The 144,179-nt window shown below is 42.1% G+C and overlaps 3 protein-coding genes and 3 pseudogenes across 8 annotated transcripts in view; 2 read left to right on the forward strand and 4 right to left on the reverse strand.

Annotated features, from left to right (window-relative positions):
• The window catches only part of Hdc (histidine decarboxylase), a 20,572-nt gene extending 10,095 nt beyond the window's left edge, over positions 1 to 10,477 (reverse strand). The window contains exons 1-7 of the mRNA XM_052725934.1: positions 10,380 to 10,477; positions 7,959 to 8,131; positions 4,222 to 4,335; positions 3,186 to 3,308; positions 2,130 to 2,264; positions 1,787 to 1,930; positions 553 to 619 (exon numbers count right to left, since the gene is read on the reverse strand). Coding sequence (XP_052581894.1) covers positions 553 to 619; positions 1,787 to 1,930; positions 2,130 to 2,264; positions 3,186 to 3,308; positions 4,222 to 4,335; positions 7,959 to 8,131; positions 10,380 to 10,410 — 787 coding nt within the window. The 5' untranslated portion in view covers positions 10,411 to 10,477. The remainder of the gene's footprint in view (positions 1 to 552; positions 620 to 1,786; positions 1,931 to 2,129; positions 2,265 to 3,185; positions 3,309 to 4,221; positions 4,336 to 7,958; positions 8,132 to 10,379) is intronic.
• A 7,568-nt stretch (positions 10,478 to 18,045) lies between these two features.
• Positions 18,046 to 81,204, reverse strand: Gabpb1 (GA binding protein transcription factor subunit beta 1). Of its 6 annotated transcripts, none has more exons than XM_052722768.1 (9): positions 71,124 to 81,204; positions 48,902 to 49,009; positions 44,118 to 44,285; positions 42,624 to 42,818; positions 40,964 to 41,075; positions 40,538 to 40,651; positions 35,121 to 35,306; positions 28,900 to 29,015; positions 18,046 to 19,521 (listed from the first exon to the last, which is right to left on the reverse strand). In XM_052722768.1, the coding sequence occupies exons 2-9, from the start codon at positions 49,007 to 49,009 to the stop codon at positions 19,369 to 19,371; spliced, it is 1,152 nt and encodes a 383-aa protein (XP_052578728.1). In that variant the 5' UTR covers positions 71,124 to 81,204; the 3' UTR covers positions 18,046 to 19,368. The 6 variants fall into 6 exon arrangements, with proteins under 6 accessions (XP_052578728.1, XP_052578727.1, XP_052578726.1 ...); XM_052722767.1 differs by lacking the exon at positions 71,124 to 81,204 and adding an exon at positions 71,063 to 71,099 and having other exon boundaries at positions 35,121 to 35,303; XM_052722766.1 differs by lacking the exon at positions 71,124 to 81,204 and adding an exon at positions 71,063 to 71,095.
• On the forward strand, positions 21,094 to 21,193 carry LOC128102821 (uncharacterized; annotated as a pseudogene).
• A 22,229-nt stretch (positions 81,205 to 103,433) lies between the features above and the next one.
• The window catches only part of Usp8 (ubiquitin specific peptidase 8), a 57,550-nt gene continuing 16,804 nt past the window's right edge, over positions 103,434 to 144,179 (forward strand). Inside the window, exons 1-11 of the mRNA XM_052722906.1 lie at positions 103,434 to 103,566; positions 110,341 to 110,509; positions 112,789 to 112,933; positions 117,340 to 117,425; positions 128,102 to 128,264; positions 130,575 to 130,617; positions 132,999 to 133,143; positions 135,580 to 135,742; positions 136,483 to 136,627; positions 136,903 to 137,126; positions 140,741 to 141,289. Coding sequence (XP_052578866.1) covers positions 110,406 to 110,509; positions 112,789 to 112,933; positions 117,340 to 117,425; positions 128,102 to 128,264; positions 130,575 to 130,617; positions 132,999 to 133,143; positions 135,580 to 135,742; positions 136,483 to 136,627; positions 136,903 to 137,126; positions 140,741 to 141,289 — 1,767 coding nt within the window. The 5' untranslated portion in view covers positions 103,434 to 103,566; positions 110,341 to 110,405. The remainder of the gene's footprint in view (positions 103,567 to 110,340; positions 110,510 to 112,788; positions 112,934 to 117,339; positions 117,426 to 128,101; positions 128,265 to 130,574; positions 130,618 to 132,998; positions 133,144 to 135,579; positions 135,743 to 136,482; positions 136,628 to 136,902; positions 137,127 to 140,740; positions 141,290 to 144,179) is intronic.
• LOC128100588 (GTP-binding nuclear protein Ran-like) lies at positions 120,665 to 124,816 on the reverse strand (annotated as a pseudogene).
• The window catches only part of LOC128100589 (high mobility group protein B3-like), a 7,219-nt pseudogene continuing 4,335 nt past the window's right edge, over positions 141,296 to 144,179 (reverse strand).

Raw genomic sequence — 144,179 nt, forward strand, 5'->3', positions numbered from 1 at the left:
CTCTTGTGTTAAAAGCTTGTTCCACCGGGTGGCTATGGCGGGAGGGAAGCCTAGTTTGAAGAGGTGGCAGGATGCTGATCTCCTCCCCTCTCTCCTTCTCTGATGTTGTTGACTGCTTTTGCTCCAACGTACACCACATTCTGTCCCTCACTCTGGCCCAGCGGTGACGGGGCCAGCTGATGGTGGACTGGAAGCCTCCAAAACTGTTCGCCAAAATAAACCCTTTCTCTTTATAATTTCATTATCTGAAATTCCATTATATCTTTATGATTTCATTATTGGTTACAGCAGGGGAGAAGCTGACTGATGCTTCCTTCCTAGGACAGAACGCAAAGTACAACATTTCCAGCTTTCGTCTCACCACTAGGAAAAGCCCAGTGACCTTGACCTGCTGGGGAGTGACTCTCACGACCTTTGATGATTTCCCTCCCTCCTTTCATCACCAAACTGACCAATGAGAATAATTCAGTGGAGCTGGTCTCAGGCTCTTGTTCTAGCAAATATTTCAACCATTATCCCTTACCTTCCTAGCCGAGGAGGACAGATACTTACAGATGGGGCCCAGCTCGGACAGCCTGTCAAATGCACAGACTCCGGTGGTCCCTAATGTTGCACAGACCTAGAGAGAGATAAAGAGTCACATGACACACTGATGCTGAACAAGGATCTTCTCCCTGACATCACCTGCCATCTGCACCCCTCCACCCAGAATGTGTCTCTTTCACACTCTATTTTATCATACCTTGCAGTAAGAAATCTACTTTGCACAGCAATCTATCCCACAAATGTGTACATTTAAAATGAAAGTTTCACCAGGTGTGGTGGTATATACCTTTAATCCCAGCATTTAAGAGGCAGAGGCAGATAGGTGTCTATTAGTTCAAGGCCAGCTTGGTCTACACAGTAAAACCCTGTCTCAAAAAAAAAAAAAAATGAAAGTTTCACAAAACAATACATACCCTAGGTGCATAAATGCATTTGAATATTTTCCATTTCTTTTTAGCACTGGCTACAATCCATAAATTTTATTTCATAACACAACATGGAATAACACCTCAAGCCAGGTATGGTGGTGCATGCCTTTAGTCCCAGCATTGGGAGACAGTGGCCAGCCTGGTCTACAAAGTGAGTTCTAGGATAGCCAGGGCTACACAGAGAAACCCTGTTTAAAAAAAATGTGGTGATATATTGTGTACCCCAATAAAACTTATTTGGGGATCAGAGGACAGAGCCAGCCACTAGATTAGACATAGAGGCCAGACAGTGATGGTACACGCCCTTAATCCTATTGCTATCTGAATCTCTGAGTTCAAGAACTGAGAACAGCCAGGCAGTGGTGGCACACACCTTTAATCCCAACACTTGAGATCTCATGCCTTTGCTTGGGAAGCACACACGCCTTTAACCCCAGGAAGTAAGATGGCAGGGCAGAAAAAGGTATATAAGGCGTGAGGAAACAGGAACTCACTATCTTAAGACTGAGGATTTCATAGAGGTAAGAACTCGGGGCTGGCTTGCTCTGCTGCTCTGATCTTTCAGCTTTCACCCCAATGACTGGCTCTGGGTTTTTTATTAATAAGACTATTTAAAATTTGTGTTACAAAAGAATGAAAGAAAGAAAGGAATGAAGAAAGAAAGAAAGAACATCTCATAGTTTGTAATACACTAAGTTTAAGAGTTTCTGCTTCTGTTTGCAGCACATTACTTACCAGGATTCTGTCAAAATCCCTTGCTTACTAACATCCACATTCTAGCACACTGATCCTAAAGATACATTCTGACTTACAAAGACAGGCACCAAGCCCTGTTGCTTGTCTTCCTCGATGGCTCTCTGAAGAGCTTCTCCTCGGAGTGAGAAGTTGTCGTCCACAGGCAGAAATCGCATCTTCACAAGGGAAATCAAGCCAGCCTTCTCCACTGAAGAGTGAGCCTACATGGGCCATGGAAAAATCCATGAAAGGGCTGTCGTGAGATCAGCATGACTAGGAATGGCGGAAGACCAAGACTGAAGGAATTGAATGCCCGTGTGTGAGATTGGCATTCCTTATGGTTTCTAGAGTCAACCCCAGAACCCAGAACCCAGAATTCACAGGTGCAGATGGAAATTACACAGGTTCTAAGTAGCTTACCTGATCAGAGGCGTAGGCGACGAGCCGAGCATTCAGAGAGGACTCATCAGCATCGGGCTCCAACATTTTCATTTCTAGGATTTTGTTTTTCCTGGCTGCCAGCAGGGCGATCAAAGTAGATTCGCTGACGGTGCTCTGTAGTGGAGAGGGATTAGCAAATGTGTCAGCCTCTATGTCCTGTTCTCTAGGTCTGTTCCCATGGAGGGAGTGTGTGTGTGTGTGTGTGTGTGTGTGTGTGTGTGTGTGTGGGGTCATCATTAGTAAGGAAGTGGGGTGCTCCTTCCCAGAGGGCCTCCTTTCTCCATGACTCACATACCTATTCTGCATTCGGAAAGTTAAATTTGCACCTAATGCCAACAACGCCTTTCAGAGTGACTACAGAAACAAGAAGAAGATTGTTCCAGAAACAAGCAAGAGAATGTCCTATTTCTTGTGGATAGGTTTGTTCACCATGTGAAATCTATTGAAAAGAAAAAAGCACACTTGGAGCCAGAAGTACATCTCAGTAGTAGAGGCCATATTTAGCCTACACTCTGCCCTGTGTTTGATCAGCACAAACAGAATGAGAGAAAGAGGAAAAGATGGGGGGAGAGGAGGGGAGAGTTTTTCCCAGAATGGAAATAGAGTCTGATTCCACACTGGTTTGTGCAGGGGCTGGTGATTTGGGCATGGCTTTATTTTCAATGGTTCTTGTCAACGTGGGCTAACACTGTCCTTCTGGAAATTCGTTTCTATCTACCAAATGAGGAGCATGCACATTAAAGGAAATGCCCCTCAAGATAGACAAGGTTGGCTGAGATTTCTCTCCAGACATGACTGTGGGGGTCCTGTGATAATCAGATGCTGAATTCATCTATTTCAAATAAGGGGATGTGGTGAAGACAGCAGCGTGCGGTGGCTGTGGCAGAGGTGGAAGCTGCATGGATGGTGATGACATTGGTGGTCCAGGTGACTTAAGGGACACTCCATGGAGAACGGGAGAACTGTGGGGAAGGATTTGCCTTTGCTTTCTGTGCCCAGCCCCAGTGTGAGATGCAATGCTATCATCACAGGCACCTGCAAGACACCTCCCCCCTGGCTGCCGGGATGGTGGTGCAGGAAGTGCTCAGGGAGGCCCAGCATCTTCGCCAGCCAGTCCATGACGCTCATCTCCAGCTCCGTGCATGCTGGACTGGAAGCCTGAAAGAAGGAAAGGACTTTCATTTTCACTGACCCACCGAGATGCCCCCACCAGCCCCAGAAACACCAGCGTCTCTGCCTCAATATCCATGGGAACTTCTGTAGAGGAGGGGTCCAGGCCAGGAGGCCCGGGCTGCACACCTCCACCCCACTCATCCTACACTCCTTTGTCAAAAAGGGAAGGAATGGGGGCTTTGGATCCATGCTGCCCTCAATGAGGTTGGCTCTCTGGAACTCTGTGAAGAAACAATCCAGGCATGATTGCCTCGAATCTGACACTCTGAGTCTCTAAAACACCCAATTGATAATCTAAAACCTAAGGGAAAGTTTTTACTAAGAAATTACTGTGTTCTTTCCCAAGATAACAGGCCTAGCTGTGCTCTCCCCAACCTCCAGTGCGCTACAAAAGTTCAAGCGTAAGAGATAAAAATGTTCCATAATGCTTCTGGCACCTCTCAGAGCTGAGGAGAGCTTAAGGGAAGTCCCGGAGAATATCTCTAACTCTTCAGAGACAAGAGCCCAGGGGAAGTTGTGACCTAACAGGCGTCGAAGTGCCCTGTTAAGGTCACAAACTGTAGAAGTAACCAGATCTCGGTTCAAATCTCATCTGAGTCTGAATAAGCTCTGTGAATTTAGCAAGATAAATTACTCAAACCTCAATTTCCTCATGTATAAAATGGGGCCAGAACTCGTGATTCTATAGGATTAGATGAGATAATTTAAATAAAGGCTAAGTTTAAACAATAAAGCCATTGTAATATTTGATGTTTTTATTTTCAATTAATAATCCATGATTAATATTTCGTCAAACACACCCACCCCTTTCAGAGATAAAGACCAGAATCCATCTATCCTGAGGCGGCGCTCCTTGCTGTGTCCCCAGGTATCAGTAGTTACAACCATTTCTACTCACCCATGTGAATCCTAAGCAGTTAATGGCATCAGCCAGCATGTCTCCTAGCAGGGATGGCCAAGAGGTAAGGGCCGGATAGTAGGCGTGCATGTGGGGACTCTGCCAGTGTACCACCTAGAGACAGAGCACACACACCATGTACACAGTTGGCACCAGCTGGCATGTCCAGAAAGCTCTCTCTTCCTCTAGAGAACCTCTCTGGTAAGAAGAAACAACTCTTAAAAAAAAAAATGGGGGGGATGCTTTTCAGAGAGATAAGTAACACAGTCCATAAGAATAAAGTGTTCATCACTGTTCCTTCTTTCCACATATCCCAGACTGAGCTAGCTCATCAGTAGAGGACCTTCACCCACATCGGAAAGGAGCTATGAGAAATGAAGACTACCACAGTAACACGGATGCGGCACTCTCACATTAGCCCCGCACTGATTCCCTGCTAGAACATCAAAGGAAGCAGAAACCATAAGGTCCAGAGAGCAGACAGCTGTTTCCTCTCAGCTCTTGCCAAAGCTGCTATGGTTTTGTGGATCCATGAGGTCGCTGGGAAGAGAGCACCTGCTGGGAGCCAGTCAGATTTGCTCTAAGCTGCCCTTGGCTTCCCTGTGGGTAAGGAGAGGTAATGTCAGACTAGCCCAGGAGTATGGGAGGCAAACTCTAGGCTAATCCTGAGCCCACAGTCGGGAGACATAAGAAGGAGCCGAACAGCTGGGGAGGGCCCAGCCTATGGGTGACCACACACACTCGGTGACTGTTCACTCTCCTGTCCTGCTTCCACCTGGGTTTTTCTCTGAGTGAAACCGCGTCCCCTGATTTCTCATGGCCCTCCAAAACCTATTGACTCTTAGAAAACTACCATGTTTTTCTTCATGAGTCCTTTCTCAGCTCCTACAGCCCACTTTGATCCCTGAGCCGGAACAACACTGAGTGTAAATGTGTCCCCTACTGACAACTCACTGGAGGGCATCTTGGCACACCGTTCTATTTCGTGTGAACAGCCTTTGTAGCGCACACACTGCCCCACACCTGTGCACACAGGAGCGTTAGAGTGAGGTCCAAGGGGTAGGTAGGCTCCATGGCTTCTCCCGCCCTCCCTCAGCTCCTTGCTGATGCACTGTGAAGTCTGGGAACTCAAGCTCCAAAGCCCCTGTTTTCCTCAGTCAACTTTGAGATCCATTTTTAATTATTATTCTTAAAGATGGTCTCAAAATACATATACACCTCAGACCCTTATAAAACTAGGAACTTCTCTTGTACCTCCCCATCCTGAAATAAATCCTAGGACAGTTAGGTAGAAACCAGTCCGTTGTCAGGTGGAAACCTTCGTGGGGAACTAACCACTAGGTAACAGGCACAGCGCGTCTCCTGCCTTGACTCTCGGGCAGCAAACCACTTCCTTCAGTGCTCAGCAAGCGGGAGACTAGCAGGCGGTTCCAAGGTCCTCCACCTTCCGTGCTTTATCGTAGTTATCGTATTTAATTCTCACAGCATCCCCCATGAGCTCCTAGGCTCATCCCTGCTTTGTTGATGTGAAACGGAGCTGGCAGCAAGAGCTCTGCAGCATCTCGCAGTCCCAAACATCATCCGGGCCCCAAGGCTGCCTGCTCCAGAATCCACCCAAACACCCAAGCAGAGTGGTAGCCTGCCTTCCCTCACCGGGTTCCTGTCAGTCTCTCATATTCTTTCTTTTTAATTTTTAATTATGTTTGTGTGTGTATCTGTGTGTGTGTGTGTGTGTGTGTGTGTGTGTGTATGTGTGCGTCCATGTGTGTTTGTGTGTATGTATCTGTGTGTTATCTGTGTATGTTTGTGTGGGGTGGGGGGCTGTGGAGGTCTGAGGAAGAGTCAGTTCTTTCCTTCCACCATGTGGGTCCCAGGGATTGAAGGTCCTCAGGCTTGCCAGCAAGATCCTTTACCTACTAAGCTTGCGTGCATGTATGCGTGCGTGCGTGCGTGCGTGCGTGCATGCTTGTGTGCACGTGCTTGCTTGCCTGCGTGCTTTCTCTTTTGCTCTAACTTTCTTGCCAAGATTGGAATTGAAACAAAATGAAACTTTTTCTTCTCAGCGTCTAGGAAATGGCAGGAAGGAACAGCCATACAGTTTTCAACGTAAGTGCAAAGGGCCAGCTGCTTCCGGGCTGGCTCTTCGGGGCTGGCACGGCCTGGACGATGAAACGGAAGATTGGGCCCTCATTCTCGCTGTGCTTAGAGACCGCACATGGAAACGAGGGAAGGGGGTTCCATCCCCTGGCGCTATCAAGATCAGTTATCAGTTCTTGTAAAATAATCAGATGAGATAAACCAGAAGAGCCCTTATCAAAGCAGACAGACCTCCAAGTCCAGAAATAAGCCTCCTTGGCCACGCCTCCTGGAAACGGTTATGCCTCCTTCCCTCAGCAGCGGCACTAACAGTTGCTCTTGGGCTCACTCCTAATGACAGTTAGTCCCTGGAGTGACAGCGTCACAGAATGAAACGGGTGAGATAATCTTATCGAGGAACTAGGCCTTTCAGGAAAGCTGCACTCACACTGACATTTTCCGAAGATGCTTGCGGAACAGACTTACATGGCAAACTTGCCCTTTGCAGAGTTTGACCATTTCCTCATCCTGGCTTCGCGATCCATCTGTCACATCTAAGACCAAAGCTTTTGGAAGACTGATGGGAGCAAACCCCAAGTGAACACTGAAAGGCGCTTTTAGACAGGCACAGGTCAGCACGGAATGTTCCAAGCAAAGAGGTTCGGGGGACGGTGGGTTTATGGAATGTGTGTTGCCCGGGACCGGGGCCCAGTTTGAGGGGCCCATCACTTGTCATAGAGGTGTCCGAGTATGGGGAGAAAACAAAGCATTAGATAACTCCTGCTGAAATCCTGGATCTGCCACACAGGACCTGAGACAAAACAATAAACATCTCGGAGCCTCCATTTCCTTGTCTGTCCAATGGGTCACTAGGAGGATTACATGAAACAGCTCATCACGGGCTAGTGCATCGCCTGTGTAGGGCAGGGAAGGGAACTGGGGTGATATCAGCAGAGGGACCTCAGCAGATCTACTCATTCCTGGTGACTAGGAATGCCCTCATAGGCCAGGGCAGTGAGTTCCAGCTCAAGTCTCATGCATCAGCCAGCTTCCATCTAGTCCCTGCTCAAGTCACTGTCACCACAGGCTGCTCCCTCCTTCATCATGGGGCCTATTAGTAATTCCAGAACAGCTCTTTCCTGTCCCTAAGAAGCAGCTCAATCAGCAGACCTCCCTGGTGAGAATGACACAGAAGAAGGAGCAGTTGATGGGGCTCGCAGCCGCCTTCCCACCTGGCAACTAGGATGCTCCTGGGGCCTGGTGTTCTCTCTGTTCCGACCATTCGGTAAGATTTCAGAGACTGGGTAGGCCCTGTCTATTGGGATACAGGCACTGTCCCTGGCCTCTGCTCTCCTTCCTCACTCCACCATTGCCCCTTTTCTTCAAACCAGTCTTCATGTCTCCATCCATCTCATTAGCTAGCCACACTTCTGGGGGTGGCAACACTTTGCTCCTCCCCACCAGCACTACCGGTCAGCACTGGCAGGAGAAACCTCCTTCCAGGCAGTCAGAGCCCTCCCATTCCTAGAAGATGAGTTGTGACGTTGGGTGACAAGCACAGGAGGGACGTGTTGTCCTGCCACACTGACTCGAGTGAGGGTTTCTTGGGGTACCGCCCATCCCTGAAACCTGGGATCATCCCTGCAGTTACTGTATCTCACCCCAGGCATGATGATTCGTTCAATGTCCCCAAAGATGCTGTCCCAGCTGTCGGGTTCCTCAGGAGCACTCACAGGTAGCTGGGCTCGCAGGTACCCAGGCTGCACATCTGGAGTCACCTGCCTCTCCCGCACAGTGCTCAGGTACTGGCAGATATAATCCACCATCTCTTTCCCTGGACAGAAGCAGAGGAACAGGTCATATTTCCTCAGCCTATTCGTGCCTGTCCCTCGTGGACCCCAATCAAAAGACTTGGTGAGAGGAGAGAGATTTGTGGTCCGGGTAGACCTGATCCCCAACAGGACAAAGAGGGAGAGAGCATGAGTGAGTAATGGGAAGAACCTGTGAGAAAATAGATAAGCAAAAGGGAAAATCTGCAAAACAGAAAACTTTAGCACCAAAGTGAAACATTTCCTTTCTTCCTCCTCCTTGCTGGTATGGTCTATTCTCTCATTGTTTTCTTCCCAGAACCAGAACAACTATAATTCATTACCTTAAAGGCTCACACAGAGACTCCATACCTCTTTGAACCCCAAACTGGTTACACATTCACATGAACACACACGCGTGCGCACGCGCGCGCGCGCACACACACACACACACACACACTCACAGTAGCTTACACACATTCACATGCACACACACACTAACACATTCACACACACACTCACACATGCACTCACTGACATATATAATCTAAAACTAGCTCACACACCCACACATTCACACACATGACCACACACACACACTAACACATTCACACACTCTCACATACACACTGACATGTACTGTGTTCTTCGTCAGCACAGAGGGAAGCTTCCATGCCCAACTCTAAGAAAAGGCAAAAACATCTTGTTAGACTCGTTAAATCAACATTCTCATCTCTTTTTGTACTTGGTAACATCTTCTGAGTGTGATTGAAACTGTAAGTTTACACACATACACACACACACACACACACACACACACACACACACAAATGTCACATACAATTTCTGAGGTACATGAAACATATCTAAAGCACAACCAGGAGCCCAGACAAGAGCTCGTGAACCAACCTGGACCCAAGATGTGCGGCCTGCAGCTCCTTGATGCTGTTCCTCGGGGTTTGTAACATGCCTTTCATGTTCAAATAAATGTACCAAATGATCAAAGACTACATAAAGAAGAATTTCTGAGGGGGAGCTAGTCTTTCTTCCCTTGCACTTCTGCAGGGGTCTCCGTTTTCACAGCACTCGCTCACACTCACTCATCTTCCCCCACCCTTGCGTTGTGCAGCAGCTGTGAAGAACAGGAAGTCCTCCCTAAGCCCCCCTCCTCTTGTGAAGAACAGGAAGTCCTCCCTAAGCCCCCCTCCTCTTGTGAAGAACAGGAAGTCCTCCCTAAGCCCCCCTCCTCTTGTGAAGAACAGGAAGTCCTCCCTAAGCCCCCCTCCTTGTCTTCTCCCTGCAAAGGAGAAATCGAGCAGAGAAGAAAAGGAGCCCGACTTATTCCCTCTTCATCTGCTTATGCGAAGTTCCTACACACAGAACCAGGCCTAGACAAAACTGAGGAGTCAGGGGACTGGACTCCTTCAGCCCTCCACGGCCTTGGGCACCCAGCAGTGGTGCCCATCAGACATTAGAGAGCTGCCACTCATCCAGGGAGTCTCAAAGGAGTGTGTGTTCCACCGCAGGGTAAGGACCCTCGCTGGCTCTCAGCCAAGCGCACCACTGAAAGGCAGCGTGGTACTCTGATACACACTGCATCAAAGGTTGATAGCCACTTATCGCTAGGGGAGACGAGAGGAAAGGTTAGAGTTAAGACAGGATATTACCTTACAGCCAAGAAATTCTAGGCAATCTGCCCCAGTGTGAAGACGCAAATATTACAAAATTATCAAGACACTCAAAATTCTCTTTTGTCACATAGGCTTTTACAAGAGCCTTTGTTTTTGGTTAATGTGTACTAAATGGAAGACGTGGGACCAAAGTCATAGTCACAAATGGCTTTGCTGGATGTGTTCTTCAAAGAATTCCCTTTCGGTAACTCCCCATTTCCCTCTGCGGACAGGCCTGTAGACAGGGTAACTGTTGGGTTTTGCTTTTACGTGAAAGCCTGTACACAAGGGGGCACTTGGAGACTATTTGGGATTTTTTTTTTTCTATTTCATAAGATAACGGAGTGGATCACAAATGCAAATAGTTTATTTTGTGGGCAGATAGAGGGGAAACAAAATGTAAGACACGGGCAGCAACATGGGAGTGGGTACATGAGGGTCAGAGAACGGGAGACCGCTTAAAACTCTGACCTACCTCCGTCCCGGTCAGGAGATACAGTGCTGAAGCCAGCTCTCCCAAAGCAGTTCTAACACTCACCTGGCCCCAGCAGCAGTTTCCACAGCCTTACCATGAGGGAAGACACACAGGGGACCCCTCACTCACCTCTAGCTCGGTATTCCTGGGGCTCCATCATCTCCCTTGGCTTGCTCCTGGCAGACAGGCGGCGGAGGAGACTGTGGAAGGCAGCTATCAGCTTGGCTCCTTATTCACTACTCCTCTGTGCTGTGCACCCCCTGGCAGCCAGTGCGCCTCTTATTTAAAGAGTTCTCCATTCCCCTGCTTTAGCCCCGCCCCATAAAGTGCCTTCCTGCCGGCTTAATTTCAGCCTCTTTTCTCCCAGTCCTTGATTAGAACTTTGATCAAAAGACCCAGAGGAAATTGTTTTTTAGACCAATCAGGGCACCTACCAACCCAAGCCCACAAGCAGGAAGACAAGGTAAAAGAGCCTTCCATGCCAGGTGGTGGTGGTGCAGGCCTTTAATCCCAGCACTTGGGGAGGCAGAGCAGGCAGATCTCTGTGAGTTCGAGGCCAGCCTGGGCTACAGAGTGAGATCCAAGACAGGCACCAAAACTACACAGAGAAACCCTGTCTCGAAAAACGAAACAAAACAAAACAAAAAAAGAGCCTTCCACATCTCTGTCCCTGCACTCAGAAACTAGAGCCCCAGGCTCCAGCAAAGGTCCTAGCTCAGGGGCCAGAAGATAGGCCAAGGGCATTCACAACAAGCGGCACAGATAATTAGGTTGCTCCTGCTCTGGCTTCTCTCTGAGGTGAGGGAAGAGCAGGCTCCATGAAGCTCATAGCTAGCCAGGCTGAGTTCAAGAGGCAGGAGCTGGCAATGGACACAAAGGATTATGTTTTCCATTACTACATAGTACTTGTTCTGGGTTCTTTACCTGGGCTACAACTTAAACCAACATAAGACAGGCAAACCTAAGTATGGAAGTCCTTCAGCTGACGGAAGCTTCCACAGAAAGCAGAGGTACAGAACACAGAGGGGACTCGGTGCAGCAGAGCGCAGGACACACACGTTCTCAAAGGAGGAAGAGACACTGTCCTGTGTCAGATGAAAATCTTTCTGATGGCGGTTATCTGGAGCCCTCCTCTTCCTGAGGCAAGTAGTTTTCCTAACAAAGGTTTCTTCCTGAACGTCTCCTACTAAGGGACATCTTTTGAGAGCTACTTCTGTGCCCAGGGCTTCTCAGAATAGCACAAAGGGAGCCTATTAGGGGTGGCAAATCCTCCTCTCCTGAAATCATATTCTGGGGTGGCGTGTTTGTCCTGGACCCCAACACTGCCACAAAACATCAAAAACCCTTAGTTTCCCAAACACCAAGAGGGCTTTGTTTGTTTGTTTGTTTTGTATTGAGGACCCTTTGTTCCTCAGAGGCTCCAGCCTGAAGATGTTTGAACCCAAGAGTTTCAAGCCCAACCCAAGCCAAACAGTCTCCATCTAAAACATCATCTGTATCTATGATAACAGAATTCATGGGGTGCTCAGAGGGATGAATAAAAAGAACTAGAGGTTATGGGTGCGACTCAGTACAGATCACTTACCTTGCATACCCAAGACCCTGAGTTTGATCCCCAGCCCCCCCCCCCACCTTCCCCTTGGGAAAAAAAAAAGTACCTCTGGAAGAAGAGATTCGAAGAATTTGGGGTCACCAACCACACAGGGCTGCCTGAAGGATAGCACCCAGAGAAGGCAGCTCCACACCCCATGTGGCACTCTTCACCTGGCTGTTGAGTGTACCCTACATGGTATCCTTGCGATCAATGGGAAGCGTGTCTACTATAGCTCTATAAGCCATCCCGGCAAATTAATTAAACCCAAGAAGGATGTGGGAATCTGGTCTTAGCACGTAGGTTACAAACACAAATCGCAAACTCCTTACTGGCAACCTGTGTCTGAAGGTGGAGCAGAGTCGTAAGGCTGAGCCCTCCAACTCTGGGACCTGACTCCATTCAGTGTTGAAAGTGGATTGAATTAGAGGTCACGCTGTTGGTGTCTGCTAGGGATTGTTTGGTATACAGGGGAAACGCCACACATAAGGGAAAGGGGCAGCTGCTTTGCCAACAAGAAGTTGAAAAAGAGGGCTGGAGAACCGACTCAGCAGTGAAGGGCACTGGCTGGAAAGAGAGAGAGAGAGAGAGAGAGAGAGAGAGAGAGAGAGAGGAAAAGACAGAAAAGGAGAAAAAGTAAAAGCTACAGTTTTCGGAGCTGGACTCATGACATGTGGCTCATCGCCACCTACAAGAGTCCACTCTTTGGCTAGGAGGCAACAGCTTCCCTCACAGCTTCCCTCACTCTAACAATAAAACACTAGGTAGAAGTGTTTGGAAATAAAGGCAGTTCCTGGGAAGACTAAGGATTTTTTTTAAAGAGACTATAATTTCACTCAAATGTGGCTTTCATAAAATACAGTATTTTCAGAGGTGGGTTGCCCTGGAAAAAGTTAGTCCACGGAAACTGTCTTCAGATGTTGGCTACCTCCCACCTCCTGATTGTAAGCATTGTAGGGCAGACACCAGATAAGCAGAACCACATAGATTGTCAGCTGACTTGTCTCCTGTAGGTTGATTGACATCATTTCATCCTGGAAAAATGTATAAAGTAGATGTAATCGAACAATGGTCTCTCTCATCAGCAGTCTCAATACAGCACTCTTACAATATGTCACTGTGAGCAGTAAGCTTCCTGATGAGCTCTGAAAGTAGCTCAAGGGACAAAATGTGCTTTCAGAAGGCCACATGAACTATCACCTAAATTCAGAATGTGGTTGGGAGATAGGAAATAAAAATAAAGCTTTGGTGTGGAATAAAAAAAATACAATATTTTCCTATAGAGATTTGTAGTTTACATTTAACTCTTTAGTGTTCTGACTGAAATGGAAAGGCTTGACCAATCATGAAAAATAGCAATAGAAAAACAAATGATTTAACTGGTGTGCTAAAGTGCTTAAGAAAATCATTCTCACAAAGCAGTCAAGGTATTGAAACAATCCTTGACATTCAAAATGGTAATCCATACAATCAGTGGTAAGGATGGAGCTGTATTATGTAGTAGTGCACATTTTAAAGGAATCAAATACATCATATATTAACTATGCATATGAGATCAAAACTATTCAGAAAAATACCAAGTAAGCAAATAATAAAATACGGTAGACAGCCCCTTTAAAAAAACGAGTTATTGTGTGACTATCTCCTCCTGATTGAAACATTTCCCATTGAATTCAAGAAAACTAAGGAGACGCAGGCTTACAAAGCTCAGAACGTTACAAGAATCACAAGCCCCACCCCACCACAGAGAGCTATAAAACAGCAGACAGTCACAGGCTGTTGGGTGGGAAGAGACCCTCAGGTGCAGCTACCTTCAAGATGTTCCCACAGCTCCAAGCACGCGGCTTTGGGGAGTTGTCAGCCATGCTGGGTGGCTTTTTGGTAATGCAGCAGCCTTTGAGTCACCCATACCCTTGTTAGTGACACCAATATACTCGCTGGTTCACAAAGCAAGACTCTGGTAGAACCATCTCTTTAGCCTATTGTTGGTGTCCTATTCGGGGTGAACAGACATTTGTTCATGTTTCCCCCAAAAAGTCAACACAATAAAGCTCTTTTTCCCCCCAGGAAAACAAAAGGGATTTTTGTTTGTTTTTAAAAAGTGGTATTTAGCTAAAAAGTAAAAGGCCCTAGGAACTGTATCCAGATTGTATTCCATATTTTGTTATCACTTATTTTCATTTAAGTCAAATGTTTTCAAAGAAATTTAAGGGATCAAATGAGCAGAAGACACAAGGCCACTTCGACTATCTGTGCATACGAGAAATTTGTTTTAGGAAGTCACAAAAATATTGGTATTCAAATGTTAATTTGGAACTAGCACATTTCTAGTGATAATATTGTGTTTTTCATGGTAGTCTGGAGAGCAATCTGAGAATGAACCAGGAGTGCTTTCGTCAAAGTAAATCTATGTGCATCAGGTGTTCCCATTTAACCCGGGAAAAAACAAATAGCAAGCACGGTTTAAAACCACAACAGATGAGTTATCTATAATGAGATCCAAGGATAGCAAATATCACTTCATGAACTGACGAGCCTATTAGTGAATCCATTCCTAAGTTGATTTGACAAGACAAAGTGGTTATTTATTCAGTAGGAACCAGGTGAATAGAAAAAAGTCTTTTCCTGTTTGCTATATAAGCCGAAATACTAATGCTTGGGAGCGTTTCCATATGGCACAAGAGCTCCTCGAATCAAGGCCTTCCGAGTATTAAAAAGCACAACTTAACTCAAACTGTAACACAGAAGAAAAAAAGTCTCCTCAGAATAAAGCACCCATATCCATTTCTGTCACTGCATCAGTGTCTGTTATGACCAAGGATTTCTTCCTATTGTCAATAAATACCACCATAAATGATGATAGTGAACATATCCTGGCACAGACTTTCCATTAAGCTTATGTTTCAAACAAGTATTGGTATATAGATCTTTATTGCAGACCGGAATTAGTTCACCTATTTCCTCTTGAGTCCCTTCTCAGGAATTTTGTTCCATTGACTATCAAGAAAGCTCTCCCACCTTCCTACCACCATCAAGAAACAGAGCAACCCGGGGCAACGGAGCAGCTCAGTCAATAAAGTACTTAATGTGCATGCCTGAGAACCTGAATGGGATCCAAAACCCACATCTAAAAAGCCAAATGTGGGGGCTGGAGAGATGGCTCAGCGGTTAACAGCATTTGCGGCTTTTCCAGAGGACCTGGGTTCAATTCTCACCACCCACATGGCAGCTCACAATGGCCTGTAACTCCAGTTCCCAGGTGATCCAATGCCCTCTGCTGGCCTCTGTGGGCACTGCATGCACTTACAAACAGGCAAAAAACAAAACAAAAACCCAGGCATATAAAATAAAAATAAACTTAAAATCTTTAAAAAAGAAAAAGCCAAGTGTGGGCCTTCAAGATGGCTTAGGGAGTAAGGGCACTTGCTACCTACCAAACCTGATGACCTAGTTATCTTCTACATGGTGGAAAAGAACAAATTTCAGCACACGCATAGTGGTAAGAGCATGGACACACACATACACACACACACACACACACACACACACACACACACACACACAGAGAGAGAGACAGAGAGAGAGAGAGAGAGAGATTTAATGTCCTCTGGTCTTAACACATGTGCAAACATGCCTGCACAAACATGCACACACATAAACACACACACAAACATAGCAAGCCAGTGCAGAGTAAGTTTGATGAATCTGCCATTTACACCATGAAAGACTGATGTGGGGTTGGGGATTTAGCTCAGTGGTAGAGCGGTTGCCTAGCAAGTGCAAGGCCCTGGGTTCGGTCCTCAGCTCCGGGGGGTGGGGGTGGGGGACGGGGAGAAAAACAGACTGATGTAAGATAGTAAGCCCAAGAGTCAAAGACAACCGGCAACATAGATCTTTAGAAAACATAGGTTTTTAGATGTTAATGAAGAGCAACCAATGAAAATCAGTTGAGAAGCACTGTCCTTGCAGATATCCCTCAAATGAGACTTTCTGAGAGCACAGACTAACCCTAGAGAGTCCAGCGACTAGACACACTGTGAAGCTAAGTATGGTGATGCGTGTGGGAGGTTTAGGCTGCACATCATTTGGCCTCCCCTCTCCTTCACACACACACACACAGCAAAAAAGCCAGGTATGATGGTATGCTTCTGAGTCCCACTACTCAGGAGGTGGAGGTGAGCGCGCGCGCACACACACACACACACACACACACACACACACACACACACACACACACGCTGGAGAATTCCTATGAGCTCAGTATCTAGAGAATACAAAGAAAGTATTCTGGACGCACAGCAAATGATGAAAATTAAAGTATTAAGCAGACCCTACAGTTAATGGCTTCATTCTTGCACAGATTCCTGCAGAGAAAGGCTGATCTCAGGTACTTGTTCACACACAAATGGGAAGAGCCGGCCCATGACCATCAGACAACTGCCAACTGCAAACCCATCATTGTGAACTGGAAAACAACTGTAGCTTTCTGAAAATTTTTATTTCACATTTTGTCGGTTACTTTTAGCCCTCAGTACAAAACAACACAGGCTTTTCCAGCCTACCTGAAAACTGTTAAAATGAGAAGAAAAAAAGAGGAGTGAGATAGAGGAGGGGGCATCCCGCTTCCGTTAGAGTCTCATCTAAGGATTGCTCTCTCAGCAGTCAGATGAAGAACGAGACTCTAAAAACAGTGAACCTGTCTTTCCTCTAAAAACCGGAATCCTGATATACCACAACCAATTGTTTTCTCACACCAACTGGCTCACTGTTACTACTGGAGATCAAAACTACACCCTGTACCACTCTCCAGCAGAACCTAAGGCTAGGAGAGAAAGCAGCACACTTCAGCTTGCAGATGCTTTTTCTGTCACCACCTTAAGGCTTTTCAGAGCTGATCCGATCTGAGAACCAAACTGCACTGGCCACGTCCTGAACACAGTGCCCCCTCTGTTCCCACACTGCCTGCCATGGAATTAAATGTGCACCAGCTTTCTGCTTAATTACTACACAAACCCAAACCACACATTCTCCAGTGACTTATGATGGAAGAGCAAGCAGCTTCATGATGCTGAAATGTGGCTTACAATCATTTTTAACTCAGCATTAAACATTTTGCTTTTGTCATGCTGAAGACTGAGCCCAGGGTCTCGTGAGTATTAGGTAAGCATTCCACTCCTAAGCTATAGGCCCTAGCCCTAAAATCTAGTGTTAGATCATTTAACATTTATGTAAAGATGGTGGAGGGATACACCTGTCATCTCAGCTACCTAGAGGAGGATCAATTGAATTCAAAAGTTCAAGACTAGCAGGGTCGACACAATGAGAGATCTCTCTCCACGTTTGAGTGTGCTGTGAAATAATCCTTTTGTACCCAGTAAAGATTTGTCACCTGAATTGGTTTTAATAAAACGCTGATTGGCTGGTAGTCAGGCAGGAAGTATAAGTGGGGTGATCAAACTGAGGATGCTGGAAAGGGCAGAGACAGAGGAGACACCAGTTAGGTGTATAGAAAATGAGGTAACAAGCCATGAGCCACATGGCAAAGCATAGAGAAGAAATATGGGTTAATTCAAATGTAAGAGTTAGCTAGTAACAAGTCTGAGCTACCAGCCAAGCATGTATAATTTATATTACGTCTCTGAGCCAGTTATTTGGGAAGCAGCTGCCAGTTAATTGGGAGTAGGCAGTCAGGACAAGAAAACCATGCCTATACATGTGTAATGTCATGTGTTTATGTCCCCAGAACTAAGTAGGCTGAGGTGGGAAGGTCACCAGAATTCATGAGTTGGACTAGACTGGAAGTGAGGCAACATTTCAAAATGAATAAATATAATGTCAAATTTAGTGAAACACTAGAAGGCATTCTCTTCCTTACAGTCTTTTTATATTTGTCATAGAGACTTCCTGTGCTCTCCAGAAAAGCAGCAAAATCAGGCTAAGGTTCCAGAACCTTTTATTAATTAACTCCTTTAAGGATGACCTGGGTGAGAGAACCTTCACATTCCGGAAGGAGTCACTCTGGGAGTTTTTAAGGCATGAAGAATCTAATTGTTTTCATATTGCAGAACGTAGCTCAGATTATGTGTGTGATGGGATTTGAACCAGAGTCTAAAAGTGCCAAGGACCTGCTCTACCACTGAGCTATCTCGCCCACATTTTAATGTGAGAAGAATATACAATCAAAACACAAGTCTGCACTGAGCATATGTGGAAAGTTATTTAATTGTAAAATAGAAAAAGAGGCCAGAGTACAGTCTTGAAGGTAATTGGTTCTTTATACAGATAATCTAGAGTAGTTTTGGGGTTAAACATTTTCATAAAGCAATAAAACAAAAAACCAAAGAGCTTGAAGTTACATTTTACAAAACAGAATGGAAGTCTGTCAAATGTCCACACACTGTAGAATGGACAACATTGTGATGAGACCGAGCTGCAACATAGACCTGGAGCTTCCCAGGGAATAGCGAAAGTTACATTAGACATAACTATAGCATCACTGAGTACAAAAAGTTCCTGTTCTACATACAAAAGCAATTTTCCATAAGAATAATTTCTTGGGCGGGGGGTGGGGAGTGGGGAGAGGAGTAGTTAAGTCCATGAAATATTTCAGAAACCCAAATGCACTGAGTTTGCCAAAAACATTATCTTAAAATCCAGCGCCTCAAAGTGCTCATGTGGAAATCATGATGGAAGGCACAGAATACAGTCTCACGTCCCCACAATGGAATTTTTGAAAAAGCATAGATTTTGCAGATTCAAGTTCTCTCGCCAGCTGCTCCTTCCAAGAACATTGTCATGGTTGCCAGTAAAACCAGTTGCTAACTTACTTACTTTCAGTGACCAACAGAACAACAGTAGTGCCTTTTTTATTTCTTGGTAACTTTCATCGTCTTTGTGGGAAACATATCTAAGCAAGTGATGCATTTTAAAATCATAAAACATGCAGAATATGTACAAACAAAATTTTAAAAATATTTGCTTCATATACATGTAAATCTACTTGCATGTAGCTGAAATTGAACAAATATAAAATTTCTGCTTCCTAAAAAATGTTTTCAGAGAACCTGAGACAACTTAAAAGCTGTACAAAAGTTCCTGGGAGAAATCTCTTCAAAGAGTAATTTCCAGCATCAGTCCACCATAATTATTACACATTTGGTCTAATCAACAACCACCACCCTTAAAACTTCTGTTTCTGAGAATTGAAGTCTGTACCCAAATCAAGAAGAATTGCCTGTAACAGTGCCTTACTGTGGTTTTTGGATCTCCTCAACAATCTTTATCAACTCATTTGTAACTGTAAAAAAAGAAACAACCAAAAACTATTTACAGAATTCAGTTTTAAATACATCTCACAAGTTCTAAAGTTTTATATTACAAGAATTCAGAGCTCATGGCTTAAGTCCCATTATCAATGCGTAGTATTTTCTATTATCCGGTATTCCCATAGCTGTGTCCTTACTGTGTACAGTTCAAGACTGCATTCTTTCTGGACAAAAGGTAAAATCAAAGACGTGTTCATGGCGGCTAGACAGCTTCCTTGTTGGTCTGGAGGCGCGTCATGGCCTCCAGCTTCTGCCTGTAGGCCTCCGCCTCCTGCTCCTTCTTGAGCAGCTGCTGTCGGTACTTCTGCGCCTCCCGGTTCGCCTCGTCTAGCTGTTTCTGAAGTGCTTCTCTCTCCTAATTTAGAAAAGAAAGTCGGGTTTTCAAGTTTTGCACAAATATATTAACATAATCATGTGTCCTTCCAAAACAAAAGACAGACAGACAGACAAGACAAACAGACAGACAAAAAACTATGCAGTGGCCACGGCAGCTACCGACTGGTACCTTCAAGATGTTTTTACCTTTTCAACCAATTCACAAGTAAACGCCCAGTTTTGTTCTCTGTATTGTAAGATGGTGATAATTCTCTAATTTCAAGAAGACTATTTCTAACTTATAATTGAGAATAGAATAAACATAAAACATGCATCCATACTTCTCTGTGTACTGAAGAAATAGAAGACTTAAAAGGAAACTATACAAACACATCCCTTATCTCTACTCAGATAACCATCACACAGCTGAGCACCTACAACATGGCTGAGCAAAGGCAATTCCACGATTCGCTTCTCATGTGTCAGGCTATGAAGAAGAAAAGTGGTGCTCAGAAATGATGTAGCTTTCCCAAGAACACCATGAGAACTGGGTTTATGGGACTCAAATGTCAGTAATTCCAAAACAACCCACGCTCCCCTTCACTACCAAGGAAAATACCTGAACTCTATCACAATGGGTGCTGGTCTAGACTTGCAAAGTCATACAGTGGGCAATCCATAAAAGGCTACTCTAACAACCTTCCACTGTTAAACAGGTATAAAAATTTTAAATCCTCAGTTACTGAGAGCCAGTATATACAAACTCAGTTCACTGAAAAGAGTCTATTTTCCTCTCTTCATCACACCTCTACTATCAAGGAAAAGAGACCAACACTTTAAAGAACCCTTTTGTATACCTGTAGTAAGCACATGGAGAAACCTACTCCACAAAGGCCCAGGCTCAGGGACGTTTCCTGTCTTAGGAATGAAGTAACTTCATCACAAAGACCTATGATCTGCTAGTGAGGTAGGGGCCAGAGCATAACTATGAATTACAGAAAAGGCCAGGTTCACACTGAGCAGCACACATGCCCAGAGGGAGCAGAAGGTGAGGGAGGTCCTTGAGGACCGTCTGAGGGTCTCTCCCTCTATATCCTGTGCTTCCTGACACAGGCTCATTTTAAGCACCCAAAGACTACCTCTGCTTTACTGTTCAGTTGTTCCTACCAGGAAGAACATGCAGCTCTCCCTCCCTTCTCCACACCCCCCCACCCTCACCCTATAAGCCCACCCACTGTCCTATCCTGAGAATGAAGTTAGATTTATTATTTTTCTGATTCCTATGGGTCCACCAGATATGAGAGTGCCTGAGAAGCCCAACAAAGGAATATCCTTTATTTCCAGTTTCAGCAATACCCAGGACCAACCCTAATACCTTCCATCGCTGCTTCCTTCTCTTACACCCTTCCCTAATGCTAGAAAAGACGGCAGCCAGAAAGATGGAAGTTGGTAGCACCTGGGAATCAAGCCTCAGGTAAGCAAGGAACACTAGAACTGGCTGTGACCTATGCAGGACTCTGAGCTTGCCAATGATCTGAGTAGAGGTGAAGGGTAGGGGCTTGGTGGTGTTTCCCCAGGAGCAAAACCTACTTCTGGGAGGAGCGGCCTTAGCTCGCTTTGACAGCACATACACTAAAATTGGAACAATACAGAGATCAGGATGGCCCTTGCCCAAGGACAACACACAAACTCAAGAAGCATTCCATAATTTCCCTACAGCTCCAGGGGGATCTGATGCCTCTGACCTCACCAGGAACCAGCCCTATAGATACACACATACACGTAGCTAAAAAAAATAATAAAAACAAATCTTTTTAAGTTTACATGTGTTAAGAAATAAGATCTTTTGGTAGTCAGTGGTTTGAATATACATGCATAGGAAATATTAGAACAAACTGACTTTAAGGGATCATCTAGTATTAGCTATTTATTAACAGCTGGCATTTGCAAGGGGTTTACTATTACTGCAGAAGACGAAAGCAAATAGAGTGAGCCAAACAATGTAAAAGTGAAATGGCTTAATCCTATCTTCCTATTTCAAACGCACACGTACACGCACACGCACACGCACAGAGTTGGGGATCAAACACAGGACCTCATACATTCTAGGCAAGTATTCGACCACTGAGCAGTAAATGAAATACATTTTAATACAAATAAAGTAATAGCTTCCTTTCACCTACTAGGCCAAATAAAACTCATTTCAGCTTCATTTTTTTTTTTGTCTAAATCTGTAGATTGTAAAGACAAAGACCCTTAGTACTTGTTGAATATATGATTAATGCATAGACTTTTAGTGTTGTGTCTTTGACTTCTCCGAAATACAGGAATATGGAACGAGAACTTGTTTGCCATCTCAAGTTTTCAAAGTAAATAAAAGTCTGAGAAATGGAAAATGTTATTTATTTTACCAGAGACCTTTATTTCTGATGTCACAGTTACTAAACATACTTCATGAAATATAGTTTCTTCACATAGCAGTGTTTCACACATTAATAATGGAACAGGCTGACAGCTGACATTTTTATTTAAATATGTCAATCCTATGGATTAACCACACTGATTTTGATATTTTTAATATTGTGAGTTTGTGTGTGTTCACGTGCTACTGCACATATATGGTCAGAGGACAACTTTCTGGGGTCAGTTTTTTTTCCTTCTATCCTTACAAGGACTTGGGATCAAACCCAAAATTATGCCAGGCTTGCATAGTGAGTACCTCTACCTGCTGAGCCATCCTGTTGGCCCGTTTTGATATATTATTGTTACTGTATGTAAATGGTACAGGTGTTCTGCCTTCATGCGTGCCTGTGCACCGTAAGTATGCAGTGCCTAAGGAGGCCAGAAGAGGGCATCACATCTCCTGGAACTGGAGTTACAGACTATTGTGAGTGGCCATGTAGGTGCTGGGAATTGAACTTGGGTCCTCTGAAAAAGGAGCCTGTGCTCTTAACTGCTGAGCCATCTCTTCAGCCTCCAATTTTGATATTTTCATGTAGCACTAACTTAGTTAATATGTGATACTAAGGTACTGTTCTAGGGCTGGGTTGTAGCTGCTCACCATGCAGGAAGCTCGGATTCAACTCCCAGCACTGGAGGAAAAGTAAGAAGTCTACCATCACAGACCTCTAAGAAAACTAAACCCTAATAATAATGAAGATTGACGGCAACAAGATACACCATAACCCTTAAGTATTATATCAGGGAACAGTACCATAGGGCAACAGGTGATTTCAGCTCTCTTTATTTTCAAAGATGATTCTCTTTATCTTCTCCCTCAACACACACTTTAGGGAACTCCTGCTAATATCACTTACTGAGCATTTACTCTGTGTTCACCATTGTATTCATCCTGCATTTGTCTCATTTCATCTTTTTCTCTTCTTTGAGACAGTCTCACTATGTAGCTCTGGCTGGCCTGGAATTTACGATGTAGACCAGGCTAACCTCAAACTCACAAGAGGAAATTAAAGGCATGCACCACCACACCAGGCTTTTCTTTCACTTTATCTTTAAAGCAATCAATTGCTGATGCTATTCATTTTCTGTCTTGTTGATGGAGAGGCTATGCCTTGAAATGGCATACAAGAGGGCCAAGGTCACACACTCAAAATATCAGAAAACTCAAACGTACAGTTAAGTCCAGACCCATATCCCTAAAAATTAGGTCTATTTTTTTTTTTTTTTTTTTTGGTTTTTCAAGACAGGGTTTCTCTGTGTAGCTTTGCGCCTTTCCTGGGACTCGCTTGGTAGCCCAGGCTGGCCTCGAACTCACAGAGATCCACCTGGCTCTGCCTCCCGAGTGCTGGGATTAAAGGCGTGCGCCACCACCGCCCGGCTATTTTTAAATTTTAATGTATTGTTATTACTATTTATTACTGTGTGTACAATGTGTGTATGGGGATGTGTGCCATGTGTGGAAGTCAGAGGACTACTTTGTAGAGTTGATTCTCTCCTGTCACCTTTGTATGGGTTTCAAGGACCCACTTGCTAAGCCACCTTGCCAGCCCCCCCACACACACAGACACCCCATACACTTTGTAATGTTTTATTTTTAATTCTGTGGTACTTCTGTGTCTGTGTAGGGATATGTGCATGTGAGTGCAAGTGCCTACAGAGGCCAGAAGCTGGAGTTCCCCTGGAGCTGCTTGACACCAGCGAGCGCCGCCGTGAACGGAATTTGGTCCCTGCAATAGCAGTGCGTGTTCTTAAGCCCTGAGCCACCTCTCCTCGGCCCTAGCTGTAGTTGCTTTTCTTAAACACAAGGGAGAGTAAATGCAGCCCCCACTACCACAAACTACGCCAAGTTCCCCACATTTGGAGAAATCACAAGAGTCAGCACATCCACACCGTTATGGATGAGTCTTGCCTTGGGAAAACCAGCTTCATGATTATGGGATCTCCCTTGGCGGGTATTAAAGATTTATTTTTGTGGATGTGTGTGTCTGTGTGGGTATATGCACTTGAGTACAGACAGGTGCCTGTGAAGACTAGAAGAGAGTGTCAATCCCTGGGACAGCTGTGAGCTGTGTGCAGGTGCTAGACAGTGACCTCAGGTCCTCCGGAAGGGCAGCCAGTGCTCTCAACTGCTACACTGTCCCTTTAGCCTAAAGTCCCCATTTTTTTAAGGAGAAAAGCCAGGCCAGGTATCTATCTGAGCTATTTGTTTGCACCTAAAAATCAGCTGTCCAAATGTGACAAATGATCTGACTTTTATCAACGCAGTTCTTGACACACTGCCACACCTACTCTTTTGAAGCCACTGTGTGGCTGCTGTCTCCAACACAAACACCTGGACAGTTGCAGGAGTCACGTGGCTCATAAAGCCATACCTCTCCCTGGCCTTCTCCATAAAAGGCCCTCTTGTTCCCCGGCTCTGGAGAAAGACCTGAGATAGAGGACATGTGACTAAAAGAGCTTTAAATCCTGGCAGAAGGAAGACAACCCAAGCATGGCTGGAAACTCAGCTGTGATTTCAGCACCCTGGAGGCTGAGGTGGGGAGGATTGTTCTAAATTCAAGGCTACCCTGGGCTACAAGGCTACTCCCAGACCAGCCAGGCCTACACAGCAGAACCCTACTCAAAACAAAATGAAACCAAGAAAACAAATAAAATAAGTGAAATAAATAAAAATGATTTTGAAAAAAAAAATGGTATCAAGTAAGATACCACTTAAAATTTACAGATCAATTTTTACAAGAGCACTAACATGAAGGACCCTTAATTCACACCTGGCTGAAAGACACACACATTTCATTTACAAAATAAACAATCCAGCCTGGCGGTGGTGGCGCACGCCTTTAATCCCAGCACTTGGGAGGCAGAAGCAGGCACACCTGTTTGAGGCCAGACTGGTCTGGTCTACCTAGTGAGATCTGGCCAGTCAGAGCAACATAGTAAGGTCCTGCTTCAAAAATAAATAAATAAATAAACAAACAAACAAATAGCTAAGAGAAAGAGGAAAAGGAGGAAAAAAGAGAAGGAGGAGAAAGAAAAGGAGGAAAAACAAGGCAGAGGAGTGGACGGGTAGCTCAGTGTTGATCTAGCACTTGCTTAGCAGGCATCAGGCTTGATCCTGAGCACCCACCATCCCCCACAACACAAAAAAAATCTACTCAAAAACATGAGTCTCAAAACAAACAAGAAAAGTGACTAATAAACAGTCATCTCTAGAGGGCTGCAGAGATGGCTCAGCAGTTAAGAGCACTGACTGCTCTTCTAGAGGATCCAGGTTCAATTCCTAGCACCCACAAGGAAGCTAACTGCCTGTAACTCCAAGATCGGACACCCTCACACATACATGCAGGCAAAAGCACCAATGCAAATAAAATAAAAACAAAAAGTCACCTCTAACTGGAATTCGTACAACTACCTAAGAAGCAGAGAGACCTGGCTCCTAACATGCGTGGTACATTGTCTCCCTCCAACGTACACAGATTTATTTCCACTGGACAGCTCAATGTTGCCTATTTTGGGGAATATCTGTAAAAGACACACTTCCCTTCAAAGCATCTTCAACGGAGAGCCAAGAAGCAGAAGCAAAGTTGTATGCACTAACACAGCATGGCTGGCGTCTTTATTTGTATCTGCCCCTCCAACATTAAAGCCATTTCATGTTCCTCACTGTCATGATGTACATGGAGAATCAACTTTTAACAGTTTAATGAATGAAACGATTACTGGGGAAATTTTCCCACTGCTGGAAAATTGTTATAGACAGTCACTCTGTCAGCTGTGAGTACAATACAGAGAAAGCCCCGTCAAATTGTTCATGAGTTAAACTTTTATATTTCTTTATAGTTTTTTTTTTTAATCTAAGCACTATTAATATGCTTAAGTGACATAAATTCTTAATACTGTCCTAGGTATCACAGGACACCAACCTAACCTCTACCCACAGTTGCAACAACCAAAAATGTTTCTAAACATTGCCAAATATCCCTTAGGGTCAAAATCTCCCCACTTGAGAATCAAGTTTTACAAAAACTTTTGGAGTTAAAGTTTGGCCAAGATGTTATCTAAGCAAACTGCATAAAAGCTTGCTCCTAAGATAATTCTATTGTCGTCAAAGAATATACATGTAAAAGAGTGACTTCATGTGTTACAGGAAAACAGTTACTCGGCCTGACATGAACACTGGATGTTGCATCCCTATCCTGTGACTCCAGGTGCCTCCATCTCTTCTTATTCTATGTATGGAAGTCTCTGTAAAACCCTAAAAGGTCACATCGCCTTGGCTTAAGCATTTCCAGTGATGGAAAGAAAGATTTCCATTACCAGAAAGTTCTATTGAAAACAAAAGAAAACAAATATAAAACTCACTGTTCTTTATACCAAATTAAACACAACCTCCCTAAAGCTTCTTTCTTGGTTCCACTTAACTAGTTCACCTTAATTCTTACTCCCTTGTTTACCTGGAATTACTTCTCATCTCTGGAAAACTAGAAAAGGGATCAGGCTGGACTTGGAGGAAAACAGACCCACAAGTCATTAATAAATAAAGGGATAGGCTAAAATCACTATTGTTTAAAAAATAAACTATTGGTCAGGTAGTGGTGGCACACACCTTTAATCCCAGCACTTGGGAGGCAGAGGCAAGTGGAGTTCTATGAGTCTGAGGCCAGCCTGGTCTACAAAGCAAGTTCCAGGACAGCCAGGTCTATGCAGAGAGACCCGGTCTCAAAAAACCAAATAAATAAATTGTTAAATAAACTTATGTTTAATGAAATTCAAAAAAATTTAAAATATAATGGAAACAAAGCAATAATTTTTTCTCACTTTCCATGCTCCAAAATTCCATCTAACTCTCTGCGTCTCTCTGCCTCTCCCTCTCTCTCTCTCTCTCTCTCTCTCTCTCTGCATCTCTGGTTCTCTCTCTCTCTCTCTCTCCTAATAATGCTCTAAAAGGTTAAAAAAAAAACCATCTAACAATCAGAAAAGGACAATAAAGAGAACCTGAGGGGTGAGGAGACGCTCAACCAGTAATGCGCACGCTGTGCAACCATGAGAACCTGAGTTTGGATCTCCAGGACCCATGTAAAAAGCTGGGCATGGTTCACACTTGCAATCACAAGTGCTGAGGAGGCAGAGACAGGAGGACCCAGGAGGCTTGCTGCTCCCCTCAACCCACACCAGTCTAGCTGAACCGGTGAGCTCTAGGCTCAGTGAGCGACAAGGTGGGGGCTGGGGAGACGGCTCAAGTGCTGCTGCTGCACAAGACTTGGATTCTGTTCCCAGTACTCACATGGTGGCTTACAACCATATTTAGCTCCAGTTTTAGGGTATCCAATGACCCTGGTCTCTGAAGACACTAGGAACACACATGGCACACATATATATATACACACAAGCAAAATACTCATGCACATAAAATAATATTAATTAGTGTTTTAAAAGAAAAAATAAGCCGGGCGGTGGTGGCGCACGCCTTTAATCCCAGCACTCGGGAGGCAGAGCCAGGCGGATCTCTGTGAGTTCGAGGCCAGCCTGGACTACCAAGTGAGTTCCAGGAAAGGCGCAAAGCTACACAGAGAAACCCTGTCTCGAAAAAAAAAAAAAAAAAAAAGAAAAAAGAAAAACAAGGTAGAGAGAGATTGAGACACCCAACATCAACCTCTGGCCTCCACACGCATGTGCCAACACATACACACGAAAGGTATTAAGTGAGGACAGCAATAAGACACTGCTTAGTGAAGGGAGCTTTTAGTTTGTGAATCAGAACTGTCCTAGAGGTGTCAATTTAGAGAAATAAAACATCACACTCAATAGTTAAAACTTAAGATTTTACTAGACATCCTGGTCAAACCATCAGGCACAGACTTTTTGTGTGGATTTTAAGACGGGATTTATTCATAACTAGACTCTGTTTAGTTCAATGCTTATCATTATGCCCATAAGGTACCTGTCTGCTGTTTAAATACATACAAGAATATACTTGGTCTTTAATAAGAATTGTGCTGCCGTTCATTTATCAAACAAAACAAACCCCTTTTCTATAATACCCAGAGCCTCTGACAAGAACAACTAAACAGTCATCAACTTTGCACACATCAGATGCCTTACTGAAGGTAAAGAGGGTGCTGACCTTACCCATTCTCATGAAAACCCTAAAATGAAGTAATGCTTATCTAAATTCCAATTCAGGAGAAAAGAACACCTAGACTCAGAGCTGAGTGGTCAAGAGCTTGAGCAGTTTCCAGGTCAAAGCTGTTTCTACTGCATTTGCTCTTCAAAGATATTTAAAGAATCATGTTTTGTATGAGACACTATACATTCTGTAGATGGAATTTTATTTATAGTTATGTAAGAAAAACTAAGAGATTGTGATTTGTTACACCAACAAATGAGTCGAGGAGAGGAAAAAGGTTAGATGTTATCAATAGTATAAATTAATTCAATTTCCTCAAAGGACATACTAGAAAAATAAGCAGTTATCTTTTGCACTTACAAACGATCTGTTTAACAAACATGAACTTTCTGGAAGAGGATTTCCAGGCCAATAAGGGAGAAGCACTTTTGAAAGAAAAGAATTCTCAGTATAAAGGAGTATCTTCCTTCAGTGACTTGTGAGAATGGCATGTTTAACACACACACACACACACACACACACACAAAAAAAAGCATAGAGTCTAAGAACCAAAGACAGTGCAAATGTTACCAGCATAACAAACTTTGTTACAAACAAATTCTTTGCTCATTCATTCATTCATTCAATATTTATTTATTGAGGGCTTGCCATATGTATGAGACCAAAAAGTTAAAACAAAATGATGACACTATTCACTTTCATTCTTTATCAAAACATGGCCAGTAATAAATATAAATGACAAATAATAATAATGATAGTAATAATAATAAAAAGAAACAGAATTTATTTTGGATGACTGCAGCAAAGCACACCGGGTAAAAGGCTCCTTACTTCAATTTCTGCAGATTCCACCCGGTTCTCAATTATTTCCATACACTGTCTCTTAGCTGGTGGCTCCTCACTGATTACAGTTTCTTCAGCAATGTCTGTTGCTGGTACTGTCAATACTAAAATGAAAAAGATATACACGTTACGTCACCCCCAGACAACTAAAAGACGAAGTTTCTGTACTGTTGGTGCCACTTGCCTGCAGCAAGCAGCCTTAGCCATTTCCAAACACTGCTCTCGTATGAAGATGTCCCTATTGGTCACTTCATGCTCTCACTGAAGCCCACTTATTGAAGTGGCTATTGATAGTGATCTTACATAAATTTACTCATCCATACAACTGAAAGGTCAAAATAGTATTAAAGATGCACATTTTAAGAGGTCTCAGGCACCTGCTAACATAATTACTTTTACTAGTTTCTTGTGTATTATTCATGTAAAAACAACAAATATGCATGGGAAGCACACATAAAGGGCATACATTCAAACACACATACATCACTCTGCATCTGCTTCACCAACTCCATTGAGAGTATCTTTTCTCAGCACAGAGTTCTCTAACGCCTACCAGTACTCTACCTGAATGCACACAATTGTGAACACTGCTCATAACTACTTCCCTATTGGATTAGTGGGCATTATTTATATTTTTGATGTTTTCATATAAACATGAGCATACAGAGAGTACATAACCTGGCTAACATATTTGATAGCCAGGAGGAAAAAAAATTAATTAGTTTTTAGGTCATGAGGAAAATTACCATTGCTTTGTAAGACTACCAAAACTTTTTGTCAAAGTAGGGCATGATGGGGCACCCAGGAGACAGAGGCTGATGGATCTCTGTGAGTTCAAAGCCAGCCTGGTCTACATAGTGAGACCCTGCCTCAAAAATAAATAAGCATTATTTATTTACTTACTTACTTATTTATTTATTTTCAAACCATGGCTAGCATTATGTTTCCACAGGTAAGGGCACTTGACACCAAGCCTGATGACCTGAATTCAATGGCTGGGATCCACATGGTAGAAGAAAAGAACGAACTCCCTCAAGCTGCGCTGACTTCCACACATGAGCTATGATGCACACATTCTCCTCCCAACAAGTAAAGGTAAATGCTTTTTAAAATTGTCAAAACATTAAAAATTGTCAGCAAGAAAGGTAATAAATTTAAAAGTAGTGAAACTAATATTAATTTAGTAGAAGGTACAGTAATTTATAACATTAGAAATGGAGCTGGAGAGATGCTCAACAGTTAAGAGCACTGGCTGCTCTTCCAGGGGACCAGGGTTCAGCTCCCAACACCCACATGGCAGCTCACAACTGTCTGTAATCACAGTTCCAAGGGATCCAACACCTTCTTCTGGCCTCCATGGGCACTGCACATAAATACATGTAGGGACATACTCACTTAAGTATTTAAAACATTAGATATGTCAAGAAAGTGTTATTCATTTTATTCATATTACATTATGTTTATAACAACTCAAGAATAGAGAAATTCTATTTCACTGGACATAATACAGTACATGCTTCACATTTTAAATTATAGAGGCTTTAAAAGTTTACTGTTTTTCTTTTTCAGAGCTTTCCTCCTTTTCTACTCTATCAACATAAACTTTAGAATCCATTTGACTAGTTACAGAAAAATGATCTTTGTCATGAACTAAACTGTGTCCCCTGCTCTCCAATTTCTATGTAAAAATCCTAACCTTCAGTAACTTAGACTAGGATTACACTTGGAAGTGGGGCCTGAAATGTACTCAAGGTAAAATGGAGTCACTCGAGTTGCTCTATTTCTGTGACTGAAGTCTCCTGTGTGAAAGCACCTCTTTGGATGAAGGCATCCAAAGAAAGGAAACCAGCTGACACTGTTGGGCCTCAACTTCAGAACCATGAGGAACTAATGTCTAGTATTTAAGTTACTCAATTTCTGACAGACACCATTTGTCTTCTTTGTTCATTCTCCACGTAAACTTACAAAGAAAAATGGTTAGTGTCAGCCAGGGGTGGTGCCACGTCCCTTTGGTCCCAGCACCTGGGAGGCAGAGGCAGGTGGATCTCCATGAGGCCAGTCTGGGCTACAGAGTGAGTTCCAGGACAGCCAGAGCTACACAGAGTGACCCTGTCTCCCCCAAAATAATTAATTAATTATTAGTGCGTGTCAAGGCCAGAAGACGACTTTGTAGAGTGTGGTGACACAGCTAAGGCGCTGGCCAGTGAGCTTCAGGGACACATTTGCCCGTCTGTTTCCCCATCCTTATCTCAACACTGGGGTCACAGATGTGCCACCAGGGTCAGCCCCCCAAGCTCTTTTGAGTTGACAACACAGGGTTTCATTGTGTAGTACCGGCCGGCTCGGAACTTGCTGTGTAGACCAGGCTAGCCTTGAGCTCACAGAGATCTGCCTGCCTCTGCCTGAGTGCTGGGATTATTAAAGGCATGTGCCACCACACCTGGCCCGACAGCATTTTAAATGTGGAACTTTTGTTTTCAGCCTTTTGGTTTCACTAAAAATGTAGCTGTTGCTTCCCTACCTTGTAAATCTCTGTGGTTTCAAAAAAAAAAAACAAACCATAGGAAATGTCACAGTGAAGCTCATAAATGTCGCACCATATTCCCACTATAAGCCCCAAGTCAATATTTAGGGTTTTTGCTTTAAAAAAAAAAAAAAAAAAAAAAGGTTAATCCCAGCACTCGGGAGGCAGAGCCAGGCGGATCTCTGTGAGTTCGAGGCCAGCCTGGGCTACCAAGTGAGTTCCAGGAAAGGCGCAAAGCTACACAGAGAAACCCTGTCTCGAAAAACCAAAAAAAAAAAAGGTTGATTTCAGAAATGAAGCTTCCTGTCAATTTAAACACACACTGAAACACAGTCCTTGGAATCTTAAACTGAGCATACTTTACCAAAGCAACGACTTTTCTACAAGGCTATAGATAAACGGAAGATCTAACCTATCCATAATATTTAACTGATTTTAAGAGAGAAAACGAAATACCATTTTTTATAAATTAAAGCAAAAGAAATCTGGCAACTGCTTTTTCATGATGATGTCTTTGGGGATCTAAAATAGCCATGTTGGCTCAATCTTTCCTATCATGGGGGGAAGCTGCAGCTGGGTGTGGGAGTCCTAGCATAAAACTGAACTCCGATACAAGGATGCAGGAAGATCAGGAATTCAAGGCCAGCCTCAGCTACACACTAAGTTTGAGGGCAGACTCAGCTATATGAGACCCTGCCTCAACAAGAAAAGCGCACACAAACAACCGACAGACCCCTAATCCATCTCCTTTAGTATCTCAGCTAATCTGATCAATGGAGGGAGGCGGCGTCGGTGTACAGCTTCCGCAGACCACTCCAGAGACTCACCAGCGGACTGCTGCGAACATGCCACTGGGTAATGCACAGACACGCATTTTAAAGCGCGCACAGTACTGAGCTGAGATACTGTTGAATTAACTGACCATGTAAAACCTGAAATGGGAACCTTCTCATGACCAATTAACCACGTAATTAACACTCCATAGATACCTGAGTTCAGTTTTGCTTTCAAATTCCAGAATACTCTCTCTACTCACTGACACACTTTGGAACCTACAATTAAAACCTCACTTTATGCAGTCCAGTCTCCACCTTTTCTTATTTATAGATTTTTGTCCAACAGCCACAAAGGCAATTTTGCTTCACTTAAAACAATGTTAGCAGGATTCGCTTTGTGGTTCTTATACAACTGAATAAAAAGCCTACAGAACAGAACTGTTCATACCTTCTCTTTAATCTAGTAGAAAATAATTCCTATCCCCTGATGGGTGATGTTCTGTATGCTGTGAATATGTGTTGCTCTGATTGGTTGATAAATAAAGCTGTTTGGCCAATGGTGAGGCAGAGTAAGGTTAGGTGGGACATTCTAACTAGAGAGAGAGGAAGGAGACAGACAGCAGAGGAGAGGCTGCTGGCCACCACCAGAAGAGGCAAGATGTAAAGTACCAGTAAGCCACAAGCACATGGCAAAGTATAGATTTATAGAAATGGGTTAATTTAAGAGCTGGCTATCGAGAAGCCTGAGCCATTAGGCCACATAGTTTGAAAATAATGTTAAGTCTCTGAGTGATTATTTTAAAAGCGGCTGCGGGACCAGAGAAAACTTACAACTACAATCCCCTACTTGAATTTCTAGCTTCTGGAGGAAGTTTTGCAGGTACTGCTCTGACTCCCCCTCAGTAAACAGGAAGCCTCTGTAGCAGGGGTCCTCTGTAGCAAGGGTCCAGCAGTGTGTGTGGCAAAGCCTGCCTGGGCTCATGGAAGGTGGTGAAGGCTGCCGCAGCTTCCTTGAGTAACTTCAGCATAGTACTGATATCCACTATCCTTCTCCAAAGAGAATCCCAACTTTCTGGATGAGGATGTGAATCATGGTCACATAACCTAGCTCAATGCAGACCGAGTGCTCACCTCCCAGCACACTAGATCAAAGGGTCTCGGAGTGTGGAACAGATGGCATGGTTGCTTACTAGTCACAGTTCTTTCAATGAACACCCACTAACCACTCTCATTTCTCATTTCGACATTCTTTTGATGCCTAGTGGACCTGCTGGCAGAGCATCCATACAGTATTCGGGGGGGGGGGTGGGGGGGGGGGGGGGGGGGGGGGGGGGGGGGGGGGCAGAAAATGTGCTGTCACACTTCTGATTTCAGCCTTCCTCATGACCTTATTATGCTGGATTACAGCATCTAATTCAAACCTTCAAATATTCACCCCATTAGTCCATTACTGCTTGAGAGAACACACTACCAAGGCCCCAGTGAGACTCAAAAGATGCCAACACAGGTATGTCTTCTGGACACATCCCTAGGGTTCACATGCAATGGCAGATTCTCACCCTGTCCTAGGCTTAGAAGAAGGTAGAAGAAATCTCTGGGAAGTTGTCCTAGAGTCATGGAGGCAGGAAGCCCCTTCAGAAGCTGTGTGTGTGTGTGTGTGTGTGTGTGTGTGTGTGTGTGTGTGTGTGTGTGTGTGTGTGTACACACACGTACGCGCGCATGCAAAGGAATAGCATGCGCACACACAGGAACAGGATGCTGTGAGTCTCGTCTGCCCTCCTGTAGCCTACTCTGATGGGGTGCGTTTACTTCTTGTGTATAATGAGACAACTTGCACCACTCTGTTCATGTTCATACTAACTTTTTCATGAAGCATGTACATATTGTTTTGGTGCCCTCAAAGAAATGCCTCTGCTTTGAAGCATTCTTCCTGGGGTTCTGTGCTGATGAGTAGGAGATACTGGGTCATGGCTTCCACAGCTGTACAGTGTGCTGCTATACCAAGACAACAGTGCCCCACAGTCACCCTTGTTATCAGCAGACTGGTGTTCTCCAAGCTTGCAAATGCTAATGCCTCATGTGCTCAGGCTCATTTTTAATATTCTTTCTCTTCCAAACTCAACTAGGAATACAATCAGCATTTTCTTCCTTTTTTTTTTTTTTTTTTTTGAAATTCACTTAAATCAAAGACAAGTTTACTGCTTACCTACTAGTGACCAACCATATCTTGGCTGTTTCTATGTTAGCATCTCAGGCTAAGATGCACATTTGTGCACCCAAACACTCTTTAATACAACAGTGCCATCTATTAGGCTGTTTCTAGAAGTGTGGTTAATCTTAAGAAGCACTGGAAAGAGAATATAGCTCATATGCGCATCCTGAGCACAATTCTCTCCAGTTCTACTCAACATTCTGTGGCTTGGACTTGTGTGTAGTACAGACAAGACTCTGCCATCTTGCCAACAGGAACATCCTCTTGCGTTTGTCTCCACACTTCCAGAGCTCTGCTTCCCAGCTGCCCACACTTCTCAAGGTCTACAGCCACCAGTGATCTGGGCCGCACCCTCAATTTGTACTTTGAGTAGTTTTTTCTTACATGGCATTTTTTAAAAGTGCCCATGACATTTAAATTGCATAAAATGATCTAAAATAGTGTCCAATGCTAATTCTGAATTATTTGTGTATTGTTTGTGGCAATATATTAAGTTTATTTTCCAAACACAATATTTTGAGGTTAATTCCACCTACTAAGTGCTCAAAGTAAGGCAATTTTGACACTAGCCTAAGTAAATAAAATTAGGGAATTATATCCACTGTAAAAAGCTATATGAGTAAAATTCAGTGCATAAATAAAACAGTGTCCTGAATACTGAATACAAACCGACTTCACACAGACATCTAGTACTAACCTTGCTGTCCATCAGGCATGGTCACAATGATGGGCTGACCCATCCCACTGGTTGGAATGGAGTGCAAGTTTCCCAGCTGGATTCCATCTGTAACTATCGTGATGACTTGCTGACCCCCTGAGCTAACTACTTGCTGAATTGCACCATCCACAGATTCTGCGGTAACCACTTCCTCTGTGGCCACTACTAGAGGGGGGAAAAGAAAGTAAAAGTCACTGAATATGAACAGAATTTCATTTGTTCTTTGTCTGTGTTTTTCAGACAAGTTTACATAGTTTTTAAATGTCACTACCAATGGTGATATAGACATCTATGTACGTAGTTGACTACAAGTCTCACAATTTATAATTGAGTTCCAACCACCTTTTTATGGATGCATTTTAATAATCTTCTTCTTCACTCCCCTGTATCTTTACATGGAGTACAATATAAGATCACTGACGGTAATAACAGAGGTTATAGCTACTTAATAAAATGACTCAATTCCAATGAGAACTTTATGATTCTACTCTAGACACATGTATTATATGTATCAAGGGATACATAGAATGAACAGGAGCCCCTGTTGGACCAAGTGAGCAAGGTCACTTGCAAAAAACAGAGCTGGCATTATATGGCAATGTATAATTCAACTTTTGCATAACTAAGCCCCAAAATATGCTCTCAATAATTTATAAGAGGTACACAGAGAGTTCTGACAGTTAAAAACTTTGCCTTTGGCCTTGCCTAGGTTTAAAAAAAAAACTAACTCAAGCTAGTACTGCCAAAAATCCTTTCCCACAGGCATTCCTACATCAATCCCAAAAAAAATTTGTGCGTAAAGACATGCTCATTGGCATTCCTAGCAGCTTTACAGTGGTAACTATAAAGTAAAACTAGAAATAATCAAATATTTGTTGGCAGTAAATAAACTGTGGTCATCATACAATGGAATACAACAAAGTCACTAAAATGACTACATGTAAAACATGAATAAAAACAGTTGTGAGCAATGGAAAACACATGTACTATCTGCCTTTCTCTTAGGAACTGAACAATGACTTTAATAGACTGAACTTCTCTGTAATAACACGTTTAAAAGGGAGTGAAAAGGGAAAGTTTTGACAGAAGAGCGACAATGAACACACAGACAAAGGAAGGACTAAGAAATCGTTCTGGTAACAGCTGACTCAGGCAAGCATCTCTAGTAGGTACCAAATGCACTGATGAAATGTTGTTGATGGACATTGAAATGTTCCCATGGTATCACATCAAAGATTATCAGCATGAAGTGAGAGGTGTCTAGTTTTCCAGACAGACCTGACAAAAGGCCTGGCTGAATTCAGGCCTTTGAGTGTTATTGGGTCCAAGGGTCACAAAACAAACCCAGACCACCCAAAACTGCAAATGAACTTTTGTTTTGAGTGTTCTCATTATTTTGTTTGCCCTAAGCAATAATTATGCTTTGTTACCAAGCACTTATGACAATTTCAGTAAAATAGTCACAAAGCAAAATAGAGAGCACACAATAGCAATATAGTCAACAGAATAGCTATTAAAGTTTTCATTGAACTAACTATTGCTTTTGATTTTTTTTAAATATCCATATGAAAAAGAAAGGCTCACTGGTTGACCACTAACTACTACTGTTTAAAAGCTTCAGTATATATAAGGCACTTCTGAGATCACACACAGCCAGTCCTCCACTCAAGAACTTTCATCTTTGCACTGTTAGCAATGACTGCCATTAAAGTGATAGTTCCTCTCTTTCATCTAAAAAGCTCTTTTAAGTTGTGTGATGGTAAAGTTATGAAAAAATTAAAAGGAAAACAATTACAGAAGACAAAGTACACATCCCAGACCTAGAGAACAACCTAACAGTCAAATGTTGGAACATGTAAGAAAACAAACAACCTTAAAACTTTGGAAGATTATAGATAAAAAGTGTGTACGTGTGTACAAATTGGCTTAATAAAAAGTAACTGTAATCTCATAAATATTCATTGATCTAATATAAAAGTCGGGCTGTAATGAGGCGAGCCAAACAATGCCCATGCCTTTGAGGTTAAATTACCATGCCATAAGCTGAATTAAGGTTGGTAAGAAAACGTTTCTTGAAAACTACCAAGACTGAACACTTTTATGTAGAAATATTTACATGAAACAGAAACTACATTACAGAAAAATGTAGCATTTTGAAGGTGGAATCCTATAATCTAGCCTGAAATTAAGAACAAAGAAAAGTAAAACCACAAAGACTCACATGACTCAGTAACTTATCCCCTAAGACTAAATAAGTTTCATTACCCTATTTTGGAACAGACCAAAAACATAATGTATATAAGTTTCCTGGTACAAACTTCACTTTGAGAAAGAGGATTTTCAATTGTCACCAGACACTTTATATCTTTCAAATACAGCTAGCAATTACAAATTTTTAAATACAAAAAGGAAAATCATAGATTTCTATTTAATCAAGGTATTATATAATTGGGCCACAGAGCAGAATGCAACTAAGCAAAGTAAAGTTGTAGGACTACAGGCAGGGCTACAAATAAAGGCTTTATGGAAAGCTACTGGGGGTGGTATGTGTGGTACATGTGTATGTGTAGGTACACCCGTGGGTCTGCAAACCAAGGAAGAGTCCAGGCAGGTTGTCAGATGTCTTCTTCTACAGCTGTCCACCTTATTGGCTAAAACAGAGTGTCCCATTGAACAGAAGTTCACCATTTTGACTAGGCTGGCTGGCAAGCCAACTCTTAGGATCTATCTATCTCTGTCCTACCAATGCTGGGATCACAGGTGCATGCAGCCATACCTGGCTTTTCATCTGGGTGCTGAGGCTTCAAACTCAGGTCCCCCCATGTTTGCCCAGCAAGCGCTCTTATTCAAGGTGGTAGTCCATGAAAAGCTATTTTTACATTAAACCCTCCACCTCAAAAAACTGAGCATGTGCCAACTGAATCATGAGACTGTATTTCTTTAATTGGTATGCATCTCAGTGACATGAACTTTTGCTGCATTCACACTCTTAATATCTCCCTACCTCCAACTCTCCCAAGTCTTCATGATGAGACAGCACTGAAATGAAGAACCCAAATTTAAACCACCAGTCAAATGAAGTTTTCTAGTTTTTTCCTCCCCTTCCTTTTTGTTTTTTGGTTTGTTTGTTTGTTTGCTTTTTGAGACAGGGTTTCTCTGGGTAGTTTTGGTGCCTGTCCTGGATCTCGCTCTGTAGACCAGGCTGGCCTCGAACTCACAAGAGATCCATCTGGCTAATCCTCCCCGAGTGTTGGGATTACAGGCATGCACCGTCGCCGCCCAGTTCCTCCCCTTCTTGTCATTAGTGATGAAAATAAAACCCAGTGCCTCATGCACAGTGAACACATGTTCTCCCACTAAGCTGCTACCATAGCCCTGAAACCGGTTGTCTCTGATGGCTTCTGCAAATCTAAGCACAAGCTAAAAAAGCAGCATGTCAAAATGGTGATGCTTGTAGGTGCCAATGGCCAGAAGTAATTCACAAAAATCTTAAGACTAGGGCTGGAGAGATGGCTCAGAGGTTAAGACAATGGCTGCTCTTCCAGAGGTCCTGAGTTCAATCCCCAGCAACCACATGTGGCTCACAACCATCTGTAATGAGATCTAGTGCCCTCTTCTGGCGAGCAGGGATACATGCAGACAGAAAACACTATATATAATAAATAAATAAATCTTTAAAAAAAAATCTCAAGACCTAAGAAGTAGGATAACACATATATATGTTTATCACTACTAATTAGCCAAAGAAAGGGGGAAAAGGGTAAGAGTTTTCTCTTTTCCAAGCGAAAAGAAATTCATTTATGTCTACCTTAAAGCTTTTTGGTTATGACTCAATGACACCCTAAGTAAAAACATTTATCAAAGCACCTCACCCACAGAATATGTAGTCAGTGAACTATTATTATTAATTAAAAATTAGAAAAAATGAATTAAAAATTATTCTTTACTTTTTTTTAAAAATATTCTTTACTCTTATAAGCAAATATGATCACTTAAACTACAGTTAAAATAACATTTCTTAAGGTTTTGGGGAGGCGGATAATGTGTATAGTTTTTTGTTTGGTTTTGTTTGGTTTTTTTATAAAGACACTGAATCATCCAGGCTGGCTTTGAACTAGCCATTCTGTCTTAGCTCTTGAGTAACTGAGATTACTGGCAGGTACCATGGTACCTGACTACTTCAAGATTTTCCTAAAATTTCCAACTAAAGAAAAATTATTTATTTACACAATAACTATAGTAAAAGACAATCTGAGACGAGTATAAAAGCAAATCATGTTGGAACTATGTCAATACTGCGTGTCGTCATCGAACACAGCTAACCCAACGTCTCAGCCCACCCTTTAGACAGGGTCTCACTGTGCAGCCCTGCATGACCTGGAACTCAGAGACCCACCTGCCTCTGCCTCCCCAGTGCTCTGACTCAAGTCAGTACCACCTGCAGCACCCAGGACACAGCGAACCCTTTTAACAGGGTTTTTATACACTGCTTCAGTCATTAGGATTTTTCTAATATTCTTATCTAAGACTGCTAAAATCCAATTTATAAGAAGGCAAATTCATATTGATCTACTCTATTTAAACAAATCGCAAAATGGTGTAAAACAAACAAACAAGGGCCAAACTGGGCAAGCACATGTTTTATGTAAACCATACAAGTTTGCTTTTTGTTACTAACATTTACTATTTTCTTATGCATTTATTCTCTTGGTTTATGTCTTCGTTTCTTTGAGACTGTATCTTACTGTGTAGCCCAGGTTGAAACAGAACTTGTGATTCCCCTGCCTCAGCCTGACATGAAGGAATTACAGTACTACAGACCATACCTAGTTTGATATTCTTAAAAAAAAAAAAAAAAAAAAATCTAGATTTTTTTTTTTTTTTTCCAGTTTTCCATGTAAACACAGCATCTGGCAAGATGGGACACTACACTTAGGGAGAGCCAAGCAGTGGATGCTCTCATCCTACTTCACATTAGCTGAAAACTATTTTATCCCACCTTAGTCCTCTAGGTTACCTCTAGGCTAGCCTCTGCAAGCACTTGGACCTGTACCTTTCCTTATTTATTTATTTTTAATAAAGATGGGATCAGGATACTGAGTCACACTGGTGGCTGATACAAAAATAAAAATCAGAAATAGCAATTTTAATTAATAATAAATAAGCAAGTAACAAGAAATGTAGCCAATCAATTCTAAACAAACTATAGAGGTAAACACAAGTTATAAGTAAAGACTCTAGAAGGAAACAAAACATTCTAATAAATATGAAGAGGTTTCTGGGAGGGGAAAAAAGGTTTCTAAACAGGATTCACACAGTACTAACACAGAGGAAAACCCTGACAAACTCAACTATGAAAGAATCACTCAGCGTAAAGAGCTGACTTGTTCTCTAACCTGGAGTTTCTGAAGAATTGGACAACGGGGCAGACGCTTCAGCTAAGGCAGCTAATGTCGCTAATACTGATGTCGAGGAGTTCCCAAACTGGACAGCAGATACTCCTGTTTCATCTAGGAAAGAAGAACACAGAGGTAAAATTTCAGGCTGTCTAACCCAACGCATCCTGTCATCTTCTACTTCTTACTCAAGTCTTACTGACACTGGATAGATAGCATTGTCATGCACTGTGTAAGACTGCCTTTCTTTAGATTCATTTACCTCAGAAAAAAGGAGACCAGGAGAGCGGATGTTATTCTTACCCTCCTTCTCCAACCGTCCTTCCTTACATGGATGCATACCTACTAACGTTCAACATCCTAACAGCTGTCCTACATGCATCTCAATACCTGTTACCTCGGATGAATTTTCTGAAGATACCAGACCTGTTAGGTTCACCACCCCTCCAGGTCCAATGATGAACTGTGGTGTGGCAGTGTGTATTGTCACAGTGTCAGGACTCTCCGGGTTGGTGTTGATTTGGTTCTGCATAGCAATCTAGGAAACAAATTACCACAACATTTTCAGAATGACAGGCAGCAGCACATCTGGAAGGCTCTCAATGCAGAGTATAAACACACATGTGAAGACACAGTCTCTCAGGAGAGCCACACACTACAATGGGAGACTTGTTACTGAAGCACTGAGGGCATAGCCCTAAGAGCAGGTGTGACCGGGTATCCTACAGCCTTCTGCTGAGTGACAGCAAACCTCACTGGAGGGGAAATTAGTATCTGACAGGTGCTTACAGAACACAGGAAAGGTAGTCAATCAAAGAGTCTACTGTTCTGCAGAATTATTTCTACCACATTAGGTAATATATAACATGACATATTCAAGTATGACCTTCCCACTGAATTGTTCTCAATCTCTAAATCTCAACCCTTAAATTGTATTCCTAGACATGAAAAACGAGAAGAGTCAATGTAAAACTCATTATTTCCCAGCGCACAGCACATCTTATAAGTAAATTGTGGAAGTTCAATGAAGTCATGTAATCTTAGAGAGAGTTTTACTGAGAACAGGACAAGCGAGAAGTAATCCTGGTTACCAGAAAAACCAAACATAACTATGTCTACAAATAGTTGTTTTGTAGAGGGTGAAAAAAAGAAAGAAAGAAACCAGAATAATAGACTACATCACAAAACCTTGGCAAAGTTTGGTCACTTTCAGTCAGACATGTCTGCCTTGATATCTACTGGTTTTGCCACTGAAAGCTTCAGCCATATTTGAGGTACTGAGGGAAGAGACAGGTTCAGGAGGAGGGGGCTGCCTGGGGAAATTCCCCAAAACTGCACCATTAGAAAAGGGATGAAAGAGAAAGGGGTCATGTTGACAGGAATCAAAATCAAACTGTCAATCACCTCAGCCCATAAACTAAAGTGAACCTTTTCATTCGCACTCCTGGGCATCGAAGCCCAAACAAATGAAAACCTTGCACAGTGAAACATACCATCCTGCTAGATCCCAATTTACATTTTTAAAAGTTTAGACATATCAGTGTCAGACAAAGTAGACTTAAAATAAGGAGGGGGATCAGGGTGGTTCAGTGGATAAGGGAGCTTGCCACAGAAGCTTGAAGACCTTAGTTCAGTCCCCAGAACCCACGTGAAGATGGAGAAGTGACTCCACAGTATTCTCTAAACCCCACCCCACCCCCCCACACCACATATCACGCACACACAGTAAGTTTTAATTTTTTTAGAAAAACAAAAAAAGATTTAAAAACAAAAAGGCTATATTACTTAACCAAGGGATATTAGCTACTAAATCTTTATAAAGTAGTTGACAATTGTTTTGATAAAACGTGATATCCGAATGTGCAACACAATAATGTAAATGTCTAGAAAGAGAATTCAGAAACTGAAAGCACAGACAGACAGCACCTCATCTAACCTTCTAGAGTAGAAACATAATGAACAGAGAGGAAGTGGAGAGAACAAGGCCGTTCACAAGAACTGGATCCAACATCAGGAGAAGCTACAAGACAACGAGCACCCGTCTGCAAGTACCTTCCATGTTTTCTTAAACTCAAAGCCAAGTTACCTGTAATATCTCTGCTAAATCTTCATTTCCATTGTCTATTGAAATATCAAATGCAGTTTTACAAAATTTACTCTGCGTGTGGACATCAGCACCATATTTGATTAAAAGTTCCACCACCTCTTGATGATTGTGTTCTGTTGCCCAATGCAGAGCTGTCATCTTTAACATATCCTTTGCATTGACGTCAGCACCATGCTAAAAAATATTTCAAAATCAGTAATATTTCAAGATGGGAAGTATCAAGAATCCCTGATATGAAAATATCAGCCATAATGCTTCTACACAAGAAAAAGCACCATTAATTTTGTTTTTTTTTTGGGGGGGGGGGTTAAATATATGTTAATAATCATCAGTTATCCGTGACTTAATCAATTTTCTACCATGCTGGTTTTCCTAACTACTTTCCTTCTAATTTCTTGAAATAAAACAATTATATTTTTAGTTACTCGGTTAGGGGCACAAAGGGCTGGAGTGAGTGGCCTTACAGGTGAAGGGCAGTGCTGAGTTTTTCTTCAGAGCTCTTAAATGGTTTATGGTGGGTGATCCTCTCATCCCTCAAAATTAAATATACCCTTTGCTTTCAAAACAAGCACAAGCTAAGGAATCGGAAGGAAGCTGTCTAAGGCAGTGTCTGATATGCCAGGCAAGTGTGGCTGGCTATTCAGCACATTTCCACTAGTCAGGGTGCAGGAGTGCTTTGTGTACATAAGTACTGGAGTTCAGCAACAAACAGAGGATGAAACATCTCTGCAAGGATTCCTAGTCTGCTCTCATGTTGAAATGATAATGTTTTAAATGCAGCTAATTAAATATTAAAATGAATGGTTTTTTGTTTTTTTTTTCCGAGACAGGGTTTCTCTGTGTGGCTTTGCGCCTTTCCTGGAACTCGCTTTGTAGTCCAGGCTGGCCTCGAACTCACAGAGATCCGCCTGCCTCTGCCTCCCGAGTGCTGGGATTAAAGGCGTGCGCCGCCACCACCACCGCCCGGCCCGTGTGTTTACTTTTTAATGTGGCTTTAAAGAATACCTAGGATTACATGTAATTTCTACTCTAGACTTTGCATTCTTTCCGATGGGTTCATCTACAGGGTAGGATGAAAAGGATCAAGAATACAGGCTGTCACTCTGCCTCAGAATCTTCTGTGGGACCTTTACATTTAGATAACTGAAGATAATTTAATTACTTATTAATCTGCTTGCTTGCTATCCAAGACTAATCTTCCCTACATAGGATTCTGACTGTAGTAAGAAGTTCTTTACCCAAAGGACAGACTTTCAGTGGTTGACAATTAACTGAGAATTCACCTACAGGAAGGTTTTTCCCTCCAAAGAAAACTTCAAGGCAATATTCATTTGACAGACTTATACACGTCTATAACAAATGCTCTATCAAAGATAAAAAGTAGACACTTAATAAAACTCTCCCCCTTTTTCATCTTACAAAGTTTGTATGGGGTTTGGATTCAAAATCTAAGTCCAAAGAGAAAAGACATACCTTCAGCAAAACCTCTACTATACTGGCATGGCCCTCAGAAGCCGCCATGTGCAGTGGTGTCCGGTCCACTTTGGTCCTGGCATCCCTACTTACACCGGCTCGGAGAAGTACCTCTGTGGTAGAGTAATGCCCATACTGTGCGGCCAGATGAAGTGGAGAAGTTCCCAGCTATAACACAGCAACACACACATACACATGCACACACAAAGAAAGAAATTCCAGTTTTCAGTTCTTTCAATCTACTTCTACTACAAACTATATTTTTAAACAGTGATGCATATTACATTGTGTACATAGTAATTCAAAACATCAAAAGAAATTACTCAACTCAGGCTTATCTTCACAGAAGCCCTCAAGAGGTCCATGTATAGGTGTGGAAAAGTCAGTGATTCCTCTAATTAAAACTCTCTTCTTGCTCCTCCTCTCCCTTTCTCTACTTTTAAACAAGGTCTCAAACATGAGATCCTGCCTCAGCCTTCTAAATGCTGGGATTATATCATACCTAGCTCTTTGTTACTAACAGAAAAACAACCTGAATTAATTTTACTAAAAATTAAAGGTAATTGTGACCTGAGAATGAAGAAGAGCGTTGTATCAGAGGCATATATCCAAATAGGTGAAGTTTAGGATACATTATACTACATGCATTAAGAAGCACAAAAATCCCACTAACTCAAATTGCCAGTCAATGATGTTAAAAGAGATATTTCACCAGAACATGGAATTTGCCAGGCTGTCACTGTTAGACAGCAACTGGTTTTGTTTTTTTTTTTAAGTTTGTTAATTTTACCATATGTGTATGAATGTTTTGCCTAAATGCACAAATGTATCAAAACCCCTAAAACTGAAGCTATAGATGGCTGTGAGCCACCAAATGGGTCCAAGGAACTGAACCCAGGTCCTCTGCAGAAGCAACAAGTGTACTTCACCTCTGAGCCATCTCTCTGGCCCATCCCCTTAGTTTTTAAATCGCTTTCTATGGACCGCCTTGTTCTAAGACCTCCATGTGTTGACGTCATAGCATGGGTACGATTCCTACCTTGGTACGGCAGGAAAGAAGCGGAAGTACAGAGAGGTCACCAATCTGCCTAACGTCACACAAGCGACCTAGCACAACAAAGCAGCCTTAGAAATCATTATTTCATGACAAAAAAGTCATTTATAGAGGTGTTAACAGACCCTCAGAGATCGAAGGGGAGACTGTTGGATAACCCTTCCTTCATGTTTTGTTGTATTTTCATATAGCTGCCCTTTACTCTCAACAGTGCACTGAACAACCACTAAGATTTCACCAGTGACACACTGAGCTCTACTTTGTATTTCTGCTGTTATTCTTAAGACTCTTCCTTTTAGGTTCACATGCAAGGAAAAAACTACATGCAACACCGCATACTTAGTGTCAAGAATAGGTAAATGTCTGTAAAGTCAACACCAGTCTGGAAGGAAAACCTTTCCAGTAACTTTAAGTCCTCTTACATGTTGTTCCCTGATCACAAGTCCTTCCCTTAGTCCCTCAGGTAAATGCTACTCAAAACAAGAATTGGTTTTGGTATGCATGTGTGTGTGGTGTGAGTTCTGGGCACCCAAACCAAGGTCCTCATGCTTACATGGCAAGCATTTACTCACTAAGCCATCTCCCCAGTCCCTACTCAGGATTTTCTGACAAGCATTACTTTAATTTCTATCAATTACAAATCCTTAAATGGTATAGTTTGATTCTTCCTGTTTTGAACTTTACTAGAATCCTACCACATTTACTTCTGATTTGTCAACTGCTTAATATTATGTCTACAAAATGCATTCATGTTAATGGGCATATGTAGTACACTAACTTTCTCTACAATACTCCATTCTGTAAAAAGCTGTAACTACAGCCTGGACTACCAAGTGAGTTCCAGGAAAGGCGCAAAGCTACACAGAGAAACCCTGTCTCAAAAAACCAAAAAAAAAAAAAAAAAGCTGTAACTAATTTGACTAACCAACTGATGAACACTCTTTTGTTTCCAGCTTTGTTAACAATTCTGCTACAGGGGTCTTCTAGCAACTCAAGTACATAAACAAGATTTTATTCTATATTCTAGCTCAACTGATACAAATGGCATATACATATTAAAATTTACTAAGCGCTGTCAAACTGCCCTCCAAAATGGCTACAACAATTCACCTTTGTATTATCTCCTCACCAATGCTGGCACTACAGACATCACTTTGCTAACCAAGTAGATGTGTCCAATAGCTTCTGGCTTTACTTTTCATTCACTGGTAGAGTTGAACACTGTTGTATGTTTACTGGCCATTCTAACTTTCTCTTGGTGAAGTACTACTCTGAGTCATCTGTCTGTCTATTCTGACCCACAGGGACTCCTTGTATACATACTGTGGACACTAATCCTTATTTATAATCCTTCTGTCTTGATGTACTACAGCATCATGGTGACATATCTAGTATGCATTTTCTTTAAAAGTATTTATCTTATGTGTGAGTATCTACATGTACATCTGTGCACCATATATATGCAATGCCTGTGGAGTCCAGAAGAATCCTCTAGAACTGGAGTTTCAGGCAGCTGTGAGCTGCCATGTTAGGTGCTGAGCAAGGAACCCAGGTCCTCCTCAAGGGCAACAGTGCTCTTAACCAGAGACAACTCTCCAGCCTCATAAGCATTTTCAACAAGCTGACTCTGCTATAAATTTGTTGGGCTACTTGCATCTGTGGGCACTTACCCATTCTGGAAATTCTAGGCAACTGTACTTCAAACTACTTCACCCTGATCCATACTAATTTTGTGGGTCTACTAATACTATGAGCACTGGGCTGTTTCCAGCTTTGTTCCTATGAATACTGTTCGCCCACACTCATTTTGTGGGTCACTGTATCTCTCACAAGTCACATTTTCTACTGTGCATCTACATTACACCTGGGTTTCCTACCACTGGTTCTAAGTTGTCTGCAGCTGTCTCTAACTTGTGACTGAACTCTATCTACTGTCCTCAGCAGGTCTGCTCCTGCTGTCAGGCTGTTTCAGTAAGACATTCAAGCTGCTTTGTGTTTGGGTGTTAATACTCGACTGCTCGCTTTCCTTGCAATTTCCTTAAGCTGGGACTTAAAGAGGTAGGTTTCTCTAGGGGATATGCATGCTTCTGCCAGGGACACGGGTAAAAGAACCCTAGTGCAGAGAAACTTCACATCCACTCCGCAGCCTATAGTTCCTGATACAATGTGACTCCACATTCTCTTCAATCTACGTTTCCTGCTCTCCCTCAGTGCTGGTTCACACCAGGTCACTTATTTGCAGTGCCCCCCACAAGAGCAGGGAGAAGAGGTGGAGAGAGAGGAGGGTACTCTGAGATAGGCCGAGTGCTGCAAGTGCAGTTCCTGGAACTGTCCCACCAGAGTTAGCCCTGGAGCACTCCCTGATCTTTGTCTTCAGTACCCCATGCTGGTGAGCTGGGGAAACCAACAAGGAAATCTAAATCTAGCAAAGGTTCCTAGAGAATGGAGTCTCTGGATTCCAGCTTACATTCAGTGTTTTGGATTCACTCTTCCTTCTTAGCAAAGCACTCAAGATTTCCTTGAAAATATCTAGTGAGAAGGTCTTAACTGACACAGACAAATGCTGACATACTTATAGATGAATTCGTGAGATTTGCTTTAAAACAATACAAAGACAGATCATGGAGGAACGAGATGTACCATGGTTTGCTGGTTTTGAAGCTGGATGAGAGGTATGCGGGAGTTGATGCTTGCATAAAATTTTCCAAAACAAACAAAAAAATTTACTTTACATGAAAATTTTAAAAAGAACAGGGAATAAATAAAGACAAAAAAACTAAAAATCAGAATTTTGTATTGTTAGAGTGATAAAGTTACTGCAGATTCCTAACCCTCCATGCTCCTAAGACCATCCCTTTTGCCTTACCCCCAGAAATGAACAGGCATGGCTGCTGCCTTCTCCACACTGCCTTCTATACTGCAAGAAACTGTTTCCTTTCCTTTCTTCCCATTGGGTCACATTTCTTTCTTTCTTTCCTTCCTTTTTATTTTAAAGACAGGGTCTCACTAGGAAGCTTTGGCTGTCCTGGAACTCACTATGCAGATCCACGTGCCTCTGCCTCCCTGGTCACGTTTCTTACAATTTCACAAGCAGCAATGGAAATGCAAACTTTTTTCTTTTCAGGAAAAGTTAAAACTCCCATCTTCATTACTTTGTGAATTATCAATCCTCTCCCTATTATAGTGTTTTTAAACTGAATCCAAGCAATTATATAGTTAGTCACACCAAACTAGTCTAAAGTCTTTAAAACACACAACCTTTTTTCATAGATGCTGATTGGATAAGATTGTCTATTGTTAAGAAAATAACATGAGCAATGCATTCCTTTAAAAGACAGTTTAATTATGGGCTGGAGAAACGGCTTAGCCATTAAGAGCATAGACTTCTCTTGCAGAGGACCCACCTTCAGCTCCTAGCACCCAAGTCAGCTAACTAACAATTGCCTGTATCTCAGCTCCAGGGGATCCAACACCTCTGACTTCATGGGCATCTGCACTCACATGAACATTCCCATACACATAAACAAATTAAAAATTATAAAAATAAATCTTTTTTAAAGATAGCTGTAATCATAAAATCTGAACAAGTAAGTAGCCCCCAAAAGTGAGTGTGTATACATTATATCATTTATAAGCATAAATACTAGCTAAATTTTCATCTGGGAAGAAGGGAGGAGGAGCAGAAGAGGAGGAAGAACTAAAACAACTACGACATTAAAACACTCTTTACCCAGTCGGTAGTGAAAGGAGCTCCATTTGCCATCAAAATACGAACTTCGTCATCTTGACCTGCTCGTGCCGCTTCTAAAAGCTTCTTCCCCAAGTCTACCAGGGACATCTAAATGAAACACATGAACTGATATGAGAATCTCCATTATATACTATGACATGATTTCCCCCTCATTCCTAAGTCCATTCTCGTTATCCCTTCAAATGTGCTATGGTTAATCTAAAACTAATCATCACACAAAGGAATTTATATTTCAACTCTTGAAATATATTTCTTTTCTAAGTTTTTATCAGAGTAAAACTGGTTAAAATTCTTCACATACGGCCAGTAAATGACAGAAGATGTAAAGCAGCAGGCGCAGTGAGCCTAAAAATTAAAAGCGGCATCTATTCGTATTGGAGCCTGGTGACATTTTTATGAAATTATGGGTTAAAGTGCCCTGTTCCTGATGTCCACTAATCTACCCAACCTCTTCCAGACCAGTAAGTATGCTCAATTCTAAACAAATGTCTCTTGCTCTGTCTGGGGCATGTACTGTACACTTCAGTCTTCCAGAAAGGGGCACAATTCACACTCCATGGAAGTACTAAAAAGAGAGTTGAATGGTCTTATGAGCAGGACATGAGTCTCACTAAGAATCTACAAAGAGATTTTATCTTGAATTCAAGAATTCTCTAAAGGCTAATGTCCCCATGAAGGGAGGGAGGAGGCAGAGGGAGGCAGGAAAGACAGACAGGAATCCATAGATGAACAAGGACTTGAACTGGTCAAAGGAGCTCATATTCGATTTGGTCATTCTGGGGAGTGAGAATGTTTCCAATCCAGAAGCTTCCTCTGTGGTACTGTAGAATATACTACGGAAAGAACAGGGACAACCAGTTCTGTGGGGAAATCTTTTGAGATGTAATAAGAAAGAGATGTGGCTGGGATTCAAACTTGTCTGAAAAGGAACACACTCACAAGGTAAAAAGTCATAAAGAAATGAACCACAGGGCAAGAGTGACTTATGTGAACAGCTGTCATTCAAGAGCACTCAAGAAACTGGCAGAGCTTGGAAAGGTTATTTCTTCCAGGAAGGGATAAAAGATGCTACATACTTAGAGGAAATGTTAGGAGGCACCAGAGAGAACTACAAGAAAATCTAACTTCTGGAAAGAACTATGTCAAATTATCTTATGTTTTAGTAGATTCTGTAATATGAGAGCATCCATGCCAAACACAGGAATAACCACAGAAAGCCATGAACACTAGGTGGTGTACACAGATGAGATTTCTTACGAGTTATTCTGTGTGCAATAATAAAGGATTCATAATATACCCTGTGGTGAAGAATGAGAAAACTTAACATATGCAGTTGTAGAGTTTATATGGGTTTTTCGTGTGTGTGTGTGTGTGTGTGTGTGTGTGTGTGTGTGTGTGTGTGTTTAGTTTTGTTTGCATGTGACACTTGCAACATTTCTTTTACCTTTGACCTTCTAGTTCTCTTTCTCTTTCCCCCCTTCCACTTTTCTCTGTAACCCAAGGTCTTTAATCCTGCAAACTGAACTTCTGATCTCCGATGGAGTCTTTCCTAGAGACCATGCTGCAGCTCCACAGTAAACATCACCATCACACTCAGAAAGCATTGGAACATTAAGCAGTAATTCCTATGAAAGACACCATAGTCTTTAAGAAAGGAAAAGCTGATTCCTCTCCTATAGAAGTACAGCAAAATGCAAACTATCTAACACAGTATCTACGCTGTAGAAGAGCCAATTTCACTTAAATCTGTCTCTAAAATGAAACTCATCTTTCAAATAAACATTTTTAAATGTTATATACAACGTAAACTCTTTACAGTGTTTATAGAGCCAGGTGAATCCATCTGGCATACAAAGTGCCAGACAAGACATCTGGAGTGATCTACAAAGTGCCAGACTGGATGTTTCTCATTCTGAAATTAGTCTGTTTGCCTTTTCATCTTGATTTGTATACATTCTAGATAGTAGGTCCTTTGTCAAATACAAAATGATCAATAACTCCTTTTCAAATCCTGATCTGACTCTCTATCCCATTTTCTTTGATATCAGATACTATCTTCTATGCATAGGTAGCTTTAAGTTTTATAAAAAATGTGAAACCTTTATGTATTCAAAAATAAAAGCCAGTCTTGGTGACACATATCCCTGTCTATATCCCAGCCCTTAATGATGTGGAGACAGGAGACTCTTGAGTTTGAAGATATTTATTTATATACTTATATGTTCATACCTATACTACATGGCAAGACCTCAACAAGCAAAAACGCTCAAGCAAAGAAAATAAAATCAAGGACAGAAGATGTGTGCTAAGCACCACAAATGACTAGCAAATGTTAACCTTTTAATTATTTAAGAGGTCTGACTTGACAAGCCAGGGTAGAAGCTGGCAGACAGTTCAGTGAGTTATGCAGCTGGAACACTCATGGTCCACTGAAGCTCAGATCCTCAGGGATGCCACCTGCAGACTTGTACCCTGTCCAAGGTCCAGCCTTTACCAAGATTCTGGTTCTGGTGTCGGGATACTGAAACCTCAGACTAACAGAATTCTCTTCTTTTCTAGTAGGTGTAGCTGTCCTTAATTTCAACTCATTTAAACAATGTTTTAGAGCCAGGAGATGGTGGCACACACCTTAAATCCTAGCACTCAGGGGGCAGAGGCAGCAGATCTCTGAGTTCAAGGCCAACCTGGTCTACAGAGGGAGTTCCAGGGGAGCCAGAGCTACACAGCGAAACTTCATCTCCAAATAAAAAAATAAAAAATTTTAAATGCTTTATAGTTTGGAGGAATGAAAGGAAGGCTAGAATCAAATGTTCTGATTTTAAAAAGATGGCAATGTAAAGGCTGAATTGGCATACAGTGTTTGAAAGTGACTTGTAAAACATTTAGTATATCTGAAACTGCAGTCTTTACAGGTGCTTGCATATATATTCTACTTTCAGAATAGTTTTTGTGAATTGTACAGAGACAAGAAAGGGTGGGAACTTTTTAATAAAAGAATTTGCATTTATAAATGATCTGTATTAGAATATAAGAAATCTCCAGTTGTTAGTTATAGACAATTACTGCCACCGGTGTACAACAGATACCTTCTATTTCAGTTGCTAATAAAGGGCTACACAATGCAAAAAAAAAAAAAAAAAGGCACGACTCAAAATCAAGATGGGGGAGGAAGCATAAACAAGAATCCAACAAAGTAGTAAAAAAAAAAAAACCTGACAACCACGTATTCTGCAAAAAAGAAAGCACTGTTGACTGTCACTGCCAGAAGTAAAACAGTTTTAAAGTAATTCCTACAGTAGTCAAAGGTGATTGAAACTTACACTTTCACATACTGCTCTATAATGGATGCCAATAGCAGTAAAAGTGGATCAGCTTCAACTTAATCTAGCAAATTTATTAAAAGTTTTAAGAATGTCAAAAACCCACTGATTAAATTATTACCTCTCTATAAACCTATTCTAAAGGAAAAATACAGGTAAGTTATATTTGAAACAATCTAAAGGCTGAAAAGTAATTCAATTAGAGAAACTAATCACAGGAGGCAACCGTTTAATTAGTTTGAAGCTACATAACAGATTTATGTGATGCTAAGCCAATGAAGTTTGAATATCAAAACATGTGCAAAAAGCACAAAATATAATAAGGTGTGGTGACACACAGATGTAATCTCAGCAACTGTGAGACTGAAGTAGATAAAAGGATCATAAATTCCAGGCCAACTGGGCTACACAGCCTGCCTTGGGATATATATGTATCATACCATTAGATCACTTGTTGATATCTTTTAGTACTATATATAATACATAATATATAGTATATAGTATCTATAAGTACATATATGTATATATTAGCACGTCATCCAATAGTATGATTATGGGGAAATTTCCCATTTTACAGTTTCTATAATGTTACCACCTAGTTCTGCCTACCTAATTTAAAAACAAAAATTATAAAAGAACGAATGACATTGTGCAGCTGTCCACTAAGTAAAGTCACACTGAAGAAAGTCTGCCTGCCTTAATAAACAGCTGGAAGAAAATGAAGGATATCAAAGAGCAGAGTTGATGATCTACACTACACGACAGTTGAGCATTTGAATAAACATCCTTCCATAACCTCCCCATGTTCCAGTTATTCAGAACCTATCATATTTAGATCCTGGGTACTGAAGCTATTGTGATTTTTTTAAACCATAAACAATGTGAGAGATTCATGTCACTAGACTAAGGAATCAGTGGTCTCAAAAGTAGCAACACTGTCCCCTAGAGGCCCTTTGTATATGCAGGGGAAGCGTTTGAGAGATTAAAGGCAGAGAAGGTTCTAGCACTTCATGGTCCTCTCAAGAACACTCTAAGTCTCACAAGAACTGTCCCATGTTCTGGGTCCTCTGCTGGAACAGTACACACTCCTAACCACTGAGCCATCTCTCCAGCCCCAAAACTATAATTTTCATTTCAACTTAACAGAAAGAATTAAATTATTTTTAAAGGTAGAAATGGATCTAATGGGGAGAAAATATATGAGATCAAGCAACACCAAAATCAAAGATGCTCTCATTTTCTTGTCTAGATAAAAATAAAAAATAAAACTTTAAATAATGAAAAATACCAAAATGCTATGATCACTTGAAAACACAATGCAATAATTCTGACTCTTAAAGAAACCCAGTTACATCCAGACAATGAAAATGACCAAGAGGCTGGAGGGATGGTTCAGCGGGTAATGGGACTGCTGTGAAGCATGAAGACCAGAGTTCAGATTCCAGGAACCCACATGAACACCAGGTGGTTGTGGTAGCCCAGCACCTAGCACCTCGGAGATAAGGCTGGCCAAATTCAGAGTGCTCCGAGTTCAGTGAGAGACCCTGCCTAAAATAAATACAGTAGAGAGCAACTGAAGACACTCAATTTCAACCTCACATAAATGCATGAATGTGCACTTGTAGTGTGTGTGTGTGCGCGCACGCGCGCACACGCGCGCATGAGCACACACCCATACACATGTCAATGCACATACACACATGTACACCACTCACACACACACACATGCTGGGTTAAGTCCTCAGTTCATTCAGACTAATTATCTACATGTTAAATCCTCAGGGGGAAAAAAAACTTAATATAAAAAAGAAAATTCAGGGTTATCAATTAAAATATATGGCTCATCATTTGATTTTCTCCAATCAAAAAAATAATTCAATAAATTGTAATGACTGCTGATATACCCAGAATCTACTGTATGTGGCATATTACACCACTTAGTTTAATACTTCCTTTCTCCTTGAGAATATAGAAATGCTCATTACAATGTTTCACCTTTAACTTATTTACTGTTTATGAAATGCTTCTCACAGTCTAACATAAATCATTGTTTTACTTAAATCATAATATATTAGACCCACCTAGAAACTTCAACATCTGCTACTTCAGCTCCTAAGAATTATACATGCTGAGTGCCACCTAGTGGCTGCAAGAACAACAGCTTATACAAGCATACATACTAAAATAACTCTAATACTTTTACTTAAAAATATTTACAAGTAGTATGTAATGGCTTTAAGAATCAAGACCCTAAACTTTATATACAACATACTGAACTGTGTAAAAAATGCACAAAAGAGAACTAAAAACAATAAAGCTATTTCCCATTTATTTTGTTGCTTTGTACAATGAACACATATTACTCATGCATTAAAAACAAACTTTCATTAAAAATCTTTACATCAAAACTAGGTTACATGTAAGCTTAAAAATCTTTAATATGCCGGGCGGTGGTGGCGCACGCCTTTAATCCCAGCACTCGGGAGGCAGAGCCAGGCAGATCTCTGTGAGTTCGAGGCCAGCCTGGGCTACCAAGTGAGTTCCAGGAAAGACGCAAAGCTACACAGAGAAATCCTGTCTCGAAAAACCAAAAAAAAAAAAAAAAAAAAAAAAAAATCTTTAATATATAAAGTTAGATGTTGAAAAGTTTTTTTAAATAGTAAAAAGATGTAAAATTATTATCATGTATATAGCAGTATATATGAAATATTCTTGGCAATCACTAATTGTCAACACTCTCATGAGAAAGGAACTCAGAGGCTAAAGAGCTGGTTGAGCAGTTAAAAGCACTTGTTGCTCTTGCAGAAGACTTGAGTTCAGTACCCAGCACTCACACAGGAACTCACAACCACCTCTAACTCCAATTCCGGGGGACCTAGCACCTTCCCCTGGCCTCAATGGGTACTCTACACACTTGGTGCAGACATATATGCAGGCAAACACTCTTACACATAAAATAAAAATAAATAAATAGAAAGGAATTTCTGTAAAGGGATGTTTACTGTCCTGACCACCCAGTCTCAAATAACCAACTCAGAAGCTAAATATGAATTATAAATGCTGCTCAGCCGATAGCTCAGACTTGTGACTAGCTAACTCGTACATTTAAATTAACCCATTTCTATTAATCTATGTATTGCCACATGGCTCATCACTTTACTTGTCCTCTGGCATGTCTTGCTTCCTGGGAAGCTTGCTGGCATTCCCCATGACTCCGCCCCTTCCTCATCCCATCAATCTCAGTTTGGCTTTCCTGCCTAACTTTATCCTGTTCAGCTATTGGCCAGGCAGCTTGTTTATTAAACCAGTCATAGCAACATATATTCACTCACACAGTGTAAAGGAATATTCCACAGCACTTCCTCCTTTTTGTCTAAATAATAAAGGAAGCTTTTAACTTTAACATAGTAAGATTATATACAATAAAACAGTTATCGAATAAGAATTATAGTTACAATATCTAGTCTATTTGTATTTGGCAAAATTAAGAGAAAAAATTCTATTCTCTATTTTATCTTTGTGACTCTAAAGTTTTACATCTAATTTGCTTTTTTATCATAATTAAGGAAAACTATGATTATCAACTCCATCAAAGACCCCAGAAGGATGAAATGTTACCTAATGACAGGGACATCAGGCTGTCTGGACCGTCACTCAAAGTTCCTCTCCAACATTGGGGCAGCCATCTTTGGCCTACAGGCCTAGCATATCTGACAGACTTTCCTGTGAAGCAGGGAATTTTGAAGGACTGTCCTATCTTGTCTTGGTAAAGTTTGGCAGTCTTTCTTACATCCAGGTGGTCTAGTTTGGACAATAATTGTCAGCAATTGAGGCAAAGGCAGTTTCTTTGCCCACAAGACTAGCTTTTGCCATAAAGAAAACAAACTCCATATGTAGTTTCTTTGATGCTCATCATCCTCTTTGAAGTAATTGGTGCTGTCAGGAGCAGACATGTCTCACTGTCAAGAAAAGTCTAAGTTCTTCAAACATTTTAAATGCCATATTCTATAGGTCTTTAAAGTGTTTGAAGATTGTCTATCTATCTGAAATATATCTCTGCATGATCTTGAAATCCTAACTAACATGACTATAAGTTTGCTATTATAGATGACTATTAATCTGTATTTCTTAATTATGTATTATATTTTAAATGACCTGTATAAACATAATACCCTAAAGAGTCGAAATATACATACAGTATAGCAAAATTAACTTTAAATCTGTATCAATAACCCAAAATCCATACTAATGTAAAATATTTAAGATTAATGCTTGTTTTTTGGATTCAAGTACATTCAATGATCTATCCTTTTATCTCATCATTTCTATATTATATCCCCCTTTTTTCCTTTAGAAAGAGATCTTTGAATTTAACTTCTTTGTTTAGCTTTTTTTCTTACATAAGCAATAACAACTTATAACCAACCCCTTAAGGACAAACATTCATCATTTATTTTGGGAATTTGCGTGTAGTTCTCTAGACTACTTCCTGCTAATTGGAGGTGCTTATAATCTTTGGGGGACCCTGAAAAAATTTAGGATTATGGTCATGTCCTGACTGGAGTATTCTGTGAGGCTGGCTCATGTCAGCCAGCAGCCTGTTCTGGATGCAGAACTCAGAGGAAACTGCAACAGAAGTGCTCTGAAACATTGGATCATCTGTGTCATCCATTCCCATTAGAGATTTTTCAGGAGGTCTTCCTTGATCAAACCTGATTTTTCTTAACCCAGAATGAATCCAGAGCCATTCATTTTCTGTGGAAATAAAAGGAGAACCTCTTCCAAAGTAACATAGAGGTCTCTGAGTGCAATATCATTCTTGCCCTCCCCTTACCCCCAACCCCAGGTAGCCATTTTGAGGTAGACACAGTAGTGGGCTGAGGAAGGGGAAAAAAAAATCACCAAGAGTTCAAAGCCTGTCTGGGCTACATAGCAAACTTGAAGTCATTCAGGGCTACACAGCAAGACTTTGTCTCAAAAATCCAAAAAGCAAAGCCAATGGTTTCCTTTTTCATTAAAATATCTGTTCTAACCAAAGCAAAGTAAACCAAAAAGAATAGATGGCTTGGGAAGTAAGGACCCAAAATAAATGCAATGGAAAGGATTCAAAGGAATTCTCAAGGAAACAGCTGTGCCAAACATGGGAAGCAAATCCAGAATGGAGCAATAAGGCAGAGGGTCCAGGAAGGAGTCCTCCAACACAGGCCAGTGAGCCTCCTGAGAAGGGACTGAAACTCCCAGTCAGAGTCTGGGAAGCGTGACGGTGGATATAAAAAGGATAAGTAAAATATTAAAAGAGGCTGTTTCTCAGAGAAAAGCAAAAATAGTAAGTTTTTCAGTCATACCGTATATATGCATATATTACAGAATATAGGCTGAATAATAGTCCCCAAAGATGTCTGTACCAAGAACTTGTATTGACTTACATGAAAGATTTTGTAGATGATTACCAGGTGAGCCCACTGCAAAAGAGGAAGGAGGGGCTAAGAAGTATGTGATAAAAATATGATATTGACTGTAGAGAGAGGTGTTTGGGTGTGTATATGTGTATGTGCATGTGGGGGTGGGGGGCAGATGAGGTGAGATGGAACATAAGAGTATAGGGGGGGTAGAGAGGGAGAGGTTGAAATTGACATTAATTTAAAGACACTGGAAGGGTCACCATTCAAGAAATAGCTAGACATAGTGACAAACCCCTGTAATCCCAGCAATGGAGAGAATGCGGCAAGATGACTGAGTTCAAAGCCAGCCAAAGGGCCATCTCAAAGAAAATAAAATAACCAACACCCCCCCACCCACGCCAAAATCAAAAGATGGGCGGTGGTGGAGCATGCCTTTAATCTCAGGCTCAGAAGTAGAGGCAGGAGAATCTCTGCAAGTTTGAGGCCAGCCTGGACTATAGAATGAGTTCCAGGACAGCCAGGGCTACACAGAGAAACCCTGTCTTGACAAAGAAAATAGCAAAAAGTGTATTACTATACCAATGTGCACCCTATACTACCAATGTACAAGAATCAATTTATCTACAAGGTCCCCACTCCCTACAACCATAATCTTGATCTCAGAACTCCATGCTAAACATCCTGTGAAATCATAGAAAGCAGTGTTTTTAGCTGTTTTCTTATTCTTTGTCATATCCCCCCCCCCTCCTAAATAAGTCACACATGGAGGTTTATTCTGAATTATAAATGCCTGGCCTTACCTTGGCTTGTTTCTTGCCAACTTTTCTTAACTTTAAATTATCCTGTCTACCTTTTGCCTCTGGGCTTTTTCCTTTTCTTACTTCTGTATACCTTTCATTGTTTCTTTTTTTTTTTTTTTTTTTTTTGGTTTTTAGAGACAGGGTTTCTCTGTGTAGCTTTGCGCCTTTCCTGGAACTCACTTGGTAGCCCAGGCTGGTCTCGAACTCACGGAGATCCACCTGGCTCTGCCTCCCGAGTGTTGGGATTAAAGGTGTGCGCCACCACCGCCCGGCTCCTTTCATTGTTTCTTACTCTGTGGCTTGCTGTGTAGTTGGGTGGCTGGCCTCTGGAGTCCTCTTCCTTCTCTGGCTGGCTGCTCTTCTCCTCCCAGTTTTTCTCCTCCTATTTATTTCTCCTGCCTGCCGGCCCCACCTATCCTTTCTCTTGCCTTGCTATTGGCTGTTCAGTTCTTTATTAGACCATCAGGTGTTTTAAATAAGCAAAGTAACACAGCTTCACAGCATTAAACAAATGCAACATAAACAAAGGTAACACACCTTAAAATAATATTCTACAACAAAGCAGAGAAACTTTTTCTCAGGATAACCAGCCCTCTTACAGGAACTGTGATGTGACACTAGATTTCAGCTGAAGTGCCCCTTCTTAACACCTTAAAGCTTTTTAAGAAGGGTGCATCTTGTCCCTGAGAATCTGGGGGAAATGGTCATCTTTCTTCTTCTGTGGCATTCTTTTACCCACTTCAGCAATGCAAACCTGCTCAAAACCATTTGTGCTCTAGAGTGCTTGTTCCTGCTCAGTGACCCTCTCTCTTCTCTAGTACCTGCTAACCCTGCCTAAAGCATGCACTTTATCTGACCCACCAATAATTTACCAGCATTCAATAATGGTACAGTATACACATGTACACAATATCATATATTACATCTATACAGCCTAAGAATTTTCTTTCCCTCTAGGCAGCAGTGGCACACGCCTTTAATCCCAGCACTCGGGAGGCAGAGTCAGGCAGATCTCTGTGAGTTCGAGGCCAGCCCGGTCTTAAAAAAAAAAAAAACAAAAAAAAAAAAACAAAAAACTTCTCTCTCTTGGGCTGGTTCCACACTGTGTATGCAATTCTCTTTAGCAGATATTTCATGCCTCTAGCATCTTGGGGACTGCAGCAATGCAACCCAGGTATCATACAAATAGCCTGAGGGCCTCCATGCAGAGACTCAAGAGGTAGATTCCACAACCCCTTTCCTCATGTATTCCTTATGACTTTAAACTCAGACTATGTGAATGATGCTGTAAATTTGGCTGCTATTAAAAATAATTATACTTTTGGTGGAGATTTCCTTTTTTGTTTGTTTGTTTTTAAAGATAGGGTTTCTCAATGTAGTCCTGGTTGTCCTGGAACTCTCTCTGTAGATCAAATTGGCCTTGACAAACTCAGAGATCTGCCTGCCTCTGCCTCTCAAACACTGGGATTAAAGGTGTGCGCCACCACTGTGCAGCCTTTGTGGAGATTTCAAAACAGCCTATTGTTGGCTATATGGCATGGTTATTGGTAATCACTCTTATTCGGGTTCACAATGAAAAGGAGCAACAAGAACAAAAAGAAACACAAAAATGTACAATTTGAAAAGACAAAGAGCATCAGGAAATTCAATGTGCTTGTGCTGACCAAAATAGGAGATTAAAACGAGCCTGATCTGAACAAAAGGAGTAGTGACCTCAGGCCAAGACCCCACCCAACTAGTTTCCAACTCTGGTAAAAAAAAAAAAAAGGTCTAAGGAATTTTCTGCTCAGAGCCAGACATGGTGGCACATGCCTTTAATCCCAGCACTTGGGAGGCAGAGGCAGGTGGATTTCTGTGAGTTCAAGACCAGTCTGGTCTACACAGGGAGTTCCAGGACAGCCAGGGCTCTATGGAGAGATCCTGTCTCAAAAAAATTAAAAATGAAAAAATGAAAAAATTTTTAAAAAACCCAGAATATTAAAAATAACAACAACAAGAGATCCTGTCTCAAAAAAAAAAAAACAAAATAAGCCAGGTGGTGGTGGCGCACGCCTTTAATCCCAGCACTCAGGAGGCAGAGGCAGGCGGATCTCTGTGAGTTCAAGGCAAGCCTGGTCTCCAAAGCGAGTTCCAGGAAAGGTGCAAAGCTACACAGAGAAACCCTGTCTCGAAAAACCAATTATATATATATATATATATATTGTTTTTACACACTAAAAAGTCACAATCTTAGCCAAAAATGCTTTACATGAAAGATTGTATTGATTATCTCATAGAAAAATTGGCAGATGATGCTAACAGATATTTCTCAGAAACAGAAATATGGAGGCTAGAGATAACTCTGCAGTTAAGATTACGTATTGCTCTTCCAGTGGACCCAAATTTGGTTCCCAGCACCCGTGTTGGGCAGCTACAACTGTCTTTAACTCCAGCTCCAAGGGATCCAATGTCTTAGACATCTTACACTCACAAACAAATTTAAAAATAAAAATCAATCTTCCTTTTTAAATAACCACCACCAAAAAATGATATAAAATGGGACTGGAGATGGCTCAGCAGTTACAAGCACTTGCTGCTTTTGCAGAAGACCCGGGTTCAGTTCACAGCACTCACACTGGATGGCTCACAAGCACCTGCTAACTCCAGTTCTAGGGGATATGATGCCCTCTTCTGGAATCCACAAACACCTGCAGACACGGAGTGCACATACATACACTCAGGCACACACACATATATAAAATAAAATCTTTTAGTCATTTTTGTATGCTTAATTTTTAAAATACTTTGAAAATTTAGAAACTAAAAATGATTAAAAACTTAACCACTACCATGTACATAATATTTATTAAGAGTTTAATAACAAGTTAAAATATGCATAGTGTTTAAGAGGGGAAAAAAATCAAGATAAACAAGGAAGGAAATTGTCATTCTTTATCTTTGTAACAAACACAGAAACTATCCTAAAAATGACTTATTATAACTTTAGATTTTCCACAATTTAAAGTTTTAGTAATTTAAAATACCCTACACTTGAATCCAGGTACAAATCAGCAATTAATATAAGAACTAGAACAAATCCCTTCATATTTTAAAATTATTATATCTTTTACCACTTTTGTTTTTGTTTTGAGACAGGGTTTCTTTATGTAGCCCTAACTATCCTGGAACTTGCTTTGTAGACCAGGCTGGCCTAGAACTCAGAGATCCGCCTGCCTCTGCCTGTGAATGCTGGGATTAAAAGCCTGTGCCACCACCTCCTGCCTTATTTTACCGCTTTTTTTTCTTTTGGATTTTCAGGACAGCAAGAGAATTTTTCATCATAACAGATGCCCCCCTTAGAGCTACTTGTATCTTTCTAATTGAGCTTTTAAACAAAAATGCTGACTAGAGATTATGAATTAAAGTGTAATAATATTTTATGTCTATGCTAGCAGAAAAAGGTTAGACATTGGTACGAGACTAAGTAAAGTACCACTTAGAAAAGCATTCAGTCAAACCCACCTCGCCAATGTACACATCTATGTTATAAAATAAAATTCAGCATGATTATGCCACACACACACACACCAAAAAAAAATTATATAGAAAAAGAAATCATTCAGCACCACTAACCTTTAAAGAAATTGCTAATCAAAAACAATGAAGACTGGGCATGGTGGCACACACCTTTAATTTGAGTACTCACAAGGCAGAGACAGGTGGATCTCAGAGTTCAAGGACAGCCTATTCCAAGAAGCAAGTTCCAGACCAGTCAGAGATAAAGTGGGACCTTGTCTCAAAATAAAAACCAAAGACCAGAATCAAAATGAAAGACCATTTCAACCTAATTAAAAAAGCTATTTCAATAAATAAATAAGTTCTAACAAGACTAAAGAGAAACACTCCCTGCTGGCAGGATTATAAATAGCAATAGTGGGAGATTCCTCAAAAACTAAAGAGAACTGTCATGTGATCAATCAATCCAACTACTGGATTGACATCCTAAAAGAAATCATAGCAGCATGCCAAAGAGATAGCTGCACTCAGTTTATTGTATTATTTATTCAGGGCAGCCAAGATATGGAATCAACTTAGATGCCCACCAAGGATAAAGAAAGAAATGTGGTCTATAAATGGCCCACCAAGGATAAAGAAAGAAATGTGGTCTATAAATGGAGTATTTCATCATGAAAAATAATGAAACTGTCATGTGCATTAACATGATTACCTATGTTAAGACCTCAAGCACAGAAAGACACTGTTATTTACGTATAGAAGTTCAGTATGATCTCTAAGAATGAGACAGTGGTAACAAAAGCCTGGGAAGGTTGCAGGAAGCAATAGAGAGGATGGTTGGGGGTAAAGTTCCAATGGAGAGAAGGAATGAATTTTCATGTTCTCTAGCACAGAAGAACTGATTTATAACAACTAAATGAATACTTAAAAACAGCTAGCAGGGCTGATCTTGGATATTCCCAAGACAAAGAAATGTATGTAGAAGGCCATGTGTCAATGCAGTGATTGTCACACCTCTGTACTCTGTATGTGCAGTGTGTTAATCTTAAAAAATGTGTTGCTAGCAATGAAAATAATATATGGATTATAACGAAAAACAGCCTATATAGTTCAGACTTTAAAAAAAAAAAAAACTTCAGTATGGTGACCTGTATGAAAATAGTCCCCACGGGCTCATAGGGAGTAGCATTTTCTGAAAGGATTAGGACATGTCACTTTGTTGGAGTAAGTGTGGCCTTGTGGGAGGAAATGTGTCACTAGAGTAGGCTTTGAGGTTTCAGAAGCTCAAGTTAGGCCCAGTGGCTCACCATCTCTTCCTGCTGCTTGCAGATCCAGATGCAGAACTCTCAGCTACCTCTCCAGCATGTCTGCCAGCATGCTGCCAAGATTCCCGCCATGATAATGGACTAAACCTCTGTAAGCCGACCCATATAAGAATTGTTGTGGTCATGGGGTTTCTTCACAACAACAGAAACCATAACTAAGAGAAGCAGGTACTACCAGATTTCAATTACTTTCAAGACCATGATCCATGACACATCATTCTATGAGTTAGAACCACTATTCTTTTAAAATCTGAGCATATAAGTTACATGTGCACATATGCACAAAAACAAAGTAATAAGTATATATGACCACTGTGTGTAATATATATATACTTCCTACTGTGGGCTACTATTAAGGTATCTGGGGACTGAAAATGTAACTCAATAGTACCTGCTTTGATACATGAGGCCCATCAAAGTTTAAAAAAAACTTAAAAACTACTTTGATTGTTTCGATATAGGTTCAAAGATAGGTCTCAGTGCATCTTCTAACAAGCTAAGCATGCTCCCTCGTTAGGATCTTGGGTTGCTCAATCCAGAACATGTTCCCTCACTCTGACACCCAGGTATTGAGTTCCTCTGACCACTTCATTCAAGTGGCAGCCACAGCACACCATCTCTCCCCTTGCCTAGCTTTATTCCTTTCTATTTCACTCATTACCTACCACCCAACACCAGAAACTGTTTACTACATTCTTCACTCAAAAGGCAGCTGCTAGTTTTGTTTTGTCTTACTCATTATACTGTGAGAGCTGAAGACAGTCTAGTATGGGATAAGCATCTGACTAAGTTTTAAAAGGGAAGAAAGGGGAAGAACATTATCAACAAAGAAAGAGAAGTTTCATGAGTAAGGTCAAAGAAGCAGTATGTAGTATGAAAAAGTCTGAGCATCAGAAAGTTGACTTTAGCCTGTAAACTACTGAAGACTATTGGGGGTTAGTCAAAGGGTTGATCTACTCAAACATTTATTCAGCACAGGTTCAAGTCATGTTGCTTGGCACAGTGGTGAATGCAAAGGTCAACAGCACAGTGGAGAGGACAAAGGACAGTCAAGTTCTGACCTTAAGCTTTTAGATTAGGAGCATGGGATTTGGAAGTTTCGAGGAAATTATTCTGGCAGCTATATGCAGGATGAATTCAAGGAAGGAGAATCTAAGAAAACTACTGCTTGGTGGATATAATAAAGGAAAAGCACATATCATAGACAACTTCAAGATAGGAAGAGAAAAACTGGGGACTGATAGGAGGCTAGGAAGTAATAAGTCTACAGGTGATGAAAATTCTTTCCCTTTCCACTAAACCATGAGCACTCTCAGACACCAGCAGCATATAAAACAGCCATCTGAAAAGGGGAAAAAAAAAAAAAAAAGAGGGGGAGGAGAGGATCTTATCATTGGCAGGAATGATGACATTGGTAAGAGAATCACAAAACACAAAGACAATAATCATAAGGGCTTAAGAACAGAATATTAAATAAAGAGAAGTACACAAGCGCCTTTATGAAATCAAGCAACAGGAAGCTGCAGTAATGGCTCAGCAGTCAGGAGCACTTGCTCTTGCAAAAGGCAGGAGTTCGATTACTAGCACCCTCATGATGGTACACAGCCATCCATAACTCCAATTCCAGGGACGTGATGCCCTCTTCTGATTTCTGCAGGAACCAGGCATACAAGTGATGCACATACATACATGAAGACAAAACACTCATACACATAATATAAATCTAAAATGTTCCTAAATAATGTCAAGCAATTTATCTGTATTAGCTCCATATAATCAAGATAAAGTCCATTATTACTGACAAAAAGAAGTTCACTTAAGCAGTCTGAATATGATATCCAGTGTTACAGTAAGTTAGGGAAGTAAATAAAAGAACCTCGAGCAAAAATCGTACCTGGGCCCTAAACAGTAATGAAATAAAGGAATGAGGCAGACACTGGAATAAATTCTGAAATTTATTTTCTTCTCCCATTTTATGTTTGCATATTTGAAAGCAGGGGGAATAAACCTTTACTGATAATGGTGTAACCAGAAAGAGAAAGTCACACATGACAGCTAGTTCCTGAAAATACAAGATTCCTCTTTCATAGAGTCTACAAAATGGCAGAACTGAAATTCACCGTAGTGACAATAAACAATGTACAAGCTTAAACTCTGCAGAAGTCAACTGTATCAACTGCGAGTTAAAGAGGTATAGAAGAAATCAGAAGAAAACAAAAACATGAGGTTAACAAAATTATTCCCAAGTAGCTAGTATGTGACTACTGAAATTGTTCATCATCAATTTAAAGTGGTCAAGATCCTAACCATTAGACCTCACATGTGCTAAGACTTGAGGTCAAACTAAAGCAAGCAGTGCTGGGAAGTTCTGATAAAAGGAGCACAGTGAATAGGAAAGTGACTAATGTCAAAATGCACTGGACAAAGGTGTCTCAGTCTGAGCGACACAAACAAGCTACTCCCAACTAGGTGGTTTGCAAACAAGGGAACTCTATCTCTCTCAGTCCCAGAGGACAAAGTCCAAGATCACAGTAGTATGGGTCAACAGCATTCTTGTTGTTGTTGTTGTTGTTTGTTTTTCCAGACAGGATTTCTCTGTGTAGCAATGGCTGTCCTGAAACTCTCTATGTAGACCAGGCTGGCCTCAAACTCTCGGAGATTCACCTGCCTCTGCCTCCTGAGCGCTAGGATTTAAGGTGTGCACCACCACACAGAAAGGACAAACTGGCTGCCTGCAGTTCTCTTCTTAAGGGCACTAATCTCACACATAAGGGATTTACATTCATCATCTAGTATCCTCAACAAGAATTTCGGGACACATTCAGACCACAATATTAAGGGAAAGACAGTGGGGTTCCCTATGAATAGAAAATATGAAATAAGGCAGGCGGTGGTGGCGCACACCTTTAATCCCAGCACTCGGGAGGCAGAGCCAGGTGGATCTTTGTGAGTTCGAGGCCAGCCTGGTCTACAGAGCGAGATCCAGGAAAGATGCAAAGCTACAGAGAAACCCTGTCTCGAAAGGAAAAAAAAAAAAAAGGATGAAATAGAGAGTGATCAGTCACATGGGAAAAAGTCAAAGACTTCACATAAACCATTTTGAATATAAAGGAAAACTTTTATATCATTTATACAACAATGTTTTCTGTTTGGATATAAGTGTTATAGACACAGGGGAGATACAGCAAAGTAGCTATGTTCCAATAGTCTTGTTTTGTTTTGAGGAAAGGGGACACTGAGATAAGGTTTTCTGTGTAGCCCTGACTGTCCTGGAACGTGCTTTGTAGACCAGGCTGTTCCTGAACTCAAGAGATCTCTGCCTTTTTGGATTAAAGGCGTGTGCCACCATGTGCCAGCAGGTAATTTTTCATCATGAAAGAAACTTAAGTCTAGTATAATTGTATGGCTTTGATAACCACTTCTCTACATCTACCAAATGGGTGGGAGCTATGTTAGAAAGCAGTATCATGGTACGCGCCCCCACTCACTTGTTTTAAAGAATCACTACTATATTACCAGATCAGCAGTAGCCTACCTCTCTAGTGTAATGAGATTGATACAACTAACTTTAATAAACAGTCAAGATTCTTCTAGAAAAAGATACTGCATTGTATAATAAAATTACAGTATCAGTGTATTTAGCCTAATTTAAAAAAGTAGAATCACAGTGGCTAGTGAGTTGACTCAGTAGGTAAAGGGTCTTTTCTAATGTGTGTGATGCACAGGAATAAGATGTTATGTATCCCACAAGTGTTTGGAAGAGTTGGGTCAGGTCCCCTAGAACTGGACTTACAAGCAGTTGTGAGCTACCTGACAAGGGTGCTGGGAACTGATCTTGAATGTTCTGAATGAACAGTGAGTGCTCTCAGACATCTCTCCAGCCCCAGGGCAAAGATCTCTGCCACCAAGCTAGTTCTAAATTTAATCCGAGGCCCCATGTGGTAAAAGGAGTGAAATGGCTCCCAAAATGTCCCAAATTGTAATCTTCAAGTGCCATGGCCCTCTTGCACCCATACAAAGCAAATAAATAAATGAACGAATGAATGAATAAAATGCAAAGCAATCTTACCAAATCTGACAGCAAGCCAGTTAGTAATTTCCAGCTAAAATAGACATGTTTGAAAGGAGATACTGTACTGGACTCCTTCCAAAGGTTATATAACATTATTTTGGGGGGGCGCGCACACACACACACACGCACACGCACACGCACACGCACACGCACACGCACACGCACACGCACACACACTCCAAGATTATTGATTGCAAGGGTTCTGAATAGTGGGGCCAAGACCCCACGATAACTATGCACACTAGGTTGGGCATGGTGGCTCATCCCTGTAATCCCAGCATCTGAGAGGATGAAGCAAGTGCTTATGCCAAGTCCAAGGCCAGCTGGACTACATAGTAAGTTTGGGGCAAATTGAGGTTAAACTGAGACTGTAAAAAAAATACCTAGTAAAACTTACCGATCTAGTAACTAAGGCTATGGCTCTCAACCTGGGGTCACGACCCCTTTGGGGTCAACTGACCCTTTCACAGGGTCACCTAAGACCATCAGAAAACAGACATTTACATTACAATGACGGTAACAAAGTTACTGTTCTGAAGTAACAATAAAAATCTTATGGTTAGGGGTCACCACCTGAGGAACTGTATCAAAGGGTCAGGGCATTAGAAAGGTTGAGATTCCACCACTTTATATGTGCACCAACTCATTTAACAGTTCCTCTCACCATGGTAGGTGCTAGAATGCAGATCCCTACTGTACAAAGAAGACAACTAAGGCACACGGAAGAGTCAGGAACATCTCTTGTTATCAACAATGCTTCAACTGGAACTCTTCACAGCTTTATTACAAGATTTATCTTTGGAGAAATTACTTTCTCTACTTCCATGTCATAAACATAAGCAGAGCAAATATAGATGCACTAACCTTTCTGAATAACACTACAGTGCTGAGTTCTGAGGAAACAGGTCTTAACTCTAATTTCTTCTGACACTAAATGTATCTTTTATAGGGATAAAGGAACAAATATCTTCAGAAAAGTAAACTGCTAATTACCACTGACCCAAAGTTGAGCCATTAATGCTATAGAAACATAATTATTAGTTGTAAAGCCATGGTTGGGGTCACTAGAACGCTACCTGACTTCAAGTGAAGAGAGTTTACAATTATTATTTTATAAACTAAGCAGAGGAATTGAAAGGGTCCCAATATATACACACACAAAGTTTAGGAGACAGAAATGCTAGATCATTACATATCGTATACAGATGTCAAAATATCTTTTTTGTTTTTGTTTTTTGAGACAGGGTTTCTCTGTGTAGTTTTAGTGCCTTTCTTCGAACTCACTCTGTAGACCAGGCTGGCCTCGAACTCACAGAGATCTGCCTGGCTCTGCCTCCCAAGTGCTGGAATTAAAGGCGTGCGCCACCACCGCCCAGCTTTAAAGGTGTCAAACTGTCTTATTTGTTGATCCATAAACAAGTTCCTAGATGTTCAAGCACATGATGAGAGTCTCTAATGTCTCTCAGTGAAATGAGGGTTGGACCCCATTAGTGCATTTACAGGCACTAGGCAACTTGAAAGAAACTCTAGCTCCCTCAAAAATGAATTTCTGACTTAAAATTTCATGTGACATATTTTGAGTATGTTATGTTTGCCTTAACTGTTACCTGAAGAGATACTTAAAGGTTTTTTAAATGCCAGGGGAGGAGGGGGAAAAAACAACCAAAATCAAATAAAATTAACTAAGATCCAATCTTTTTTTATATGAATAGCACACATTAAAAATGCACCTGGCACTTTCTGACAATTACATGAAGAATGGCCAGATGCTTCCTGTTGATGGAACAGCAGAGAAAGGCCAACTGACAGATTCAGACTAGAGGTCACAAGAAACCACTGGAAACTCAGCTTCCGTTCAAAACCAGTAAGCCCAAACTCATCTTGAAATTTTACACATTAATCACCCACACCTAGGAAACCCAGACTGACTCAGAGGGAGCTAAGAGCTTACATATGCACAGTATATATGCATACTACTTATGCTTTGTTTAAGCAAAGGCCTCACTTTCAACCAAAGTATGGAACTCTACCGTGCTTTCAAAGTGTCCTCTTGAAAAAGACATATACCCAGGTCTTTACAAGCATATCTACTGTGCTCATAAAACTGCTTTATTATCTGTGTACACCATTAAACACGAACTGGAACTTTAAAATGTCTTGTCACTTTGCCTATTTCCAAATGTTCCTGAGACTTCAAGACCATTGGCAAATTATAATCTGTAATGATTAGGTATCTAAAATTCCCATCTTGTAAAAAGTTAGAGCCCTCTCTCCCAAAATACAGGAATCATTCTTCTCATTCATATATTTTTTAAAGTTTGTCTTGTACAATATCCTGATTGTACTTACATGGTGAGAAACAGGGTAGGATGTCATATTTTGGAAAAAGAATAAAAGCACAATGTGTACAGTGCTTTCCAGTGGTTATGTGGTGTGATATCACAAGACTGCATGCAAAAAATAGATACAAGAATCTGTTTTCTGTTTAGGCTCTAGAACGATTTGCAAAAATGCAAAAGAACGTTGACTCTTGCCTAAATCATGAGTTACATATGAATTCGACTTTTCACAAAATAAGAAAAATAAAGGGATAATAGTTATCGGGTTCCTTAAAATTCAAAGTCAGAGTCTGAAGGCCTAAGTCAAAAATCTATCAGTTAAATTAAACTAACCTGGACGAATCTCTGTGCGATAAAGCTATCTTCCGCATAATAATAAATTCGGTGCGTTTTAAATTCTGGAATGGCAACTATTTCACAAGGACAAGTACCCCAACGTTTTAACACTTCAGAAAGTAACTTGCCTGAATGGACAGCAAACCAGTGTCTGGAGAAAGAACTTAAAATTATTTCCACGTTATGAAGCTCCCTTTCGGAAGTTCTGTGGTCTCGCCCCTGCTTTAAACAGATGTGTCTGCTCAGACACAGTCCAAGCGGGCTTGAAAGCAAAAGCTTCAAGGGAAGACACCGCAATTAGGCCCGTGCCATTCCTTCCCTTAGCTTTCATTTTGGAGATGCACACTTGAAGCGAGGCACGCGGCTTCAACCCAGCGGGAGAGAGGTTCCCAAGAGCACCCTCAACACCGATCTGCGCCTAGACACGAGATGACCCGACGAAACTCGCGGCTTCTTTTCCCGCACCCGCGCTCGCGTGGGTTCCGCCGCAGGCCAAGTCTCCGGGGCAAAAGTCTCCACCACGGAGACTGGCAGGCTCCGTCCCTTCAGGGCTCTCCCGTCTACCCTGCCCCGGGCCGGCTGCTCCCGCCGAGAACCCGAGCGCTCCCGGCCCCGTGGGCCCCGGCGCGGCGGCGCGGCCCGGCCCGGCCTTCCCGCTTGTCGTCGGCCCGGCCCGGCCCGACCCGGCGTTCAGGCCGCCGAGACAAAGGAGCGGGCGGGGGCCGCGCCGCCTCTCCAGCCGCCCGCCCCACGGGCCCGGACCCCCACGGCCATTGCCACCCCACCGCAGCCCCGGCCCGTGGGGACCGCAGGAGGCCGCGGCGCCCGACCGAGGAGGGGGCGGCGGCCGCCACCATGTCTGCCGCCCCTCCCAGAAGCCAAGCGCCGGGCGGACAAAGCGCGGCGGCGGCGGCGCGGACACCCAGGCCGACCCCGCCGACCCCCGCCAAACGAGCGGGGCCGGGAGCCCCGGAAACCCGGCGCCTTAATGCAATAAACAGGAAATCGCGGGGATGATCTGGGTTCCGGGGGAAGTGGAATTATTTTTTACCAGCGAAGAGATCAACTTCCACATCCGGTGGTAACAGGGCCCTACACAGACCCGCACTGACCTGGAAAAGCTTCGGGAGCGGCGGCGGGGGAGCAGCGGGAGGAGGTGCGGGGACCGCGGCGCCTCAGAGCCGGCAGGGCTGACGCGGCCCCGCCACACACAGAGCGCTTCGCTGCACAGGGCGCTATTTTCCGAAAATGCCGCGTCTGGTCGGCGCCCAAAATCCCCACCGAAAAGTCCCCGTCGGCGCGGAGGGACACGGCGGGCGAGCTCCCAGCATGCCTGCGGCGGCCTCGCCAGCCCGCGCCGGTTTCCGCCCCACTGCCCCCGGGAGCAGGCCTGCCGCTACCCTCCCCCGGCCCCGTCCCGGCGGGAGAAAGGGACGAAGGGGTCTGGTTTTGACTTTAAACAGGGAGAAAGGAAATAAGCCATTTCTAGCCTTCGGCCACACAAAGGCTGCGGCGGAATGATCCACTGGGCGACCGCAAGTCCCGGCTCGCCCGGCGCCTGCGCGGCAGCGGGGGTGAGCGCTGCGGTGGCCATGTGCGCGGCCGGGTGTTCGCGCCGAGCCGTGGGGCGGCATGTGTGGGAACTGGGGTGCGTGTGCTAAGCGTCCTTTCTCCCCGGCGTGGCACGTGAAACGCGGGGACTGCGGGACGTTTGGAGGTTAAACTTGCCCGTGGGGTATCGTAGCAGGTTCCCGGCAGGCGGAAGGGCCACTAGGAACCTAGGATTTACCTTTAAGTGGAAGGTAGACCCGGAGTCGCTGTGTGAGGTGTCAGTGCAGGAACAAAAGATGTGTCCTCTTCACCTGGCGTAAACTGGTCGTGTGTGATGAGGATGATTCTGCGGTTTTTGTTGGGTGGTTTTTTTGTTTTGGCTTTTCGAGACAGGGTTTCTCTGTGTTGTTTTAAGTGCCTGTCATGGATCTCGATCTGTAGACCAGGCTGGCCTCGAACTCACAGAGATCCACCTGGCTCTGCCTCCCGAGTGCTGGGATTAAAGGCGTGCGCCACCACCGCCCGGCTGTTTGTTTGTTTGTCTTTTCTCCGTGCCTGCAATATCAAGATTTTTTTTTTTTTCCTCGAGACAGAGTTTCTCTGTAACAGCCTTGGCTGTCCTAGAACTCAATTTGTATACCAGGGTGGCCTCGAACTCAACAGAGATCCCCCTGCCTCTGCCTCCGGATTGCTGACATTAAAGTCGTGCGCTACTTCGCCCGGCGTTGAGTTTCATTTTGAATGTACCAAAAATTTATTGGGAGATGGTGATTTTGTGAAGAAAAAGCCTCATAAATTTTAACTTACACGAGATTTCCAAAGTTACGCTTTGGTATGTTCACCAGGGAAGTTCGCTACCCGTGGAACTTTAGGCATCCGGCATCTAGGAATGGGAATATCTGAAACACCTCCGGCAATTTATCCTAAGAGCAAAAAGGCTTAAATGAGATCCAAATTGTTCTGTGTGTGTGTCCGTCCGTCCGTCCGTGCCCTCAAATACGTAATCATTGTGTCTCCACTTGCCCTTTTTACTAACATGGTGAAAGTTTGTAGTCAGTGTGACTTAACTAATAAAGCATAGCAAGCACTATGTGGGGGGCAATAGTTTTTTTTTTCTTTTGATTTAATACTTTATTGTTTTGGGTTTTTTGTAGTTTTTGTTTTGTTTTTCTTTTGAGACAAAGCCTCACTGTGTAAAAGCTCTGGCTGTCCTAGAACTCAAAATGTTGACCTGGCTGAGCTCAAACTCAACAAAGATCCACCTGCCTCTGCCTCCCAGTTGGAGGGATTAAAGGTTTGGCCAATATCTCCAGCTGTTATGTTTTTTTTTAAATAGTCACACCTTCCCATAACATTTGGAGTAAATATTTAGTTAATGATTGCCGCAGAAGTCTTGCCTTCATTGTGCTATAGGTTATAAACGAGTATCCATCATCAGTGATTGCAATGGCAGAAAAGCTGCCGGATTTGGGGTGATTTTGGAGGGAGATCTCACACACACACTAACGTGGGAAGGAAGAATCAAATTCACGTTAGTAAGGGAATTGGTGAAGGCCCTCCAGCCAAAGGAACAATAATGCAAAGGTTTAAGAGACAAGCAAAGTAAAAAAGACATCATTCTAAGCATTCCCAGAGATGTACCTGTAGAGGGTTAGTGACAGCCTCAAGTGTCCTGTGAATGAATGAATGAATGAATGAATTGATGTTTTTGACTGGTCATGTAACTATTCAGCAAAAAATGTCCAAGGCATGAGAAATAGTAATTTGGAAGGCCATAATGCCTTGGGTTGAGGTAGTCACAAGTAGAAATGAAGAAAAATCACAACTGCTTGTTGAGAATTTGGAGAATTTGCTTGACTGGATGAGAGACTGTCTGAAAGAGATGTCAAAGGTGACTGTCAAGTGTGTCAGAGGAGTGCCTGAAGGATGGTAATGTGTTCACTGGGAGTAGAAGCAGAGAGGAGTGTGTGCTGGGAAAGGCGACGCCTCTTTGACCACGTAAAGCTGAGCCTGTCTAATCAACAGTGAGCTGTATTCATTCAGCACTTTGTTGGAGCGCCCACTCTGCCTGACACTGTTCTGTGTGCTAGAAAAGATAAAAGTAGCAACAAAGAGCATGAAGGGAAGACTAAAGATTTAAAACAAAGAGAGATAATGTCCCATAATAGTTTCACAATGGAAAAGGGGCGGGGAGGGGGAGCAGGCGACTTGTAACTGGATAAAGTAGTTCTCCAAGTGAGAAAGCGGACTAAGTACTGGCACTGGGTCAGAGGTGGGCTCACCTGCGGTTTGATCTGAGCTAGGCCCTGACTGCGAAGAAGTTAGGGCAGTTTGTGAAATTGGTGGGATGGGAGGTCAGAAAGGAGGGATGGTGGGAAATAACTGCCACTTTGGGAAGATGAGGTCATTGATAGCCGAAGGGAATGGAGTGGCGTGGCCATGGCGGTAGAGATGGAGAAAGCAGATGGATCCTGCTAAGAGACATTAAGTCATTAAGTGTGGAGTGAGGGAAAGAAGAATCAATAGCGGTATCTAAGCTTTGAGTATGGTTGCCTAAGCTACCAACATCAGGTAGAAAGATAAGCTACGTATAATTTTGTAGTAGTTGCATTAAAAATGTGAAATTAATGTCTTATTTAAAGATAATGCCAGTATTATATGTGATATAAAATAGAGTTTAATTTTGTTTGTTTGTTTTTCGAGACAGTTTCTCTGTAGTTTTGGTGCCTGTCCTGGATCTCGATATGTAGGCCAGGCTGGCCTCGAACTCACAGAGGTCTATCTGGCTCTGCCTCCCGAGCGTTAGGATTAAAGGCGTGGGCCACCAACACCCAGCTAATTTAGTGTTTTACATTCATTTTCTCACTATTTGAAATCTAGTGTGTGAGTTATATTTAAAGCATGTCTCAATACCTGATTTCATCAGATGTACTGTTAAAAAGTTGATTTACCTGTCCACTTGGTCTAAGACATTAAGCCATGCTTCTTTTAACTGTTCGCTGAAGTTAAAGTCTTAAAAATAAATTTCTCCGTTAAGCAGATTTCAGTTGGATAATCGTAACACTTGAGAGGCAGAGGCAGTCGGATCTCTTCAAGTTTCAGGACAGCCTAGTCTACATTGTGAATTCCAGGACAGCCAGGACTATGTAGATAGGCCCTATCTCAAAAAAAAAAAAAAAAAGAAGGAAGAAAAGTTGTTCTGAAGGCTGAGAATATAGCTGAGCAATAGAGTGCCTGCCTGCTGTTAGCAAAGCCCTGAGTATCCATAGCACTACCAAAAAAAGTTTGAGACTAGGCCAGAAAGCCTTGAATGCTAAGCTAAAGGATTGTGAATTTGACCCTAGAAACACTGACCCATGAGTGGTTTGGGGGCCAGCATTATGTTTAAGGCTAGAAAGAGGCCACTAGGTGGCCATCCGGTGACTCCTGACTAAGACCAATGCTTCCTACCATTGTTTTGACTTTATGAGGTTCAGTTTAGCTTTGATTATTCTAGAACAATGCCACCAAAAGTCTAATTCATTAGTTAGTGTCAGTCTGCAGACCCTTCGCTTGGTTACGAGCCAAGACATTTAAAAAAGAGTAAGCATTTACAAGCATGGAACGCAGATTAATATCTGTAAATGTACCATCCAGAGCTGTATTGTTGCATGGCTTTTTGGTTTTTCTAGACAGTTTCTTTGGCTGTCCTGGAACTCTGTAGACTAAGCTGGCCTCAAACAGAGATCCACCTGCCTCTGCCTCCCCAGTGCTGGGATTAAAGGAGTGCACAACCATGCCTGGCTCTTGGCTGTTTTTTTAATTCCCCTTTTCCAGTAATTTTTGTTTTATAAATGTATCTCTTTTTATTTGTTTGGTTATTTGTTTTGGTTTGGTTTTGGGTTTTTTGTTTTGTTTTGAGATAGGGTTTCTCTAGTAACAACCTTGGCTTTCCTGGAATTCACTTTGTAGACCTGGCTGGCCTCAAACTCACAGAGATCCTCCTGCCTCTGCCTCCTGAGTGATGAGATTAAAGGCGTGTGCCTCCACTGCCCTGCATTTGTTTGTTTGTTTTTTTAAGGAAGGGTATTGTGTAGCTAAGACTGGCCTCTATGTAACTAAGAATGGCCTTCAATTCCTGGTCTTCTAGTCCCCACCTCCCAGGCAGATAACAGGTGTACACCACTACATGTGGTGGTGCTGTGGCTCACATCCAGGACTGGGTCTCTGTTAACCAAGCTACATCCCAACCTTTCAGATCATTTTTGTAATGCTGCTCTAGAGGCATGAAGAGAGTCAGAAGGATCAAGTTTTCAGAAGATGCCAAATCTAATTTTTTTGTGTGTGCTTTATAGTGAGAACTGTTATTAGTAAAAGAATATCTCATGTTCTTCCATATATATGGGTGTTTTGCATGCATGTAAGTCTCTGTGCATGCCTAGTGCCTGGAAAGACCAGAGGAGGCCAGAAGAGGGTGTCAGATCCCTTGGAACTGGAGTTATAGATGGTTGTGAGCCACTACGTGGGTGCTGGAACTTGAACCTTGGTCCTCTGGAAGAACAGCCAGTGCTCTTAACTGCTGAGCCATCTCTCCAGCCCCCTTCTGTAGGCTTATAAGGTTCGTACTGCTGATCATCAAGTCTGTAGAGGGCTTGCTGGCTTCTGCAGGTGGTCTTTGGGTGGCAGGGGGTGGGGTCACATTTGAAGTGGGCAGTGCTCTTTGGTTGTGGGGCACAAGATGCCACAACTTCCTCCAACGGGGGGTGGGTTGAGTAGAGACCACACTGGAGTCTTTATCTTGGGTCAGACACACAACATGTCACATGGTCCCGAGGTATCTTGATGTAGGTATGGTAGCAAACCGGCTCTGGGGATCTACACCTGGAGTACCAGGTCATCTTTCATACAGTAATGGAGCATCATGGTTAGTAGGCAGATGGGTGGAATGGAGATCTGTGTTAAACTCTATGCACACTGGGCAGCACAGTGCGCTTCGTGTGGCTGTTAGGCAGGTGAGTAGGCAGAATGGGTCTGGAAGTCCTTACCTGGAATTCTGGGTTGGACTCAGTGTTATATGCGGGTATCCAAACCCAGGTCCTCGTGTTTTCACAGCAAGCACTTTACCCACAGAGCCACCTCCCCATCCTGTAACATGCGATACTCTCTGATAGCATTTTGCTCACAGTAGAACCTTGCTGCTGCTTTAGCAAGTACTGAGTTTTGGGTGTAAAATGCTCCCCACAAGTTCAGATGTTTGAGCACTCGGTCCCCAGCTAGTATGCTGTTTTGAGATGTTACAGAACATTTAGAAGGCAGGGCTTAGCTAGAGGAAGTGCTGGTTGAGGGGGTGGAGCAAGCCTTCATATTTATAGCCCAGCCCTGCTTCCTGTCGTGTCTGCTTCCTGATCTGCTTAGACCTGAGCCAGTAGCCTCATACTTCTGCTGCAGCCAAGAGTGACTCCCACTACCATGCCTTGCGTGCCAAGATGTGCCCCAAATAAACCTTACCTCCGTTAATTTGCCTCTTGTCCTGTATTTGATCACAATGACCAAGGAAAGCACTGACAACAGATTATCTAATATTCTGAATCCTTAGTTGTCATTTTGGTAGTGTTTTTAGCATCTTCACCAGAAACAGAATCCATTTTAAGAAACTGCTTTCTGGGATGATGTTGTGTGACTATTCCTGGGGACAGACATGAACAAATGTCTACTCACCAGATGAGGAACAATGGCAGAACAAAATAAGGATACCACCAAAGTCCAAGTTGATGAACATCAGAATTTAATTAGAGTTATTTACAGGACCAGAAATAACTCAAAGAGAGCTATATTACCAAAATCCCACCCCACCATGGGAGACAGTTCACAAAAGCTGGAAGCCTGGGGCACACTGCAGAGACTGTAGGCCACTCAACAGCTTGGAGAATGTCCTTTCCAGGTAGTTCAGTTGTTCTAAATGTCTTCCAGGCAGCTTGGCCGGTCTCTGCTTCTTCTAAGCAATGTTCCTTGTCTGGGATTCTCCTAGGCCAGCATTTCTCAACCTGTGGGTTGTGACCCTCAGAAAATACATATTTCCAGTGGTCTTAGGAATCCCCAACCATGAGAGGAGAGAAATGGCTCAGCGGTTAAGAGCACTGACTGATGTTCCAGAGGACCTGGATTCAATTCCCAGACCGTCCCGTGTCCGATCACACCAGGCTAAAAATAAAAAATAAAAGGAAGAAGGAATCCCCAACCAAACATTAATTTTTGTTGCTACTTCATAACTGTAATTTTGCTACTGAGAGGTGTCTCAGATGGTCTCAACCCACAAGCTGAGAACCTCTGTTCTAGGCAGCTTGTCTTGTCTAAGAATGTCTCTCAGTAGTCTCTGCTGCTTATCTACACATTTGGGGAGGGAGGAGCCTAGTGAATCTTACTGGTTTAAGGGACTTCCTGAGGCTATTTGAGTTGTTTCCTTCCTGAGATTAATAAACTTCCCTGCAGGATGGAGTTTCACCTCCATCTTATTGTTTCAGCTCCCTGTAAACATCCTGTGTCTGAATGAACTGCCCCATTTGAAATCAAATCACGGAAGAAACTGCTAAACAACAGATAGTGAGGTGGTTCAGCAGGTAAAGGTTCATGCCACCAAGCCTGATGGCCTGAGTTTGATCCCCATGTCCCACATGGTAGAAGAGGAGAACTGATGCCTGTGAGTTGTCCTCCGACTGCCACATGTGTACCATGGCATGTGGATGTGCCCGTTTCCCCCACCCCACCCCCAAAAAATAATACTTAAATGTAATTTTAAAAGTATTTTATTTTTTGTAAGGGACAGTACAAATGCAGTCCCCACTGCCACAACTTATATAGTCAAATTTTCTACATTGGGAGAAATCGTAGGGTTCAGCACATCCAGACTACAATGAATGAAACTTGCCCTGAGAAACCCACCTTTATGATAGTGATGTCTTGGTTAGGGTTTCTATTGTTGTAAAGAGACACCATGACAACTCTTACAAAGGAAAAACATTCGATTGGGGTGTCTTACGTTCTCAAGTTTAGTCCATTATCATGGTGCAACATGGTGACGAGCAGGCAGAGATGGTGCTGGAGAAGGAGCTGAGTCTCCTACATCTTGTCCCACAAGCAGCAGGAAGTGGTCTGAGACACTGGGCATATCTTGAACATATATGAGACCTCAAAGCCCACCCCCACAGTGGCACACTTCCTCCAACAAGGTCACATCTACTAATAGTGCCACTCCCTATGTGCTTATGGGAGGCAAAAAGTATAAATTAATTTTAAAGAAAGAAACCCCTTTCTTTGCTAATCTATTAGTAGAAATTCTGTCCAATCCTAGACTCCACTGCTAGCTCCCCTGCTACTTGACCACATCAGCGTTTACTGACTACATTGAAGTTTTGAAACCTCAAACTGACACATGAAGACTAGAATTAACATCTTCCAAATTCTCATAATAATAGTTTTAGCTCCTCCCAAGAATCCCACAATTTCTTAATGGCATCTAGAGTGGTGTAGCAGGCTTTCTTTTGGTCCACCAACTAGCTCCCAAATCATGACATGGAGACTTAATATTAGTTATGAATGTATGGTCTTATCTTATGCTTGTCTCACTAGCGCTTTTAACTTAAGCTGTCCTGTTTCTTTTCATCTATATTTTGTCTTGGGGCCTTTTTACTTTTCTTTCTGTGTGTTCTATTCCATGGCTGGCTGGCTGGCAGCTGCCTGGCTTCTGGCCCCAAATGTCTCCCTCTCTTTCTCCCTCGTCCTCTTCTCTCTGGAGCCTCGATTTCCCTCCTATGTATTCTCTCTGCCTGCTAGCCCTGACTATCCCTCTCCTTCCTAGCTATTGGCCGTTCAGGTTTTTATTAGACCAATCAGGTACCTTAGGCAAGCAAGTGAAACAGCAACACATCTTTACATAATTAAATGCAGCATAAGCAAACATAACTCCTTTATGTTGTTAAAGTAATACTCCACAACAAAGTGGTGCACTGCTTCCAGAAGATTTTCAGTTACTTTGTCTACACCAATCAAAGGACTCACCACATTAGCTTAAGTCATATAAAAATAATAGTAAAAAAAAAAATTGGGGTGGGGTTTAGTGAGCTTCAAGACAGGGTTTTCTTGAACTCACAGAAGCTGGCCTCATGCAGAGATCTGCCTGCCTCTGCCTCCTAAGTGCTGGGATTAAAGGTGTGCACCACAATATTACATAATAAATAAAATATTAACTAACACAAGTGGAAATTACTCCTTGATCTGGGGACTGCAGAATGAATACTGGGTCAGCAAAAGCAATATCTGATCACCCATCTCCATTGAAGATCTTGTACAATGTTAACTAAAGTCCCCAGAAGAAGAAAAAAGGAGCCACACCTGCATTAAACATTCTATAAGATGGATTGACTGACCAGAATTTCAACTGTGGAAAGTAGAAATAAACAGGCCCTGAGCCAAATTTCCTTGCTGTCTTAGCCCCTGAACAACAATTTATTGCCTATCTCTGTGTGTAACCTAATGTAAATCCTTTTGAGCTGTACAAACAGATCCTTAGCTTCTACTGACCCAGAAGCTGGGACTGCGCAGGTAACCCCTGAGACCTGTAGCAGACTTTACTGCTCTCCTTTAAGCTGTGAAGCAGATGGTTCAGTTGGGTTGGGTTGGGTTGTTCCCCCTTCCCCCCTTTCCCCCGGAGCTGAGGACCGAACCCAGGGCCTTGCACTTGCTAGGCAAGCACTCTACCACTGAGCTAAATCCCCAACCCCTGGGTTGGTTTTTTGAGACAGGGTTTCTCTGTGTAGTCCTGGCTGTCTGGAACTTGCTCTATAGACCAGGCTAGCCTCAAACTCACAGAGATCCTCCAGCCTCTGCCTCCCAAGCGCCGAGATTAAAGATCTTCATTAACACCATCCAGCAAGCAAACGTTTCTCCCAGTGTATTTTTAAAATGCCTTGAGTGACTGGAGAGGTGGTTCAGCAGTTATGACCACTTTCTCCTCTTGTAGAAGACCTGTGTTTGGTTCTCACAATCCATATTGGATACGTCACAACCATCTGTAAATCCATTTCCATGGAGATTTGGCTTCTGTGCCTACCTGTGCACGTGTAATACACATACATGCACTTAGGAAAACATACATAAAATAAAATTAAGGACTACTGTGTGTAAGCCATGCTTGGTGGTGTATGCACATGGTGTGATCACAGTACATAGGAGGCAGATCCCAGCCTGGGTCCCGGACAGCCAGGGCAACACAGAAAAACCCTGTCTCGAAAAACTCACTAATGTGGCCCTGGCTGACCTCAAACTGACCTCACAAAGGTCTTGCTGCCTCTGCCTCCTATGTGCTGGGCTTAAAGACATTTGCCACCACCCCCAGCTTAAGACTACAGCTGGATTTTATGGAGCTTAAGATTGCTGTGGGGGAAAAAATGAATGCTGGCTCAAGCCTTTAATTCCAGCATTCAAGAGGCAGAAGCAGGTGGATCTCTATGAGTTACAAGCCAGCCAGAACCACACCATGAGACCTTGTCTAGAAAAAAAAGGGGGGGGGGTGGGGACTTGGATTTATGACTGTCTTTGTTCTATTACTATAAAAACTTTATGAAACTGATACCATGTTGAAATATGGAATCTTGGGTAATTTGAGTCAGTGTTCCCAGGCATGATCACACCTATGTGGTTCCAGAATAAACTGTTTATTTGAGGCAAGATCTGTGTTTGCTTTGTTTTCTGGGAGAGGTGTTTGGTTTTTGCTTTTTGCTGGCGGGGGGGTTGGCAGTACCCCAGCCATGTTCTCAGCACTGATATTTTATTTTGAAATGGATCTTCTTGTTTTGAGTGGTCCCAACAATCAGCTTAAACTTTTTAGTAAACTATGTTATAAACAAATGTGCTATTATTTACACTTCATTGTTTCATTTTTAAAACATGGAGCAAGTAAATTTCTCCAAGGCTCACTACATTGGTTGCTTTCTTATTGTAATAAAACACCATGACGAGCCGGGCGGTGGTGGCGCACGCCTTTAATCCCAGCACTCGGGAGGCAGAGCCAGGTGGATCTCCGTGAGTTCGAGGCCAGCCTGGTCTACAAAGTGAGTTCCAGGAAAGGCACAAAGCTACACAGAGAAACCCTGTCTCAAAAAACCAAAAAAAAAAAAAAAAAAAAAAAAAAACCCACCATGACGAAGGCAACTTCTAGAAATAAGGGTTTATTTAGGCTTAGGTTCCAGAGGGATAATGGTCCATGACCATCACTGTGGACAATGGGATAATGGTCCATGACCATCACTGTGGACAATGGGATAATGGTCCATGACCATCACTGTGGACAATGGGATAATGGTCCATGACCATCACTGTGGACAATGGGATAATGGTCCATGACCATCACTGTGGACAATGGGATAATGGTCCATGACCATCACTGTGGACAATGGGATAATGGTCCATGACCATCACTGTGGACAATGGGATAATGGTCCATGACCATCATTGTGGGGGAGCATAGCAACAGGCGGGCTCAGTGACTGGAGCAGCAAATCTTCAAATGTCAAAACAACCCCAGTGAGACACCTCCTCCAGCAAGACCACACCTCTTAAACCTACCCAAACAGTGCCACCAACTGGGGACTAAGTATTCAACTATCTGAGCCCATGGAGAACATTTTCATTCAAACCATCATACCTAGGATTTTCAAAATAGTAAGCACTGATTGAATCATGAAGTCACTGTGATGGTTAATCTTCCGAATCAGCTGCATTGGCATTGGAATCAACTAAGAGACAGGCTTGAGTAAGTCTATAAGGGTATTTCCTGGAAAGATTAACTGGGGGTGGGGGTGGGGGTGCTGGCTAATTTTATGTCTACTTGACACAAGCCAGAATCACCTGAGAGAAGGGAACATCAACTGAGAAAATACCTCCATAAAATCCAGCTGTAGGCAAGCCTGTAGGTCATTTTCTTAATTCATGATTGATTCATGATTGATGGGAAGAGGTCCAGCCCACTGTGGGTAGTGCTGCCCCTGGCTGGCAGTCTCAGGTGCTATAAGAAAGTTGATAGATTAAGACATGGAGAGAAAATAAGCAGCACTCCCCCATGGCCTTTGCATCAGCTGTTGCTTCCAGATGCCAGGCCTGACTGCTTTCTTGGTTCCTGGAGTTCCTGCCATGACTGCTTTCAATGAGGAGCTATTTTACTGAAGCCTGAGTAAAATAAATACTTTCCTTTCCAACTTGCTTTTGGTCATCGTGTTCCAGCACATCGCTAGAACCCTAACTAAAACGGGGCAAAACCTTCCACCAGAATGGTGACAAGATCGTGTACACGGTAAGCTTGAAAATAAACAGGATATAAAATGCAGAAATGACTCCCAGTTTTCAGTGAGAAAAAGACAAGTATTACAATAAAGGAAACAACAGTAAGACCGAGATAACATGTAAGATCATTCCCTTCTGATTACTCAGCAAGTGGGGAAAAGGAGGAAGGGACTTGCTTTAGGGTTTAAAAACTGTCCCCTTGAAGCCGGGCATGGTGGCTAGCTACATCAGTATGTCTACCATTCGAGGCTGATGCCTAGCTTTGCAAGGTGGCAAAATAATCTGCCTCATTTTCACTGCTCTTATTATAAATCGAGGATCTTTGTTTCTAGAAGTTTCCCAAGGATTTCCTCAAAGACATTCTATGTAAATTTGATGTTTGGTCCTGGAGGGTTATGCTCTCCACAAGGCTCAAGATGTTCTCGGCTGTTTCTGCAGAAACATGAGCGTGTTAAAGATGAAGCAGAAAGAGCTTGTGCTTAAGAGTCGTACAGACTCCTTTCAAGCCTTGGTTCTGTTACAGTTCCACCCATGTTACTGAATAAACATCCTCCTTTTCTACAAAGCAATTTACAAAACGGTGAAGAAATAAGTGAACAGCTTTCCCAAGCAGCAGTACTTATTAACAGAAACCTAAATTACCAGTTTCTAAAGACAGGTGCAAAGAAGATATTATAGCTATTTTCTTGGGCCTGTCTCTAGTACTCTAGCTTTGGAACATTGTGCTCTTGAGGTGTAGCTGTTTGACCTGATGAAAAGCCAAGTCGAGTGTGCCAATGATGTAGGGAGCCTGTGGAAGGACCCTTCCTACTAGCCTACACAAGGCCGTTGATGACAAGGCCATATCTCTAGCTTTTCAATGATTGCCATCTTACAATTTGAGTGTGTCTTCCCAGAGTTCCTATCTGGACCTTAGAAGCCAGTGTAGCAATGTTGAGAGGTACTTTGAAGGGGTAGGGCCCATTAGAAGGTGACGAGGTAAGGAGCGCTGTCCGCAGAAGGAAATAATGTAGTTCTTCCAGGTCCCTGAGTAGATCCCGAGAGAGAAGGTAATTAGGGATTGAGGCTGCCGTCACATGTGCTCCCTCCTATATGCGGCTGTTTGTCTTGCTCTTGCTCTGCCATGTTGCAACACGAGAAAGCTCCCACTGGAGACCAGACCTAGGTTTCCTGATTTGGGGTTTTCAGGCACCGGAACTGTAAAATAAATAAACATCTTTTCTTTATAAACTACTCAACTTCAGATATTTTGTTATCGATAAAAAATGGATGAATACACTGACCAATAAGAATGTAAAGTATTTCTATAAACTGGGCATGTTGGTACACACCTGTAATTCCAGCATTTGGGAGGTGAGGGCAGGAGGAATTCAGATCATTCTCTGCTTCACAGTGGTTTGGGGGCTAGCCTGGGGCTACCTGCAATCAATAGATTACAGCTATCTCTCTGCCAGGTATTATGATAAGCTAGAGTTGCAAGAATTTAAATTACTTTATACTTGTTTTTGAGACTAAAAATGTAATAGGGAAGACAGTCCCAAGAAGTATGTTTTTTTATTATGGGGAATGATTGGGTTATAATGATACATTCAGTACAACCTGAGTATCTCAACAGAAATAAGAAATGACAAAAAAATTTTAGGAGGAATGGGAAAAATCAGTTTGGACATCCTGGTTCTGGGAAGCATTAAAAGCATAGTTTTTATGCACCGGTAGAGACAAGAGACAAATAAGATCACGTGTTGGCTTTTTGGCCAGCTTTCTAAGAGCAAAAGTACAATAAAGAACCGGGCCAGCTAATTAAGTAGAAATGAGAAAGCACAGGCACCAGATGTGATTATTTCTTATGGACTTTGGCAGTGAAGGAAGAGTGCATGAGGACAGTAGTTAGGCTTTCCGTAGTAAAATGAATTGGAGAGACTCGATTATACATTGGAGGGGAAGCTGTCGAGTAGATTCAAGAGCTGTGGTAGAAGAGGAGGACATAAGCAGCAGGGAAAGCTCACAGTATCAGAGTTATTCAGGCAGGTAAAAGGACCAAGCAGACGCCATAACAGGCTGCTCAGTCTTCTCTCAGAGATCAGGTCTCAATTTCAGTTTCCTGAGACTTGAGCAAGCAGTTTCTGGAAGGGCCATAAACAAAAGACATAGTTCTTGCAATAGCTCCTTTTCTGCACGTATTCTGACTGCTCAAGGTTCAGCCAATTTTTTGCTGTCTGGGACCCCTTACCAACTTAGAGCTACGTGCATGAGTCAAGGACACAGCCTGGGCCACTGAGCCAGCCCCCACAGTCAGTACCTGCTAGGCCAGCCAGCCTCCATGGCAGCTCAAGGACAGAGCCTGGGACTTGTCCAGGCCTGCCTAAAAATGGTAACTGTAATCCCCAACTAATCCTAGCCAATTAAAAGTTACTAACATGATTGCCACTCAAATAAACCAATCCTGAGTCTGTTCCTGTGTAGTCTGTAGACCCCAAGCACCTTTGCTTTAAAAATCCTGCCCCATTGCTACTCAGGGTCTCTCCTGCTCGGCTGCTGCATCAGACAGAGAGTCCCAAGTTAACTAATAATAGTGAAAAGACTCTTTGCTTTTGCATCAAATTTGGTCTCTTGGTGGTCTTTGGGGGACTTTGGGTACAACAGTAGGAATGTTAGGAATTTCCCTTGTTGATGTGACCATGTACCTGACAGGAAGCAAATTAAGAGAGCAAAGATTTGTTTTCACTTATATCCTGGATACATTATGGCAGGTAGAGCATGGTTGCAGTAGCCTAAGGTGGATGGTCACATCAAGATCTCAGTCAGGAAGGAGCAGACAGGAAGTGGGGGCAGCTATAATACTCCACACTCTGCCCCAAGTGACCCACTTCCTCCAGCATGGCCCCCCACCTCCTAAAGGTTCTACAGCATACTAAACCACTGTCACCAGCTGAGGATTAGTTCAAACACAGGGCCCGTAGGCGACGTTTCACATCTAAACCACAAGAAGAGATTAGCCTCAGAAAGATGAAATGTTTCTGTGACAGGAGATAATGAATCTCACATTCTAATTCAGATTGTCTCAGTGTTTTCCTGCAAGATATTTATTTACAGTCACATGAATCCTAGGCTGGCCTCCAACTCACTATGAACCTCCCAAGTGCTAGGATTACAGATGTGAAGTGTATCTGTTTTATGCAGTGCTGAGGATGAACCCAGGGCTTTGTGCACGCTAGGCAGGCACTCTGCCAACTGAGCTACATCCCTAGCCCTGCATTTTTACTTTTATAAGATCTCTTAGTTATTGAACCAAAACGCTGACTCCTGAATAGCTTGCTACATGGCCTTTTTAGTAGGGAACACTTCACTGAAGTAGAGTTGTATAATCACTTTCCCTGGTATTCCTGCTGTTGAAAGCTGCTGTTTTGACTCCCTCAGAATTCATATCACAGATCACAGTATTCCCCTTCTTAAAAAATTAAGTGGGGGGGAGGAGGGCACAGGCAGGTGGATCTCTGTGAGTTCGAGGCCAGCCTGGTCTACAGGGCAAGTTTCAGGACAGTCTAGACCACAAAGAGAGACCCTGTCTCAAAAAAAAAAATAAGTTTCTAATCTGGATAGAAAATGACTTTTACAACTTTTTTTTTTTTTTTTTTTTTTTTTTTTGGTTTTTCGAGACAGGGTTTCTCTGTGTAGCTTTGCACCTTTCCTGGAACTCACTTGTAGCCCAGGCTGGCCTCGAACTCACAGAGATCTGCCTGGCTCTGCCTCCCGAGTACTGGGATTAAAGGCGTGCGTCACCACCGCCCGGCTGACTTTTACAACTTCTAACTCGGGCATTTGAAAAGTCACAAGTAAAACAATAAAGTCTTTAGAAAAAAGTGTAAAGGTATTTCTTCGTGACTTGAAATGGGCAAAGATTTCTTAAATAGGAGACACATGCACAAACATAAAAAGGGGAAAAGAAATGTGACAGTTGAAATTATTAAATAATTAAATTTTTGTTCATAAATTTTTTTTCAATCATCTAGAGACACCGTATTAGTTACTTTTCTGTTGCTGTGATAAAATGCCCCAATAAAAGCAACTCGGGAAGGAAACTGGTTTTTTGTTTTGTTTTTATTTTTTTGGCTCACAGTTCCAGAGGGATCACGTTCATCATGATGAGGAAGCCACTGCAGCAGGAGCAGGAGGCAGCCTCACAGTCAAGAAGCAGAGAGAGAACAGAGTGGGACCATGCTGTAAGGCCACCTTCCTTGGCACACTTCCCCCAGGAATGTCTCACCTCCTCACAGTTCCATGACCTCCCCAGACAGCACCACCATCTGATGGTGTTCAAATACCTGAGCCTTGTGAGGATGTTTTCCATTGGAACGACAATAGGCAACAATAAAGATATTAAAAGGCAAGCTACGGGATGAAAGAAGGTATGTGAATATATAAATAAAAAAAGGCTCATGCCCAGAATAAGTATTTCTACAAGTTAGAAAGCAAAAGAAAGCTTGGGGGCTGGAGAGATGGCTCAGCAGTTAAGAGCACTGACTGCTCCTTCGGAGGTCCTGAGTTCAATTCCCAGCAACCACATGGTGCTGGCTCACAAACATCTCTAGTGGAATCTGATGCCTTCTTCTGGAATAAAGGCGTATATGCAGACAGAGCATTCATACATAAAATAAATAAATGAACTTTAAAAAAAGAAAAAAGAAAACTTGGTTAGGCATTCTGGCCTATTCCTGCAATGCCAGCACTGGAGAGTGTGAGCCAGGAAGACAGAGAGTTAGAGACCAGCCTAGGTTACATAAAGAGACGCTTTTCTGGTCTCCTTGAGGCTGTGTAGGTATTTCATAAAGCTTAAGAGAAAATAATGATGTGATGGGAAAGGGCGAAGATCAAGAATTATGTGTGTGTTGGGAGGGGTGTGGTAGTAGAAGTGAACTCCTTACTCATAAATCACTCACCATTTGGAAGAAATAGGTAAACCAACACAACAACAACAAAAACCACCAACTTTAACACAGACATGTGAGTGATAGATGGGGAAAGCCCTGATTAGCTCATTTTTAAAAAGTAAAAGTATGCTTCATATTAAAGATTCATTTTGTTTTGTTTGTTTGATCTGTTTTGAGACAGCATCATATCATATAGCCCAGGCTATCCTTGAGCTTGTGGTCTTTATACCTCAGGAACCCAGCTGTTGGGAATAGGGGCAATCACTATGTCTGGGTATTATACATTCTTGATTTTAAAAATAATGCATTATTGTCTCAGAGAATGTTCAATTTGATGGGAATTCCCTTTCACTGAAAATGAGATTTGGAGAAAAATGACATTCCAAATAACATTGCACTTCTAACCCAAGAACACAGTGTATCTTTCCACTTATTCCCATTTTTTAAATAAAATATATTTATATGTATGTGTGTGTCTGAGTGGATGTGTGTGCACCATGTGTGTGAAGGGGCCCACAAAGTTCAGAAGAGGACACCAGTTTCCCTGGAACTGGAGTTAGAGGCAGTTGTGAGCTGCCATGTGGGGGCTGGGAACTGCATCTGGGTCCTCTGCAAGGGCAGCCAGTGCTCTTGACCACTGAGTGCTCTCTGCTGCCCTCTCATTCCTATAAGGTTTTGATGATTCTCCCTTTAGGCTTCGCTATTATTTACAGGCCTTCCTGGGACTCAGCATTCCTAAAGGAGCGCAAGCAGGAAGAAAACAGATCCTTTTCCTGTTTCAGTATGCGCTTCCTAGTAAAATTCAAGTGTGAATTTCCCAGTAAAATTCAAGTATGCATTTCCCAGTACAATTCAAGTATTCATTTTCCAGTACAATTCAAGTATGCATTTCCCAATATAACTCAAGAACAAACTCTTCCAATTCCTGCCACCTCAAGTCAATTTCTTTTTCTCTTTTTCTTTTCCTTTTTTTTTTTTTTTTTAAGGCAAGGTTTCTCTGGCTGTCACGAGAACTCACAAAGATCCACCTGCCTCTACCTCCCAAGGACTAGGATTAAAGGTATGCACCACCACCGCTGGACTAAACTATTTTTTTAATGGGGCAAAGAAAAGATGAGGAGGATCACAAGGCTGAGTTTCACTCTTTTCTGACTACAGTAAAAAATCTGTTTAGTTTTGTTTTGTTTTTTGAGACAGGGTTTCTCTGTAGCTTTGGAGCCTGTCCTGGAACTCACTCTGTAGACCAGGCTGGTCTCAAACTCACAGAGATCCACCTGTCTCTGCCTCCTGAGTGCTGGGATTAAAGGCATGCACTCCCACCACTCAGTTTAAAGTAAAAATCTTAACATGTATGATTAACCAGGTCATTCTCTCATTAGCTTTGGTCTGCTATAGTATTGTCATAATGTCTGGGAAAGAAGGTCTCCCTACCAGATACTATGCTGAGAAGGCCCTGTGTTATCACACACACACACACACACACACACACACACACACACACACACACACCTCTTTTAAATGTGTGGTCATTCATCCTATAATCCTAACACTAGGGAAACTGAGGCAGGAGTTAGAAGCCTGCTTGAGCTACACTAGTGAGTTCCAGGCAGCTTAGGCCATATAGCATGTGCCTACTTGGCCTTAAAATACTGGGGATAGGTACAAGTGTCTCCATAAATAACCTGAACTCACAATTCTTCTGCCTCACCCTTTCAAGTGCTGAGGCACCAGCATGCCTAGTGTATAACATTCTTAACACAAGAGTGCTTCTGACATTCAGGACCTAGTGAAAATTTAAACAACCACTCCCATAATTAAGTATGTTCAGCTCCCAGGAAGTTCTTCTAGCTCCACATCTCTTCATCTGTCTTGAAACAAAAAACTCACTTCAAATGACTCAAAGCAAAGATGCTTAAACTTCTCAACTTAAGACTCTTATACTCTTCAAAATTGAGAGTACACAATAGAAGGAAAGCCGTCGCAGGCCAGGAAAAAACATGAAAGGCATGTGTATTAAAGGACATTATCCAAAATATACAAAGAACTTTCAAATTTCCAAAACCTGATTTTAAAACCTAGCTAGACCTAGTTGAACAGGCCTATAGTCCCAGCTACTCAGGAAGCCCAGGCAGGAAGGTCACAAGTTCAAGGCCTGCCTGCCTGCCAGAGTTATAGCATGAGCTCAGCAGTGTCAGGGTCTCAGATAAAACATAAGAAGGCTAGGAATGTTGCTTAGTGGTAGAAGACTCGCCTTACATGTACAAGGCCCTGGGTTCAATCCTCAGTACTGTAAGTAGGATAAATTAAAGATAGTTAACCAAAGACCCTAACAGATGACTCATCGTGCTGATTAGAATTTTGTCAACTTGACACAAACTAAAGTAATATGAAAAGTGGGAGCCTCGGTTGAGGAAATGCCTCCAGCTGATTGGTCTCTAAGCAGTCTGTGGGGCATTGTCTTGATTAATGATTGATGTGGGAGGGCCCAGCCCACTATGAGCAGTGCCAACCCTGGGCAGGAGGTGATGAGTCGTATAAGAAAGCAAGCTGGAAGGCCGGGCAGTGGTGGCACACGCCTTTAATCCCAGCACTCGGGAGGCAGAGCCAGGTGGATCTCTGTGAGTTCGAGGCCAGCCTGGGCTACCAAGTGAGTCCCAGGAAAGGCGCAAAGCTACACAGAGAAACCCTGTCTCGAAAAACCAAAAAAAAAAAAAAGAAAGCAAGCTGGAGATCAAGCCAATAAGCAGCACTCCCTGGAGGCCCTTGCTTCAGTTCCTGTCTTGAGTTCCTGCCCTGACTTCCCTCTGTGACGGACTGTGATCAGGACGTGAAAGCCTATCCTCCCCAAGTTGTCTTTGGTCAGTGAGCTAGCATAGCAATAAAAAGTAAGCTAGGATACCCTCTAAGGAAGACACTCGACCAGCAAATAAACATATAAAAGATGTCCCACATCACACGTTGTGATGGCTGAACTTGGTTGTCAACTTGACTGAGGTGAGAGACTATAAAACTGGTGGAAGTACACTTTTGGGTGTGTCCCTGAGAATATTTCTTCCATAAATGTTTGGCATGTGGGTCCATGAGGTGAGTAAGAAAGTCATCCTCCAAGTGAACAGCATGCCTGGCAGGCTGAGACTTGCATAGGATGGAAGACTAGGAGAGGCTGACAGCTGTGCTCACGCTTGACGAGACTTGGGCAGGTCCGCTGTTTGTTGCTGCGGTTGTGCATGGATGTTAGATGCCACGTTCTTTAGCCTTTGAATGCAGACTTGTACTTTCCAGGGCTTCACGATTGGACCAGGACTTCGTAATCCACCCCTTTTATTTTTGAGGCATCTAGATTCTTGGACTGAGGAGCTACTGGTTCTGACAGGTTCTCTAGCCAGCAGACTGCCATTGTGTGACTATGCTTTCTCTGGTAACCAGTCACTCTGAAATCCATTCTTATACACACCACCGGTTTTATTCCTGAAGCCACTGATTCTATCCTTGAAGCTAATATCCTAGCTTGTCTTCTGTGGTTAAGAGTATGACCAAGAGCAGCTTGGGGAGGAAAAGGTTAATTTTATCTTACAGCTACAGTCCATCATGAAAGGAAGTTACTGGAAGAATTCAAGGCAGAAGAATTCAAGGCAGGAACCGAAGCAAAGGACGTGGAGGAACACTGCTCCTGTTGCTCAGCTTTCTTTGTTTTGGGGGTGAGGGATGGGGATTGTGGAGGTTCCTTGTCGTTATTGTTGTTGTTGTTTCTTGTTTCTTATTGTTGTTTGCCACAGAGTCTCACTGTGTAATCCCAGCTGGCCTGTAACTTTCTATGTAAGTCTGTCCTTAAACTCCCAGAGATCCTCTTGCCTCTACCTCCCAAGTACTGGGACTAAAGGTGTGTGCCACCAAGCCTAGTCATCAGCTTGCTTTCTTATATACCCCAGGACCATCTGCCCAGGGTTGGCATTGCCCAGAGTATGCTGGACCCTCCCACATCAATCATTAATCAAGAAAATGTCCCCACAGTCTTGCCTACAGGCCAATATGACAGAGACATTATCTTAATTGAGGTTCCCTCTTCAGAGATGACTTTAGTTTGTGTCAAGTTGGTAAAAAACTAACTAGCACAGTTGATTCCTTGTTATTTTAACACACAAATATATTACTATTAAACCATGACCTTTTTAGTCAGGCTTGGTGGTGCACACCTTTAATCCCAGGACTCAGGAAGGCAGCCAAGGAGATCTCTGTGAGTTCCAGGCCAGTCCAACAGGCATAGTGAAACACTGTATCAAAAAAAAAAAAAAAAAAAAACAAGGTGGGGCGGGTAGTGGCTCACGCCTTTAATCCCAGCACTCGGGAGGCAGAGGCAGGCGGATCTCTCTGTGAGTTTGAGGCCAGCCTGGTCTACAGAGTGAGCTCCAGGACAGCCAGGGCCACCCAGTGAAACTCTGTCTGGAAAAACAAACAAAAAACAAAAAGGTAAGACCCATGGCACAGTCACAACCAAAGCAAAGCAAAACCAAACTCCACCAGTATAAATAGTCCAGCGGTCAACATCTGGGACTCAATCATGATCTGCTGGTAGCCCCACCTCTCTGGGTCTGAGGTTTGAAGCACACACAGCTTGTTTTATAAGCTCAGGCTGGCGCCACTCTACACCTGTCATTGTTCTTGTCTGTCATCCCTCAGTCCTGGCATTTCCAGTGTGCCAGGTCTCCACTGCAACTGAGGCTGCACCTTTGTCAATGGCCTCTCCTGTCCTCTCTTCGGGGACTCAAACCCTGCCACAGAGCTCCAAGCTTCATCTACTCTCTCTGAGCCCTTCTTGCCCTTAAAACCAATACCATGTGGAAGGCTCACGTGTTTCCAAGTTTGGTTGCCATCTTGAGATGCAGCTTTGGTGGCCCTCTGGTCCACAATTTCTTCATGCTGACCCAGAGGAAATACTTAAGTGGTACTGGTACTCTTCTTAACCACAGTTGATTTTTCAGCCTTAGATAATAAGCATCTTCTGTCCCAATAAAGCCAGGGTCTCTTCAGTGCTGCTGATCTCTTGCTCATCACAACTGACTCGCTATCCCCAGCTGACTGTAAACTACATATTCTTAATTCAAAATAGTACAGGGACAGCCTGAATGGAGTCATTGCTTACCTCTAAAAATTCCTAAGAGGAAGCTGTGGAAATGTAGACACGTATTGATTCCCTTTCCATCACGTGATAAATTTGTCTTGTTTAACTGGAAAGGGACTTCCCTTTCCATCTTGACTCTGCAATGAAGAGCAGATGAGACAGATTGTACCTTCAGCTCAAGGCCTGAGTATCCAGTTTCCCCACACTGAGATCTGTCTGAGGGCCATCTCCAGAGCCCACATCTGAACAGCCCAGTACCGAGTCCACCCTTTTTCTCACCATGTCTTCCTCTTCTGCTATCCTGCCTAATGAATGACCCCACCAGTGATCAAAGGTTAGAGCAGAATCAATGCCGCCAGGCATTTTCCCTCCACTTATATTTCACACTCCCTCCCAACAAACACTCAAAGCCTTTGACCTTGCACATTTCACTTTCTTCTACTGCCAAGCTGATCCAAGACTGTAAATTACCCCCCTGTCAAGTGTACTTACTGGCTCATTCGCTTTCCCAAACTTTCTCTACCTTCAAGCTGTTCTAGCCCATAGCAGCAGAGATTTTCTTTAGAAAAGAAAATTAGATTGTGCCCCCGACTTTGTTTAAAACCCTTCACATGATTTTCCTAGTTTTCACAATTAAAATAAAAACCCTATACAGTATATGGTCTATAAGGCCCCAAATAATTTGGTCCCTGCCGATCTCGCTAGCCACTGTCGGTTTCCATCTGCTTCTCTTAATGCCCTTTTTTCTTGCCGTGGGCACTTCAAATAAGATGTTCCTTTATCTAGAGAGTTCTTTCTTCCCACAACCCACTTCTCGCCTACTTAACTCCCATTAGACATCAAAAAATTAAGCATCAAACTAGCTAATATTGTAGAGGACCAAGTATATGCCAAGACTTCTTATGTCCTAAATATTTTAATCCTCACACCACCTTATGAAATAGATCCTCTTATTATCATCTCTACTTGACAAAACTGAAGTGCAAGAATGTTTGGTTAGGATGACAGGGCCGTTAATTCCACATACACGCCCATGGCTGGAGAGATGGATCAGTTAGTAAAATGTTTGCAGCAAAGCAGAAGGACCCGAGCCAATCCCAGCACCTACAGAAAATCCATCAGAAAGCACACAGGTATAGTCAGGTCCAGTCAGTGGGGGACTCCGTGAATTCACTGGCTAGCCATCCTAGCCAAAACAATGAGCTATGGGTTAGATGGAAGAATTTATCCCAAAGAAGAACTTATCTCAAAAAGTAAGGTGGAGAGTCATTGAGGAAGACAGCCAATATTAACTGCTGACACACACACACACACACACACACACACACACACACACACACACACGTACATGGGCAAAAAATCCTGATTTGTGCTCTTCAGTATTACACTCTGCTGCCTCACTGTTTCCTCTGTGCTACAAACTCAAAAGGTATTTGTTAAGCAGATAGAAGAAACAGAGAAGGAAGAAAGAGTAATGTCAAAAGGATTCTTGGACCATATATGTCAAATCCTGATCTTAATTTGAGGCTTTATTGTCTCATAATTGGTCAAAGGTTTAATTTCTTCATTCTGACATCATTTGTACAAGAAAACTGTTTCTTTTTTTTCTTTCTTCTTTTTTTTCTTTTTTCTTTTCTTTTTTTTTTTTTTTTAGTTTTTCGAGGCAGGGTTTCTCTGTGTAGCTTTGCGCCTTTCCTGGAACTCACTCTGTAGACCAGGCTGGCCTCGAACTCACAAAGATCTGCCTGCCTCTGCCTCCCGAGTGCTGGGATTAAAGGCGTGCGCCACCACCGTCCAGCTTGGAAAACTGTTTCTTAATAGGCCTTTCAATCAGGCAAAACAAGGGGATGAAGAGATGGCTCAGAGGTCTCAGAGGTTAAGAGCATTTACTGCTCTTGCAGAGGACCCAGGGTTTTGTCCCCAGCACCCATGTGGTGACTCAGAATCATCAGTTGCTCTATGTCCAGAGTCCAACACTGAAGGCACCAGTCACACACATGGTGCATTTGCATATTCATACACATAAAACAAAATAAATATATAGATCCAAAAAAAGCTTTCAAAAACAGACAATGCAAGAAGCACCAAATGTATGAGGTTAGTGGCAGTATGTGTAAACTGTGAAGACATGTTCAGTCAGTGTGAGATTTCAGCTGAGTGTCTGCCTCATTTTTGTGTCCTAACAGAGGCAAACTGGCAACAGAAGAGTCTGGTGAAAGACAGTGGTTTTTATTTTAGGGTATAGGGGAGCACACACATGACACAGCATATATGTGGAGGTCAGAAAATAATTTGGAGAAGTCATTTCTCTACTTCCAACCCGTGGGTCCCAGGGATCAACATCAAGTCTTCAGGCTTAGCTGCACATACCTATACCAGCTGAGCCATCTGGCTGGCCCAGGTTCAGGGGTGATGTTTATGAAGATTCTTGGAAGGCTGTTTATAAATGATCAGCAGAGATAACCTGGCTAGCAGACTGGTATTAGCCAGGTTATCTGGTAATAGAGAGAGACACAGAAACCATTCCAATAGACAAGTCTTTGAAGGGGAAGTATCACAGTCTTGAAAGTAGGGGTTGGTGCCGCCCTAGTTGGGCGGCCATGAGTGACAGGGTGATGGTCTGAAAACAAGCTTGTTGAGAGGTGGGATCTGCAGAAAGGACACACAATTAAAAGGGGATAACTTTAGTTCCTTCATTACTTCTAAGCTCAACTTTGGAATCACAAGTTTCTTAAAGACAACTTGTGATTATTATTTTTGAGGCAGGGTCTCTTTACATAACCCTGGATGACATGAAACTCATTATGAAGACCAGGCTGGTTTCAAATTCACAGAGACCTGCCTGCTTCTGTTTCCGAGCTTAAGGGATTGAAGGCATGTGTCACCACGCCCTGCTTATATCTCATGACTCTAAAAATCTTTCCATCTGTTATTACTTGGATTGCAGCATAGAATGATTTCACAATCCTGAGGCTTACAAAAGCTTGCTGGATCACTGTGAGATAATTAGCACTGTTGGAAAATAGCATTTGCTGAGCACTTCTTAAGCCAAGCCTCTCCTCTGTAGAGTACTGGCCCATGAGGCTGTAGTTGGGCAAACTGATTTATTTTCAGCAAAACCTTCCAGTGTGATTCCTCCTTCCACTCTTGCTGACCTCATATCCCCAGTTCCATTCACACACTCAGAATCCACTGGCAGAAGTGGGGTTGCACAGAGCTTCGGAATAGGAGGGGGAGATAGATTGATTTACACTCTGCAGTGAATAAACAATTAAGTACACAATACTCAGGGGACATAGAGACGACAACAAGGATAAGAAATGGAGTTCAAGGGAGAAAGAGAGAGAGAGAATCTCTTTCAGAGATGGATGTAGTTCAATGGTAGATTGATTCTCTATCATGCACAAGCACCTGGGTTTGATTACCCAGTGGTACAAACACATAAATATATAATATCCAACTTTGGATATATTAAATATAAATTTCATTTATATACAAAATACATATAAAATTATATACCATACATATAGTAAATATAAAGGGTATAGTATATACAAACTTCTATTTGGAAGAGGGGAGAGATTTTTTAAATTGGGCTATGCAATTATTAGAGCTGGCAAGTTCAAATCACATAGAATAAGCCAGCATGCTGGAAATTCAGGTGAGAGCTGACACGGGGGCTGGAGAGGTGGCTCGCTCACTCGGTGGTTAAGGGCACTTGCTGCTCTTGCAGAGAACTCAGGTTAACTGCGGGAATGAATTCCTAGCTGCAGCTGACATGCAGTCTCAGAGGCTGAGGCAGGAGTTGTGGAGTCCTGGAGACCGGTTCAAGTGAGCTCCCTGTCCAGTGCAGAAGCCCCAGGTGCAGGGATCTCAGTGAGTGTTTCTCCAGGGAGTGATGAAGGTATCTTCCTCTTCAGTGAACGAGTCAACTGGGAGCTGAGCTCCAAAGTCTCTATTCAGGCATCTTCCTCTAATTGAGCAGGAGCATCAGGGTTGATTGTGCACACAGAGTCAGGAGATGGATTCAGAAGTCTTCTTTCTCCTCTTCCTCTGCCTCCTGTAGCAGTTCCGCCACCTTTTGTATGCTGGAGTCCAAATTTATCGGGTGCCTCTTGTGCCTAGTTGTCCCTGATGGGGGTGAATGTAGCTATGAAAACAAAGTGAAGAGCTAGGCTCACTCAGGGAAGAGCTGTCAAACCTGTAGGGGAGAAGAAGAAGCCCCAGCCCACGGAAAGTTAAAGTTCATAATCAAGTCTCTCTCTCTCTCTGTGGAGGGAGGAAAACTGTAAGTTTTCCTTTCTGCTTTGGTTGCTACAGCTGCCTTTGCAGGCTGCTTGCTGCTTCCCTGCTTCCTTCCGCTGGGGCAGTTCACTCTGCTGGGGTTTTTGTAGTGTTTGTTTTGTTTTTTGTTTTTTGGAGTTTTTTTGTTTGGCAGTAGATGCATTACCTGCTGTCAGCAGCCCACCCTCTGCCACTGTTTTGCTCTTGAGGTTTAAGTCTGCCAGCCATCAGAAGGCTGTAGGAAAGCTCCAAAGAGGACTCACCTATCCCCTAACAGCATAAAAAGAGGGTCTTGTGACAATTTAAGAAGTGAAGGAAAGGGTCAGCGGTCTGGCTCACTCACTTTGATAACAATGGTCTCTCAAGAACTATAGTCCCACCAGTAAGACGTCAATCCCCTCTGTGAGTAGTGTTCTCATTAGCTCCTGCCTCACAAAGGATCCACACCACCGCTCAACACTGCCACACTGAGAACCAAGCTTCCAACACACAAACATGACAGATTCATGCAGCCGAGAGAGTAAGCATCACTCGATCTTTTCCATATAGTCCAATTACAAAGCAGTAAACAAATCTACTTATGAATTTCTCTTATATACTAAATCACTACCCTACTTTTACATGCATGTGTAAGCAGACCCATCCAGTCATCTTATCTTTTCATGGTCACACAAACAGAAGCACTCTATTACATTCTGAAATAGCTAAGAGTTGCTGTGTTAAGATGCACACTGTGTTGCTGTGTTAAGCGACACACTAAGAGGACATATACTCATGTTCTAATTTTTCTCTCTGTGTGTATATGAACCTGTTTTGTTCACACACACACACACACACAAAACACACACACACACACACACACACACACACACACACACACACACACACACACACACACACACACACATCTACCTACTTATCCCCCAAACAGACCAAAGTAATGATCGTAGTGAACGAGAATTCCTGGAAAGAAGTGGTGTCTGCAAGGGCTGACTGATGATTAAAACCTCAATGACTGTGGACAGCTTGGAATGTTGCAGGTCCAGAGCCTAATTACAATTTATCTACCCACTCCCTTTCTTCCTCCTTTCACTGAAAGTAGATTTTTTTTCTCACATAATATATCCTAACTATGGTTTCCTCTCTCTCTACTTCTCCCAGTTCCTCCCCACATCCCCTCCCATCCGATCCCACCCCTTTCTATCTCTCATTAGAAAACAAAAAAGCGGGGGCTGGAGAGATGGCTCAGAGGTTAAGAGCACTGGCTGTTCTTCCAGAGGTCCTGAGTTCAATTCCCAGCAACCACAGGGTGGCTCATAACCATCTGAAATGAGATTTGGCGCCCTCTTCTGGCCTGCAAGCATGCATGTAGGCAGAACACTGTATACATAATAAAATTATATATATAAAAAAAAGAAAACAAAAAAGCTTCTAAGGGATAATAATAAAATAAAATAAGATAAAACAAAAGCTGACACATTGGAATAGGATAAAACAAAACAGAAAGAAAAGAGCCTAAGAGAAGGCACAAGAAACAGCAACCCACTCGTTTGCACACTCAGGAATCCCATAAAAACACTAAATTGGGTGCCATAATATATACACAAATGACATGTAGGGTAAAAAGAGAAAAGAAGAAAAATTTCTAAATTAGGTGGAGTATTTTTTAAAAAGGAAAATCCCTGACAGGACATTATGAGACAAAGCACCTCCAAAGATGCCCTTGAGTTCATTTTCTGTTGACCATCTACTGCTGGGCATGGAGCCTACCGTTAAGAGTAGTTTGTTGGGCTGGAGAGATGGCTCAGTGGTTAAGAGCACTGACTGTTCTTCCAGAAGTCCTGAGTTCAATTCCCAGCAACCACATGGTGGCTCTCAACCATCTGTAATGAGAATATGTATATATAATAAATAGCTAAATCTTTAAAAAAAAAAAAAAGAGTAGTTTGTTTCCTCAGTGAGACTCTAAGAAAACTAACTTTTCGTTTGCAAATGGTTATCAATAGGATATAGCTTCTGGGTTAGGGATGGAAGCACGTGTCCACTTTTCCTTTCAGCTCTATGACCCCATCTGGTGCAGACCCATGCAGGTCCTGTGCATGCTGCCTCAGGCTTTATGAGTTCACATGTGCATGGATCTTGGTGATTTAGAGGGCCTGTTTTCTTGGTGTCCTTCATGTTCTCTGGCTCTTACACTCTTTCCACCTCTTCCATGGGGTTCCCTGAGCCCTAAGAAGGAGAAATCACTCTCTGCATATTGCCTGGCTGTGGGTCTTTGTATTTGTTTTGCATCTGCCACAGGAGGAAGCTACTCTGATGTCTATGAGTATAGCTGAATGTCATTAGGAGTCATGTTATGGCTACCTTAAAAAACAAAAAAAGAATAGTAGTATTTGGTTTTACCTTAGGTCCCTGTGCTATCTAGTCTTAAGTTCTTGGTCACTCAAGCAGTGTTGGGTATAGGTTCCATTTCATGGGAATGGGCCCTAAGTCAAGCCTAGCATATCTTGCAGCAGGATACCATTGTAGTCAAAGCTTTTGTGGCCGGGTTGGTGTTTACATTTCTCCCTAGGTAGCATGCAGAGTAACATCTTGTACCAAAGATGCTAGCATGTAAGGGTGATGGCTCTATGTAGGCACTAGCTTGACTTCTCCATGTTCAATGAGTTGTATAGGTGTTGTCTTCAGCAATGAGGACTTACCATCAGTTTTCGGAGAGTAACCTGTAGTCTTGGCAACAGCTTGGGTTGTTTGGGGATTCCCAACAACTTTGGCCAACAACACAATTAGATGTAACCCAATCCCAGCACTAGAAGCTTCATTTGGTGACAAGAGATGTCCAGCTCTGTCTTCCCATTATTTGGCAATTTCATTTAGATCACTGTCATATATGCATATATTTTAGGAAGCTTCTACTGTATTAGGTTTTCATACTACCCCTCAAATGGCCCTTAATTTTCACTGTCTCTCTCCATATTTCCTCCCTCTTCCCTCCCTCCCTCCAACTTGAAACTCCCATTCCAGTCTCCCCCGTCCATCCATACTATCTTCTGTATTTCCTTTTCCTAGTTGAATTGCTTTGAGTTTCTCTCTATTTAAGTTGATGTTGTCTATGGGTTTGCTGTACAGCTGCCTTTATTATGTTGAGGTATGTCCTTTGTATCCCTAATCTCTTTAGTACTTTTTTTTTTTGGTTTTTCTTTGAGACAGGGTTTCTCTGTGTGGCTTTGCGCCTTTCCTGGAACTCACTTTGGAGACCAGGCTGGCCTCGAACTCATAGAGATCCGCCTGGCTCTGCCTCCCGAGTGCTGGGATTAAAGGCGTGCGCCACCACCGCCCGGCTCTTTAGTACTTTTATCATGAAGGAGTATTGGATTTTGTCAAAAACATTTTCTACATCTAATGAGATGATCATGTGGTTTTTCACTCTCAGTTTGTTTTGTGGTGGACCACATTTATTAATTTATATATGCTGAACCTTCCCTGCATCTCTGAGATAAAGTCTACTTGATCATGATTCTTTTTTATGTGTTCTTGGAATTGGTTTTCAAGTATTTTATTGAGTATTTTTGCATCTATGTTCACAAGGGAAATTGGTCTATATATGCTTTGGGTATCACAGTAACTGTAGCCTCATGAAATGAATTGGGCGATGTCCCTTCTGTTTCTATTTTGTAGAATAATTTGAGGATTACTGACATTAACTCTTCATTAGAAGTCTGGTGGAATTCTGTGCTAAATCCATCTGGCCCTGTTTTTTTGTTTTGTGTTGTTATTGTTTGTTTTGTTTTGTTTGAGAGACTTTTAATTACTGCTTCTATTTTACTAGGGGCTATAGGTCTGTTTAAATTGCTTATTTGATCTTGACTTAACTTTGCTAAGAGGTATGTATCAAGAAAATCATCCACTTCTTTTCGATTTTCCAATTTGGTATTGTACAGGGTTTTTTGCTGTTATTGTTGTTGTTTGTTTGTTTGTTTTTTAGTTCTTTTTAAGATTTATTTATTTATTATCTATACAGAAGAGGGTGCCAGATCTCATTACAGATGGTTGTGAGCCACCATGTGGGTGCTGGGAATTGAACTCAGGACCTCTGGAAGAGCAGTCAGTGCTCTTAACCTCTGAGCCATCTCTCCAGCCCTATTTTTTTAAGTTTTTTGAGGACAGGGTTTATTTGTGTAGCCTTGGCTGTCCTGGAACTCACTCTGTAGATCAGGCTGGCCTTGAACTCACAGAGATCCACCTGCCTCTGCCTCCCAAGTGCTGGGATTAAAGGCATGTGCCACCACTGCCCGGCCGTACAGGTTTTTAAAGTATGTCCTTATGATTCTCTGGATATCCTCAGTGTCTGTTATAATGTCCCCATTTGTTTTTGATTTGGTTAATTTGGATTCTCTCTCCATCTTTTAGTTAGTTTGGATAAGAGTTTGTTTATTTTGTACTTCTTTTTGTTCTAGAGCTTTCAGGTGTGCTGTGAAGTTGCTAGTGTGGGATCTCTCTAATTTTCTTTTATGAAGGCACTTAGTGTTATGAATTTGCCTCTTGGAATCCCCTTCATTGTGTCCCATAACTTTGGGTATGTTGTGTATTCATTTTCATTCAGTTCTAGAAAGTCTTTAATTTCATTCTTAATTTCTGTCTTGATCATTTTTTTTAATTCAGTAGTGAGTTGCCCAGTTTCTAAGAGTTTGTAAGCTTTCTGTTGTTGATAGCCAGTTTTAATCTGTTGTTGTCAGATAGGATATGGGGTGTTGTTTCAATTTTCTTGTACCTATTGAGATTTGCTTTGTGTCCAAGTATGTGGTCAATTTTGGAGAACTTTCTTTTTTTTTTTGGTTTTTCGAGACAGGGTTTCTCTGTGTAGCTTTGCACCTGTCCTGGAACTCACTTGGTAGCCCAGGCTGGCCTCGAACTCACAGAGATCCCCCTGGCTCTGCCTCCCGAGTGCTGGGATTAAAGGCGTGCGCCACCACCGCCCGGCCGCATTGGTGTTTTTGCCTGCATGTATATCCGTATGAGGGTGTTGGATCCCCTGAAATTGGAGTTACAGACAGTTGTGAGCTGCCCGGTGGGTGCTGGGAATTGAGCCTGGGTCCTCTAGAATAGCAGCTAGTGCTTTTAACCACTGGGCCATCTCCCCAGCCCCATGGAAAAAGCTATTAACACTCTTTACTCAACAGTTCCAAGCATTACAACGTATCTTACTATATCAGTCTTTACACGTTGGGAAAACAAATAGTATGCTAGTGTTGATTTTTAAGTATAAATACAGGATTTTTTTTTTACTTTTTATTTTACACGCATTGTTGTTTTGCTATGGAACTGGACTCATAGACAGCTGTGAGCTGTCATGTAGGTGCTGGGAATTGAACTCAGGTCCATCTGGAATAGCAATCAGTGCTCTTAACCACTGAGCCATCTCTCCAGCCCCACAAGATTATTTTGTTTTGCATGCACCTAATTGTAATGGAAAGGAAATTGACGTTTATTTTAAAGGCTGTATGTGAAGCACCATTGGTGTACTGGACACTTACTACTCTTTATAGTGAATGGCTCCCTATCTAGTAAGTACTTTCACTTTATATACACACTTAGTAGACTTGTTTCAAGATTTGCCATGCATTAAAGATTTGGCCTGTCCCTAGGGATTTAGTGACTACGGCCAACAGCTCTACCCTAAGCAACTTTTATGTACACAGATAATCGAAGTAACTCATTTCTCCACAAGAGTGCATAAGTAGACTCTCCAAAAAGTTCAGACCCCTGCTTTGTAAGACTGGGCCTTTAGGAGATGTTGACTGTGTCTGTACCGTTTTCCGAACATGTCTGTTCTTTAACCAGAGGTTTGGCTTTGGAGAATGCCTATTCCCAAGTTTTACAGGGTATCAATCCCCTTCACGTTTTTCCCCCCTAATTTCCGATCTGTGAAGAAAAATACAGTTGACAGGCGTGAGAACATCCTCGCTTACTCCACGGAAACGTCCAAGACACAGATCGAACTTGCTACCACCCGGAAATGAGAAGCGCGAGGACCCCGGAAGTACCCGACGCGCGCTTCCGTCACGCACAGGCTTAAACCGCCTCTCCGACGCATGCGCAGACCACTCGGCGCACGCCCTTCCGGAGCAGGCCTTCCCGATGTCCCTCCCTGCGGGCCAGAGGGAGGAGTTACGGCGCTCACTGGAAGCCCCTCCTCTTCCGTGACGTATAGAGACGCGACGCGTCGCCACGCAATGCAAACCGGGAAGAGGGGATGAGCTGCGCTGCCCTGCGTCTGAGAGCGAAGGCTCGTTCTCCCTCGGGTGGTGGGCGATGGGCGTCAGGCGAGAAGGCTGGCGTTAGCAGAGTGCGGGCGCTGCGGTGAGTGCGGCCTGGCTCCGGCCCCGGTTCCCGGGAAGGCGTCCGCCAGCTGCTGGTCATCCGGGAGACGAGCCCTGTCCGCGGAGGGGTGGGACAACCCCAGACAACTGGCTGGTCCAGCAAGGGCCCGGACTCCTGGTCTCTGGCGTTGCCCTCCTACGGTTGCCCAGAGTTTGATGTGGTTTGCCGGTCTCCGAGGGTGGCCTTGACCAGTTCCCCTTTCTCTTGGACACTAGACCCGACTTTGATCTCCTTCCTTTTACTTCTGTTTTCTGGCGTGCTACCTACAACCCCAGGCCTTATTATAACCACTTACCATGTTTGCCCTCGTCTCTGCCCTAGTCACCTATGTTTTTAGTGAAGTACAAGAAGTGAATTAACCAAACTCCTCACACTTAAAAAACTTATTCAAATAGGGGGTTTTTCTCTTCCGAAAATGTGCCTTCGATTGTAGACTTGTGGCACCGACAAGTTAATTTCAACTCGGATGTACGGAGGGAATTGTCAGAACTCCAAATTGCAGTGATGTTGACTTACTCACCAAGCTGCAGACCCCGTGCCTGTGTTTTGGGTCTTGCTTTCAGTTTACTCTGTGACCTTGACCAAGTCAGTCTTTCAAGAAATATTTACTTGACTCATAGAGGTGTTGCAGAGTCCAAGGAGTTTAATATTTATTAAAAAGCTCTAGGATTTCGGATCGAAACGATGCCTACCTAACTGGTGGATGTAATTCTTACTTGTTAGTTTTTGTTTTGTTTTTGTTTTTTGATTTGTTGGTTTGTTTTTCCCCCAAGGCAGAGTTTCTCTGTGTAACAGCCCTAGCTGTCCTGAACTCACTTTGTAGACCTTGAACTCATAGAGATCCGCCTGCCTCTACCTCCAGAGTGCTGGCATTAAAGGCATGTACCACCACCACCCAGCATAATTATTGTTATTATTATTTTTAGATAGGGGCTTACTATGTAAACCAGACTGGTCTCGAACTCACAGAGACCCTCCTGCCTCTGCCTCCCAAGTGCCGGGATTAAAGGTGTGTGCCACCACGCTCGGATCCCTGTGTTATTTTTTAAAGCTCTCTTCCACTTAGGTTTGTGAGTAGATTTTGCTTCATTTCAACTCTTTCTGTGTAAAACTCCCTGCTGAATGTGTCATGTTGGATTTAGGTGGTTTCTCTTTGTAGAGTACTGTGCCAATGTGGTGATATTGGCTGTATTCATGCTTCTTTAATTACACTTAGTTATAACTAATAATCAGGATATAACTTAATTATGCCATAACTGTAGATACTTAAAATGTGCATTCCTGTTCTTTTGACTGTGTATTAGGTGCATCTTTAAAATTGAATTGCAAGGATCTTGCAGTAGTAATATAAACTTGTCAGTAATGAATAATTGCTTGTAGACATATTTTTTTGAAATAACAATGAATAAGGAAACCAACAAAAATATTTAAAGATTTTTTTATTTAACTTGTTGATTTATTTACTTGAAGTTTATTAATCATGATCTTTTGTTGATACTATAAATGGGACAGAATCCAGCTAGCTTTGTAAATAAGACAATTGTAAAATAAAGCCAACATATCAGATTTTATTCATAAAATGCTTATCATCCTAATTTTTTTAAAGAGAAGAAGATTGATTTTGGCCCCCAGTTTCAGAGGCTTCTGCCCAAGGTTGGTTGGCTCCATTGTTTTGTGTCAGAGGCAAAGCAGAGTCTTGGTGGTAAGAGTATGCCATAGAAATTGTTCACCTCACGGCAGTCAAGAAGCAGATATACAACACACCAAACTGTATTTTATATATATCAAATATTCTAAATACTTACCAAATATAATCCAAATATATATAATTGCTCTTAGATTAAAAACTAGGGATATTTCCTTCCTTCTCTCTTTCCTTTCTTTTCCTTAGCATTCTAATATTCTTATTCAGGTTCCTTAGAATTCTTCTTTTCCTTGTTTAGCATTATACTTTCCTTCATTGGAGTGATGTCTGTTCTTTTTCTGAATCTTTCTTCGTTTAGAATGCCCAGATTGGGACCTTAAGTAAAATACCAGCTGTAGAAAAACAAGGGTTCAATTCCTTGGTGATTTATTTTCTTGATGTTAGTTATTAGTATATAATGTCTATGGATTTTTATTGTGTGTATTTATTTATATATATTTTTGAAAGTGTCTTACTGTGTCTCCTAAGCTTAAGAGATCCTCCTTCCTTAGCCTTTCCAGGTAGCTGGAATTACAGATGCATGCCACAAAGGCTGATGTCTGTGTATTAAAGAGTGTTATATATGTTTTTAAACACTAGATAAAAACAAGGAAAGTAGGATTATTGTAAAATGCCTCTCCCAGGCTCAGATTTTGGGTGCTTGAGCCCCAGATCATAGCTTCAAACCCAGTTTTGAAGTGTATGGAGCCTTTAGGAGGTGGGCTGACTGGTGGAAGTTTGTTGCTGGGGGTAGCCTGTTGAAGGTTTTTCTGGCCCATGGTTCCCCCATAGCTCTCTGCTTCTGGTCTGCCAGATTAAAGGAGCCACCTCAGCACACTCCTGCTGCTGTAAACACTGTCATGACTTTCCCTGCTGTGATGGACTGAAATTTTTCCGAAATAGTGAACCAAAATAACCACCCCCCTTGAGTTATTTCAGGTATTTTGTCACAGAATAAAAGTGATACAGTATCATTTTCAGTGACAATATGTTGTTATCTTCCAAACAATAGGGGTTTTATAGAAAGATTTATTTTTTATTTGTATGGGTGTTTTGCCTGCATGTATTTCTGTGCACTGTGTGTATGCCTGGTGCCTGGGGAGGCCAGAAGAGTTTTGGATTCCCTGGAACTTGAGTGACCTGTCATGTAGTTGCTGGGAACTGAACCTGGGTTCTCAGCAAAAGCAGCCAGTGCTCTTAACCAGTGAGCCACCTCTCCAGCCATGAAATTGGGATTTTTAAATTAACATATTTCTGTTTAGACTCCATTGTTTAGATACTTATTGTATATTCGAAATGTTCAGACTGAGCTACTCACTTTCCTGAAAGTTGGCAGTTCTTATTTGGAAGCAGTTTCCTTACTAGAACACTGAGCAATGTCTGGAGCATTTTGTTTAGCAGGGCTGGAGAAAGAAAGATGAATGTTATTAGCAACTTGTGGGCAGGGGCTAGAGATGCTGCCAAATGTCCTCCTACACTGTGTAGAGCAGCCTCCCACAACAAAGTTTAGTCTGGTCTAAAATGTGAGTATGCACAGGTTGAAAAGTGCTTTTCACAATCATCAGTTTTTAAACTACAGTTTGTTTGTTTTGTTTTTTTCCCTACATTTTTGTTGTTGGTTCGCTTGTTGGGTTGTTTTTGAGATGTGATCTTTTTATGAGCCTGATGTAGCCTTGAACTCACCACCCTCTAGCTTAAGGCATGCACCATAGTGCAATGTTCATTTTGAATGCTTGTTATTGTTATTTAGTTAATAACCTTAGTGTTCTTCCCACTTTACAGAAGGAAAATGGGGTAATGTAAGCAAGTGAAAATACTCAGTTTTAATCATTGACTCACCGAAGCAGTGTGCCTAATTTGTTCTTCCCTGCGGTGGCTTCCTAATCATTCTTTCCCATAGTATTATTCCTTTATTCCTGTCTCTTTCAAATCCGTCTAGTATATACCAATTTTGGCCATCCTGGGGTAATACTGACTTTCCTGATTTCTAAGTCAAATGTAAACACTTCTGGATGGCTTCACAGATCCTCCATTCTGTAATTATATTTCCGTAACTAACGTACTGCTAACTTGCAGCTCTTAAGTGTTGACTGAGGGTTATTAAGGTCGATATTAGGATACAACATATTATCAATGGACTCTTGTTCCAGAGATTGTTGTTTAGAGATTCTATAGTTTGCCTTACTATTTATTCTTCATTGTTTTCCCATGGTAATTTCTCACTTTATGTCTCTATAGTGCTTCCCTTCTGAATGTTTCCTTTCTCACCTCAGCTCTCATCATTTCAACCAAATTGTTATTTGGGCCAAAAACTGTACTGAATGAGCAGTATAGGTAACAAGCATTGTAGGACTCAGACTAAGAAATAAACTCCAAGAACTGGAACCATCAGGGAAACTTAAGCTGGCCCATGAAAGAGGAAGGGGACCAACATTGAAAAAGACACTGTGGGCTGGCCAAAGCTTTTTCTCTTTCTAGCTGAACTGGATTTTCCTTTCCTTGAGTCTTGCTAGTGACCAGTCTTTAACATATAGTGGAACAGTTGATATTAGACACGTTATTAGACATACTGATATTAGACTAGATCCCTGTTCTCTATGTCCTATAGAACAGTGCTGTTCAGAGTCTGAATCATTGAAAGTTCCACCTTACCTTCAGTGATGAGACATGGCTGCATTATGTAGCCCTGCCTAGTCTTCTGTTTTCCGTAGGATGTAAAAGCTTGCCTTAGAGTGGAAGTCTGATTACTATAAAAGTCAGTATGCTTAATTGGTGTACATTCTTCACAAGCCTATTTTGTTACAGACTAGAGAGAAGTAGTTCCCCAACCAGTATTGGTTTTGAGCTGCATTTGGAGAAGTACTTCTGTCATGTGAGCCATCGAGATCTTGTTTTGTTTTGAGACATTGCCTTGCTCTCTAGCTTAGGCTGGCTTGAATTCTCAGTTTTCCTGTCTCAGCTTTAGAGATGCTGGGATTTCAGGTAGAGCACCACATCTGGCTACTTTGTTTACTTTAGTTTTCAACTCTTTTTTTTTAAATTATGGCATAATTTTACTGGGTTGTATGTCCACTGCCAGCCTGGGCTTCATAGCAAGAATCTGTCTCAAATGGGGAGGAGGGGTAACACATATATGTGTATATATTCTCATTGTCCACAAAGCCATTGCTAAGGACTTCAGTGACATCATTCCATGCTGTGTCTGATCATATGGCAAGTCTTGTCATTGTCTTTGCCGTGTTGCTTGTATATACTTCTAGTCCATTTCTGTTGCCCCTGTTCTAACTTCATCCTTCTCTCTTGGGTCTTAAAGCCCATCTTTGTGCTCTTGTTTGTTGGGACTACACAACTTCCTTCAGAACCCTGCTGTGACTCTGTCATTACCTTTAGAAAACAAGGTAAATACTTATGTGCCTTTCATGGCCTTTTATGATCAGTGTGAGACTGTTTTTGTGACTTCACTGGCCCGTGGTTCCTTGTACGTTCTCTCTGGCAGCTCATTCCTAGAGGTGTGCTGATAGCTTTCCTTCTTAACGTTTTTATTTGTAACTCCATCTACTATTTTTTTCCTACTGTTTGCAGTTTTGTTTCATATTAGTTTTTTAAGCCTTGTGTGGAAATATCCTATTTTAATCCTTCAGCTTCTAAAAGCATGACATTTATACAGTAGGATATCTATGAGTGTTTAAATTTAACTTTAAAATAGCTAGTGACTTACTGTTTTAAATTATCTATAATCTGATATGATTTGCACATTCTTTTAAAGATCCAAGTTTTAGGGGCTAAAGAGACAGGTCAGTAATTAAGAGTACTGGCTGCTTTTCCAGATGACTCAGGTTTGATTCTCAGCACCCACATGGCAGCTCACAGTATCTATAACTCCAGTTCCAAGGGATCTGACACCTTCTGTCTTTGAACTAAAGTGTTTATCCTTCGGGAGCAGATACTAGGTCTTATGTCGTCTTTAACACCTATCTTTCAGTACAAAGCCTGCATTTGCAAGGTAAATCTGCCCGTGATTTACATCGATACTAAAATAGTGATGCTGTCTGTGAGAGTGAGGAAATCCAAGAGATTCCTGTCATATCCTTTACGTAATGGATGTTCTTAGTTGGTTTGATGGTGAATTGTTAATAAATTGATACCTCAGTAGAAGGACACATCCAATGTTAGTTGACCCATTTAGAAGTGATGACATGGCCAGAGACTTATTATTATATCTTTATACACAGGCTTCAAAATAGGAGGTAAAATGTACAAAGTGTTTTAATGCGAGATCGTTTCTAATTGCGTACATCTCAAGTTATCGATTACTGTTTAGTTCAACATGTCTTTATAGATGCATGGAGCAAGTATAGATAGAGAAAACTGAAATGGTAAAAATGTGATTTTTAGAGAGAAATGGTTTGATGACTAAGAATGTAGTACTAACACAGAATTGGAAGGGGTATGTCTAAAGAATTAGTGTTTAATACAGGAATGACTAGAGTCAAAGAAAAATTGGAATGCTTTTGGAGTTTCATGTAAGTGAACTAAGACCATTCTCTTAAGTTGTAACTTAACCTTATAATTTTTTTTTTTTTTTTTTTTTTTTTTAGCCAGGCAGTGGTAGGGCACACCTTTAATCCTTTAATCCCAGCACTTGGAGGCAGAGGCAGGCAGATCTCTGAGTTCAAGGCCAGCCTGATCCACAAAGTTCCAGGACAGCCAGAGTTACACAAAGAAGCCCCACAGGGTTTCTCTGTGTTGTTTTGGTGCCTGTCCTGGATCTCGATCTGCAGGCCAGGCTGGCCTCGAACTCACAGAGATCCGCCTGGCTCTGCCTCCTGAGCGCTGGGATTAAAGGCGCGCGCACGCGCCTGCATATATATATGTGTATATGTGTGTGTGTATGTTTATGTTTGTGCGCGCGTGCATTGCCAAGCCAGGAAGCCAATCCAGAGCCTTGCATGGCAGTCACTTGGCCACTGAGCTACATCCCTCATCGAGGAGTTTCATTTTTAACACTTTTTTTTTTTTTTTTTTTTTGCTAATGAGGATAATTAGTGGAATTGTTTGTTTTGTTTTAGGAAAGAAGTACTTTTCATGAACCAGACCATCCATTGTTGAAGTAGAAAATCAAGCATCAGTCATCATGCCTGCTGTAGCTTCAGTTCCTAAAGAACTCTACCTCAGTTCTTCACTAAAAGACCTCAATAAGAAGACAGAAGTTAAACCTGAGAAAACCAGCACCAAGAAGTGTGTGCTCTTTGCTAGTTTGATTAAATCATTCCTTTTACTTCATTTCCTTATTATTTGGATTTAATGTATAGCCAACTTCGAGTTGATTAGAAACATAATGTGATCACAAGAGATGGTCTTAACTTTGTCTTAGCAGAGTAAATGTTTGATTGCTCAAATGTAAATTACCTGCTTCCTGGCCAGTATGGATACTAGATGATAAGTTTAAAAGTATATGAGAGTTCTATTAAAGCCATTTTGCCACAAACCATTTTCTTCTCATAAAACAGTCTAACTTTTAATTAAAGATTGCCTTTACTCTTGTGTAGGACACAAGTAAGTTCGGATGCTGGTATAGTCTTTCTCTGATTAAAAGAGGGGCTGTGACTGCTTTTTTGTCTAGTTGTCCTGGCTGGTTTTGTGGCAGCTTGAGACAAGCTAAGGTCATCTGAAAGGAGGGACCCTAAATGGAAAAAAAAAGCCTACATAAGATCAGGCTGTAGGAAGGCAATCCTGTAGGCTATTTTCTTAATTATTGATTTATAGGAGAGGCCCAGCATACTGAGGGTAGGACACCCCTGAGCTGGTGGTTCTGGGTTCTATAAGAAAGCAGGCTGAGCAAGCCAAGTCTGTAAGCAGCTCTCCTCCATGCCCCTGCACCAGCTCCTGCCTCCAGGTTCTCCACAGGTTTGAGTTCCTGCCCCAGCTTCCCTCCATGGACTCTGACTAGGAATGTGTAAGCCAGACAAACCCTTTCCTCCTTGAATTGTTTGGTCATGGTGTTTCAACACAATAACAAAATCCCTAAGATAGAAACATTAGTATTCTGTAAGTTTGTGCCAATTTGATACAATCTTTAACTTGATTTATTTTATGTGATTTTATTTTTCTGGGTATACTTGCCCTCTAAGGCACAGGTAGAAAATGTGCCTTTCCCAGAGAGGGTCCAAACTTTCATGGTCAAGTGGTCAACTGATTCTGGTACTTGCTGGAAATATAAATTTGGTAAAAATAGGTTGTCCTTAAAATTGTTAACCCTAGTAGTTAAGGAACAGAGAACAGTAAGAGAACTTTCTGTTCAAATTTATTTTGTGATTTTATTTATTTTGTCCAGCAAAAGTGATTTAGAGATTAATAAGCAATTATATTATTATTTAGATGGTAATAAAGTTTTAGAAAGAAAGGTGGGTCTAGCTGCCACATTCCCCAGACTTAGGAAAAGTAGATCTTAGAGATCAAGGGATGGCAATAGGTATTCTCTGATTGGGAATAAATAGGACACATGATCCCAAATGAACCAAAGACAAAGCTAAAAAGATCTATGTAGGCACAGGGGCATCTTATTTATTTGTGTCCTTCACATCATGCCTCCTAATCCTACCCATCTCCTGCCCCACCCTAAAATAAAACAAAGCTGCAGCGTGGCACAGGGAGTCACACAGTAACCCCTTTGTCCATCCACCTTTACATGCGACGTTCTTCACAAGGAATCACCCGTCGGGTTCCAGGCCCCTGGTCTCTGGGCACAGAAGCATTTTATTTTTATTTATTTAATTTATTTATTTATTTTTTTATGGAAAGTTTAAATTTTTTTTTAAGATTTATTTATTTATTATGTATACAGCATGTGTGCCTGCAGGCCAGAAGAGGGCACCAGATCTCGTTATAAATGGTTGTGAGCCACCATGTAGTTGCTGGGAATTGAACTCAGGACCTCTGGAAGGGCAGTCAGTGCTCTTAACCTCTGAGCCATCTCTCCAGCCTCACAGAAGCATTTTAATGAGTCATTTTATCAAGGAAATAAATGAAAAATGGTAGGAAAACAAAACATCAGTGCTGACAGTTGAGTGGTGAAAACGTAATTAAAAGTAAAGAGAAAATCCGAGAGTACACCATTATTTCTTAATATTACCAGTAACAGAATGGCTTTAAAAAAATACCTTTTAGAAGGGAATGGAGAAAGATTGTCTTACTTCTTGAGCGAAATTGGTAAGTGTGGGGTAACAAGGAAAGTAATTTTGTTTAACTCTTTTTACAATCCACCTTTAAACTTTCTCAACTACTAAGGGCAGGAACGTCGTAAAGGTTAGATCTAAGATGGTTATTCCTGTCTAGCTGTCTATGGTTTCTCTCTTTAAGACTAGCCTCATCCCAGAGCGAAGGTATACATTGTAATTGTTTGAAGTAATACAACCTAAATCGTGAAATTGATCTTATTGTGGTCATCTGCAGAGTTTGTATATGGCGTGTATTTCCCCCCAGTAGCAAGTATTTTACCTTTTCTTTCAATTTTAAAGTTATGTACACAGTGCTCAGAAGATCTTCAAGGCAGCAGAAGAGTGCAGACTAGATCGTGATGAGGAGAGGGCCTATGTGCTTTATATGAAATATGTGGCCGTTTATAATCTTATCAAAAAAAGACCTGACTTCAAGCAACAGCAGGTACCTTTTTTTGTATTTTTATTTGTTATTTTTGCATAATAGAACTACTGATGTCCTCTAAAAGTTTTCACTAACTATGAAATTCACTTTTGTTCCCCCTCACCTCTCTTGTGCTGGCAATCAAACTCTGGGCCTGGCAATGCTAAGCAGCAGCTCTATCTCCAACATAACAATGGATTTAGATCACATGATACCTTGACAATTTTAAACTCCCGTGTGGCTGGGAAAAGCAAAGCAAAAACATAGTTTCGTTATTTGCAATTATGTGCATGCATACATTTGGCTTGGATCAATATGTGTATATAGCAGTATATAAGCTGATTTTTGCTTTTTATTGTAATAAATTATTGCTAGATCAAATGGAAGGATTGAGTTTATTCATGCACTGAATAAGAAAAGTAATAGCTGAGTGCAGTGGCTCAGGCCTGTAGTTTCATGTGAGCCTTAAGAGTTCCAGGTCAGCTTGGACAACATAGTGAGATCCTATATCAGTAAATAAAACAGAGCGACTGGAGACATGGCTCAGCGATTAAGAGTGCTTTGTGCAGAAGACTGGTTTGGTTCCGCATTTCAGATGACTTACAAATACTTCTAACTTGAGCTCTGGGATATCCAGTGCCCTGTTCTGTCCTCTTGGGCACCTGCGCACATACAGCATACACTCATACAACACACACATAAATGAAAATAAAAATAAGTAAGAATATGTTTTCAGTAGTGCTTTCAGGTCAAATGTTTAATTATTTGTTTTATACCAGTCTTTTTATCGGACTGACACTGGGGCCATATTAGATATGGCTTTAGAATTAAGAGCAAGACTTTGGTGTCTCCTTATGTTCGTGTTTTCTTTTCTTTTTTGTTCTTAATCTGTTTAGCAGGTACTAGTCTTTCACTTTGCTGAAGTCATGAGTAGAAAGGGAGGGCAGTTGTGGTACAGACAGAGAAATTGACAACTAGGATTGGTGTGCAGAGAAGAGATGGTTGCATTTCAGTTGTCCTAGAAACAGGCAAAATAATAGATAGGTGGTGTTAAAGGAAGGGAGAATGCTATATTAGTGCTGCCACCATAGAAATGACCTTGTTATCACATAGAAATAGCAAAATCCTGCCTAGAGAATTCTTACCCACAGAGGAACGCTCTCTGCCTGAGACAGGGTCTCATAGCCATGCTGGCCTAGAGCTTACAATCCCCTGCCTCATCTCCAAGGCACTGCAGTGTCAATGGTGCACCATCATGTCCAGCCATTTCAAAATTAATACTTTATTTTAGAGGTTACAGTGGCACACTCTGTTAGCACTTGATACTTTATAGTATTTTACTTTGTTCTGTAGTGGAGAAGTTGACTTACAGAAGGAACCAACTTTATTTGAAGTCCATTTTTGTTTTGTTTTGTTTGTTTGTTTTTTGTTTTTTCGAGACAGGGTTTCTCTGTGTAGCTTTGCAACGCCTTTCCTGGAACTCACTTGGTAGACCAGGCTAGCCTCGAACTCACAGAGATCCGCCTGGCTCTGCCTCCCGAGTGCTGGGATTAAAGGCGTGCGCCACCACCGCCCGGCTTGAAGTCCTTTCTTTCTCCCCAGAGTACTGTGATTGATAACATTTCTTTGCTTAGTAAAGAGGGAGGCCTTTAATGATTAAGCTAATGGTAGTAGGTCATGTCTTCTACCAGCAAAGTTATGCTAATGGCTACTGGCTTTTAGAGCAGTATCCCCTTGCACTTAGGGACTCATCTGTATGTCCATAAATGGCCGAATTAGTCCTGCCATGGTAGAAAACATCTTTTAATATTTATAGGCATACTTATCTGCAGATTAAGAAGCCAGAAGCATGTCTGAATTGAAACACTCTTAAATATTGTTCATGTGAAATTGCCTTTAAAGTGGGCTGGCTGGTGAGATGGCTTGCTGAAAAGCCTCAGGACCTGATTCAGTTCCTTGGACCCACAGGGTGGAAGAGAACTGATTCCCACAAGTAGTTCTGCCTTCCACTTGAGCTCTGGGGTGACGTGTAAAACCCCTGCTCCCCCCCCCCACCCCCACCTGCTTTCTAAAGTAAATGCTTGGAAGCTTGAGGACTGCTTAGCCTTGGGGCCACTGTCTGATGTTTCGTCTGTTTTTGAACTGGTTTTGTGTCTGTTTGATTTTTGTTGTATTCTTAGAACTTAGTAGTGCTTTTTCCCCTGGCAAGGTTGGAATTACCTCTTTTGGCTGTCTGCTCCTCCACTTTGAATAGGTTTGAAGTAATTTTGATCGCCGAGAGCTCTTTCTGTTTCCACAGTGTCACTGAGTTTGTGAAGGTCAGGTTAGGAAGCTACTGTGAAGGGTCAGCTAACCCAGGCTGTTACTTGGGATATTACAGTTGCTTGGCTCCCTGTTTGCTTGCTCATCTTCCCTGTCTTAGAACTGTTTTTGTTCTAGTTCACTGACTCTAACCTTCAAAGTGTACTTCAAGTATGTGAGGTACCTAGATATTTTATAGTTACAATTACTTAAATTGGGTAGGGACAGAACATGTAACTGAATTCCTTCAGAATTACGTGTTTTCCCTCTTATTTTATATTGCGAAGTGTTTAAGTTGTAAGTAAAAGTTGTTAATGTAGTAAAGAGGGCACAGTGATGTAACTGAAACTTGCTTAATTCTGGACAATGCTTTCGAGGTCATCTGAGAAGGAGAAGGAGTAAAATACTGGCATAGTAAATTCTCAAGAAACTAGAGCTGTATTTAAAAATCTTCAGTTACATTTAAAAATTATCAGCATTGCTGATAAACCTCTAACAAGTATTGGTCAGCACCACACTACCCCCCCCCCCCCCTTTTTGACAGGGTCTCACTATGTAGCCCAAACTCAGATTGACCTGCTTCTGCCTCAGGAGCGCTGGGGTTAAAGGTGTGCACTGTCACGACCCCACTGGCTAACCTTTTGATGTAGGAAATCTGAGAGGAATAGGAAAGTTGTACTGATGAACCTACCTGTGAAGAGCCTTTAGTTGATAGGAATCAGGTGTTAGCTCCCGATACTGCCACTTGTCATGTTATCAACAATATCTATGCTGATAACTGTGCCTCCAGGGAACCCCACTAATAGGAGAGGACTGTTGCCTCATAGTTTGTGATAGACATGCCCAAACACAGCATTTTTTTAGAGCATTTAAGTAAAATAAAGCAGGCTGTCAGACTAGCTTTCTAATTGAGTTCATGAAATTAAAACTAATGAGACCATTTTTGTTTTTACTTTGTGTTTTGCTTTTGTAAGAACTTTGCAGTGATGATGGCATTATACTTTAAAAAGCATTGTACTTGTAGTTCAGTTGGTGCAGTTTTGAATAAACTACACTTTTATTGGTATTACTTGGTAAAGGGCTTTTCTGACATAGTTAGGCATTAGAAAGTAAACAATCAAAAGTATGATTTCTTTTGGTTTAAATAGATGCATAGATATGTGATAACTGTTACAATGGATTTTCTTTGCCATCGCCACTCTTGACCACTTCTCATTGCTGAAGATGAGTCCTTTTATCTTTATGGTCCTTCTTACTACCTTACACACACACACACACACACACACACACACACACACACACACCACGTTTTTATTATTGTAATAGGTTCTGTTTACAAGGTCACCGTGGCATGTAGTGAATTAGATCCAAAAAACCTTGGTTGGAAAATTTCACTGACTACAGTGAGTAACCTTTTGAAGTAGTTATTTATAAAAACAAACAAACTTCATTATGCTTGTTAGTAACTTCCACATCAAACCTTTATTTTTTTTTTTGAGTTAGATTATACTATTATTTTCTATTACTTGATTTTAGAAATTCATGATTTCCTCAAGTATAAAACTTGTTTTAGGTGTCAAGTAACCTGATTCTAGTTGCAGTGGTGAATTTGCAGAGAGGAACACCCCCATATTCTTATCTATTTGGAGTTGAGGATGAGGACCCTAAATTCTAAGTCAGCCTAGAATACATACTGAACCCCTGTTCTGGCAAATAATAAATAAATAAATCCCACCCTTTGCATCTTTGCATAATCTGCTTTATTCCTTTGCGACTGGAGAAAAGGAACTCAGTGTGTTGCATATTAGTAAGAAGAAAACCTGCTTTGCTCTCTCAAACTCAGCATTTATTTATAAGCAATAAGAATAGTGTTTACACTTAATGGCTTCTTATAAATAACTTAAGTGTATTACATGTGGGTTTTTTTGCATACTGATGATATACAGGGATACTTTTGAGGCAGTTTAAATTGTACATTTAAATAGGTTAGAAGTTTAAAACAAATACTTCTGTTTTCATGTAAACTTCCTTTTCTATAGGCACCATGATTTTAGTGTTGTATATAATACCAGTGCTGTAGCGGTGTCCCGTACTAACAGTGTGGGATGGTTTTCATATACTTTTAGGATTACTATCATTCAATACTTGGACCTGCAAACATCAAAAAAGCTGTTGAAGAAGCTGAAAGACTCTCCGAGAGCCTTAAACTGAGGTACAGATACTACTATAAATTCTGTAAAAGAATGCAAATTAGAAGATAATACTATTTAGGTTTGTTCATTTATATCTAACCATACCTATAATACCCCATTTCCTAGAAATACATGAACTGAAATACCAAACTGAAAATCATTTGCTGTGTTGTCCATATTGATGTGCTACTGTTAATATTCTTCATAAAATTTTAGGTTATTAAGATAGCACTGATGTTTTACATTAGAAATCATGTCCATTTTTTCATATGTTATGGTATTTGTAAATTTTTTGACAATAAAAGGGGAATTTTAATTTTTCATATACTACATGATGTACTGTAAACTGTTATTAGATATAATCATATAGAAATGAAGTATTTACTCTTAGTTTTAATCTCTCCATAGTTGCAAATGTTACATATGCTTAAAAACAATCTAATTCCAGTATTTACCATGACTGCCTTTCCAGTTTATGAAATGATTACAAATTAAGACTGTAGGGATAAGAGCACTGACTGCTCTTCTAGAGGACCCAGGTTCAATTCTCAGCACCCACGTGGCAGCTTACAACTGTCTGTAACTCTGGTTTCAGGGGATCTCACACCCTCACACCAATGCAAATAAAATAAAATAAGTTATTCTTACAAAAAATTAGGACTATAGAGATAGCTCAGCAGTTAGAGCACTTTCTGCTCTTTTAGAGAACTCAAGTTTGGTTTCCAGTACCCACATCGGATACCTTGCAACCAGCAAGTTAACTCCAGTTCCAGGGATCTGATGTCCTCTTTGGCCTGCACAGGTACTTGCATACATGTAACAGACATGCATATACAGAAATAAAAATATTTTTTTTAATTAGAAATTAAAATCAGTATGCTGACCTGGAGAGATGACTCAGCAGTATGAGTTCTTGTCGCACTGCCTTGAGGACCTGCATCAGGATTCCAGCATCCTCATAACATGGCAAGCATCCTGCAAATGCCTAAACTCCATCTCTGAAGGGTCACACACCCATTTAAAAAGATGTATTTCCTTTTTATTTTATATGTGTGAAAGTCTTACCTGCATTTGTGTGCCACGTGCATGCAATGCTTGCAAAGGCAGATCCCCAGGAACTGGGGTTAAAGCTTTGTAAGCTGCCCTGTGGGTGCTGGGAACAGAACCTGGGTCATAAACAAGAGCAGCCAGTCGTCGCCCTCACTTGGATTCCCATATATGTGCACTCACAAACATGCTGGTGCATTCTCCCTACCCCTCCCTCCCCCGTCTCCTCTTTCACGTACAATGTCTTCTACAAAGACAGACTGCTTTACTTTTTATTCATTCATTAAATTAAGTTTAGCTTTTGCCCCTGTGAACAATGTGCTGCTGTAACACAGATCCTAGTAAAATTTCTGCCCATATGTAGAGCTTAGAAGTTGTTAATGACTAACCTGATAGCTCAGTGATATGACAGAGGAAAGAACAGTGAGATTGGCATTCTGTAAAGTGACAGAAGCCACCCAAACCTTGGTGATGGAAAAAGACAGATTATGAGGCAAATAATACACAGGAAGGGAAGGTAGAAGACTGTAGCAGGCTGACGTGTTCCTACACGGTGTGAAGACTATAGCAGGCTGACGTCTTCCTCCACGGTGTGAAGACTATAGCAGGCTGACGTGTTCCTACACGGTGTGAAGACTATAGCAGGCTGACGTGTGCCTCCCCGGTGTGAAGACTATAGCAGGCTGACGTGTTCCTCCACGGTGTGAAGACTATAGCAGGCTGACGTGTTCCTCCACGGTGTGAAGACTGTAGCAGGCTGACGTGTGCCTCCACGGTGTGAAGACTGTAGCAGGCTGACGTGTGCCTCCACGGTGTGAAGACTGTAGCAGGCTGACGTGTGCCTCCACGGTGTGAAGACTGTAGCAGGCTGACGTGTTCCTCCACGGTGTGAAGACTGTAGCAGGCTGACGTGTTCCTCCACGGTGTGAAGACTGTAGCAGGCTGACGTGTTCCTCCACGGTGTGAAGACTATAGCAGGCTGACGTGTTCCTCCACGGTGTGAAGACTATAGCAGGCTGACGTGTTCTTCCACGGTGTGAAGACTATAGCAGGCTGACGTGTTCCTCCACGGTGTGAAGACTATAGCAGGCTGACGTGTGCCTCCACGGTGTGAAGACTATAGCAGGCTGACGTGTTCTTCCACGGTGTGAAGACTATAGCAGGCTGACGTGTTCCTCCACGGTGTGAAGACTGTAGCAGGCTGACGTGTGCCTCCACGGTGTGAAGACTATAGCAGGCTGACGTGTGCCTCCACGGTGTGAAGACTATAGCAGGCTGACGTGTTCCTCCACGGTGTGAAGACTATAGCAGGCTGACGTGTGCCTCCACGGTGTGAAGACTATAGCAGGCTGACGTGTTCCTCCACGGTGTGAAGACTATAGCAGGCTGACGTGTGCCTACACGGTGTGAAGGTTTTTTTCCCTGAGAATGTCATTACAAGTAGCTTTAAAAGAGTGGGTTTTGTTTGTCTCTGAGTTAGTTTCACTTTGTAACCCACATTAGCCACAAATTTATGATCCTCCTGCCTGAGGCTCATGAGTGCAAGCACCATAGGCACGTGTCACCCACTACCCACAGCTGAAAATAATTTTTTTGTTGTTTGTTTGGGGTTTTTTGTTTTTGTTTTTCAAGACAGGGATTCTCTGTGTAACCATCCTGGCTGTCTTGAAACTTGCTTTGTAGACCAGGTTGGCCTCAAACTCAGAGGGATCCTCCTGTCTCTGCCTCACTGCTGGGATTAAAGGTGTGTGCTACCACCACCCAGCAAAAAAAATCTTTTTTTTTTTTTTTTTCCAGAGCTGAGGACCGAATCCAGCGCCTTGTGCTTGCTAGGCAAGCGCACTACCACTCAGCTAAATCCCCAACCCCAAAATCTCTTTTTAAAGGAAGACTTGAAGAGTGCATTTGTTGTTGTTTGGGCCTGGGGATCAGGCACAGGGTCTCCTGTATGCCATGCTAGCCCTCCACCACTGGGCTGCATCCCTCAGCCCCTGAAACATATATATATATATATATATATATATATATATATATATATATATATATATATATATTTTTTTTTTAAAGATTTAGCTATTTATTATAAGTGCCAGAGATGGTTGAGAGCCTCCATGTGGTTGCTGGGAGTTGAACTCAGGACCTCTGGAAGAACAGTCAGTGCTCTTAACCACTGAGCCATCTCTCCAGCCCCCGAAACATATATTTTTAAAAGACAATAAAAAATAATTGAGCCTAGGTTGTCGAAATATTGATAAATTTTCTACTTCCAATATTTATTTACTTTGTATATCCTATTGCTTTTGTAGTAAAACGAGGAAAATCTTGTGGTTGCTGAATTTTTCAGAAGGCAAATTAATATGTGATGATTCACACATATGGTATCCAGGTGAAAGAAGATTTTTGTTGTTATTTTTTTTATTTGAAATACAACTTTATTCTGATTCTAAACAAAAAGATGGGAATGACAGTAACAAACGAGATTTCACCACTAACTGAATAGTGTGATGTGACTGTAGCAGTCGTATATTTGAAATTCAGGAAGGAAACAACTGTGTTCCAAACAGCTAAATATGCAAGTCCAAAAAAAATGAAGGTATGTTTTAACTGCCACATTCACTCGAAGCCCATTCATCTCCTTCAGCATCCCAATGAAGTACACGATCTGCTTAGCTAAATAAGGTGGCACACATGCTGCACCGCTGACGTCACAGGACAGTTGCCTATAAAACTAGACTTCTGACTCAGGGCTCCAGCTTCATGTTCTCACAGGTCATCATCCTCGTCCGGGAGGGCAGTTGTTTGAGCAACCTCTAAATCATGCTCATACTGTGCTGCCAAAGCTGGGTCCATGACCACCTCAGGAGGGGCAAGAGCAGGCATGGCAATGAACTCCAAATTAGGGTCGCCAGTGAGCTTTCTGGCAAGCCAGAGGAAAGGCTTTTCAAAGTTGTAGTTACTTTTGGCAGAAATATCATAGTACTGAAGGTTCTTCTTTCAGTGGAAGACAATAGATTTTGCCTTCACTTTTCTGTCCTTAATATCCACTTTATTGCCACACAATACAATGGGGATGTTTTCACACACACGCACCAGATCTCTATGCCAGTTAGGTACATTCTTGTAAGTGACTCTTGATGTTACATCAGACATTATAATGGCACACTGGGCTTGGATGTAGTAGCCATCGCGCAGGCCTCTGAACTTCTGGCCGGCTGTGTCCCAAACGTTGAACTTGATGGGCCCTCTGTTAGTATAGAAGATGAGCGGGTGCACCTCCACACCCAAGGTGGCTACATACTTCTTCTCGAACTCGCCCGTCAAGTGGTCGCCTACCAGGACGAGCTTGAACTGGACCTGCGGCTCTCCCTGGGCGGCCATCGTGGCGATCCTTCCAGCAGAGCCTCCCCGCCTGTCCGACTGCGTTATTTTGTTTTTTGAGACAGGGTTTCTCTATGTAGCCCTGGCTGTCCTGGAACTCACTCTGTAGACCAGGCTGGCTTTGAACTCAGAGATCCACCTGCCTCTGCCTCTTGAGTGCTTTGACTAAAGATGTGCACCATCACTGCTGGCAATCTCTTTTTCTTCTTACGTATCACCTTTCTTTGAGGAAATAACTCTCCACCAATTCATTGATAAGAATGTTTACTTTTTACATGGTGGTAAAATAAGTTTCCTGGTATGGACTTCCCTCTGGGGCCTTGAATGTGTTTTGGGGTTTTCTTGTGGTATAGGTTACTGTGCAACTGACTGAGGAGAAGCTTTTCCGTTTGTCTTCTCTTGCTGCCCACATGTTTGGTTTCTCTCATTGATGCTTAGAACAGCTCTGATGAACATGCTCTATGTCTGCCCTTAGTGATTCTCTAGTCAAGTCAGTTCTTCCCTTTTGAGAGTCAGAAATCTCTGATGTTAGGATTTCCCTCTTGTCAGCCTAGCAGTCTGAGAAATAGCAGGGTGCTGTCTAGAGTCTTGTTTGTTTGTTTTTTAAATATATGGTCCTTGGTGTTTTGCCTGCATGTATGTCTGTGTGAGGGTGTCAGAAGCCCTGGAACTGGAACTACAGATAGGTGTGAGCTGCCATGTGGGTGCTGGGAATTGAACCCAGGTCATTTGGAAGAGCAGCCAGTGCTGCTAGGGCAGACCAAGTTCCCAATTCCATAAAATACTAGAAAAACACCTAGTTAGTGCCTAGAAAACAAGTTTTAATGTTACCTTGTGTTAGGTGAGACTTGTCAAACACGTGTTCCCCTACGCCTTTCCTTTATAGCCATGTTATGGGTGATCTTGGGTTTAATTTGAACAAGTCAGAAGGTATTAGAATTCCAGCAAAAGGAAGGGCTTAGACAGGCAGGTAATGGAACCAGAGGCCAGTGCTAGATGAAGGGCAAACTTTGATCTCATTTCAGGTTATCCAAAGTAGAAACAGCATGAGATCTGTGAAGTATATTTACAGAGCTCCACTGTCACTGTAGTTATGGAACAAATGGCAGATAAGGTAAGGTGCAGATGACAGGGATGTCAAGAAGCAGATCTTGAAATTTCTTCACTTCTACCTTCAAATCAAATTCAGCCTGGCGGTCTTCTTTTGTTCCTTTTTGTTTTGGCAGTGCTGGGGAATGAACCTAGCTAGGGCTCTGTGCATACCAGGCAAGCACTCTACCACTCAGGTGCACCCTAGCCCTTGACTGTACTTCTCAGGGCAGACAGTTCCCATACTGTTACAGTACAGGTTGGTACTAGAGAAGAGGTCTGTAGCTTGAGTACATGTGGAGCCAGACTCCCTGGGTTTGAGTCTCAGTTCTTCCTCTCACTGTTGTATACTATTAGGCAAGTTACTTGGTCAGCTTGTTTTTCCTTATCTATAATTGGGATAAGAATAACCACCTGTGGTGGTTACTGATAATTCTCAATTTACAGAATCCAGAATTACCTGGTTTATAGACCTCTAGGCACATCTGTGGGAGAATCTTGATTGCATTGAGGTTAGAAGATTCGATACTGTAGGACAGGTGGAACCGTTCTCTGGCTGGGATTCTGGCTGTGTAAGTGGAAAAGCAGCCTGCATCATCTCTGCTCCTCATTGTGAATGCAGTGTAATCAGCTGCTTCAGGCTCCTGCCACTCTGACCTCCTTACTGATGGAGCTGTGAGCCAGAGTAAGCGCTTTCTCCCTTCAATCTCTGTACCGCAATAGAAGAAGAAACCAAGACACTGCCTTACAGGGCTTCTTAATGTGGTAAGCAAATGTAAGACTTGTTCCGATAGACTGGGGCCTGCAGCAGATTCTGAGTACCTGTTCCCTCTCTCTGTTGTCATTAACAGTAGAAGCAGTCTTGCTTGTCTTGGTCTGTGACTCCTTCCTTTATGGTCCTCTGATGGATTACATTGAAGGGACCGGCTGGGTAAAACAGTTGCAGTTCCAAGCCTTTCATTGCCGTTTGATGATAGAAGAGATGGATGCTGGTACATGAAATAGGGATGATACTTGCTCTTCTATCAGCAAGTTCCCAACAGTGTGGTTGACAAATAATGGATATACCAGTAAGCATGGTTCTCCCAGAGATCTGAGGATACACCTACTTTTGTAGGTGTTTGTTGTTGTTAAAGACAGAGGTCTCTCCGTAACCCTAGCTGGCCTGGAATTTGCTGTGTAAATCAGGCTGCCTGGAACCTACAACATTCTCTCTCTGCTTCCTGAGTGCTAAGGTTAGAGATGTGTACCACTATGTCAGCAAATGTACTGAATAGTTTTATAAATCTAAGAGTGTGTATTGTTCTTCCAATTCGAAAGCTATGTCATTTATTTTTAACTGTTTTCTAAATTGTCCTTTGACCTGTGATTGTTTAGAAGAATGGTGCTTACTTTTCAAATGTGAGATTTTTCTGAGTATCTTACTGATTCTGTTTCAATTTCATCATAGCTGGAGATACTTGGACCTTAAACAGTCTTATCTTAGCCAATATGCAGTGTGTACTTGAAAAGAAAGTGTAATGGCTGCTGCATATAGTGTTCTCTGTGTGGGATTTATCCATTTTTCATTACCATAACACAATACCTGAAATAGGCTATGTAGTAAAAAAAGAAAGAAGTTTATGAAGGCTAAAGGTTAAACAACGTGATGTACTCAACCTAAAGCAGGGTCCTCCTCTTGGCAGCATCACAGCGCAGTGAGGACTTGGGTGTTAGTATCGCTTCTAGCCTCTGCTTTAAAGCTGTCAAGATGTGTTCACTTCATTGACCTATAACTCTGATCACCTCCCGAAAGCCCTCCCTCTAAACAACATAGTCACAGGAATTTTCTTCTGTATTAACCTCACAATGCAAATACAATTTCAGCAGGAGTGTGACAGGGTAAGGGAGGTTGGGAGGGGAGTTACACTTGACAGGGACCTTATTCAAACCCTAGTACTTACTGTTTGTCGTTTAGGTCTCCCATGCATTGTTGAAAGCTGTTCAGATCTTACTTAACTGTTCTCTGCCCCCCCCCCCCCGCCCCCTTTAAGGATTTTGCACACAGGGCCTTGTGCTAGGCAAATGCTCTAACATGGAGATACATCCCAACACATACACACTTGGACATAGTCATTGGTTGTGCTGTTTCCTTTTTATTTTGAGATAGTCTCACCGAGTCGTCTAGGCTGGCCTTGAGTTTGTGGTCCTCCTGCTTCAGCTGCTCCAATAGCTCAGGGCGGAGACCTGTGTTTACAGGCCTGGCTTAGCTGCTCAAACAGCTCAGAGTAGAGACCTGCGTTTACAGGCCTGGCTTAGCTGAGCTTCTTGTTAGTGCAGGTGGTGGTGGTTTGCTTTGGGTTCTTGTTTTGTTTCAGGGTGTTGATTTTGAAAGTTGTAATTGTAACAAGGTGCTAAAAATCTCTAAAATATTTGTTTATTTCTCCTTGTAATTCATTGAGCTTTTGTGTATTTTGAAGTTCTGTTTTTAGGCATTTACACATTTATGATTATCATAAATTCCTGATGAATTTTATCATTATGTGTCTCTTTTATCTGGAAATAATCTCTGTCCTTTGAGATCAACCTTGCTTCTCTCCTTCATTACTTTTAGCCCATCCAGTATAATTAGTTCCTACTTTTTCATTCATCCTGACAATCTCTTTCTGTCTCAGTGGTACATTTCCTCTGTTCATGCCTAGTCTAATTGTAGCACGTAAGCTTTAAAGGAAGTAAGAGAGGAAAGTACTCTTCTCTACCTGCCTTTCCTTTCCTTTAGTTTCTGGCTCTCTCCATTGCTTCAAGATGCACGTTTCTGCCTGACTCCTTCCTGTGCTCTGAGAATTTCTCCAGCTTTTCTGGTAGTCCCCATCTGTTAGGAACACTTCTTTCCTTTCATCTAGACATACTTTATTTTTACTCCTGTTTTTCATTTGCTTGTTTGTTTTGGGTCTGAGCAGGTGCCCTTATGCCACAGCTTGTGTGTGGAGTGGTCAGAGGACAGCTTGTGAGAGTTTTTCTCCATCCACCGTGTGAAGACTGGGGATCAGACTCAGTTATCAGTTATCTTTCTGACAAGCTCCTTTATCACCTGATTTATTCTTAAAGAATGTTTTCATAAGATGTAGGATTCTAAGTTGACAGGGTTCTGTGTTTGTACTCGTTTTTTGTCTTTTGTCCCCCTTGGTAGCCCAGGCTAGCCTCGAACACGGAGCTCCACCTGCCTCTGCTCTTGGAGTGCTGGAATTGAAGGTGTGTGCCTCCATGTCCAGCTGTCCTCATTGTTTCTCATGTGGAAATGCATAGCAGTTGGTCCTGTCACTAATCTATCTAATGTCATGTATGACAATCTCTGACTTGAGATTTTCTCTTTAGTCTTAGTCTGACTATGCTGTAACTGTTTTTCTTGGTATTTTTCCTGTTTGGGCTTCTGAGCTCTGTGCATCTGTAAATCTGTCTTTTATCAAATTTGGCGAGTTTGGGCTATTATTTCTTCAAATATTCTTATTCTGTTTCATTCTCTTGCTGACACTCCAGCTATACAGGCCTTTGGTTTTGTCCAGGAAACCCATCTGAGGTTGTGTTCATTACCTTTTTTTTTTTTTTTTGGGGGGGGGGGGTTTCGAGACAGGGTTTCTCTGTGTAGCTTTGCGCCTTTCCTGGAACTCACTTGGTAGCCCAGGCTGGCCTCGAACTCACAGAGATCCGCCTGGCTCTGCCTCCCGAGTGCTGGGATTAAAGGCGTGCGCCACCACCGCCCAGCGTGTTCATTACCTTTTAAACTATTCTCTCATTCTCTCTCTTCTTACATTGGAAATTTTCTATTGCTCTTTAGGTACTGACTGTCTTGCTGCTCCTTGTCTCTGTGGCTGTCCAGAGCTGTATCTGTCTATGGGGGCATCTGCCCTCCATATACTATGCCGTATATGGAGGAAACAGAATAATAAAGTCAAAGTTTGATTCTTTCTTTACTAACTGACCTGGGTCAGTTATTACCCCTTTCTCCCTCCATTCTGTATTCTTCTCTCGCCCTCTCCCTTGCCCTGCACCTCTGTCTCCTTCTTCCCCCATCCTCTTAAATTCAGAACCAGCAGGCATTGCCATCATTACTAATGACAGGGTAAGCAAGGTCACAGCTCTTTGTTAGCAGTACATGTTCCCAAAAGTACTGCTTCGGGGTTGGGGATTTAGCTCAGTGGTAGAGCGCTTGCCTAGCAAGCACAAGGCCCTGGGTTTGATCCTCAGCTTAAAAAAAAAAAAAAAAAAAAAAAAGTACTGCTTCTAATTCTGTGGAGAATATTCCAAATACCTTGTATTTTTGCAAATTGTAGTCACCATAGCTGTGTTAACTTCCGGCCCACTAGACATTTCAGTAAAGTCATCCTTTTTAAGACAGTCAGTTCTTGACTTTGATAATGACTCTCCACTTGGTGTGGTGTGGGAATCCACAAAGGTTTCCCAGTGAGTTCTGAGCTTGCTTTACCCAGCAGGGCTGCATAAGGGATGACTTTACCACGTGCATGGTTACCAGGTGTTTAGAAGGGTCTTCACTTGACTGTGCAGTATGCTTTGATCTAGCAAGGGGAGGTCTTTGGCCCCACCCTTTGGCATTGTTACAAAAAGTCCTTTTGAAGAGACAGAAGGGGCTATTGGGTATTGACCCAGGTCCTCCTGAAGCTATCTTGTTTCTGTCTGTCTCCTCTCCGCTATCTTTCAATCTAAAAATTCCTCATTCCTCTCTCCTCCTCATAGGAACCCTTTGAAAAGGTGGGAGCTGTTCTCCCACAGTGAGGGTAATATTGTTCTTGAATACTTAACATTTTGATTTAAATCAACACAGTTGTGATATTGGGATAATTTCTCTTACAGAGAAAATACAAAATAAAGAGTTGTATTTTAAAAAAAGGAAATTGTAGCAGATTTGATCATTAAAAATTTGAAATTAGTGTAAAAGCAAAAGGAACATTAATAAAGAGCATAACATTCGTTTTCAAGGCTTTTGTGCAGTTTAAAATAAGCATGTAGCCAGTCTCTGAGAACAGATGTGTGTGGTTTGTATGGGAAGTCTACCAGAGTTCAATTTCAGTTGGAAGGGGTGAGTTAAAAGCCATAAAGTGTGCCTGAGGCAGGATGCTAAGTAATGGAACATGAAGTCCCTTAACTGTACTCTGTCATGTTATAACAGAATTCTTCTTTCAACTAGATACGAAGAGGCTGAAGTTCGGAAAAAACTGGAAGAAAAGGACAGACGGGAGGAAGAGCAGCTGCAGCAGCAGAAAAAGCAGGAGGCGGGGAGAGAGGACAGTGGAGCAGTGGCCAAACGCTCCTTGGAGAATGTGTCCGATTCCAAAAACAAAACTCAAAGGGTATTTCAACTTTATTGTGTAAACACTGGTTCTGTTTGCCAGGTGACCTGCCTGTAAGGAGTTGAGGTACACTGTAAAATTCTTTGAGGCAACAGGGATAATATTTCATGTGTTCGATCAGAAATTGAATCCAATGTCCCAGCTGCAGGTGGTTTTGGGTTTTCTTGTAAGCTTGCAGAGGAGCGTTGTTGTGCCTCGTTACAGCAGTGACTGTAAACTGGACAAGAGGAAGCGATTGTGATCTGGTCCAGCTATGTTCCGTTGACAACTCTTGGACTCAGTTTCCTTATTTGCCAAACGAAGGTCTTGAAACAGGGTCTGAGATATCTTTTGCCTCATAATGAAATCTACATTAAGAGAAGGACTTGGGCCAAGGGCAGGTCAGGCGTGTTGGTGCATGCCTTTAATCCCAGCATGCGGGAGGCAGAGGCAGGTAGCCTAGTCTACAGAGTGAGTTCCAGGACAGCCAGGGCTATGCAGAGAAACTATCCTGAAAAAACAAAAAATAAATTAAAAAAGAGAGAAGGCCTTGCTTGCTGCTTTGGTCCCAGACAGTCTTTGTTTCTGGAGTCTCCCTCCCTCCCTCCCTCCCTCCCTCCCTCCCTCCCTCCCTCCCTCCCTCTTTCTGTTTGTTTTCCCTTTGTCTGTCTGTCGCTCTCTGCATTTCATTCGGTGTTCCTAGCACATCGACAAGATCTCCTTATCAAATCTACCAGTAACTCGGTCTCTGCCAGCTGTCACCGTGCCTCTTTCCTTTCTCAGAAATTTGTCTTCCTAAGTATACATTTCTTCTCAATTGTTGAAATCCTTGGAAACTTCTGCTTTGCTTCCTGTGATGGCCTGTGCATTTTGTAAACATTTGTAGCAGTCTGTCACTTGTACGTGGGTTACTGTTGTCATTTGGAATTCATGATGTAGGACAAAACCACTAACTTAGGGAGATGTTTGTCCTGTTATTAAAACCAAATAACAGGACTTGAAAGAATGGTATGAAGGGAACTTTTTCATTTTGTTGCCATTTCAAAAGTGGTCAGTCACTTCTTTTTGTTGTTGTTGTTGTTGTTGAGACAGGGTCTCTTGTAGCCCAGCCTAACCCAGACTCACTATGTAGGCAAGGCTGACCTTGAATTCCTGCTCCTCCTGCCTCCACCTTCCAATTTCCAGGATTATAGGCCTGTGTAATCATACCCAGTTACCGGGATGCCAGGGCAAGCACATGACCAGCTCAGCTACATCACTGTTCCTTTCACTTCACCATTTGCCCTGCTTTATCTGTCTCCTACACTCTTTCTTTTGCTTGAATATTGGAAAGCAGTCTCTAGCTGCTTTGCTGCTTTAATGCTGAACACTTTGCTATCCACCTCACATAACTACAGTCCTATATCCCACCCTGAATTCAACAGTAACTCCTTAGTGATACCTGGTGCTCAGCCTATAGCAGACTTTCCTACCTGTCTTAACGTGATCGTTAAAGTTGATTTGTTGAATCATGATGCAAAACAATTAACTGTCTTTTCCTTGTCATCTCTCTTAAGGCTCTAAAATAATCTCCATTTGAGATTCTCTTCCTCTGAATTTTCATACCATGTACTTGACTGAATAGAGAAAGTGAACCACATTTTTGTTGTTTGCCCCAACCTGTAGGGTTTTTTATTTCCTGCATTCTCGGCATGTGCAAGTTTTGTTTCATGATAAGAATTCTCTGTAGATGGTGCCCTGTGTTTCATATTGTATCACACTAGGAGGCAGCTGATACACATAACTTGTGCAAATGTGCATGTACACGTGTGCTACTAGCTTGATCCGTGGGTCCTCAGTTTTCCCATCTGTAAAATGAGCTAGCATCTTAGAGTGTTATCTCATGTTCTCAGTTAGAAGATGTAAACTAAGTAGTATGTTGTATTACTTGATTTTCCTTTCATTTTATAGTAGAAGACACGGACTAGAGTAGCTAGAATTGCTGTTTCATTGTAAGAAGCACTTTCTAATTAAGTACTAATTTTAAATTATATGTGACGCTTAAGAAAATTTGAGAATGAACAGTGGTTCTATCTGCTGCTGGTTATTTTAGCTGTTGCCTGTTAGAAGAACGCGGCAAAGCCGTCTCTTATCGGAATACTTGAGGGTGGAGGGCATCACTGGGTATTGGACCCAGTGCTTCATGCCCTGGAGGCACGTGCTCCCCTCCTGAGCTCTGTCCCTTTTGATGTGCGTTTTCATAGAATGCCAGTACTTCGTTCTAATCGCAATGAAGTGTTAAACATGAGCCTTTTTGCTGTGAAATTGAAACTCTTTTCCTCTGTGAACTAGATCAGTGGTGAGAAGATCGAGAAGGGCGGAGCCGCAGAGAGAGGTATGTGAGAAAGGACGCCCTTTCGGGTTCTCAGGAGTCCTCACTCTGGCACAGTGAGGGTCTCAGCGCTGTGCCTGAGCTCTGTGTAGACTTGTGTTTTCCTCACTCCACGAGTGGATGGAAATGCCGTAAGTTCTGCATGGATTTACTTGGGATATTTTATGATTATTTTAGCCTGGCATGATAAGATGTGGTAATGTGCAGTTATCTTTTTTTCTGTCTAGATGCAATGGTTAAATGTAGCATAGTGTTTAAGAGGATGGACTCTTAGAAGCTGCTCTTCAATATCTTGAATATGATATTTACCACTCTACCTCAGTTTAGCCATCTGTAAAGTGGGGGTTATTATTTTCTTTTCTTGTTGCTATGATAAAATAATCTGACAAGCTGGGTGGTGGGGCACACACCTTTAATCCCAGCACTCTGGAGGCAGAGGCAAGTGGATCTCTGTGAGTTTGAGTATACAGCCTGCTCTACAAAGTGAGTTGTTCCAGGACAGCCAGAGCCACACAGAGAAACCCTGTCTCAAAAATAAAATACTCTGGGGCTGGAGAGATGGCTCAGAGGTTAGGAGCACTGACTACTCTTCCAGAGGTCCTGAGCTCAATTCCCAGCAACCACATGGTGGCTCACAATCATCTGTAATGAGATTGGTGCCCTCTTCTGGCGTGCAGACATACATGCAGACAGAACACTGTATACATAATAAGTAAATCTAAGAAAGGGAGGGAGGGAGGGAAAGGAAAGAAAAGAAAATACTCTGACAAAAGCAACTTATGGAAGGAAAGTTGGTTTGTGGCTCACGGTTCCAGGGCACAGTTGATCACTATGGAAAAGTCATGGTGTTGGGAGCTGAGGCAGCTGGTCATGTCAGGAAGCAGAGGGAGGTGACTGCTAGCTCTCAGCTCCTTTCTCCTTTCCACCCAAACAGGACCTCAGACCATGGAATTGTGTCACCCATAGTTAATATTAACTGTCAAAGGAGTTGATAAGGAAAGCAGTTCATAGTTAATTTCAGCTAATACATATTGAACTTTCAGAATCCGTAGTAAATTTAAGGGTTATTAGTTATTATTATTTGTGACTGTAAGGTTGTAAGAATTATTTAACAGGTGCCCTCACCCTCTGGGGGAAAAAGTCTGAATTACTTGTATGTATCCATAGGTGATGGTTCTAGAGACAAATACATGACCAGCAACAAGAGTTAGGAAGTTGAGAAATTTTTTCCTCTTTCAGACAAGATTTAAATTAAACATAATTATATGTAATCTACAGCACTCACGTACTAGCATATTATCCTACAGTAATTTTAAAAATACACTGAGTAAGGTACCTTCCTAGAAGCTGTTGTTGATTATCCTAAGATGGGTTCTCATCATTTATTCCTTTGTTAGCTCATCATGCTTAGTTATTGTCTTGGGTGGCTGCTGTTCTCTGCTTGTTTAGTCTGTTCATTATCAAAATGATCCTGACGTTGGAGAGGAAGAAAAGAGGTTGTAGCAGCTGTTCCTAAGATTACCTGTGTTTCTCACAGCTGCAGAAACAGCTTTGGGATCGAAAGTTCCATGTGATGGTGTTTGATCTTTCTTTCACTTCAGGTCGTAAAGCTGGCAAAAAAATAGCAGCATAGAGAGTTTTGTTTTGGTTTATTTTTGCCAAGTTGCACACCCCATCCCAATTAAATAAATAATTGGAAATCTGAACATTCAAATATCCTCATAGCACCTCTCCAGAGACTTGAAAAAGAATTAGAAAAGATAAGCTAGAACCTTTTGAGACTTGTTTGTTTTAACAGCAACTTATCTACTTTAGACTGGCCTTGAATTTTGTATATAGTCCGGGACGACCTTGAATGTTAATGCAAGTACTCTATCATGCTCAGTTTGTGCAGTTGCTAGGGACTGAACCCAGGGCCTCAGTGTGCTGGATAGTACCAGCTGAGCCACATCACTAGCCCTTGTGATTCTATTAACTATGGATTTTGCGTGTGAAATTGTTTTCTGTATTAATAAGATGCATATTTAATTTTCTTTCTTTAACATTAGTAGTAGAACGAACACCAGATACAGTGGTGACCTTGATATGAAGTTTTTATTGGGCGATGGGAGGTGAAATGGAACCAAACCCAGAGCCGAGCACAGCTAGGCAGACACTATTCCATCAAGCTGTGTGTCCAGCCTATATCTAAACAAGACATGGAATTTGTCTCTTAGTAAATGTTAACACGAAGTATACCTAATGTTCCTGTAAAAGATAAAAAATGATACAGTGGGATGGCAAGTCTGATGCCAAGTATATTTTGCTCTTCCATGTTTGCTAACGTGCCAGCACATAGAACTGGGCGTTTCTTGTTGTTTACTACTGTGTCTCTCAATTCCAAGGAGCAATCACAGCAAAGGAACTATATACAATGATGATGGATAAAAACATCAGCTTGATTATAATGGATGCTCGAAAAATACAGGATTATCAGCATTCCTGTATCTCAGATTCTCTCAGTGTTCCTGAAGAAGCTATCAGTCCAGGGTAGGTCGCTGTGTGTTTAGATAGAAATGGAGGAGGAGTGGATCTGGGGGAGAGGGACTGTGGGAGGTAGGTAGGACTGAGAGGAGAGGAGGGAAGGGAAACTACAGTGGGGATGTAATATATAATTAAAAATAAATTTAAAAAACAATAGATTAAAAAAAAATATGGCCGGGCGGTGGTGGTGCACACCTTTAATCCCAGCACTTGGGAGGCAGAGGCAGATGGATTTCTGAGTTCAAGGACAGCCTGGTCTGCAGATCGAGTTCCAGGATAGCCAGGGCTACACAAAAATATCCTGTCTGGAAAAGCCTAAAAGAGGTGCTGGAGAGATGGCTCAGTGGTTAAGAGCACTGGCTGCTTTTTCAAGGGTCCTGAGTTCAATTCCCAGCTACCACATGGTGGCTCGCAACCATCTATAATGGAGTCTGATGCCCCCTTCTGGCCTTCAGGCATACATGCAGACAGAGCACTCATAACCTGAAAAAATGCATACATAAATAATTTGTGAACAAGAAAAGAAAAAAACAAAAAGAAACATAAATAAATAAAGGAGAGAGTCGGGGTTCTGTGCTAACAGACTGGCCTTAAATTTGTGATTGTCTCGTTTGGCCTCCCTGGTGTGTAAGAGACTGTGTTCTTCCACTCATCCTATGTCTTGATAGTCATCTCCATTACTGTGTGTAAGTGCGTGTGTTCATTACTGTTGTTCTGTGTGTTCCCTGGTGTGACTACAATATAGTTTACTTGGATGTGATGGTGCTTTTTTCATTTATACAGGGACATACGAAGTTATTAAAATAAACAGTATAATTAAATTGTATTAATTATTAAGTTACATTTTTAAATTAAATTATAGAACAGATTATGAAGATAATACATGAGAAACTTAAATTTAGGAGACACTTCTTGATTCTCTTATTTCCCAACATATGTTCACTAGACTACCAATCCTAAAAGGAATGTGTGGGCAAATAAATGCCCCTTAAGAACCTCACATTCCGTTTGTTTCCATTTTCTGTAGGTCGTGCATCTTGATATGTCTCTATAAGGACAGCTAGGAGATAGTATTTTATATTCACTCCTCCTCTTCACTTCCTAGTAGATAGAGTAACTAATGTTATTACTTAGAAACATTGTTTTATTTTTAGTCCAGAGCCTTTTTGTTTTCTTTGTGAGGAAAAGTTTCACTAGTTCCACTCAGCTTGCTGGTATTGTCAGTTAAATACTGAAATGCCTACTAAATGCTGAATCGTTTCTAAGCAGTGGTACCTTTTACCAAAGGGATGGATCTGTTATTTATTCTTTCATTCAGTAAATATTTACTGAGAGGTAGCCTGGGTTACTAGGGTTCTAAGTGATGAAGCTAAACCAGTGAACAGATAAAAGTTGTTGCTTTTATAAAGATTTAATTAAATAGATAAGATAGATAAGAAAATAAAAATTAAAAATATAATGTTCTTTATGTTAATAAGTAAGGTGTGGTGGGTGGATGGGTATGTATTGGGATGTGTGGGTATGTCTATTTGTCTTAGAGTAGATCCTAAAGTTTAGTTCAAGAAGACTCACAGAAAAGTTCTTAGCAAGTGTTGACTATGTAGGGGAGATGGGTGGTGCACATTCTGAGGTCAGGAATGGGGAGCAGACAGAGAATACAGCAAGAATAGAGGCCCTTAGGCGGGAGCACATCTGAATAAATCAAGAGTCAAAGGTCAGTGGCTGGTGTGAATGAGCAAAGGCGACAGACAGTTAAGAGAAAGAAGCAGTAAGAGCATCGAGGTCTGTGTAACAGGCCGCGGTAAGGGTGCGTGTGAGCTTCCATATGAGCAAAAGAGTAGCTGAACACTGTGTCTCCTGTGTAGTTGAGAACATGTTGAAGAAAGGATGTAAATGCAGACCTGTGCTGTAACCTCGGACAGGTTGCAAGACCTCTGTATGCCATGATTTCTCAGCTATAAGGTGAGAGTAATGTCTCCTGATTGTACTGTTGTAAGGATTCAATAAGATCCAAAGCATACAGAGTAGTATCTGCCACACTTAGGGCTGTGTGTGCTTGCTAATTAAATTCATTCTTGCTGTTTAGTTATTATATGTATAGATAGAAGTAAGTTTAAATATGAGTAATGTTGCTTAGGAAGTTAGTTAGTTCTAGTTAGGAACTAGTTTAGTTAGGAAGTTAGTTTGGTTGGGAAGTTAGTTATTAGTTCTCCAGTTTAGATTTGGCTGAGGAAGTTGTCCAGATGATCTCCTGTTTTCAGTTTTGTGGCCCCCCCATCTTTTGTTAAAAGGGTCAGAATTAAGTCTGTTTCTTTCCTTCCCTAATAATTATTAAAAGCACTAATGAAGGGGTAGAGTGAGGTTTGTTCTGGTGTGGCAGAGTACGAGGATCATTTCTCCACTTTGTCTTAATATTTTGTCTCAAATGCTCATTCATTTCAGAGTCACGGCTAGTTGGATTGAAGCAAAACTCTCAGATGATTCTAAAGATACTTGGAAAAAGAGGGGGAGTGTGGACTATGTGGTGCTCCTCGACTGGTTTAGTTCAGCAAAAGATTTGCTGCTTGGGACCACTCTACGGAGTCTGAAAGACGCACTTTTCAAGGTTGGGAGCTCCCCTTGCTACTTGAATAAGTTCTGTCTGATTGTTGGGAAATTGTGGAGACTGGTTTTGACTGGCTCTGCTAGACTTTTAAACCAGCTGTATGCCTAGGAATTTGTATTCAGTAACCACCTTAGTGGTGAACATTGGCTGTTGAAAGTCATAAGGTATTTTTGAGCCTGGACTCAAGCTACTCCGATTTTGGAAATTTTATTAAGGGGGATGGGATGTGTGCTTATCTTTGGTATTTATTCCAGCACTGGGGTTATCTGTATACACACACACACACACACACACACACACACACACACACACACACACACAGTAGTGTAGCCATTATAAATGATACAACTGTTAATGAGATTCATGTAAAAGAAAAAGCTACAAATTAAGAGTTTCATTGTTTTATAAAAATACATTTTGAAAAGTGTGTATATATGTGGGACACTAAGAATTAGCTCCAAAACACTAAGGAATATCTCTGGGTGGTCAAGTTTTCATTAGTTTTTGTCTTGTATTTATTTTATAACTTTCCTTCTAAGATCGTGGATTGTTTCTTGATGCTTAAAACTTATATTGATTTATATCTAATACTTCATTTAAAGTTGGATTTTCAACTTAACTTCTTTGCTTTCATTTTGCTTGACAGTGAATAGTTCTACATTTGGTTTTTACTGTGCTTTATGGTTTTTGCTGTCAAGAGACTGCTTCCATCTTAAAAATAGTCTGTCTTTATTTTGTAGTGGGAAAGTAAAACTATCCTGCGCCATGAGCCTTTGGTATTGGAGGGAGGCTATGAAAACTGGCTTCTTTGCTATCCACAGTATACAACAAATGCTAAGGTCACTCCACCCCCTCGAAACAAAACTGAAGAGGTGTCTGTCTCATGTATGTATGTGAAAAATTTGTTTAAACTTGCTTCAGTATAGAATAAAACATTTCTATGTTCAGGGTAACTTTGATTGTATATGCCTTTGTCCTAGTCAATGCAGTTTGTTTTCAGGCAAAATACTACAGACTGAGGGTTCATGTTTTCTTTAAGACTGTAGTGATTGCCATTTCATTCCCATTTAACTATCACAAAGAGCATGCTTAACATAGAAAAATTGTATGTGGCGTTTGCTGTTCTTAAAAAACATGCATTGTTCTTTTGGGGATTTTAGTGGATTTTACTTATCCCTCACTGGAAGAACCAGCTCCTCCCAAACTCCCTGCCCAGATGCCCACTCCACCTACAGAAGTAGATGAAAATGCAGAGTTGGTAACTAGTCAAGATGAAAAGCCAAGACCACTGAGCCTGTCAGCTCTAGCTGGACCGAGTGCCGTCCCCAGAGCCGAACCTTCACCCATAATTCAGTCAGTGCCTGCTACAAAGAATGTTCCACAGGTATTGTCTTTTTTTTTTTTAATTTTTTTTACTAACTTCATTATCTTTTGTTTTGATACAATGTTGACACAGAATATACAGAGTTACCTGTAACCTGTGACGCCTTAGGAAACATCGGAAGGATCTGTACATCTCGTCACCTTTATTTCTACAAAAAAAATTTTTATAATTCACCCCTGTTGCCACAGTTTTATTAGATCACTTACAAGACTTCAGACCTAGCTGGTGGCCATTTCCCACAACTTGTAGCAAAAGCTTGTGTTCTGAAGTGACTGGAAGAGCCCAGCTGGTGACACTGCTGTGATTTGACCGGCACAAGTGTCCTGAGGAAGCTAGCAAATGGTCAGTCCCTCTTCTAATGTCTGGGGTCCACACATCACCCACCAGCACTCAGAGTTGAAGTCATCTCTGTATTACTGCTGACGGCTGCCGTACGTACTGTCGAGAGTCATGATGAGAAGAATTCTCTACATGCTCAGGACAGGAGCAGATTTTCACAAACAAAACATTTCAGTGTGGACCCGGGGTCACTGTGGAGTATCAGCCTGTCATTGTGGAGGGTGGTTTGCCTGCTTTTGCATATGAGAGGTGTGAGATGTCAGTATTTTGGTATTAAAACATCATCTTTGTTCCATTTCATTGGAATTTGAAATGTTAACAGTAGTTATTTAAAGCCGAGTGGTGGTGGCGCACGCCTTTAATCCCAGCACTCAGGAGGCAGAGGCAGGTGGATCTCTGTGAGTTTGAGGCCAGCCTGGTCTAATGAGTGAGATCCAGGACAGGCACCAAAACTACACGGAGAAACCCTGTCTCGAAACCCCCCCCCCCCAAAAAAAAAAAAGAAAAAGAAAAAAGAATTATAAAGAGAAGGTATTATAGTACACATCTTCAAGTTAATCTACATAAATTGAATTCTAAACCTTTTATATCCCAAGATGACTGAGAAATGTACAGTTTGTCCAATGTATTTTGAGGTCCTTTGCACTTAAAAATCTAAGCAGTGATAAAGGAAATTTCTGTATGAAATGCAAGTTCATAAAAATGGGTAAGATGGACTCCCTGTGATGACTAAGACCAGTGTGGAGCCCAGCCAACCATTGCTCTGCTAGCCACTGGAGAGCAGAGCAGGAGACCCGAGTTTCTCTGCCATGGAGAAGCAGCCACTTTCTGGGCTCTGAGTGTTCAGTGGGGTTTGCAGACAGAGACAAGTGGAGAACTGAATGACTGGGACCAGATGGCCGTCGATCTGGATAGAGGACGGTTGTGTTGGAGAGAGCACTGTGACAGGCTGGGGAAGGTGGGTACACCACCAGCTTGGGGGGGGACGGGGGACGGGACTTCGGTTTTAGATTGCTCTACCTTTAGTTGACTTCATCTCACAGTGGTTCTGCCTACTTCATTCTCAGTTGTAGAAAGAAGAAGGGAATATGTTTATTTGTTTGCTTATTTGAAAAAGTGAAAAGACAAAAATAAAAGTGAAAAGAAAGCAGATTTTTTTTTCCTTCACTAACTTTGTACTAATGGAAACATAAAGTTCGGGGGTTTTTTTGTTTTGTTTTGTTTTGTTTTCTCCGAGACAGGGTTTCTCTGTGTAGCTTTGGAGCCTCTCCTGGATCTCCCTCTCTGTAGACCAGGCTGGCCTCAAACTCACAGAGATCCACCTGCCTCTGCCTCTTAAGTGCTGGGATTAAAGGCGTGCGCCTAAAGTTCCTTTTCTAATCGTGCTGTATAGTTCGTTCCTGGCAGGTGCTAAGTTCTCCTTGCTGTTTCAGTATTCTGTGTTTTCAAGAAATGCTTACTTCCCACTATATTGGTAGCGTTAATATGCTGTTCAATGGAGGTGGTAAACAGTCAACTCATTAGGTAAGGAGTTGAGGAAGGCAGGTGATTAGAATCTCCTAAAGGTTGGTAGAGCAGCCAGTCAGCATGCAGGCGCTAAGGAGACCTCAGTTGGTAAAGTCTCTCCTGTGCAAGCATGAGACTGAGTTCAGAGTCCCAGCACCCACAACAAAGCCATGTGCAGCACCACACACCTGGGATCCCAGACTCCGGAGGCCAGAGAGAGAGGGAGTCTGGGGGCTTGCTGGCCAGCCAGCCTACCATGATCAGTGAGCTCCAGGTTCAGTGAAAGGCCCTGTCTCAAAAAGGAAGATGGAGGGCCAACAAGATGGCTCAGCAGCTAAAGATGACTGAGTTTGATCCCTAGGACCCCTCTGGTAGGAGAGAACCAAGTCCTGCTGGTTGTCCTCTGAGCCCCTCCCCCAGTAGAAGTAAATAAAATGTAATAATATCGTTTAGAAAATAGAATAGTAAGGTGAAGGAGGGCTACTGAGATGGAGGCACTTATGCACAGACCTGCTGCTGTGAGTTCACTCTCTGGATCCTGCAAGATGGCAGGAGAGACCCAGCTTCTCAGAGTTGCCCTTTGACCTCCACACTTGACTCCATAGTCATACTCAAGTGCAGCTTGCATACACACTAAATAAATAAAAATGTTTTCGTATTAAAGAATGAAAAGTAGGCAGGACATGGTAAAGTGTTTATTTTATTTATTCATTTTGTGTGTTGATGTTTGTGTGAGTGTATGTATGTGCACTACAACCTGAGCATAATGAGTAACAATATAAAACAGGGTTTTATTAAACAAGAGAGAAACATGGTCAGAGCTGTTTGAAAATGGTTACTTGGGTGGGTGAATGGCTGGGCAGGTAAAGGCACTGGCCAAATACACCTGGTGACTTGAGTTCGATCCCTGGAAAGGGTTCCATAAGAACCAGCCTCACAAAGTTGTCCTTTAACCTTCATACATGTGCTAGGCATGTGATGTGCCCACATGCCACACGGTATACACACACATACTTTTACCAATGAGGAAAATGTTAAATGCTCACTCTCAGCACAGTGAGGAAGTAACTAGAAACGGAACAAAAGAGGTGAGCAGGCAGTGGGAGGCTTTGCTGGCGTTCTGGAAGAAAGAATGATGTTAGGTATAGGCTTCCTGGTAGTCTCAGAGATGGAGGTAAAGCTGTGTGCGATTTTACCAGGCAGCAGACTTTTGTGGGAAGAACACGGCCTAGAACTGTCAGCTGACTGCTTTTACAGCTGTTTGGAGAGTGAAGGGAAGCCATGTTTGTGCGCATCATACATTCATTTTTGGCCATGTTGGGTATGATGTATTATGGGCCACTTATGTGGAGATGGGCAGGGAGTAGTTGGGTGTGTAGGAATGGAGCTTCAGTCTCCTGTCAGGTCTAGGTGCTATGGTTGAGCATTAAGACATGTTAACTCTTCGGAGCATAGAACACCTCATTGCAAACTAAAACTGAAGTAATACTCCTAAATTTTGCTGAGGCAGGAAGATTATGGCCTACGGGCAAGACCTTGCCTCAAAAACAAGACACGAGCCGGGCGGTGGTGGCGCACGCCTTTAATCCCAGCACTCGGGAGGCAGAGCCAGGTGGATCTCTGTGAGTTCAAGGCCAGCCTGGGCTACCAAGTGAGTTCCAGGAAAAGGCGCAAAGCTACACAGAGAAACCCTGTCTCGAAAAACCAAAAAAAAAAAAAAAAAAAAAAAGACACGAAAAGCATGTTTTGTTCCTTTTGTGTTTGTCTAGGTTGATCGTACAAAAAAACCAGTAGTGAAGTTGCCTGAAGATCATAGAATAAAATCTGAAAATACAGATCAGAATGGGAAAGTTCTTCCTGACCGTTCCACCAAGCCAGTATTTCCCCCGACTGCCATGTTAACAGATGAAGAAAAGGCCCGTATTCATGAAGAAACTGCCCTTCTCATGGAGAAAAACAAGCAGGAGAAGGAGCTTTGGGAAAGGCAACAGAAGGAGCAGAAAGAGAAGCTGAGGAGGGAGGAACAGGAGCGTACAGCTGGAAAGATACAGGACTCGGAAGAACGTGACGTCAGTGAGAATCAGCCAAAGGACGGCCTGGAGAAGAGAGACAGCAAACAGACCAAGACGGAAGAAAAAGAGCCCTCAGCAGACAGGGGCCAGGAAGCCACGGGAACGAAAAGACAAAGTAAGAGTGAGCTTGAGGCTTCTGATGCCAAGATGTGTGTGGAGAGTAAAAGGTGCCCCACACCAGGAGTGCAGAAGAGGCCAGCGGATGTGTCCCCTGCGTCTGTGTCAGGAGAGCTGAGTGCAAGCAAGGTAGGTAAAACCCATGGTAGATGTGTTGAAAATGGCGGTATAGCGGCCTTCCACAACAGGACAGGCATTCTGCAGAGTGCACTACAGGGTGAGAAGTTGTCCTGATCCATTGGTATTTGCTTCCCTGCTCTCCTTTGGGGCCTGTGATGATGTACATTAAATGATTGGTTGGCAATAGAATTTTTTGTCTGTAAAGTGCCATACCTATTTAGTTATTGCTAGACAGAGCTATATTCGTTTGTGTGTTGGTGTGTAACCATCAAAAGACTAGGATGAAATACAATTTCATGATAGAGAAGGTACCAATAGGTTAAGTTAGTTTTTGTCTACTTAGAATGTGTAGTCAGTAACATCTATACCTGACATTTATCTTTGCATATAATCCTATTTTTGGTCAGGTCTATGTGATTTTGTTTCTTGTAGTACATTTTAAATCAGTGTCACTTTTTCCTTTCCTTGACTGCATATTCAAAAATTGATTGCCTTAATTTTGGAGGGTATGTTCCTGAAATGATATGCTTTTAATTTGTCTTCACTGTGCGGTTAACAGTTCCTTTCCTTTGGAACACTGTGTAACAAACAGCAGGAACACTAACAGCTCATACAAGTAAATAGAGAACAGTTTTGCTAGTACATAAATGACTTCTATGGAAGCAAAGTCCTACCTTATAGAACGTCAGATTTTATACCATTCAAACAGTGCTTTAGGCACATTTTCCAAATTAACAACCCATGGTAATACTGTGCTTAGGGAACATGTGGGGACCTCACCATAGAGGAACAGAAGATCTTACTAGCTGGGTGTACTGTGCATGCCTTGTAGCCTCAGCTCACTCAGATAGTGTCACTTAAGCCCACAGAGGTTTATATATATCAATAGTGTGATGGGGAAACAGAATCATTGATACAAAGCAAGGTAGACATGCTGCTGATCCTCTGCTGATCCAGCTTCTGTTCTCCTCAAGGCCAAAGGGGACCAACTGCAAGCCACTTTCCGCAGCCTGACCTGGTCTCCTTACCCCAAGAAAGAGCCCAACCCCTCTCTCTCTCCTCTTAAGCGATCACATAGCAGACAAGACAATGCACATAGAGTCAGATACCTCAAAAGCCATTGATTGAATGGAATGAGTTCCCACAGTACTTCCCCTTTTTTGTCTAAGAAGGTTGTAAACCAAAAACAAAGTTAATATACAGTAAGAACAATTACCAGGTATTGTCTAGAAGAAAGAAAAGGTAATAACATAAAGAAAAATGGAACTACAACCAACAAGAACAACATCAAGCAAGAAACACATCCTAAATGTCCATGCCAAAGGTAATTGGCAAGTTACAGAGATTACTCCAATAGCTGTCCTATCCCGAGGAATCTAAATCTTGTACCTGATATGCTCCTAGCTAAAATACAAGAGAATTGTTAACTGTAACTATTTAGTCTTCAACCCCATGAAAGTCCTAAGAAGGAAAGTAATATTACCTGAGTAAGCGGGAAGTGCAAGCAAGCAAGTTCCAAAACATGCAAGGAATGACAGAAACAGCTGGCTGCCTGGTCTGTTTCCACAATACCCGTGAGTTCACTCTGAGAGGAAAGCTAACCAGAATACAGCCCCTGTGAAAAAAATTTTTAAACACTTACAATTAAAGAAATGAAGTTCTTACTTAAGATACATTTAAATGCTTCAAAACACTCGAGGTATGCCGAGTATTCCCCAACATTTCTTATTCATAGTGGTAACCCCATAAGGTAGTGAGTTTGCAGGTGAAACTGAGGTCAAAGGTGGTTGTTTGCCTAAAATTGCATAGGTAGTGAAATTTGAAAGCCCCTTTCCCCCCTTTATGTACGGGAGACAGTCTTTAGAATTTAACGTTTTCGTGTTTGTGGAGTCATTTGTGGTGCCATGAATACCCTGCAGCCTAAATGGCCCTCAGATTATGACATAGTTTTAGAATATGCTTAACAACTTTTTTTTAAAAGTTCATATTGCATTTTATATTCTCTTTTTTTTGTTTGGTTTTTTTTTTTGTTTTTTTTTTGTTTTGGTTTTTCGAGACAGGGTTTCTCTGTGTAGCTTTGCGCCTTTCCTGGAACTCACTTGGTAGCCCAGGCTGGCCTCGAACTCACAGAGATCCGCCTGCCTCTGCCTCCCGAGTGCTGGGATTAAAGGCGTGCGCCACCACCGCCCGGCTATATTCTCTTTTTAAAACTAGAAGCAATATGTATTAATATGCTGTAAGAGACCATCCCGGACTTTCATAGTGAGTTTCAGGCCCGCTTGAGCTACAGTGTGAGACCCTGTCTCAAAATAGATACACAAGATAAAATCAAAATGAATTATTTGAAGCCCGGCAGTGATGAATCACATCATTAATCCTAGCACTCAGGAGGCAGAGGCAGGTGGATCTCTATGGGCTTTCATAGTGAGTTCAAGGCCATCCTGGTCAACAGAGTGAGTTCCAGGATAGCCAGGGCTACCCTGTCTCAAAAAACAAACAAACGAAAAGGAATTCTTGGAAAGAAACTGTGCTGTAAAATGGATTTGGGAGCTAGTGAGGTGAGATGGGTCTGCAGGCAAGGATGCTTGCTGCCCAGTGGTGACCTGAGTTTAACAGCTGGAACCCACATGGTGTAGAGGGAGAGGGAGGGAGCCAGCTCCTGCAAATTGTTTTCTGACTTCCGCCCATGAGCTGCAGGGCACATATACACATGTGAGCGCATACATACACAATGTAAAAGAAGTTTTTAATAAATGGACATTGCATTTTGAATATGAAATTCTATACTTCATCATTCTCTTGAATATATTTAAAAATATATTAAGAGTTCAGTCCTTTTTAAGTTCATGAAAACCATATAGGATGTAAGCAATAGAGTCTGTGAGAGTGTGGTGAATAT

This window comes from Peromyscus californicus, unplaced genomic scaffold, assembly GCF_007827085.1.
Source record: "Peromyscus californicus insignis strain IS unplaced genomic scaffold, ASM782708v3 Scaffold_7__1_contigs__length_154581171, whole genome shotgun sequence".
Classification (NCBI taxonomy): domain Eukaryota; kingdom Metazoa; phylum Chordata; class Mammalia; order Rodentia; family Cricetidae; genus Peromyscus; species Peromyscus californicus.

Coding starts and splice junctions, on each gene's coding strand:
- Gabpb1 (XM_052722766.1), bottom strand. CDS start 71,086: ATGTGGAAGTTGATCTCTTCGCTG. Junction 49,010..71,062: donor GGAAGTTGATCTCTTCGCTG/GTAAAAAATAAT, acceptor TGTTTCATTTAG/ATGTCCCTGGTAGACTTGGG. Junction 41,076..42,623: donor ATTTAGCAGAGATATTACAG/GTAACTTGGCTT, acceptor TTTGTTTCCTAG/ATTGCTATGCAGAACCAAAT.